Here is a 144,179-nt window from a genome sequence, read left to right on the forward strand (position 1 = left end):
GAGAATTGACTCTAATTTAAAAGAAATCAAACCATTCTCCAATTGATAAATGATCAAAGCATGTGAACAGACAATTTTCAGACGAAGAAATTGAAACTATTTGTAGTCATATGAAAAGATGTTCCAAATCACTATTGATAAGAGAAATGCAAATGAAGACAACTTTGAGATACCACTATACACCTCTCAGATTAGATAAGATGACAGGAAAAGATAATGATGAATATTGGAGATGTGGGAAAACCAGGACACTGATACATTGTTGGTGGAATTGTGAATGCATCCAACCATTCTGGAGAGCAATTTGGAACTATGCTCAAAAAGTTATCAAACTGTGCATACCCTTGATACAGCAGTATTACTACTGGGCTTATATCCCCAAGAGATCTTAAAGAAGGGAAAGGGGCTCATATGTGCAAAAATGCTTGTGGTAGTCCTTTTTTGTATTGGCTAGAAAATGGAAATTGAATGGATGGCTATCAATTGGAGTATAGCTGAATAAGTTTTGGTATATGAATGTTATGGAATATTATTGTTCTGTAAGAAATGACAAGCAGAATGATTTCAGAGAAGCCTGGAGAGACTTACATGAACTGATGCTGAGTGAAATGAGCAGAACCAGGAGATCATTATACACTTCAACAACAATACTATATGATGAGCGATTCTGATGGACGTGGCCCTCTTCAACACTGAGATGAACCAAATCACTTCCAATTGTTCAATAATTAAGAGAACCAGATACACCTAGCAAAATAACTATGGGAAATGAGTGTGAATCACAACATAGCATTTCTACTCCTGTTTTTATCCACTTGCATTTTTGTTTTCCTTCTCACGCTATTTTTACCTTATTTCTAAGTCCATTTTTTTCTTGTGCAGCAAAATAACTATGGATATGTATACGTATATTGTGTTTAACATATACTTTAACATATTTAACATGTATTGGTTTACCTGCCATCTAGGGGGAAGAGTGGGGGGAAGGAGGGGAAAAGTTGGAACAGAAGGTTTTGCAAGGGCCAATGCTAAAAAAATTACCCATGAATATATCTTGTAAATAAAAAGCTATAATAAAAAATAATGAATTATTGTAGTTTTATTACACATATTGTCTGGAAGTAGACTGGTTAAACAATTATCATCATCATCATTGTCCTTTAGTGAGTTTTTTTATACTTTTTTCCAAGTCTTTCTTTAGATATTAGATGATTTTTATTGTAATATAGAATTTAATGATCTATTTTATGTTGCATTATCATAAAATCCTGAGTTTTTTATCCTGAGTGATAGTTATCACTATCAGTATTTATTTTTCCTCTATCAGAACCAAATGTAGAGTGCCTTTCAAATCTGGATGGACTATAGTTGAGATGCTAAATAATAGCTTCATTTGCCTTCCTTAGAAAAGTTTAAGGGAGAGTTTAAATTTATCATCTGTAAAATGAGGCAAGCACTAATAATCTCCCAGAGCTGTTGTGAGAATTGATGATGAAAAATCACTACAAAATATGTTATTAGGGATGAAGGAATTGAAGCCATGAAAAGGATGAGCTTGATTCAGGAGACCAAGGACGGAGATTGGGGATAGCACCTGATCCTCACAGGAAAACCCTCTACAAGTAGAGAATTAAATATATCCTAGAAAGGAATAAGTTTCTTCTGTGCCTTCAGAAGTTTTTTATTTAACCTTGGAGGGTTACAGCATTAGGATGAGGCCAAACAAGAGTAAAGGAAGCAGTCATATACAGAAAAGTTAAAAAAACAAAAAAAAAAAACTCTTAGAGGCCAGGAAGTAATAATTTGGTAATCATGGAACTCACACTGCAGATGGTTATTAAAAGTTGAGACAGCCCACATACCCACAGAACCACAGCCCTACATAATATATTTAGGATCGTGGAAAGCCAATGGGAGAGAAAGAAATTACATTGATTTAGCAGATGTGTACTTGGGTCTGAAAATACCCAAAAGAAAACGAGACTTATTTAATCTAAATTAAGAACTATCAACAGAGGGATGAAATGCATTTTAGAAGTGATCTGGCTCAACTAATTAAAATTGATTAGATTGCAATTAATGCAGCAGTAATAGGAGGGGCAGGAAGATATCGAGGGCATTCTGCTCATAAATTCCATCAACCTTTTAGGATATTAGCCAGCCAGAGGTTGAAGTCTTGTACTTATAGAGAGGTTACTGAAGAGACAATCAAATAACCCTTTTATATGAGAGATTGGCTATAGAACAGGAATCAAATGAGTCTAACATGTCATTTTCTCATAAGCATGAATTGATGAGACATGTTCAGGTCAAAAGAAATGTGTGTCACTGTACAGCTGTGGCAGAAAACTGACATTTCTTAAGCTTTGCTTCAAGATTTAAAGTGACATACTTTTATTTTCCACAGAGACAGCTGCTTACAATTCCCAGATGAAAACTGGCCCCACCTGGCAAGTCTTAAATGAGGATGCAAATAGATAATAGCCACAGACTACCAAGTACCAATGGCTAACCTGTAATCAAATTACTAGAGAACTAAACTTCATTTATATTGCCAATGACACGTTAACTCTGCTTTTTTTAAAACCATGCCTATGATTTGATTTTCTATTAATTGTGTCATTTTCAGTGTGTCACAACATTGATTATCATTCAGTGTCTCTATCCATTAAAGAGTCACAAGATATGAAAATATCTTGTGTAATATATATATATATATATATATATATATATATAATCCCACAAATCTGGACAATGGCAGGGAAAAATCAATTCAACAAACACTTAAGAACCTGTTAGGTATTAAGTCACAATATTAGCCTCTTGGGATATAGAGTCACAAAACAAGAGTCCTAAAACCTCAAAGTATCTGAGAAACTGTTGTGGGCCAGAATTCTGAATTTGAAATAAGGATTCTTACAAGGTGCTAAGTCAGTGGAATTGACAGAGACAATGGTTGTTTAGCATGGTGCTTAACAGTTCTCTAGTTCGGTACAGGTACTTAGTGCTTAATATAGTTCCACAAGATTCACATCTGTGATAAGACAGTATATAAGCTCATATAAACTCAGCCAGAATCAGAATTAGGGAAGACAAAGAAGTGGTGGCAGGTTCTCCTCCTTTGCATCTTCACTGAAACCAAAATCTGGAAGGCCTCCAGAAAACTAGCCGAGCCCCAAGTGAAGAAGAAGACTTTGAAGGAGACAATAAAGGATTTGGACTTTAACCCCCCGCTACTCCTGTAGTGATTACTGGACTAAAACAAAGACTGCTCCCAAAGAACCCAAGAAAACCTCAACAGAAAACATTACATTTTAGAGAGAATATTACAAGAAACAACTGTAAACAGACTGACCTTATGTATGGTTCTGACCAACTATTCTCTGTCATAACTATTCAAGTCACTGCCAGCAACCACTGCTCCCAAATTCTTCAGGAATAGATAGGAGTATAAAAACTCTACCAAATACTGTTGAAAGAGAAGCTCCTTTGGGAAATGACTTGTTGTCATACATGGTAAGAGGTTGGGAGGCACTGGGTGAGAGAGAATATGCCTAAAGATTTAAAAAGTCAACTCATATAATATTCAGCAGCCACACAGTAAGAGAATGGAAGGTCTTAAGGGAAAGATGGTTTGCCACAAAAAGTATATGGAAGTAACACCTTGTATATTCCATTTTGTTTAAAGATCAACTTAAATGCCATTTTCAATATGAGATCTTTTCCTATCCTCACAGTTTCTATTACCTCCTGTCTACTAATTACTAGATATTCATTTTCCACATAAATTTACTTATACTTTTGAATATACTTACATATGTACAAAGATAGGGATTGTTTCATTTTTTCTGTTTATATCACCAGCACTTAACACAAGACCCAGAACATAGTAGACACTTAATAAACATTCATGGATTGAATAATTGAACTTCTGTCTCAGCATTACTGAATCTAAGGTCCCAATATGAATCATTTAGCAGCAAATGCTCTCCAAACATATGATTGCAGTAAGTAGCCACATCAAAGAGAGAGAGAGAGAGAGAGAGAGAGAGAGAGAGAGAGAGAGAGAGAGAGAGAGAGAGAGAGAGAGAGAGAGAGAGAGAGAGAGAGAGAAGGAGGGCAGGGAAAATGAAATTAGAACAACTGATAAAGATGAAGAGTGTTAAGGCATCAAAAAGGAGTTATATTAGTGTTTAATTCAATGACTTCCTAGTCACTCATATCAAGAAAGACTAAGACTTTTCGTTTCTGAGGGGAGTGGGTTAGGAGGTGGGGCCAAAGATCAGAGCACAATAGATCTGCTAATTTTGTTAAGTTCTGATGAGTAAGAATCTGCCCCTTCTTCACTAGACATAAGAAGTGAGCTAGAGTTGAATATTTTGGAGCAAGGTCTTAGTTGCTGTGCAATGTTCTCCCCTCAACCCCCACCACCTCAAGATAGAAATAGATCAAATGAAGATACTTTCCCTGTGGGTGAGATTCACATCACTGACTATTATACTTAGACGGAAAGTGTGCTCATAAGACATTACTAAAAGTCAAGTCATCTGCCATTGTCATAAATGCAAATGCTAAACTCGATGAACATTGCTTTATATTGCCAATTGACAGATTTGGCCACCCTATGTGGTCTGTTCAGCAGGGGAAAGCTGTGAGGCATGCACTGTTGGGTGGCTCAATGGGTTGTCAGAAAATTCTTGTCTATTTGAAAAAGTCCCCCAGAGTTGCCTGATTTCAAACATCTGTATCCTGAGTCATTGTGTGACTGGTGTGAACAACTTTCTGTTTACAAAAATATTACAAAACACTTAAAATAAAAATGTATCTCTTGCCACCCGCAAAATAATTTTCATAGCAACAGCTTTTCCATATTTTTTTTGAAAGTTACTTGTTTCAAAGACTCACTGAATATTAGATTAGCAAAGGACTTAGAGCTTACCTTACCCACCCACCATTTCTTCATTACCTCCATTCAGGGAATTATTCTATGCCATTTCTAAAAGTCATCCACCCAGACTTTGCTTTCCCTGATGAGAGGATCTTACTTCATTGGAAAGTACATACATACAATTTTGACACAGCTCTAATTATTATGAAATTGTTCTCTTACACTGAAATATGTCTCTTTTTAACTTTCACGCAAAGATCCTAGTTCTGCCTTTGGAAACAAAAAACATGTCTAATTTCTCTGTCACAAGATGATTCTTCCAATGTTTGAATGCCATTTATATGCCTATGTCCGATTCTTTTTTCCCCCCAAGGACAAATATTCTGTGCCTTCGCAAGGAATGACTTTCAGACTTCTCATTTTAACTCATTTTCCTCTGAACACTCCAAATTTTTAAAGGTGACTTAGTCTGTTCTTCCCCAGAGAACAAACTAAATAGATTGAAGTTTCAAAACATTTGAAGTAGGAAAATTCTATCTTGCTCTCAGGTAAGGCTGACCAACAATAAAAATTATCCCAAAAAACAAAGTGGACTGCTCCCAAAGATAGCAGGTTTCTCTTTCAAATGGAAGCTTGAATAGTCTCTTGTGGGGTGTGTTGTGGTGATCATTAGTATTTATTAAGAGCCTATTATATGCCAGGAACTCATTTGCAAATATCTGATCTTCATTAACCCCTACAATGTATTATTATTGTAATAATAATATAAATGCTATTATTGTCTCCATTTTACAGATGAGAAGGCTGAGGCCAAGAAAAATTTAAATAATACCTAAAATTACGTGATCAGTATGTGTCTGAAGTCAGAATTGACTCGGGTCTTTCTAACGCTAGGCCCACTGTGTCTCTAACTAGTTAGGCCTATACTGGATGGTCACTGAGATCCCTTTCAAATCTAAAATTTTGTGAATCTATGATTTCATGCATGTTTACAATGTGAAGGGGGCTGTAATTTTCTAGATATTAAGTTCTTGTATATCATATAACCCTATTGCAATACAGATATCATATGTGTGTATATACATACACACATACATATATACATATTCCTAAGTCTGTAATAAAACCAAGCCATAGTAATAAAATGTAATTTGTCCCCCCCCCAAAAAAAATATAATTGCAAGCATAGATGATTAATTGCAATTTTGAAATATTTAGTTATGTTTTCATCATCTTAAGTCTAATATGGCATTATATTTCCTGTGCTGTTTTTAGAACTATTCTCAATACACATAACATGGGTGAGAATATATTCAGTTATCGAAGCCCACTAAAGGGAATATAGAGGAGGGTAAAGAAAAAAATCAATTTAAATCAACTTATTTCTGATCCAGGAATGAAGATTAGCAGTTTATGACCCCACCTGATTCTTACCATCAAGTCATTGGCAGGTTTGCTGATTCCTTTGTAAAATAATGTTAATAGCTGACTTTCTGAGAATAAACTGATAGTCATATTAACTGTTAAGTGTTCAAAGACGTCATAGTAACAATTGGTGGCACATGAAGAGCTAATGATTAAATAACATAATGTGGACAGTAAATTACAAAATCAATACAATAATATCAAATAAAAAGTGTTGTTAAGTAGAGAAATTAATGTTCTAAACTAATTGGCACATAAAAGCCACTTGATCCTATTGCTTGTAGAGAAAGCAATCTACATCTTTTAGAGCTATCAGAATTTTCTCCTCTAGAATGTTTTATTTCCTTTAAGATTTTTTAAAGTGTGTGTTAAAGAGCTATACATTGATTCACTGAATGTGTGTGTATTCTTGGAACAGAGAAAAGGGGAAAAATTACCTAGAAAAACACTACAGAAAGAAAAAAAAATAAGTATTTTCCATTGACTAGAAATAATAAAATAAATGTTTTTCTATTGCTAGATAAATTAAATAATAATGTTAAATTTGAAAAAAATGGAATCATCATTGCAAAATATTATAAAAATGTAATCTATCATTTGCTCCCTCCATTCGTTAAATATTATTAAATACTATTTAATCATTTATAATTAGAAATCAGTTGATTATTAAAGTCAGAGACCTTTTTTTTTCTGCTCTGAATTCAACTTTTCACATATGTGTGCACAGGATTATATAGACCCTAACTCAGAAGCTCCTACCCCCACCCCCTTCTGATCTTCACTCCCATTGGCTAGGGACACCAGTCTCATACTCTATACATGGAAATCTACCCAGAGACTAAAAATCTACTCGAAGACTAAGAACAAGGAAGCTAATTATGCTAGATAATGACACACTATTTATTGAATTAGTATTTTAATGCTAATGTGGTGAAAAGAAAAGGGGTAAGGGAAATATATGTTTGCCCAAGATAAGCTAACACAACTTGTTATTGCAAAGCTTCCAATTATAACTAGGACGTGGATTGGGCTCACATCCTTATAAGAGATCTTCACTCAGTTTATCCCACTCATTTATAATGGTTTAGAGAAGAGGATTTTAGGGTATTCAAGTTTTCTTAGAGGGATGCAACTTATAGAATATGGTTACATCTATGGGGAAGTCAACTTCATTTAAATTTGTTACTAATGGAGGAATAACATGTATTTATATAGTGTATCCTGTGGTATAGTTTCCTTTTGAAAATTTTGTATGAAAAGATATGTGAAGGAAGGATTTTGTAATTATCTCTGTTATTCTGATTGAATTCCCCCTTTCTCAAAATTGCTCTTGGGTTGTAATGTATCTCTTACTAAAAAAGATAATACCCAACTAGCTATTTACAGACTCTTCAGGCAAGATATAAGAACACGTCCCAAGAATGAGGGTTCTGTTCTTTGTATTCACTTTATATACTTCTCTTAAGTTTGTTTTAGCAATTCACCTTCAAATGACTGGCACTAGACAGCTGTAGTGATGTGGGTCAACCCAATGGATCTTCAATCAGCTTAAATGACTCCAAATGGGACCCTGGGGTTACATGATCCACTTTAACACCCATTCTCAGCAGGAAGTATTTACAGAATATGAGATCATTACCTTATACCTTAAAGGATTTTGGCTCCCATTTGTTTGGGAAACAACTGGAATCAGTTGGTAAAAGAACCACAAATTACCCAGTGTCTGAGTGAATTCCCTGTAAGAAGTCTATCAATCCTATGAAGGGGAGAGGTTACATATGCTATTCCCCTGTAGCAATGGTATTTGGAACTCAGGATGGGGATATCAGATTAAGTTTTGGCTTAATATTACTGAAAAAGGATACCCCATAAATAATTCAGTTTGATGCTTATCAAATTATAGAATGTAGAGGTTTGACAAGCCATAGGTATACAGTTACAATAAGTATTTGTGTCCTGATAAAGAAAGGATTTTATGGAACTGCTTGTTTAATTTGGAATAATGTTTGATTTGTTTTAAGGGACATTTAGATAGATCTCTTAGTAAGATTTGGAATCAAGTCAAGGACTTAAGGCAAATGATAGACACTAATGCCTGGGTATAATTGATAAAGTATTCTATAAGTGGCTGAGCAAAAGATAATGTCAAAAATATATGCCTATCAGACACACCCAATAAAATATATAGATGATTTGAGTAGTCTTTCTCTTATACTTCTCTTTCTTTTCCCTCCTTTATCTTTCTTTTTTCTATTTTTTATTTTTTTCATTCCTTTATCCCTATTATTCTTTCTACTTTTTCTCATTAGATCATGAGTTACTTGGGGCAACTAAACAGTACAGTGCATAGAATACCAACCCTGAAGTCAGAAGGACCTTAGTTCAAGTGTGGACTCAGACATAACAATTCTTAACTGTGTGCTATGGGCAAGTCACTTAACTCCAACTGCTTCAACACACACACAAACACAAACAAACACACACACACACATACACAAACACAAGATTATGAGTTTCTTGAGGGCAAGGAATTTTTTTTTTGCCTTTTTACATATTTCCAGGGTTTAGCACAATTCCTGACACATAGTAATCACTTCATAAATTTTTATTGACTTTTTGATCTCTCTAATTCAGCACAAAATTTTATTACAATTTAGTTAACACTCCAGATGTCACCCTAGAGACAACTTTAAACAGCCTCATATAATGGAAAGAAAATAAAATTTGAAATCAGGTAAATCTAAATTCAAATCTAACCTCAGCCACATAATAGCTATGGAGAGCCAGGCCAATCTGAGCCTCAGTTACTCCATTTTTAAAAAGGGGGATGATATGCCTCATAGAGTTTTTGTGAAAATCAAAGGATATGACATTACAAAACCTCAAAAATATTTAAATGTGAATTATTATCAAAGATGGCCTGCAACAATGAAATCATTTAAACCAGATTTATTCTATGATGCTTTGATTACTAAAGAGAAAGCATTAATAGCATTAGCCAGGACCACTATTCATAGTTTTTTTTTCCCCCAGGAGTCATAGTATCCCAAGATTTATGGCTGTAAGGAAACTTAGACATCATTTATTCCAATCCTGACTAATTTGTATCTAAGAAAATATGAAAAACCTAATGAGGAGACTCGTGTGCAGTAACAGAGTTCTTTAGTGGCAAATCTGGATTAAGAGCCTAAATCTACTGCTTCTAAACCCTATGTCATTTTCATTATACTTTGGATAGAAAATATCCTGCCAAAAAGAGAGTAATTTACTGGTCTTCTAACAGAGAAAGAGAATTTCTATTAGAAAAAGATACAGTTGTAGCATATTTTAGATTAGGACTAGCTAACTGGATCCAAAGGATATAATATGAATTGCTTTAAAAAATATTTAACTTTAAATAAATGTGTAATTTGATTTTATTATGGAGTTAGCTTCTCATATCTCCCTGGATGAGAAAAATTATAAAGGATCAGTTTGTTTATGCATTAGAAAGTTATTTACTATATTTTCTGACAAACATAACCAGATTGGATTAAAATTCATAATTCTCTCAACAGACTGTGAAAGTCTCTATGTGAAATCAGCAAAAAGCAGTTATTACAACACCCAACAGAATCTTTGTGTTCAATCATTTAATCATTCAACCACTTTGACTATCCATACCAAATCCATCAAAAATGATAAAATCCCAAACTGTGGTTACAAAGTTACAAGCTGTGTGTGTGAGTGTTTAATCAGGTAGTAATTTTCCTGAGAAATTCTATTAGCCAACACTAGGACAAGCACTTATGTCACTGACCTTATTTTTAAAGGAAGTCTTCTCATGATGCTCTAATAGATGTTTAGGGATGACAATAATAATGATAAAATGTGATCATTTTCCTTTAACATTTATATCTACATCATCATGAAACAATGGAAAAACAGCAACAACAACAACAACAACAATAAACAAATGTAGAACAGACTGTTTATTTCATATAATTGTAGTGAGTAACAATCAGATAATATATCTAAAGCAGTTTGTAAATGTTAGAGCTTTGTTTAAATGTCAACACTCAAAGTATGAAGTTATTAAGGGTTGTAATCTAGTGCAGTATTGATGATGATATAAATGAATAAATGAATGAATATAATGAAAAAAAAGATAAATGAAAGGTCACAATGATATAGCACTTTCAGTTTTACAGACCATTTTGGTTATTACAACTCTAGAAGTTAGTATAATTATTATTTTTCCCATTTATCAAATGAGAAAACTGAGGCTCGAATAAGTTTTAGTACATGTCTAATGTTCTAAAACTCATAGGTATCAGAGCTAAATTTCAAACTTATGTTCATTGAAACCTAGTCGCATCTTATCACTTTTCTGTATCCAGTGTGGTCCACCTTATACTGGTGAATGGTTTTTCCATACCATGTTACTGAGGACAAAGACCCATGCTTAAATTTTAACCCTACCACTTACCATTCTACTATTATAGTTTCATTTATTTGGTTGTTAGAAGGTTTTTTTCCCATCTTACTTGGGTCATATTTCAAAATCTGAACTCTTTCAGGAAAGATGGTCAAATTTTAATGAATTATGACATTTGTTATATAGAAAAAAGAGAGAAAAACTAAAGGCAAAAATCAAATGTTCTTATAATGAAGAGTATACACTGCTGCCTGTGAGAAGGCTACTCTAATAAAACAAGCGTTTTAAACTCACTTTGATTTCCTTACCTAGATTACAATTGCTTTGAGGGCAAAGACTGTCTTATTCATCTGTGGACATGGCCCAATATCTTTCATTTTGTTTGTTATATAATAGGTCCTCAAAAATGTTTTTGATAAACTAGTAAACAAACTCTCCTTCAGGAACCAATTTCAAAAATGTTTCTAATTTGTTTAAATAAATTTTAGTTGGTATGAGGAAAGCATCTGTAAATTCTATACTCTGGTTGATCTATCTTTCAATGACAGGTCATTTATTACATTGTTTTTCATTTATTATAATTGTTTCTCAGGATTTGCAAAGCATTATACAACCTTCCCAAATCTTGTGAAGTAGTTACTGTTGTTATTCTTTTTACAGATGAGGAAACTAAGACTGATAGAGATTAAAAGTAATGCCCAGAGCCACACAGCTAAAAAATGTGAATTTTTAATTTGAATTTGAATACATTGGAACTCAAGTATTCAAGATTACAAGTCTTACCTGTTATGAGCCAGAACTTGAAACAAGGTGTTGACTTGTGTGCTTGGGTTTGCACCTTTGAGAGTTAACACATTAGTTCACATACATTAGTTCACAAGTTTGGGAGATTCACAAGAATGAGATTCACACCTCCCATAATCCCACTCTTGGAAGAGGAGTCAAGCTTTGAGTTTACACCTCCAAAAGAGCATAAAAAGGAGCTGAGTTAGTGGAGTCAGTCAGTTCTCAAGATTGCCAGGAGTCGGAGTTGAGCCAGAGGCAGAAGCTGGCAGAGGCAGAAGATTAGCAACAAGAGCTTTCGGAACCAAAGAAAGATAACTGGGCTATTTTGGAAAACATAATAAAAGATTTGAACTTTTATCAGCTGGCTGTATTTGAGGTGATTATTACTCTGAACTGAAACTAAGACTGCCTCCAGAAACCTCCCCCAAGAAACCTGCTCCCAAAGAGAATGATCATATCATAGAAAAAGAAGAGAACACCACACTTACCCACCCTATATTCCAATTTCATCCCATCCCTATATTCCATTAGCCATTATTGATCTATCTAAAATTCATATTCATGTTATATTCAAGAGAAAGTAAAAAGACAGTACCTTATAATGATTTTTCCCCTTTTGAGATGTGTTTAAAATGAAATATTAACTATTTTACCTGATCATGTCTTTAAAAATATTTAATTTTTACAAATTACAAATCTTTAACCTAATCTGAGTTGTCCTGAAAATAACAAGTAGATATTTTTAGGGACTGACCAGGTAAACTTAGTAAATAGATGCTTTGAGTCTTTAAATACAGTGCTATGGAATTTGATTCCAACTTAACGGACATCCAAGTGAAAACTGCACATTCAGTGATGAAGGATTTCCTGGAGTGTTGAGGAAAATAAAAGTACTGGAAGGAATAATTGCTTCACTGTAAGAAACTTATATAACTATGGTTGGGCTTGAAATCAATTGGTTTTGTGATATTGTCAACATGCAATAAAGAAAGGAGGAAATCTTGTGGTCACACAACAGACCAGTTCAATGCCTAGACAGCTATTTGTGTTAGAAATTTCATTATTACTAATAATTTCTTGATTCTGTAAATTGTCAAAATGTTGACTCAGCCAACATAAGAAGAGACAATATTAGCAAAAACTTATTTGAATAAAAGTTTTTATACTGAGCCGTCAGATAAAAGCTGAATAAATAATTGATTTGGGGGGGGGGAGGGGAAGGGATATAATAGACCAGGTGTAGAAGAGAAATTTACTATGTGGTCTTTCAACTCCCTTTGGAATAGAGAAGTTCTATGTGAAATCAAAGAATCATATATCTGTGGAACTTTAGAACTCATCTAGTATAATTCTCTCATTTCATGGATGAGAAAACTGAGGCCCACTGAGACTAGAGACAGATGTCATAAATAAACATCCAATGTCCTCTCCATTGTTCTAGCTGATAGCTACTATCTTTGTATCCTGCTGCCTGGCCCTTATAGCAAATTAGATCCCCTTATCTCTCTTCCTCAAATCCTGCACATTAACATGTATAATAGTACTTCTTCAAACATGCCAATTTCAGAGTTCTCAACTGATTCATTTCACATGACCTATTCTTACACCAAATTTCAGCTATACAAAGATAACATTATCCTTCCTCTTATCATCATCTACAAATGTGCTACTTCCATAATCGTAATCATTATATTTAAAGTATCATGTAATCACAATCATTGTCATTCTACCCCTCATTCTGCCTTATAACCCCAAACTCTCTTCATGGTTTTGCTGAGAATTTCAATCTCTTGTCCCATTAGTATTTCCCCATACCAACTGTACTTTCCTCCATTCTTAACTTTGTCCTCTCCACATACTAGTTCAATGCAATACTGTCTTATTTAATTCAATATCTTTCCCCCCTATCTTATTGCTAACATTGTCTTGCCAAATCTCACCTTTCCATCACTGCTGCTAATTTCATTATTTACTACCTACTACTTTCATTTCTACATACTTGTTGCGGAAAAGAAGTTAGAGAAAATCATGAAATAATGCTAAATTCAACCACTACAGATTTATGTTATAGAATCTCAACTGGGCCCTTACAATAGGCAATCATTGTACACCTCCCTAATAATCTCACTTTCCCACTCACCACAGAAGCCTGTGAACAAAATTTACTGTTGAACAAAATCTTTTCAGCTGAGAACTTTGTGAGATACATTTGTTTATATATTTTATTATATTTATATATTAAATATATTTAAATATTTAATTTTAAATGGTTTTACATGTAAAACAGTTTTAACATTACTTTTTAAACTCTTTTTGAGGCTTTTTATAGTTATTTTATTGCTTTCTTCATTTTATCCTTTTTTTTAACTTTTAACTTTATATTCTTATGATGAAAAATACTAATTTCAAAGACAGATTGTTGAACTCTGAGAGTAGTGAGGTATGTTTTAATATATTTTTATTTAGTTCACTAAATAGATCCCAAGTGCATTTAAAAAAGTAAATATTCTTTTAAAATTATGTTCAAAATTTTCTGCCTTCTACACTTTCCTGATATCTTGAAAAGGCAAACAATATATTAATTATACATGTTGTGTGAAACATTTTCATAGTAGTCATGTTGCAAAAGACAACACACACACACACATACACACACACACACACACACACACACACACACCAAGAAAAATAAAGTTTAAAAAATTTGATGAGCTAAAGACCTGTTTTGAACTCGGGTCCTTACTCAATAACAGCTTCTGATCTCTTGCAGCCTCTAGTGATACTGTTCCTGAGAGCCAATGCTCCCTAATGAACCAAAATGCTCCTTTCTGTTCTTGAAATGTGCTCCAAAAGTGAGTTTAGGCAATGGATTTGCCAAAGAGTTCCTTATTCTACACCCAGGCTTTACACCAGGGTTGTTTGTAATCTCTTTCTGAACAATTGCTTGATACTCTTACTATCTCTGGCTTGAGAGCTCCTAAAGTTGCTGTTGCTGTTGCCATCATCACTTGCCACATGGTATTGTTTCCATGTGGAATCCATGCCATGTTTGTCACAGATCTGCCTTTCCAAACTCCTTAGCTCTCTTGGGCTTGAAGAATATCTCATCCCGACATTTTGTTGGTTTTGCTACACCAGAATTCAATTTGAGGTGTTATTTTAAAATTGTATGGAAGTAAGTGTTGAGAGAGTTTGTAGTTCATCTTCTACTCCAGGGCTTCTTAAACTTTTTCCAGTCATGACTCCTTTTCATCCCAGAAATTTTTATATGATCCCAAGTGTATGCAGATCTACATATATGTGTGCATATACAAACACACAATAGGTATACAAATTGAACATTTACTGATAATAAATCAGGATTTCATAATGCCCATATTCAGTTATATGAACTCATAAAGGGGTGTTACCCACAGTTTAAATAACTTTGCTCTACTCAACCATCTTGATTCTGTCCTTGGATCTCCTGAAATAAACTTTTTTTTCATTTCTTTTCCTTGCTTTTTTGTTTTTTTCTCAAATTAGAAATATGTCTTGCATGATTTCATATATATAATTCATACATACTATGTGCCTTTGTAATAGATCAGTGAGGAGTGGGAAGGAAGTAAAAAATGTGGAACACTTTTTTTTTAAAAGTTGGCATTAATGGGTCAAAGGATACAGAGTTTTATAGTCTTTTGGGCATAGTTACAGATTGCTCTCCAGAATGGTTGGATCATTTCACAATTCCATCAATAATACATTAGTGTCTCAATTTTCCAACATCCTCTCCAATATTTAACATTATCTTTTCCTGTCATCTTAGCCAACCTAAGTGGTATGAGGTGGTATAATTTTACACAGTTCTTTCTATATTTTAGAAATGAGACTTTTATCAGAATTACTATCTGTAAATATTTTTCTCAGCTTTGTACTTCCCTTTTAATCTTATTTCTGTTGATTTTTTTTCAAAACCTTTTTAACTTAATGTAAATAAAGTTGTCCATTTTGCGTTTCACAATTTTCTCTTGTTCTTTGATCATAAATTCCTCCCTTCTCCAAAGGCCTGATAGGTAAATTATTCTTGTTCTAATTTGTTCTTGTTCTAATTGTCTTTATGCCCAAATCACGAATTCATTTTGACCTTATTTAGCATATTTAGTATACTTTAGTATGTGAGATGTCAAATATCTGACATATTATTTTCCAGTTATCCCAGCAATTTTTTTCTTTTTTTTTCTTTTTTTTCTTTTTATTTAATAGCCTTTTATTTACAGGTTATATGCATGGGTAACTTTACAGCATTAACAATTGCCAAACCTCTTGTTCCAATTTTTCACCTCTTACCCCCCCACCCCCTCCCCCAGATGGCAGGATGACCACTAGATGTTAAATATATTAAAATATAAATTAGATACACAATAAGTATACATGACCAAACCGTTATTTTTCTGTAAAAAAAGAATCAGACTCTGAAATATTGTACAATTAGCTTGTGAAGGAAATCAAAAATGCAGGTGGGCATAAATATAGGGATTGGGAATTCAATGTAATTGTTTTTAGTCATCACCCAGAGTTCTTTCTCTGGGCATAGCTGGTTCAGTTTATTACTGCTCCATTGGAAATGATTTAGTTGATCTCGTTGCTGAGGATGGCCAGGTCCATCAGAACTGGTCATCATATAGTATTGTTGTTGAAGTATATAATGATCTCCTGGTCCTGCTCATTTCACTCAGCATCAGTTCGTGTAAGTCTCTCCAGGCCTTTCTGAAATCATCCTGTTGGTCATTTCTTACAGAACAATAATATTCCATAATATTCATATGCCACAATTTATTCAGCCATTCTCCAACTGATGGGAATCCATTCACTTTCCAGTTTCTAGCCACTACAAAAAGGGCTGCCACAAACATTCGTGCACATACAGGTCCCTTTCCCTTCTTTATAATCTCTTTGTATCCCAGCAATTTTTATCAAATAGTGAGTTTTTATTACAAAAGATGGAGTTTGGGGAACTTATCAAATACTAGATTGCTATGGGTCTTGATTATTGTGCTATATATATCTAATCTATTCCAATGACCAACCATTCTATTTATTAAACAGTACCAAATGATTATGATTACTGTGGCTTTATAATATAGTTTTAGGTTTGGTATTGCTATTTGTTGTATTTTTTTTTTCATTAACTCCCTTGATATTCTTGATTGAACTTTTGTGCTTCCAGATGAATTTTGTTATCATTTTTCTAGTTCTATAAAATAATGTTTTGGCAGTTTGATTCATATGACACTGAACAAGTAGATCAATTTAGGAAGAATTATCATTTTTATTATATTAGTTTGGCCTAGTCATGAAAATTAATATTTTACCAATTGTTTAGATCTGATTTTAGTTGTGTGAGAAGTATTTTGAAATTGTGTGCATATAATTCTTGATTTTATCTTGGCAGATAGATCCCCAAGTATTTTATTTTGTCGACAGAAATTCTAAAGGAATTTATCTCTTGCTACTAGGCTTTGTTAGTAATATATAGAAATTCTGATGATTTATTTGGGCTTATTTTATATCCTGCAACTTTGTTAAAGTTGTGATTTGTTTCCAATACGTTTTTGGATGATTTTCTAGGATTCTCTAAGTATATTATCATAACACCTACAAAGAATGATAGTTATATTTCTGCGTTGCCCATTTTAATTTATTTTTCTTTCCTTATTACTAAAGCTAACATTTCTAGTACAATGCTGAATAATAGTAGTGATCCTGGGCATGCTTATTTTACACCTGATCATATTGGGAATGCATACAGTCTCTCTCCTTTACATATAATGCTTGTATAGGTTTAGATAGATGCTGTTTATTATTTTAAGGAATGTTCTCTTTATCCCTATTGTCTCTAATGTTTTTAATAGGAATGGGTGTGGTATTTTGTCATAAGCCTTTTCTGCATCTATTGAGATTATCACATGATTTCTGTTGGTTTGGTATTGATATGGTATTGATATCAGTAATTCATATTGATGGCAACAGTTTTCCTAATATTTAACCAACCTTGCATTACTGGTATAAAACCCACTTGGTCATAGTGTATCATCCTGCTGATAAGCTGCTATAATCTTTTTGTTAATATTTTATTTTAAATGTTTGCATCAATATTCATTAGGGATATGTCTGTAATTTTCTTTCTCTATTTTAGTTCTTCTTGGTTTAGGTATTAATGCCATATTTGTGTCATAAAAGAAATTTGGCAATACTCCTTTACCTATTTTTCCAAATAGGTTACATATTATTGGAATTAGTTATTCTTTAAATGTTTGGTAAAATTCACTTATGAATCCATCTGCTCTGGAGCTTTTTTTCTTAGGGAGTTCATTAATGAATTGTTCAATTTCATTTTCTAAAATAGGACTACTTAAGTATTTTATTTCCTCTTCTGTTAACCTGGGCAATTTTATATATATTCCATTTTGGTTAGATTGTCAGACTTGCTGCTATAAAGTTGGACAAAATATCTCCTAATTATTGCTTTAATTTCTTTTTTCATTGGTGGTGTGTTCGCCCCTTTTATTTTTGGTACTGGTGATTTTTTTTCTTTCTTTGTTCTAATTATATTAACCAAAGGTTTATCAATTTTCTTAGTTTTTTTTCATAAAACCAACTCTATTTTTGTTTATTAGTTTAATAGCTTTCTTAGTCTCTATTTTATTTATTTATCCTTTGAGTTTCAAAATTTCTAATTTGGTATTTAAGGGGGGAAGGTCTAATTTGTTCTTTTCATAGCTTTTTTAGTTGTATGCCCAATTCATCGATCTCATCTTTCTCTATTTTTATTTATGTAGGTATTTAAAGATTTAAAATTTCCCCCAAGAACTGCTTTGGCTGCATCCCATAGGTTATATCATTATATTTTCTTATGATTGTCATTTTTTTTGATAAAATTATGGATTGTTTCTGTGATTTGATGTTTTAGCAACTCATTCTGTAGAATTAGATTATTTAATTTCCCATTGGTTTTTAATCTCTTTCCCTGCCCCTTTATTGAATAGAATTTTATTGCACTATAGTCTGTAAAAGAAGCATTACTATTTCTAACTTTCTATATTTGATTGGGAAGTTTTTGCCCTAACACATAGTCAATTTTTGTGTAGGTGCCATGTACTGCTGAGAAAAAGGTTTATTCCCTTCTGTTCCTGTTCTATTTTCTTTATCTTATTAATCTCCTTAGTTTCTTTGTTGTTTATTTTGTGGTTAGATTTACCTGATTCTGAGAGGTGAAGGTTGATGTCTCCCACTAAATTAGTTTGGCTATTTCTTTCTGTTACTGGTTTAAACTCTTCTCTAAGAATTTGTCTGCTCTACCACTTGGTGAATACACATTTAGTATTTTTACTACTTCATTATTTATGGTATTGTTTATCAAGATGTACTTTCCATCCTTATCTCTTTTAATAAGATCTGGTTTTACTTTTGCTTTATCTGAGATGAGGACCGTTATCTTTGCTTTTCCTTTTACTTCAGCTGAAGCATAATAACTTCTGTTCCAGCCTTTTACCATTATTCTGTGTCTTGTCTCTCTGTGTCAGATGTGTTTCTTGTAAACAAAATATTAAAGGATTCTGCTTTTTTAATCCACTTTGTGATTACCTTCCATTTTATGGTAAAGTTCATCTCATTTACATTAACAATTATGATTATCAGCTTTGTATTTCCTTTCACTCTATTTTCTCCCCTGTATATAATTTTGTTCTACCTTTCCACCCTGTCCTTTGTTGTGAGCTTTTTTACTCCCTCCTCCCACTATTTGATCTCCTATCACTTCTTCCCCCTTCTCTTACTACTGATTTTTTTTATCCATCACACCTACTGTTTTATCTCCTCTCACTCCACCTCCTTTTTCTTAATAGTGTTTTTCATCCACCCCCATCAACTACCTTATCTACTATCAAACCTTTGCCACTTCTGTTACCTTTTCCCCTAGTGTTTTTGCTCTCCCTTCCATCCTGTCCCTCCCTTTTCTTTACCTCTTTCTCCTCCTACTTCTTTATAGTATTAGATAAATTTCTACACCCAACTGAATGATTAAGTTATTCCCTCTTAAAGCCAAAACTGATTATATATATAATTCTTATGGTTATCTTTAGTCCAGTGTTTATAGATGAAATTTTCTGTTTAGTTCTTTTTTTTTTTTTTTTTCAATAGAAACCTTCATTTTCTTAGTCACTGTTTGGAATATAGGTCAATTATTGTTTTGTTTTGTTTTTTCTGAAATTTCTCTTAAATGTCCTCTGATGTCTATTATGAATAAAATTAATGTAAGATTACTTTATTAATTTGTGGTGACTAAAACAGAGTGTTAGATGATATGGAAAAGAGAAAAACAAATTAGTCTCATGCTTCAACTTGTTTACAATCTACTGCAGAAGATTTAAGTTGATATGATGTATACTTATATATAGCATGAATACTAAATAATTTTGACATGAGACTATTAACTAGTTGGATAAAGAAAAGAGTGAGTTACAAGAAGCATATAAGAGGTGTGTTTATGTTTCTGATAAAAATATATTTGAAAATGAAATCATTGTAGAACTTTAACTCTTTTTGCCAATGCCAATTGACTTTATAATTAGTTAATTCCAACTGAATGTATCTATTGAATATCTGATTCCTATGACTTATTATGCTAAATGCTAAGAAAGATATTTAAAAATCATCAAAATTTTTATTTCCCTAATCAGAAGCTTACAACCCAATCATGAAGACATGTATTTAGACATGGAAAGATAAAGTTATGTATTAATAATAAAAGATTACAAAGGAAAGCACATTCCTTCAACGAGTAGAGATCAAAATCCATTCATATGAATACATATAAATATAAATATACATACACATACACACACATTTGTATCCAATGCAATGAAATGTAGACTTTCTTTTGAATCTTTTAATATTTCCTTTATTCTAGGGTAGCACTTGTGTTGAACATGTGCTATTATTGCTCACTTTCACTATATGATTATTCCAGTTACTTATGCAATGACATTATCACCAACATTTTAATGGCACAGTTCTATAATTTCACTGACAAAAGGTACTCCTATGTGAATAAAATCATCTAAAAATGCAGATCATTATCTTCTCTAGTAATTATAATCTTAAACAGTTGCCCAAAAACACTGAGTCAGTGAATTGCCTGGGATTACAGAGGTAGCATGTTTTAAAGAGGATGTGAAGTGCATCTTCCCTGATTAGTGAGTCAACTATGTATCTATCCAAAAACATCACCTTTCATATTCACATTGTCTCATAATACATTTATTGCAATTTTCCCATGAAATAATGGCAATAAGTTTATTGATATTTTATGCAGTTTCCCCCATGAAATAACAGTAACAAGTTTATTGATAACAATTGTTCAATTGTATCATGGGTCACTTGCAACTGAAATTTTTCTTTTCCTTTAAAATTATAACTATTTGAAATGTTTCAACTTGTCAATTTTTACTCTTCAAATTATCCTGATTATAATTATCTGTATATATTCTAGATCAACTAGTTTAATATAATCTAGGTGAAATAGATCTTTTTTCCTCCTGTTTTTCTATGAAAAGTCATAGAGGGACTAAACTCTGGAGAAGTATATTTGAAACAAGAATATTTACAACAAGGTGTTAACTCAATGGAATTGATGACATTCTTTAGTATACATATACTTAGTACTTAGCATGATGAGGTAATGTTCTCTATTTCACACATATTCAATATGCTGTAATGATGTAATTGTAATAGGGTATTTAAGGGCTGAGAGAACTGGGGACAAGTCAACCGGAGTGAACTGAATGTGAAGGAGTCAGACTGTGGAGAAGATACTGGGTTCAAAAGAGTGTGAGAGTGAGTGTGCTCTAGCTTGATCTAAGACTCAAGACTCAAGAATAAAGACTTTAGACTCTATTTCTGACTATCTTTATGGTGACTATCCTGCTAAGATCAAGGCCCATCTGGAGGACCTCCAGAAAGCTAGCCCAGACATTACAAAAAGTGACTATAATTTCAGACTCAAAGATGACTTAATATTTGTTGTATTATAAAATAATAAATATGTAATATTTTATCTTTCAAAACAGTAATCATCCAAACAATTTGAGAAGATTTTAATAAATGCAAGTGTTAATTAATAGAAAAAAACTAGTAATGTTTGATAAAATCAAAAGATCCCAGCTTTTGAAGAATAAATAATGGGAAAACTGGAAAAGTCTAGAATAAAGTAGGTGTATAACATATCACATAATTTACCAAAATGAGATCCAAATAAGTACATGAAATAAACACAGATAATGACATGATAAACAAAAATAAAGCACCAAAGGAAAAATTAGCTTGTAGGTCTATGGAGAGGGGAAGACTTCATCAGCAAACAAGAGATAGAGGTAAAATGGACAATTCTGGTTACAAGCTCTTGCACAAATAATACCAATGTATCTAAAAGTATATAATTAATAGTTAACCAAAACTCCTTCTTGTAGCAAATTTCTCTAAGTTTTGATTTTAAAATGTTAGGAAGCAGATTTTTGTGATAAAAGCTATTTCTCAATGAAAAAGAATGGTCAAAAGGTATTAAAAAGTAGTTTTTAGAAGAATAAAGCCCAACTATCAGTAGTCACATGAAAAATTCTCTAAAACACTTATAATAAGAAAAATGCAAATTCTACCTCATAATGATCAATTTAACAGAGCTGACAAAAATGGAAAATAACAAGTATTACAGTATCTATGGTAAACCAAGTATGTTAATGTATCACTGGTAGAGCTGTGTACTAGCCTAACCTTAGTGAAAAGTATATTAGAAATATATCCCAAAAAGTAAAAATCACACTTTTTATCTTATCAAAAACATTACTAGATTTATACTCCAAGAAGAAAGAAGATAAAGAACCATTTGTATTTATTTGCTTATTTCTAGCAATTCTTTGTGTGATTGCAAAAGAAACAGCAAACTAAAGAGATTCCCATCAATTAGGAAATGGCTGAACATTGTAGGACAATATTAATGAGATGGAATACTATTGTGGTATAAAATTTTCAAAGAAGATTTTTACAAAAAGACCTGGGAAATCTTCATTTAATTGATGCAGAGTTATGTGTGCCTAATGATTGCAATAATGAAATTATTATTGAAACTATGCAACTTTGAAAAATTTCAGTATTCTTATCAATGCAATTTCAATATTTTTATCAAAGCAATGCCATTTCTCAGGGATTTATGATGAAATATGCTATTGACCTCATGATAGAGAAGAGATGTTCTCAGGTGAATTTTCAAGAATTTTTTTGGATATGACCAACAAAAAAAAAAGGATTTTGCTTGACTATGCACTATGCTTGGCTATGACATTTTTTTTCCCTTTTTCAATAGTGTAGATTGGTGAAAAGATGGACTACATTAATAGAAAAAAATATTAAAAAGAAAACAACCCCCTAAAAGAAACTATGAATATAAATAATTCAGAAAATGAGAAAACCTACAAAATGATATGCAAGAAGTTACAAAATCATTTAAAAATGTTCACAACTATAATCATGAAATATAAAGGGGAAAAATCTTGAACAGAATATAATAATTACCAAACTTGGCTACAAATATGAGATGTGAAAATATAGCATCATATGGGGCAGAGCCAAGATGGTGGAGAAGACACACACTTCATTCTGAGCTCCCCCACTACCCTCAAACTATTTATGAAATTCAGCCTCTGAATTAGTACTAGACTGACAGAACCCACAAATATTGGGAGTACAACACATAACCAAAAAAAGATAATCTTGAAGATAGCCAGAAAAGAAGAAAGCCAGATATTTTGGTCATGTGTGGGCACAAAAACAGGCTGGGCCTGGCGCAAGCATAGGCTGGCAGATCATGGAGAACAGCTCATACTGAGCAGATCTGGGGTGGGGTGTGGTCTCCAGGGGTGGAAAATCAGCAGGGAGGGCTCTACCACAGTGTGGACTACTCTGCCCTGGCAGCAAGTCAGTAGATCAGCAGAGAAGATCACAGAGGGTAGAATGTATCATAAGTGCCAGAGTCTCATGGGACCTGGCCACAACACCAGGACTTACCAAGATCCCAGTGCAGTCTCTCAGCATTCCATTGCCCCAAAAGCAGACCACAGCTTTTTGTTGTTGTTGTTGTTGTTGTTGTTGTTGTTTTTGTTAAAATGGATAAAAAGACAAAACAGGCTCTAACTATAGATACCTTCTATAGTGAAAGAGAGCACATTTCAAACCCTGAGGAGACAAAAACAGATTGTCTCTAAATGAAACCCCAAAGAAATACATGATTTAGTCTCCAACACACAAGGCTCTCATAGAAGAAATTAAAAGAGATCTTAAAAGAGAGCTAGGAAAAAAATAGGGGAAAAAAGGAAAACTGCAAGAGAGTCTGGATAAAGCAAAAAAAAAAAAAAAAAACTTATTAAAAGATAAAATGGAAAAAGAAAACAACTACCTGAAAAAGAGAATATGTGAATTGGAAAGAGTAAACAACTCCAAGGAAAACTGAATTTGTGAATTATAAAAAGAAAATAATTCCTTAAAAAAATTTGTGAAATAAAAAAAAAAATCCCATGGTACAAAACAGCTCATTTAAAATCTCAGTTGGACAAATACAAAAAGAAATTTTGTAAAAAGTAAATGAAGAAAATAGTTCATTAAAAATCAGAACTGAACAAATAAAAATGAGTGACTCAAGGAGACATCAAGAATCATTCAAGCAGAACCAAAAATAAAAAAAGAAAGAAAGAAAAAATAAGTCAAATATCTACTTGGGAAAACAATGGACCTGGAAAATAAATCTAGGAGTGAGAATCTAAGGATTATTGGACTGCCTGAAAATCCTAATGAAAAAAAGAGCCTAGACACTATTTTTCAAGCAATTATCAAAGAGAACTGACTAGAAGTCATAGAATCAGAAAGTAAAATAGCCATTTAAAGAATTCATCAATCACCTACTGAAAGAGACCCCAAAATTAAAACTTCAAGGAATATTGTGGCTTAATTCAAGTGGAGGTAAAAAGAGGGAAACTACATCTCATGAAGAGGCAAAGAAAGCCAATTATACCTGAGGGAAAGAAGGGAGGGAGATGAACATTGTGTGACCCTTACTTTCATCAGATTTGGCTCAAGAGAAAATATTAGACATATTTGGTTTACAGAGAAATTTCTTCCACCTCATTGAAAAGTGGGAGGAGAAAAGCAAAAAGGGAATGGGGTAGGCTAAATAGAAGGGAACACAGACATAGTAGGGGAAAGGTTTAAGAAAAGGGGGAGGGACTCTAAGAAGGAGGGAGGGATTATAAAAAGGGAGGGCAGTGTGAGGCAAATAGTGCTGATAAATTTAATACTAGGAAGTGGAGTAAGGGGGAAAGGAAAGAGAAAAGCATAATCTGGAGATAATAAAATGGAAGAAAATACAGAATTCAGAGTTTTAACAATAACTGTGAGTGGGGTGAACTCACCCATAAAGTGGAGGCAGATAGCAGACTGTATTAAAAGCCAGAATCCTCCAATAGGCTGTTTACAGGAAACACACTTGAAGCAGGGTAATACACATAGATTAAAAGTAAAAGGCTGGAGCAGAATCTACTATGCTTCAGATAAAGTCAAAAAAGCAGGGGTAGTCATCCTGATCTCAGATCAAGCAAAAGCAAAAATTGATCTAATTCAAAGAGATAAGGAAGGAAATTACATCTTGCTAAAGGGCAGCACACACACACACACAAAAAAAAGGTAGTATAGATAATGGAGCAATATCAGTACTAAACATATATGCACCAAATTATATAGCATCTAAATTCCTAAAGGAGAAGTTGAAAGCTGCAAGAAGAAACAGAAGAAATAAGATACAAAACTATAACAGTGGGAACTCTCAACCTTGCACTCTCAGAACTAGATAAATCAAAAACACAAAATGAATAAAAAAAAAAAGGAGTTAAAGAGATAAATAGAACACTAGAAAATTAGATATGGTAGTTCTTTGGAAAAAAGTGAATAGAGACAGAAGGGACTACACTTTCTTACCAAGAATTCATGGAACCTGTACAAAAAATGACCATATATTAGGACATAAAGACCTCAAATTCAAGTGCAGAAAGGCAGAAATAATAAATGGATTCTTTTCAGATCATAATGCAATAAAAACTACATTCAATAAAAAGCCTGAGGAAAACAGACCAAAAAGTGATTGGAAACTAAATAATCTCATCCTAAAGAATTAATCACTGAAAACAGCAAATCATAGCACAATTAATAATTTCACCAAAACCATTTGGAATTGGCTAAGAAATAGATTAGTTGATCAGTGGAATAAGGTAGATTCAAAAGACAAAATAGACAATAACTATAGCAATCTAGTGTTTGACAAACCTGAAGATCCCAACTTTTGGGATAAGAATTCATTATTTGATAAAAACTGCTGGAAAAACTGGAAATTAGTATGGCAGAAATCAGGCATGGACCCACAATTAACACTGTACACCAAGATAAGATCAAAATGGGTCCATGATTTAGGCATAAAGAACGAGATTATAAATAAATTAGAGGAATATAGGATAGTTTACCTTTCAGACTTGTGGAGGAGGAAGGAATTTGTGATCAAAGATGAACTAGAGATCATTATTGATCACAAAATAGAAAATTTTGATTATATCAAATTAAAAAGCCTTTGTACAAACAAAATTAATGCAAACAAGATTAGACGGAAAGTAATAAACTCGAAAAACATTTTCACAGTTAAAGGTTCTGATAAAGACCTCATTTCCAAAACATATAGAGAACTGATTCTAATTTATGAGAAATCAAGTCATTCTCCAATTGATAAATGGTCAAAAGATATGAACAGACAATTTTCAGATGTTGAAATTGAAACTATTTCCACTCATGTGAAAGAATGTTCCAAATCACTATTGTTCAGAGAAATGCAAATTAAGACAACTCTGAGATACCACTACACACCTGTCAGATTGGCTAAGATGTCAGGAAAAAAATAATGATGAATATTGGAGGGGATGCAGGAAACTGCAACACTGATGCATTGTTGGTGGAGTTGTGAACAAATCCAACCATTCTGGAGAGCAATCTGGAATTATGCCCCAAAAGTTATCAAACGGTGCATACCCTTTGATCTAGCAGTACTACTACTAGGCTTATATCCCAAAGATATACTAAAGAAGGGAAAGGGTCCTGTATATGCCAAAATATTTGTGGCAGCCCTGTTTGTAGTGGCTAGAAACTGGAAAATGAATGGATGCCCATCAATTGGAGAATGGTTGGGTAAATTGTGGTATATGAACGTTAAGGTATATTATTGTTCTGTAAGAAATGACCAGCAGGATAAATACAGAGAAGCTTGGAGAGACATACATGAACTGATGCTAAGTGCAATAAGCAGAACCAGGAGATTATTATATACTTCAACAACAATACTGTATGAGGATATATTCTGACGGAAGTGAATTTCCTCAACAAAGAGAAGATCTAACTCAGTTTCAATTGATCAATGATGGACAGAAGCAGCTATACCCAAAGAAAGAACACTGGGAAATGAATGTAAACTGTTTGCATTTTTGATTTTCTTCCTGGGTTATTTTTACCTTCTGAATCCAACTCTTCCTATACAACAAGAGAGCTGTTTGGTTCTGCACACATATATTGTATCTAGGATATACTGTGGCCTATTTAACATGTATAGGACTGTTTGCCATCTGGGGGAGGGGGTCGAGGGAGGGAGAGGAAAAGCCAGAACAGAAGTGAGTGCAAGGGATAATGTTGTAAAAAATTACCAGGCATATGTTCTATCAATAAAAAGTTATAATTATGTATATATATATATATATATATATATGAAATAATTAACAACTTTAGTAAAGTTGCAGGATATAAAATAAATCCACAAAAATCATCAGCATTCTTATAAATCCCTAACAAAATCCAATAGCAAGAGACACAAAGAAAATTCCATTTGAAATAACTGTTGATAATATAACATATTTGGGAATCTATCTGCCAAGGGAAAGTCAGGAACTATATGAACAAAATTACAAAACACTTTCCACGCAAATAAAGTCAGATCTAAACAATTGAAAAAATATTAAGTGCTCTTGGATAGGTCGTGTGAATATAATAAAGATGACTATACTATCTAAACTAATCTATTTATTTAGTGCTATACCAATCAGACTCCCAAGAAACTATTTTAATTTCCTAGAAAAAATAACAACAAAATTCGGAAGAACCAAAGGTCAAGAATTTCAAGGGAATTAATGAAAAAAAAATCAAATGAAGGTAGCCTAGTTTTATCAGATCTAAAACTATATTGTAAAATAGTGGTTACCAAAACCATATGGTATAGGGTAAGACTAGTCGATCAGTTGAATAGGTTAGGTTCATAGAACAAAATAGTCAATAACTACGACAATCTAGTGTTTGACAAACCTAAAGACCCCATCTTTTATGATAAGAATTCACTATTTGACAAAAACTGCTGGGAAAATTGGAAATTAGTATAGTAGAAACTAGGCATTGACCCACACTTAATACCATACACCAACATAAGGTCAAAATGGGTTCATGATCTAAACATAAAGAATAAGATTATAAATAAAATAGAAGAACATAGGATAGTTTACCTCTCAGACCTGTGGAGGAGAAAAGAATTTGTGGCCAAAGAAGAACTACAGATCATTATTGATGACAAAACAGAAAATTTGGATTATAACAGGTTAAAAAGTTTTTGTACAAACAAAACTAATGCAGACAAGATTAAAAGGGAAGCAATAAACTGGGAAAACATTTTTACAGTCAAAGGTTCTGACAAAGGTCTCATTTCCAAAGTATATAGAGAATTGACTCTAATTTATAAGAAATCAAGCTATTATTGTTGGTGGAGTTGTGAATGAATCCAACCATTCTGGAGAGTAGTTTGGAACTATGCTCAAAAAGTTATCAAACTATGCATACCCTTTGATCCAGCAGTGTTATTACTGGGCTCATATCCCAAAGAGATTATGAAGAAGGGAAAGGGACCTGTATGTACACGAATGTTTGTTTGTGGCAGCCCTTTTTGTAGTGGCTAGAAACTGGAAACTGAATGGATGCCCATCAGTTGGAGAATGGCTGAATAAATTGTGGTATATGAATATTATGGAATATTATTGTTCTGTAAGAAATGACCAACAGGATGATTTCAGAAAGGCCTGGAGAGACTTACACGAACTGATGCTGAGTGAAATGAGCAGGACCAGGAGATCATTATATACTTCAACAACAATACTATATGATGACCAGTTCTGATGGACCTGGCCATCCTCAGCAACGAGATCAACCAAATCATTTTCAATGGAGCAGTAATGAACTGAACCAGCTATGCCCAGAGAAAGACCTCTGGGTGATGACTAAAAACCATTACATTGAATTCCCAATCCCTATATTTATGCCCACCTGCATTTTTCATTTCCTTCACAAGCTAATTGTACAATATTTCAGAGTCTGGTTCTTTTTGTACAGCAAAATAACGGTTTGGTCATGTATACTTATTGTGTATCTAATTTATATTTTAATATATTTAACATCTACTGGTCATCCTGCCATCTGGGGGAGGGGGCGGGGGGGTAAGAGGTGAAAAATTGGAACAAGAGGTTTGGCAATTGTTAATGCTGTAAAGTTACCCATACATATAACCTGTAAATAAAAGGCTATTAAATTTAAAAAAAAAGAAAAGAAATCAAGCTATTCTTCAATTGATAAATGGGCAAGGATATGAACAGACAATATTCAGATGAAGAAATTGAAACTATTTCTAGTCATATGAAAAGATGCTCCAAATCAATATTGATTAGAGAAATGCAAATTAAAACAATTCTGAAATACCACTACACATCTCTCATATTTTCTATGACAGGAAAAGCTAGTGATGAATGTTGAAGGAGATGTGGGGAAACTGGGACACTGATACATTGTTGGTGGATTTGTGAAGAGATCCAATCATTCTGGAGAGCAATTTGGAACTATGCTCAAAAAGTTATCAAACTATGCATCCCTTTGATCCAGCAGTGTTACTACTGGGCTTATATCACAAAGAGATCTTAAAGAAGCAAAAGGGAGCTATATGTGCAAAAATGTTTGTGGCAGCTCTTTTTGTATTGGCTAGAAACTGGAAATTGAATGGATGTCCATCAATTGGAGAATAGCTGAATAAATTATGAATTTGAATGTTATGGAATATTAATTATATTGTTCTATAAGAAATGACCTGCAGGATGATGTCAGAGAGGCTTGAGGACACTTGCATGAACTGATGATGAGTGAAAAGAGCAGAACCAGGAGATTATACACTTCAACAACAATAAAAGATGATGATGAATTCTGACGGACCTGGTTTTCTTCAACAATGAGATGATCCAAATCAGTTCCAGTTGTTCAGCAATGAAGAGAACCAGCTACACCCAGTGAAAGAACTATGGGAAATGAGTGTGAACCACAACATAGCATTTCCAATCCTTCAGTTATTGTCTGCTTGCATGTTTGTTTTCCTTCTCAGGTTATTTTTATCTGATTTCTAAGTCTGATTTTTCTTGTGCAGCAAAATAACTGTATGGATATGTATATATACATTGTGTTTAACATATACTTTAACATATTTAACATGAATTGGACTACCTGTCATCTAGGGGATGGGGTGGGAGGAAGGAGTGGATAAGTTGGAACAGAAGGTTTTACAAGGGTCAAAAAAAGCTATAATGAAAAAACAAAAACAAAAACAAAAAACATGGCATCATCTTTTTCTTGATTGAATAAGGAACTACCAATATAAAATATAATATATTCCATTAGTATTAACCAATAGGGTAGTTAATTTTGCTATAATTTTCCTTATTTTTAAATATTTTTAGAAATTATGGCTCAAGGAACAGCTAGATGGCATAGAGGTAGCTAAATGGCATATTGGATAGAGCACCTGCCCTGAAGTCAGGAAGATCTGAGTTCAAATCTGGCCTCAGACAAGTACTTCTTAGCTGTGTGCACTTAACCTCAATTGCCTCAGGAAAAAGAAAGAAAGAAATTATGTCTCAATAGTTAGAAAAGATAAAAGGTATTTAAAAGTGAATTATTGTATTGTATTGCTATTGAGCATCAAAAATTGTCTATATATTTCACAATCCATTTAGATTCTTAAAATTATATGCAGTTTTGTACATTATATAAATCCATTCTTTTATTCATTCATTTTACTGAATGCACACATATATGTATATTTTCTTATATTAAGGTGTATTATACATTTAGGTATATTATGTTTTATATGTATACATATGTACATACATGTGTATAGGTAGGTATATGTATGATAATGTGCGTATATGCATGTGTACACACAAGTGTCTGTGTATATGTGTTTGGAGAGAGTCACAGAAATAGACAAAGAAAAAAAAATACTATTTGAGGCCCTGTCTTTTGGAAGATGTACAAAAGATTGTATGATGTAATCCCTGCTCTATAAAAACATAAAATCTTATTGTAAATTTACAAATGTAGATATTTTACCCCATTATTAAGTGACATAGTTACAACTCCTACTCTTCATATTGATCACTATCAGCTTCTTTTTTTCTCTCATCTTTTTGCTCCTTTTATCATTTTGCACTTTCAGTCCTATAGTGCTCATGAGGATTAGATTGTGAATGTGCATAATCATGCAGTGTTTTTGTTTGATTTTGTTTGTGTTTTTTGGAAAATAATAAGATGAGTTTGCCATCTCAATCCATTCCCATTCCTCAGCAATCATTAGATTATGAAAAATTAGAAGAACATAGGATAGTTTACCTCTCAGACCTTTACTCCCTGGAAGTTGGCTCAGTTAGGGGGCTCTCCCAAACTAAGCAGACTTCAAGGAAATTAGAATATGTTGAAAATTAATAGGTAGTCTGAAGTGAATGGCATTTTGCACTCACTACCAACACAGCTGGAGGTACTGTCTACTCCTTCATGTATTTAACAGGAAACATTTTTCATTCTTGATGGCAATAACAGGCTGAATCCATGACTAATGATGGCTTCATCTACATTCTTTGCTTTGTGCATAGATACTAATGGCATTTCATGTACTCAGGCAAGAAAAGACATGAAAGATGTCCTTTCTATTGATCTGACCTCCAACACTGCTAAGACTGGGAAAACAATAGCTCAATAAAACATTGTTACAAGCAGAATTAAAAAAAAAAACTTTTTAATAAAAGATGTTTTAAATACTTTTAGATGAGTAGCAAAGGGAAAGTGGTAAAGCCATGGAAAGAAAAGCATGTGAGAAAGATACTACTTTCAATTTGAAAAGCAAGAAATGAAGACTTTTCTTTTAAGTCATCAACCTATGGAGTAGCATAACCAAGGCATCAGTTTTATTTATCATTTTGACCCATAATAAATATCAAAGAATTGAAAGAGCTCCTCAAATTGCCTCTTCATTATCGTTATTGAACAGTAAGAATAAAATGATCTGAGTGAAGTGAAAAATAGGATGTCACTAATACAGAGTATTTGTATTTACATATCTATTTAAGAAGCATATGAATAAGAGGCCATATGATTCAACAGAGTTGACACTAGAATCAGGAAAACATGTACAAGAACACCTCTGATACTATGGTACTGTGGATATGTCACAACTTTTTGAGACTATAAATTTTAGAGTGATAGATTAAAAGTAATTGGAAAATATTTAAGAAAATAAATGAAAATACAATAAAGTAAAGATGATATTGGTATGTGGTTTTTGTAAAGTCAATATGGTTCTACAGAGATCCTTACCTCTAATTTACTATTTCCATTTCTATTCAGGTTGAACACAATTGTCCTACACCAAAGAAATCTCAAATTTGGACATCAGTCTTTATCCTTAAAACAAAGCATTTGTATTGTTTATGAATTGTGGAACACTGAAATCACCTGCCCACAAAAAAATTATAACTGTATTTAATTAAGAAGGCGACAGAGAGATGTACATGGGTATGAGTAAGCTGTAATACATAAGGAACTATGTATAGGAGAATTAGAATTTATTGTTTTGTTAATTGTCTAGACAAGAAATTGATGGGAAAATATTAATGATGTAGATTAAACATAAGGAGAGCAAGTTGTTAAATATTTACCATTATACCCTTGATAAAAACTCAAGTAAAAATAAGTGATCAAATAAAGTATGATTTTAAAAGATGCAGGCTTGACATAAGGCAATGATTAGGAATAACCACCAATCCAAGGCTCATTTGTTTTTGAAGGCAAAAGAAAGTAAAGCAAACCCCACTTATTATTTTTGGTAAACTCCCTGAGTTTAGTTTAAGGGAAAATAAAAGTAAGGCACACAAAACAGGCAGTCAGCCACAAAAAGTTAAGAACTTTATGGGAATTTGAGGAAATGTAAGCATCAGTGAGATCACAGATCTAAACATCAATGAGATTGCAGATTGATTTGAGGATCTCATTATGAAGGGAAAAAAAAAACTAGTAAAATAGCATATCACATGTGTAAAGGCTTATAAGCAACAGCAATAAACATATTTTCTGAATCAAAACTTTAGTTCTGAAAACAAATATTTTCTTCTGGCTTATTTTTCCCCTTTCTCCCTGAAAAACCTCTAAAAGCAGTTTTTTTTTTCAAATGCAAATGCCCAGATGATTAAAGACAAACTGTTTTCTTTTCTTGTTTTCATTTTCATTTTCTAGGTCTTCCTATATTTGTGCTCTATTCCTGTCCTCTCATCAATATAGAGATTTCTGTCAATTATGTAAACTGCACCCATCTCTGGCTATTGATCCTGTGTGACCTTTAACTATGTTGATCCATGAATTCACCCTAATGGATATCCTTTGCTGTTGGGAACCCTCCCTTCATTTCTAGACATCTCAAGAATACCACAGGAGAATGCAGACATGCTCTTTATAGCTTGTCATGTCACAAACTCACTATTTTTCAATCATGCACTTCTTTGATGTCAATCTTCAACCCATTTTTCTTTTATAGTTTCTTATCATGGTACATTCTTCAGACACTGTGATATTATATTATCTGAAAATGTACAACATCAAAGGAAGAATATTGATGATAAAATTCTGGAGTTTTGTTGCAAGATGAAGCACAGAAACATTAACAGAACTTTCCAGTTTCCTACAAAAAAAGCCATCTGCTCTCCTTTTTAAGTTTAATTCTAGTTTTTATTTATGGTCTATTGACTCTTTCAGTAGAAGTTATATAGGAAGGTTACACTGGTTGCCTGGCCCCAGAGAGTCAACCTGATTTGTCCTTTATGATTTCTCTTCTGATTGGTTAAAGAATCACTCTGATAAGTGAATAATGTCTTGGGCTATTTATCCAGAAAAAGAAACAAAAAGCTATCTTGATGCATCTTCTAGTTCTCTAGTTTTTAAAGATCTTCTAGCTAAATTAAGATGTAACAATTTTTTTTATTCTATTTTAGGAGGGACACTAGGTTAAAAGAGTAAGTACATGCTTGATCAGCTTGATAAGTGGTGATAGCAAAGCATTTTCATTTCATCTTCACAACTACTGAACAATAAGAGCAATTGCCATCCCTATTTTATAAATGAAAGAATGGAGTCTGGAAAAACTTAAGTGAATTACCCAGGCTCATATAACTGGGTAATAGGAGTAAAATTTGAAATTATTTCTTACTGAATACTGGCCCAGTATTCTTTGAGATATTGGGGAAGGAAGGAAGGAATGAAGGAAGGAAGGAAGGGGCAGAGCCAAGATGGCTGAGAGCAGACATGACTTTCTATGACCTCCTCTGACCTTTTCTCAACCCAACAGCATATTAAGCCTCTAAAATGGTTTTGGAGTCATAGAATCCACAAATATTTGGAGTACAACACATTTCCAGAAGAAGTTACCTTGGAAGAACTTCAGAACAGATCTGTTTCAAATGGGCAGAGGGACAGTCTACTGAGGCCAGACCATAGCCCAGGGAGCCCAGGGAGCACAGGGCAAGGAGCTGGGTTAGGGACTCATAAACTTGCAACGTCCATGCACCTGGGAATCTTCTGTGAGCCTCTTAGGTTACTCTGTCCTGGTTGCAAGTGGGTGTTCTAGCAAATTTGTTACAAAAGGCAAATTATGAACCACTGAGCCCCAGAAGAACATGGGACTTCACCACAATTGAAGAACTCTCACTATAGACAGCTTTTATTGAGAGAGAGAGGAACAGACCTCAAATCCTGAGCTTCCTAAAGGAAAATCAACTCCAGATGAAGCCCCAAAGGTAGATAAGAGCTGATCCCCATTTCACAGGGCTTTCTTGGAAGATTTCATAAATGATTTTTAAAAAGAGAAGAAAAATGGGGAAAGAAATGAGATCTTTGAGATCTTTGAGATCATTTGAGAAATGAGAAGGGAAGGGAAAAGCATATAACTCCATGCAAAATAGATTTGATGAAATGGGAAAAGCATATAACTCCTTACAAAATAGATATGAAAAAGATACTAATTTGTTGAAAAAAAAATTTGTAAAATGGGAAAAAAGCAATCAACAAAACAATTCAATTAGCCAAATACAAAAGGAGCTAAAAAGTTAATTGAAGAAAATAATACACTAAAAATTAGAATTGAACAAATAGAAATGAATGCTTCAATCAGACTTTAAGAATTAGTCAAACAAAACCAAAAAAAAAAAAAGAAGAAGAAGAAAATATGTAATATCTCCTAGGAAAAACAACTGACCTGGAAAATAGATCTAGGAGAGACAATCTAAGGATGACTGAACTTCTTGAAAGCCATGATGAAATAAAGAACCTAGAACTGCCCTGATGTCTTAGAATAAGAAAGTAAAATAGCCTTTGAAAGAATTCACTGATCACCTTCTGAAAGAGACCACCCAAAATTAAAATTCCAAAGAATATGCTGGCTAAATTTCAGAACATTCACATCAAGGAAAAGATGTTACAAGCAGCCAGAAAGAAACAATTTAAATACTCAGGAGCCACAGTCAGGATTATCCAGTATCAAGCAACTTCTACCTTAAAAGATTGAAGGGCCTGGAATCTGATATTCCAAAAGGCAAAGGAATTTGGATTACAGCCTGTAATGACCGTGGTAGCACCCAAGACACCCCAGAATCAGCCAGAGTCAGGATAAGCAAAAGTCCTCAGTCTTTATTCTTGGTCTTTAGACATAGGATTGAACAGAATGGAAGCAGTATCTCCATGACTGCCTTCTCTTTTGTCTAACACCAAAGAGTGACTCTGGCTAGTCTTACTCTACCTCCTAGTGCCTCGTACAATCCTCTGTATACACCAATCATTGAGCCAGCACAGGATAGTGGGAAAGACCATTTTTCAAGCATATGCCCATAGAGTATTGTCCAATCGGTAGTTAGCCTCAAGTACTCGGCAGTCCTAACCTCAGTGCATTGACTTAATCATTTCAGCCCTCTACAACAGCCAAGAATAAGTTATCCAGCTAAAGTGAGTCTTATTTCAGAGAAGAAGATGGACATTAATGATACAGGTGAATTTTATCCATTTCTGTTAAAAAGAGCAGAACTGAACAAAAAAAAAAAAAAAAAAAAAAAAACTAGATCTCCAAACACAGAACTCAAGAGAAGCATAAAATGGTAAAAAGGAAGGAAGGAAGGAAGGAAGGAAGGAAGGAAGGAAGGAAGGAAGGAAGGAAGGAAGGAAGGAAGAAAGGAAGGAAGGAAGGAAGGAAAGGAAAGGAAAGAGGGAGGGAAGAAGGAAATGAGGGAGGGAGGGAGAGAGGGAGAGAGAAAAGAGGGAAGGAGGAAGAAAGAAAGGAAGGAAGAAAAGAAGGAAGAAAGGGAAGGAAGGAAGGAACCAATGACTTCAAATAATAAGTTCTTGATTTGTATGTTAATTTGAGCACATGGAATTTCTTCCCTTTCCCCATTAGACTCCTATAAATTTGCCCAGCCCTCTCCAAAAATTACTGAATACTTTGGCAAAGAGTGTGACCATAGTTTATGTGTGAATTATACTATATTTATTGCTATTAAATTTGCCATTGTCTTTGAGTGACTGGTTTGTATAAGTAGAAATGCTATCACTGGTGGCTCAAAACTAATATGGTGAGTACAAGGGGTACATTACCCCATGACATAGTACCCCACACATTCCAAGAGAATTAGGATGCAACCAAATCATAGTGGTCATTCAATGAGAATCTAGACTTGCCACAGTGAGAGCAAACTGGAGGGAGAAAGTCAGTTCAGACAGGGACTAGGTTACTGTCCATACAGTCATGTGACAAATGATTTCAATAAAAGAGACCACTCCAGAAACCCAGAGGTACACCTATACATAAGTACATAGATGTTATATATTATACATATATACATATTTATATAATTATTACATATAGTATTCCATTTTGACTTTTTTAACATCACTCCATATCTTTCCAGATTTCTTGATATTCCTTTATTCTGTATTTTAATAATACTATAGCCAATAGGAAGTAACTATTTATTAAGGGACTACTATGTGTCAGGCACTGAGCTGAGCACTAGGGATACATATACAATATAAAAGACTACTTATGCCCTCAAGAAGTATACATTCTTTTAAAAAATGTTTTATTTTTCTCCAAATAGTTGTAAAAACAAATTATAACATTAAAAAAAACATTTTGAGTACCAAATTCTATCCTTTCTTCATACCTGAGAGAGTAAACCATCTAATATAGATTATATATGCATATATTAGTTAATTTGTGGCAGAGAATTTGAAAGAGACAGACAAATATAGGCACAGATAGAGAGACAAACAGAGAGAAACTGACATAAAGAGAGAAAGAGAAAGAGAAAGAAAATATATCATATTCTTTTAACCAATAGTTTGATTATTATGACCCTAACCCCAGTGTTCTAGGATCCTCATAATGAGATTATTGATTCCAATGATACATTTTATATTCTTGTCATATACAGCCAAATTATACTTCAAAAATATTCTAAAAAGCTATAATTCTACTAGTCAGATCCATGCATAACATTCCTCCCAAATTTTTGTCACTTTTATTTATACTTACCAATTTGGTATATACGAGCTAATACTTAATTTATATTTCTCTATTTAGTGATAGTGAACATTTTTCAAAGTGATAGTTTAATATCACCTGTTTACCTTCTTTCCTCATTTATTCAAAGGAAACTGAGTGTGAAATAGTAATATTAACATCAGTTTCTTATAAACTTTATATGTTTAGCTATTAATTTGTAATGTTTATTACAAATAATTCTCTCATCTTTTTCATTTATGTTCATTATATAGCTTTATAATTTGCAAACTCTTTTGAATATAGTTGTCTCAATCTATCTTGTCCCAAAAAGTTTTGCCTAGTTAATAGAATGCCTGCTTTCCACATTTGACATTGATATAATATTCCCTTTGCTTTTAACTAGTTCTCTTAGGGTATATTTTCTTAGATTTCAATCTATGATCCTACTTACAGATGCTATGATATAATAAGCAGTTAAATGACCTGACTTCAAATCCTGCATTACTCACTAGCTGTGTGATCCTGACCAAGTCATTTAAATGTTCTGTTTCAGTTCCTTATCCATAAAATGCAAATAATAATAATTTCTACCTCCAAGTAGTTGTGAGACTAAAAGTAACAATACAAAATACTTTGCAAGCATTAAAGTGATATGTAATTGCTAACTATTATGAAATATTGTGATGTGTTTATTATAAAATACTAAATTTATAATATGGCATAGTGAATAAAATCTTGGTCTTGGCATCACAAAACAGTTCAGTTCTTGAATCTAATATATAATATCTGTATGGTCACAGACAAATATTTAATCTCTAATTTAAGCCTCAGGTATCTTCATCTATATAAAAATACTAAAATTTGTTATTGCTGTTTAGCCATTCAGCAGCATCTGACGCCTCAGGATTGATGAATCATAACAATCATGGAGTTTTCTTAACAAATATGTCAGATTTGTTTTCCATTCCCTTGTCTAGGGGATGAAGGCAGATAAATGTTAAGTCCCTTGTCCAGGGTAGCCAACTTAGTAAATGTCTGAGGCCATATTTCATTTAAGGTCTTTCTGACTCCAAATCCAGAGCTCTATAAATTGAGTTGCATAGTTGCCTCCAATACTTAAAACAGCATCGGATAGAAGCTTAAAATTGTTGTGCTGATCACAGATCTAGAGCTGATTGGGACCATAGATGTAATACTTTTCACTTTCTAAATGAGGAAATGGAGGTTTAAAAAAAGATTAAGTAATTGTCCAAGGTACTAAAATGGCATTTGATGCATAAATAGCTATTTGCATCAAGGTCCTCTAACCCTAAAGCCAGCATTCTCTTCTACTGTCATGTGCTATCATGTTAACATATTCCTTCAATTTCTATATACTTTATAAATATTGTCATGTTATTTCAAATAACGAGACATTATAAATTTAGAATAGTGTTTCAGTGAAGGAAATAATGAGTTGGTAGACTTAGAAAAAGTTATGGAAAGACTTGGTCTTATAAAAGATGATGATATCCACATATATGAAATATGTGTGTGGATATAATTATATTTAATTATGTGTATTATATATACACATATATGGGTGTATCCATGTTTAATTTTTAATTAAAGCTTTTTTGTTTTTCAAAACATATGCATCATTAACTCAAAATTTTGTGTTCCAATTTTCCCCCCTTCCTTCACCTCCCTGGATGGCAAGTAGTCCAATATATGTTAAACATGGTAAAAATATATGTTAAATCCAATATATGCATACATATTTATACAATTATCTTGCACAAAAAAATCAAATCAAAACAGAAAAAATGAAGAAGAAAATAAAATGTAAGCAAACAAAAACAAAAAAAGTGAAAATGCTATGTTGTGAACCACATTCAGTTCCCATAGTCCTCTCTCTGAGTGTAGAGGCTATCTTCATTACTGAACAATTGGAACTGGTCTGAATCAATTCATTACTGAAGAGAGCCAAGTCCATCAGAATCGATCATCATATAATCTTGTTGTTACCATTTATAAATGATCTCTTGATTCTGCTCATTTTACTCAGCATCAATTCATGTAAGACTCCCCAAGCCTCTCTGAAATCTCCCTGCTGGTCATTTAGAACAATAATATTAAAAAAAATTTATATACCACAATTTATTCAGTTATCCTCCAATTAATGGACATACATTCAATTTCCAGGTTCTAGCCACTACAAAAAGGGCTGTCACAAACATTTTTGCACATGTGGATCTCTTTCCCTCCTTTAAGATCTTTTTCAGATATAAGTTCAGTAGAAACACTGCTTATCCATTTTTACAGTTAGTCTTCTTGAGATGGAGAAGAAAGGGGAAAAAGAACAAAGTAAAAAGTTCATAGCAGAGAACAACAACAACAACAAAAACAATACTATAAGGCAGCAAAAATGGACAGCTCTGAACACAATGTATAGTATTTATTATATATAGCTTCTTAATATATAAAGTTATTATAATATATTTTGAATCTTCTTTTGTGTTCTGCTGAGCACGACTTTTTTCATTATTTTTTTCTTTCCCAATTTCATATTCAAGTCTTAAATTAACTAATTAAACTGTATTCTATAATCACCAGTAGTATATAAATGCTTGTTAAGCAAGGATCTAAATTGAATGTTATCCTATTAATAAATAACAAAATTATCCAATGATGTTTAATAAGTAACCAGTAATTTCACTAAATGTTATTGTTCACATATTTATCAAACACTAATTTTTTTTTACATTTATGATTCTATTCCCAGAATGATGAATAGAAGAGAAACTATTCATCATCTTTATTTTATTTTTTTTTTATTACTACCAGGAGGCTTGATTAAAGTTTATCCCAATTCTGCTTTAATCAAAAAAAAAAAAACTCTATTTCATATAGAAATTGGATTTCCATGTATTTCAGATTAATAATTCCTCAATTGATTAATTCACCTCTAAAAGAAGTGAAAATTGAGACCTCCAAACATATATATACATGCAATAAAACAGTCAACATTCAAACAGGTCATTTGTGAACAAATCTGGGACTATTTCCATAATATTATATTTTTCTACCAAATAATATCAACTGAATTTCTTTCATCCATCCCAAAGATTCCATTTTTTTAAACTTATCCTTTAAATTTGTAAGGCCTCAAATCACAGATACCATTTTTTCCCCCTCAAAAATATAGAAATACAAATCAAGTAAGTTTTTTTAACCAGAAATTTCTAAAGTGACTAGAAAAAGTAAGTGATAGGAAGAGATGAAGATCATAACAGGTGTAATAATTCTTCTCTAAAGTGTAATATTCTCTGGAAGCAGGTTTCTTGGGGGGCTTCTGGGAGCAGCCTTTCTTTCAGCTCAGTAATCACTCCAAATGCAGTCAGGAGTTAAAGTCCAAATCCTTTGTCTCCTTCAAAGTCTTATCTCCTTCACTTGGGGCTCCACTAGTTTTTCTGGAGGCCTATCTCTCTCCTTGGTTCTGAAAGGCCTACCTTCTCTGGCTTCTGAATCTCCTGGACTCCAAAGGTTTCTGCTTTAGTCTCCAGCCACAACAAAGGTAGAAGATGGAATGAATCTGTCTCAGCCTCAGAGAGCTTCTAGCGTGCTTGTCCTTTTCTAACCCTGAGAGCTCCTCCTTATATGTTCCACACTGAGTATACACCAATCATTATATCACTAGGAGACCATTATTTGTTGTAGGATTAAATCAATGCTAAACTAGATTTAACCATCATTTCCTCAATTCCACTTACTTAGCACCTTGTAAGAATGCTAACAACAGGTAAGAAGGGAAATAAATTGGTGTCTTAATTCTCTTTCTGAAGAAATACTTATAAACCAAAGTAAAACAGAACAAAGGTTTCCCATAAGAGAATGCTTGACAACAATGAAAACTCAGATCAAGAAGCCTTTCTAAATTGTTGGGCAACTCCTAATGCCTGTTAGTCCCAAAAGAAAGAAACAATGAAAACAAAAACATATACCAAATGTGGTAGACCCATTAATCAGCTTATTTAGGACATTTTTATCTAATATAATTGAAAGACTCAATTTCTAGAGTGTCATTTGAGTCTAGGCATATGTGAAAAGAGCTTGTTAAAGGTATGATTTTTCTTAGTAAACTGGGATATTGAAAAAGAGAGGATTCTCCTGTTTAGTGAAATGGAAAAAATTGTCTTAAAAGCAAAGACCATACATAGTCTCTGTTTTTGTGTAATGAAGATTTTTGCAAGGTCCACATAATTCAATGAACAGGACTATAGAACCATACATACCTTTTGACCCAGCAATATGACTTCTGAGTCTCTTTCCCAAAGAGAAAAAGAAAAGGAATAGAAACTATTTGTGCAAAAATATTTACAGCAGTTCTTTTGGGGTAGCAAAAATTGGAAATTGGAGAGGTGCCCATAAACTGAGGAATGGCTGAAAAATTATTTTATATAATTGTGATGGAGTACCACTATGATACAGAAAATGATGAACGAGATGGTTTCAGAAAAACCTGAGACTTAGATGAATAGATCCAAGGTGAAATGAACAAGGTGAATCAGAACAATATTGTACACAGTACAGCAAAAGTATAGTGATTATCAGCTTTGAAACACTTAGCTACTCAAATCATTACAATGATAAAAGATAATTTCAAAGGACTTATGATCAAAAATGTTATCCACCTCCAGAATGAGAGCTGATGACATCTTAATGCAGTTTGAAGCATATTTTTTTTAAATTTTCTTGCTTTTCTTTTCACAAGATGACTAATGAGGAAATTTTTTGTGTGATTTCACATGTATAATTGATATGATTTTACTTGACTCCTTGATGAGTACAAGAGGGGTGGGAAGGAGAGGAAGAATTCAGAACTCATTTTAATGAACATTTAAAATGAATAATAAATGTGTTTTTCTTAAAGAAACAGTTCCAACTATTATTCTATCCAATTATATATTAAAGGAACTTTTATCACCAGTACCACTACCAGCATCATCATCATCAACATCAACATCATAACCATTCTTCCTCCACTGCAATGTTTTTATAAAGTCTTAGACTTACTATTCATTTTACTATTTCATTGGTAAAGTCAGATTGGAGAACTGAAACAAAAATTAACACACTTTTTATATGTGGCTAATAAGGAGACTAAAATGTTTTGCATAAAAAGCTAGCCCAATAATTTTAATAACATTGAGAACATATTTTAAATTAGCTAAACAACCTTCTCATTTCACTTACCTGTTCTGCTTTTGAAATGACTCAAGTGGGGAACAGTCAAAGGGCACTCAAGCCCTGTGATATCTAGAGGTGAAAGTTCTGCAACAATTACAAATGAAAGAATACCCTTTCTAATCTCTTAGTCTTCACATTTTCTCCAGTTCTGATTCATAGCATGCACATGGGGGTGTTGTCAAATGGCCTGATTCTCAAATTGCTCTCATTAATTTTCTATTTCTCACTAGCAAAAAACTTGCTTAACTTTGAAAGTTGTGTATCCATAATTTCTTTTATTTCTAAAGTACCTACATACTTTATTAGTTCACAAACCATAATTAGGATTTCAGGAAGAAGAGTTTGCTTCCAATATCTGTTACATTGATGTCTTTTTTCAGGCAAGTTAGTCTACTTATCATCAGACAAATTCATTGACACAGAACATCCTCCACACCTTAACTTACTTTCTACTGGGGTTACAATCCAGTATCAGATGCAGCTTACTATGAGAGTTAGAAAAGAAAGAAAGCTTTATCTTATCCTCTCAATATCTTATCATTTGAGAGGAGGAAAGCCCCTCAGCAATAGCTTAGTCCATTTATACATAAAAGAATACTGCTGTAACATAACTGACAAGTAGATTGGTTAGCCTTTGTTTGAACATCTCAAGGAAAAGGAACCCACCACCTCTTGAGGCCACATTTGAACAACTCTAATTGTTAAGATTATCTCGATATCAAGCCTAAATTGACTATTTGGCAAAATCTACCCATTTCTACTGGTTCTTTTCTTTGCTACTAAGTGAAACTGGTCTAATTCTTTCTCCCTATGATAAATCTTGAAATATTTGAACATGGCTTTTGTGTCTCCCATCTTCTTTTCTTCATAATTAAGATCCCCAGTTCCATCAAACAATCCCCTCAAGCCCCTTTACTTTTAGACATTTTTCAAGTTATCAATGTTCTTCCTGAGTTTACTAAATAGAGCCCAAAACTTAATGCAATACTCCAGATGAGATCTGCCAAATATCACAAAAAAGTGGTATTTTGATCTTTTTGTTCTTGGAAATTATTCTCCTCATAATTCAGCCTATTAGCTTTTTGCCTGCCACATCAGTCCACTAAAGCCTCCAAATCATTTTCAGAACAAATTCTCTCCATCCAAACCATCTTATTTTTTGTGGATCATTTTTTTTTTTCTGTTGCCAAGTGCAAGACTTTATGACTATTGAATATCATCTTATTAGATATAGCCACGTCATCTAACCTGTCAAGATTTTTATGGATACTGACTGATATTCATTATATTTTGACATCTCAATATTTTTTTCATCAGTAAATTTGGTGAGCATAACACCTATACCTATATCCAATCATTGAATATCACAGGATTATTCACAGATAATTAAGGCTCTCCACCTCCTGCCAGGTTAACACTGAACAATAAACAGTTATGCTTCAAATCTGATCATCCAGTGTTATGAATCTGATTTTTTTCTACTTTCTCACAAAATGGATTTGTTCTTTTCAAGAACATATGTATTTCATGGTGTTTCTATCAAAATACCCTTTCATCCCATCAGAAAATTGTTTTTTCCCTCAATCGCAAGTTTCAGGAAACTTACTTTTAAACCATTTCCTAGATACTCTGCTACATTCAGGTCAAGTTTTCATATCACTCCTATAGTAATAGGAGATAAACTATTCACCAAGGATGACAGATTTATGTCTGGAAAGGACAATACTCTTTTTACATAGATATGGAAACTGAGGTACATAGTGTTTGAGTGACTTGCATGAGTTGAACAGGAAGGGAAAATCTGTGGCAGGATTATGAAAATCTGTTCAGGCTTTCAAGATTCCAAATCCAAGGTTGTATTTACCACCCCATTTCAATATCTATTAATACTTCTATCCCCATATTTGTGGGTGTTCTCTCTGTCGTTCAGATACAAAGCATACAAATTTCAATTGTATTCTTTTAAAAAAAATAAAATTAGAATTAGAATTGTGTCCATCACTGAGGTCCTCAGTATCCCTTAAATAGAACATTTAATCAACATAAGAAAACATACTAATTCCTCAAAGTAGGGCAAAGTTTTAGCCAGACCAGCAGAAAAAGTTTGTGTTGCAAAACCAAGGGTGAGGATGTTTTCCTGTTAACCAGATTGACACAGATTTTCTTTTTGTTTACCATTGACCAGAATGAAAGGAGTAATTTGTTTCTCATATTAATCTCTGAGTAAGCTTTAATCATCACTGATATCTTTGTTTTGACATTTTGAAAATTCTAAATAAAACATTTTTGTTAGTCCTTATTTTTATCATAATTATGGAACCTCATTTTTTTTCAAATTATTATAAAATGTGAATCCAGCTGCTTGAGTAAAATGGATCTTTTTTAGACTTAGAAGAAATATACATATCAAAACAACTTGGCTAAAAGGTAAGAATAGATTGCCTTTTCTTATATGAATGCAATTCTTTTTGACGTCTTCACATGGACATTTTAAAAAAAGAATCTACCCAACATTCTGGAGTTCATCTATTTCAATCTTGGTCTTGTTGGTTATGGAGCCACAGACGTCATGGACCCCTTCTTTGCTTCCAAAACTTCTTCCTCTGGGCTACAAATTTAAATTCATTGAGTTGTGGATGTCCCTCCATCTCAGGGAGATCTTAGTGGATCCATATCTTAGAAAATTCACCTAAGACAAATTATCTAGGTGATTTTTACAATTGTTTCTCTGTTTTATAGTAATGGCTATAGTATCTAAGTCTAAAGTATGGCTATGACTTGTGCTGCTTCCTTCTTCAATAAACTCCAGTGGCTCTTTATTACCTCCATGACTAAATATAAAATCATCTGCTTGGCTTTTAATTCCTTTCAAATCCTTCCTATCTTTTCAGTCTTCTTATACCTTGTTCCTTCCCTGCCCCCATGTATTCTGAAATCCAAGCACTCTGGCCTCATATTGCTCTTCCTTCATTTTACCTGTTGCCTGAGCATTTTACTGGCTATACCTCATTTAGAAAATTCCTTCTTCACTCCTGGCTCCCACCTTCCCTCCCTTCCTTCAAGTCTTAGCTAAAGTTTCACTTTTATAGGAAGTCATTCCTAGTTCTCCTTAATCTTATTATATTCCATTTGGAAAAATCTCCAGTCTATTCTGTATGTATTTTGTTCATACAGTTTTTTAAAAATTAATCTCTCCCAGTAATCCACATGGTTTTTGAGAGCAGAGATTATTGTTTTTATTGTTGTTGTTGGGTTGTTTTTTTTCTTTGTAATTCCAGAATTTAGTAAAGTGCCTGACATAAAGTAGAAGCTTAGAAAATGCTTTCAGACAACTACAAGACAAAAACTTTCATGATCCTTTTCCCATTCAGGACAGGGAACAACACATATTTCTCTCAACAAAGATATTATTAGATTAATTTCTTTTTCAATGCAAAGCCCTCACTTCACCATCTATGTGGACCTCCTGAAGAGCTCCTCCTTCTGGAAGTCCTGGGGCTTTCACATCTGTGTTAGAATTCAGATGACTGGCAGGTGCTCCATCTTGGCTCACTTCTCTGCCTATCATCAAGGACCATTATACTGAGACCTCCTTGAGAATGTATTTTTCTTTATATCTTCACTGCTTAGCATGGTATCTGGCACATAATATATGCTTAAAAATGTTTGCTGATGTGACTTCTCCTTTGTGAACATAGTATATAATGGTTCACATTTCTGATGCATTTTAAGATTTATATAGCATTTCCCCACAAAAAATACATATCCAAAATTCTGTATGATACATTGTACAATTCTTACTTTCATTATTTCATGGATAAGAAAATTAAGGTTTGGAGTGAGTGATTAGCTGACTTGTCCAAGGTATATAGATAGAAATTAGGAATGCATTCATTGAAACCTAGATCTTGTGACTCCAGTTCTTCCCTTATTTCATTATGTCACTCTAAACCCCCAATGAATCTCCATTTCTGAAAACTACAACCTTACACAGTACAGTAATTCTGGCAGTCTGCTGTACTTTGTGCTCTATCTTTTTCAAAGGAGTAATTGAGTTCTCATTTGGGGGGAAAATATTCAAAATACCTTTAATCTCCAATTCCAACTATTGTGATCCACAGGGCTCCCAGCTACTCTTGTGGAAATATGCCCCCTACTGGGGAGATAACTAATATGAGAAAATCAGTACCTTATTTTGCCGCTCTGGCTCCATTTTTGAACTTCTGCAACCTACCCCCTGTTAATTAATTTGTTATGAAGGTATATTTATCAAAGTCATCTTTTTTCCTTTTACCCTCCTACCATCTGTTTTCCTTCTCTGTTTTTTCCCTCCTGCTGCCTCTTTCCTTTATACCCCTCCTGGCAGAGATAAGCAGATGTGAAAACATCCACAATCTATTTTTCATCTTTGTAGTTGTCCCATCCCTGCAGGCATGAGGGGAGTTGACTTGCTGCTACTGATACTGCTGCCCTGCAATAATTCCAACCTGCCATCCACTTCACCTCCAGCAAGGAAGGGCCTCCTGTCAGGTCAAGAGTAGAAGGAGATCAGCTCTCAAAGAAGTCCATAAGGATCAATTAGGCTGGGGAGATCAGTGTCAATAGCTTAAATGAACAGAATCACCATCCTCCGGGCTAGTTTTAACTCCACTTCTCCAATGTGCTGATACAACCTAAACTGTAACAGTATCAAATTGGTCTACTGGATATAAACTTCTTCTTTTTTTTTTTTAATTCCCTATTCTTTTCCTTTCCTAAAAAGACTGTGTCTGTCTCTCTCACTCTCATTCATTCTCTCTTTCTCACTGTTTCTTTCACATTTTCTTTTTCTTTCTTTCACCCAGACACAATGCATGTATTCACATGTGCATATGCACACACATATACAATATAATGCGTGATTCACAAAACATATACATGCACACATGCACAAACATTTATGCGTACGTGCACACAAACACAATGCACACACAGATAAAACTCTGGCATTAGATTTAAGAAGCCATGAGTTCAAGTTCTGCCCAATAGCCATTAGTTGTGTATACATGGTCTAGGCCCTTAACCTCTTAATTCTTTAGATAATTCTAAAAAGTCTGTAAATTACTACAATTCATTGATACATCAGCACCAGTGGATGGGATTGTTAGTTAAAAGACAATAATTTATTATGTGCTTATTATGTACTACACCCTAAATTTACTATATGATCATAACAATTTTATAAACATTATATATGAAGAATAGACAAGAGGGAGAAAGGAAGAAAAAGAGGAAAAAAAAGACAAAACAAGATTATTTTAAGGCTTACAAAATGCATTCCCCCCCAACCACTATAATCAATAATCTCCAAGGGTTATCATATCACTACATTGTTCCACATTGAAACGGATAAGCACGCTTGCTCTAAACTTGCCTGTCTATTCTAACTACACATGGAACCAAAATGGAATAAGATTGCTTATTAATGTAATCCAGTAATTTAGGTTAAAGAAAAAGAAGTGTATGATAATTTTTACTATCTCTTATTCCCAATAGAGGGGCTGCTGTGTGCGGGCACCTGGGTTGTATTTCTTTTAAAGCTAAACAATGACCCCATCTCAGAACCTATCATTCCATCTTTGGGATTAAAGCATCAAATTCCACAAGCAATCCTGTCTTTCAACTGACACTTGAATTCTGCTCAATAAATCCCCATCTCAGATTCTGTCCACATTTTTTAGAAGGCAGATGATTACTATCCTCTGTTATTATATGTCTCCATCTTCTGCCAAGTCAAATGAATGAGAAATTCCAATTCTTTTCTATTCTATTGTTTCAGTTGGTCTAAGTACACATTAAAAAAAAGACAGAAGAACATCAATTTCTGCATTGTCAAATGATATCTTCCCACTTGGGATATAATAAGGTCTTTTCCTCTTTTTAACAAAATCCTGCATGCAAACTAATACTGAAAAAAACATTTCTGTACTGTCCCAAATTTCAGGTGCATTTTCATGAGCATCAAGGCTCCCTGCTTCTTAATATTTGACTTTTCTCTCTTTCTCTTCATTTCCAAGTCAGTAATTTTGCTTTTTCCCACTTACTCACTTCAATCACATTAATCTTCTAAGGAAATCATTTTTAAAAATACATAATCATGTCCAATTTAACTTGAACTTTCAATATAACTAACTGTACCTATGAAATATGTACCATATAGAGATTTGGGTTTTTTTAAATGATAACTTATAGCAGACTAAATGTTGAACAGTATCTACTAGTATCCCCTTCAACATCAACTTGGCTAGATTCTCCCTTCATAAAGGAAACTTTCCTGGTCCAAAATGCTCAAGCTGTTGATGTAGCTTTCCATTGACCTAAAAGTCAACTCATGGGTCAATCGCCCTTAAACCTGATGAACTTTTACTACATCATAGTTCAATGACCAGATATTTTTGCATGTCAACAAGGAGTACTGCTTGTACTAGAAGCAGTGCTATCTCTGTTATTCATTTCTTACATTCCATAGCAATCAAACTTCCTTTTGTTTAATCTTAGATGGTCTATAGGTATTTCATTTTCTTGCTATCTTTTACCTACTTACCTGACTCTCTGTCTCTGTCTCTGTCTCTGTCTCTCTGTCTCTCTGTCTCTCTCTCTCTCTCTCTCTCTCTCAATAGATAGTAAAATAGAAGACAATGTAGAGATCTCCTTTATACTTTATCTTCCAATTTAGTCATTGGAAAACACACAAATTCAATCTAGTATATCTTTCAATGGTCTACACCAAATGTTACCTCCTCTATGAAGCTTTTCCTGGTCCTTCCATCAGGTATTTATGTCTGAATCCTTAAGCACTTAGAGGATGCTATGTGCTGCTGTGGCACACAAAACTGATAATGATTATTAAGAATTTTTAAAATACAAAAGTATTACATGCAAATTAATTAGCTATCATGTTCTATTTTATATGATGTGTGTCCCTGTATTTTCCTTGCCATATCATATGAGCCTTTTCTACTATCTTCCCTAGAAATATTTAAAGTTCTAATTCTGATACTTTTAAGAGAAATTATTTGGAATATCACTTAACTCTGAACCCTATGAAAATTAGTTTCCTCATTCTAAAATGCTTGAGTTACATACATTTAAATCAAGATTTCTTAACCTGAGGTCCACAGAAACACATAAGGTCTATGGATAGAGATCATGGGTTCTGTGAATTTGGATTGTCCTCCCTCAATATTCTCTCTGACATTATCTCCTTTTTATCTTGTGGAGAACTTGAATGTATGCAATTATTTTCACATTATTTTCCTGATTAGAGTGTGAGCTCTTTGAAGGCAAGGACAGTTTTTTTTTTCTTTATTATACTTATTATGAGCTAATATCATTAGCTTTTAATTGAAATTTAACATTTTCCTCTATTATTTAAAATTATTATTCTCAGAAGGAATCCAAAGGTTTCAATCAGTAGTCAAATGGATCCATGATACACACCCACACAAAAGGTCAAGAATTGTGTTTCTAGAAAGAGACGTGATGAAATCTTTCCCCAACATTAATATATATATATGAGTCATCATCATTATCATCACCATATGAGGTGAGTGCTAAGTAACTATTAGTTGTGTAGCTGACTAGCTTAATAAGTAAAATTTTATTCAGTCAAACTCATTGAGAATATAAAGGTCCTTATTGAATAATGAATTACTAAAATTTCTGAACTACAATTTTTATTAAGGAAATATTTTTTTCTCATTTCAAGGGTGAGAATAATTCAAATCAACAGTGCTTCTCAATATAAAGAACAATTCATTCTATCAAACAGGTTTTTACCCCTTGTCATTTAAGCATTATTTTTATTTGATACATCACCAATTTTTCATAATAGTATAAAGGCAAATTCCAATTTATTTTTTTCAAATAAGTTCAAATTTCAGATTAGTAGAGTCATTAGATTTGTGTACATCAAAGAGTTTATATGATTTATTTCCTGTTCATTTTCTTAGCATATTTCTACAGTGCTATTGACTAAATTCTAAAGGTATGCTAAGATTTCAGCAACTGGCATATGTCTCTAAAAGGGTAAACAATAAATTGCTTAAGTCAGTCAGAACAGAGAAAATAAATGAGATCTGTCTTCACTTATTTTTGATCAATGTAACAATTCCTACAGCAAATGAGGCAAAATCTTCAATGAAGATGGCCTATCCAAATCTCTTCAACCAAAAGAAAAAGAAGGTCCTGTTTAATAGTGTAGAATAAAAGTACAAGTGAGAAGGCAAAAGATAATTGCCTTAACTCTTTACTTTAATTTAATTATGGTTATTTGGGGAAATCTGACATCTACAGAGATTGTTGTGTCCTGATTCCTATCATCACTTTTCTTTTTCTCCTATCATCATTTTTACAGCCATATTTTTATGATGACAATTAAAAAGACAACTGAGAGCAAACAGAAGTGGAGTTTAATTGCTCTATATTGCTAACCCTCTAGCTTAATTTGAGATGTGCAAAAGAAAAAGTGGAATAAAAATACAGGCTAGCTTTTAGTATGTTCAAGGGCATCTTTGTTTCCCAGACTCTTTCTCAAGGAAGACTAGAGAAAACATATAGATTCTAATGTCTATTCTATAATAAATTTGTTAAGTATAATAAATATATTAGTGAAGTCAGTTCCCATTTTTTTTCTCTGTCATTAGAGGAGCAGTTGAAGGAATTATGGATGGTTAGTCTAGAGAAGAGGAGATTGAGACAAGCATGCTATCGATCTTCAAGTATTTGAAAGGAGAACTCAAAATTATTTTATTTACCCCCACAGTTAAGAAAATAACAGTGGGCAGAAGGTACATAATGGCAAATTTCAGTGAGTTATTTGGACACTGAAGGTCTGACAAAAGAGGGTTGCCTGCTCAGCATACCCAGAGTGTATTTGCATTCCAAGGAGAATTTAAAGTACTGAGGGGGTTCTTTGAGTTTGAAATGAAGTATGTAGGACCTAGTAAGGGAGCTAGGGACTAACTAGAAAGTCAAAATATTGTCCTAAGAGCAAACCAAAATTTAGTACCTTCCTAAAGTAATAAGTATTAGTGTTTTAGCTTTTTTAGGTATTGCTACTGTATTTTTGTGAGTGCTTTATAACTCCTATATTTTCTGTGGGGTACAATAAAAGCCATCTACCCAAGATGAATTTATTACTTTGAGTACTTATATAGAAGTGAGAGACCTTGTCACCATATTTGTGCATAGACAAAACTTTATTTGAACATTTCCCGAGAGTAAATTCCAAGAAGAAATGTGTGAATGAAAAGGGGGAAAAAAAATCACCTTCAGTTAGTTTGAAAATTGGACTTGTCAAAGTAAAGCGAGAATCTTCTGAAGAATGGCAGGGGAAGAGGTTAGAAAAACAGGGCCAATAGTTGCAGTGTCTACTAAATTTTGTATTTTATGTTGCATTACCTTAAAGTGAATGTACATATGTCAAAGCAATTATGACATAAACACTGATTAATTATCAGATTGTTTGACAATAAACCATCTAACACATAGTTTATAAAGGTAGAGAAATGAGAGTATTTTTATAATGAAAATACATAGCAGATTCTCTGTGTGTATATTTGCCAGTGATATTTAATTAGAACAGTTCATGTCAGTATTTTAAAAGTTATAGAAAAATCTTTTGAGAAAATAAAATTCTCATTCTTGTTAAAATTGTAGAAAAGAAGAATAAATTGAGCTTTCTTAAAATAAATAATATCTTTTGAAAATCATCAGTGAGCACTATCTGTAATGGGGATAATAAGATCTCTTCCCAATAAGATCTCTTCATTTTGAAATTTTTCTGGCAAAGATATTACCTCCTCCAACTCATTTTACAAATGAGGAAACTGAGTTTAAGTGACTTGATCAGAGTCATACAGATAGTGTCTGGGATCAGATTTGATTTCTGCCTGATTCCAAATCCAGCACTTTCCACTGAAACACTTGTTGCTGTCCAAAATTATCTAAGGTCAAAAGAAGAAAAAGAGGTAAATAGAAGGTGCTAAAATGTATACTGGAATCAGGAAGTCATATTTATAAAATTAGCTAGAGAACAAAATAGCAAACTACTGAAAAAAAGATTGAACAATAATAACAAAGTAAGTATTGGTCTTTTTTCTTCTTGTCACTTTCCCCCTAAGGCATCTTTACATAATTGCTAAATGAATATTCCTAAAACAGAGCTCTCATTATACCACTTCCTTATTTAGGAATCTTTAGGGAGAGGGACAACTAGGGGCACAAGGTATAGCTCAAATGAAAGCTCAGGAAATTATATGCTGTGTTAACCTGAGTAAGTAACTTAACCTCATGCATTAATCCACTAGGGAACGAAATGGCAAACCACCCCAATAACTTTTCCAAGAAAACCCTATGGATACTGTAATACAGTATGAGCCTGGAGTCAAAAAGACCTGAAATTTACATAAATTGATGCAGATTGAAGTGAATCAGGAAAACATTTTACTCAGTAACAGTAATACTTAGGATGACCAATTGTGAAACAATTTTCAAAAGCCAATGATCCAAGACAATTCCAAAGGACTTATGATGAAAAAGGCTGTTCACTTCCAGAGAAATTACTAATGGAGTCTGAATGCAGTTGAAGCGTATTATTATTTTTTTTTTTACTTTATTTTCTTTTGCAACAGATCTAACATGGGAATATATTTTACATGATTTCACATGTACAATCTTATCAAGTTTCTTGTTTCTCAAAGAGGGAATGGAGAAGAAGGAAAAGCATTTGGAACTCAAAATTGAAATTAAAATTAAAAAATGTTCAACTAAAATTTTATCTAATGGTAATATAGAAAATGTGTTTGAAAAAAATAAATAGAAAAAAAACAGAAAAATCTACTTTCTGTGAAATAGAAACATACTAGTCTAATATTTTTAAAAGAGCAATGGTTTTACAACCAAAATAAACCTTACTTTATAAAGCTCTTATAGAATTTAAAAGTCTTTCTTGACAATGAACCAGTCAAGTAAGTCCTCAGTTTCTTAATATGTAAAATTCATATGAACAATAACTTTTGTAACTTTCTCACAAGCGTACTGTGAAGATCAGCTAAAAAAGTATGTGCCCTCTATTATCATCACCTACTTACTATAATCACTGATGAGCTAACATTCCTGTTTTCTAAAATTAAGGCCAAGTTTTTATGGGATTAGTGTAAGTATGTCATCACACTTAAGATTAGAAGAAAACTCTCTTTTTCTAGTACCCTTCTTAGGATAGAAGTAGTTGGCATTTATTTTTGTAAAGGTAGTAATGCTATATCACTGAGCAAACAGAGAAACTGGAGCATGGAGTAATTATGGATTTGTGACATAGTGATGTCCTCCATAACTTTCATTGGCCAGGAGATCTTTGGTTTAGAACTACTTCTGTTATCACAGTTGAATGGAAAATGAAATTCCTTATGGACTGAAGTAGTATTCTAAGGATCATATATTTTTGACAAAATATTGCTACAGGGGATAAAAGGCTATGGGAAATATAAGAAAGCTTGGGGGATTTCTGATGCCAACAAGAGAAAATGGCCTTTGCATATACCCAAGAGATTATGTCGTTTATATAAGGTAATAAGAAGTTTGATATGAAGATTTTTTTTTGGAAAATCTCTGTGACAGCAAAAAAAATCATTACCATAACTATCATTTTTAGCATGGAAACAGATTGCCCCAAATACAATGAATAGAATAATTTTTTCCCCCTCTAGTATTCTCCTACTTCACAATCATATGTTACTTGCTCAAAAGGAATTCTGCTTTGATTTTTTTGTTGTTGTTGTTAAAAGGAAACACTAAAAAAAAAAAAAAAAAAGGAAAATATGAGATTTACTAAGGGAAACATAGAAAGCAGACATATTGGTGGGGAAGAACAAGAAAGAGGGATGTCAAAGGTAAATCCTACTGATATGACACAGCAGTTTTCTCAGATACTGGAAGAACTATTCATCATTTCCAATATTATGACAGCTAGATAGCATAGTGGGTAGAATGCTAAAACTGAAGTCAGCAAGACTTTAGTTCAAATTCAGCTCAAATACTTATTAAGCTATGCAAGTAATTTAACCACTAACTGATTCTGTTTCTTTATTTATAAAATGAGGAAAATATAATCATGTACCACACAGGATTGCTGTAAGCATAAAATCAGATAACATTTGTAAATTAAAACTTGTCATTGTAAAAAACTAGATATTATTTTTGTTATTAATTAACACATTTTATTGAGTTTATTGTGTACAGAATACTGTTCTAAATTCAAGAAAGACTAAATAAAAATATTCAATTTTATTACCAGCTATTTTTATATTTACATTTTATTCCAGATGGTCTAATATTCAATTGCACAAAATTTACTTATATTTATTGCCACAATGGTTAAGTGGCAATGTCTCTTTCCAAAGTATGATATGTTAATTTGTATAGAATTTGCAGCCAAAACCAGCTTGACAGCATTAACTAATTGCAGTTCAAAATATAAAAATGGATTTTATATAGTGTTGCCTATATTAAACATTTTAAATTGTTACCAACTAATAAATTATCAGTTGAATATCATAAGATCTTACTGAAAACACTTTTTATAGGGAAACAGTACAAGGAGAAAGAGTTAAGAAAGAAACAGAGCTTCTTCAAAATTACTTAGCCTACAGCAACTTGGGTAAGATTTCCTAAGGCTTCCTTGCCAGGATTTTCTTTATTATCAAATTGGAAAATTCTTGGTAGGTTCTATAGACATGGGTCCTGAAAGGTAAGATGTGTTAAAGCCTGGGGTAAAAGGCAAATAAAGGAAAGGGAAAGAAATATAACCTCAAGACATATTCAAAACATGTTTTGCCAGACTTGGTTTCATAGACAACTTCTAGCCTTATGGAAATATTTGGCTGCTATACAATGTCTGTCCTTCTAGATGGTACTCCTAACCACATGCTCAATACAGTCATAGGGTACTGAAGAACAAGAAAAGTATTATTTTTATTCATTGCTTTCCACCTAAAATACAAACTATGAAACTTTAGGAATTTAAGTATCAAAATCGATATTTTGATAATGATATATATATTTTAATATATGATAACAATTAAATTATATGTATTTCATTTTCATAGAAGCTAGAATGTGCAAAATAGATTTTGATTTGGGGAAAGATTGTTTTTCCAGGTCTTAATTATTCAAGACAAAATAACTTTGAATCAAATAATAGAGTTACTTTGGAAGCACATACTAAGAGAGACACACAATATGTACATACATATATTACAAATAGATTATAATATACATATAAAATATATATTGTATCGTCATCATATTTTATATATTGTATTATTTTTAATCAAGCATTAACTTGATCATCAAGTTAGACTTAGCCATTCTCAACTTAACCCCTGCATCTGATATGCTGGCAGGGATGAGAGTCATAGAGGGAAAATTTGAAAACACATTAAAAAAAAAATCAAAACAGTAGAATAGAAAGTATAACATTTGACATAAAGCCAATTGGGGCAGGATGCTGTCCAATGAACTAATGTTTAAAGAACTTTGGAAACCAAAAAATAATAAGAATAATAATAAAAATATGTGAATATTAAGGAGAGATTATACGAAGGTGAATTTTCAGTAGAGACAACAAGAACAGAACATTCAAGCACTAGCTAAGAAGCATAGAAAGCTGAAGAATATGAGCAGCATAACAAAAGGGAAAGACCATTGACACCAAGTCAAAATACTTTCTTTTAAATCTGCATCTAAGGTTTACTACCTGCATGACATTGAATATGTGATTTAACCTTTCTTCTGTTTCCTCATCTCTTACACAAGGAAGACTGAACTAAATCCTCCAAGATACTTTCCATTTCTTAATCTGTGAAGAAGAGTAAAAGCTGATAAAAGTTAAGCTTAGCTTCATCATAAAGAAAAACTTCCAAAACATGGGCTCAATGTCTGATTTTTATTGTCAGAACTGTCTCATAAGAGAAAACCCAATCTCTCCCACTTTTGGATAAGCTGATCATAACATTATATTACAAAGATCACTATTATGAAAAGGTTGGATTTAAATAATGGACTGTTTTGATTCTAGGTAAATTACCAACAAAAAAATTACTCTATCAAAAGCAAAAACAAAAATAACTATATATACAACATCCATTCCAATTAAAACATCCATTCCAATAAAATTAAAAAGCATACAAATAAGTGTTTTCTTAAAATGAGAAATGATATCTACATAAAAGCAAGGATAGAAATTAATTCCTATAGAATAAATTAGAATATTATCCAATAATATCAGTGATAAAGCAAGGATGACCATTATCAACATTATTATGCAATATTATACTGGAACTGCTATCTATAGTAATAAGATAAGAAAAAGAAAATGAAGGAATAAACAATGGAAATTTAAAAAAAAAAGAAAACTATCACTTTTTTGCAGATTATGTGATAACATATTTAAAGAACCCTAAAGAGCCAACTAAAAATAGTTGAAATAATTAACAATTTTAACAAATTTTAAGATTATAAAACAAGCCCACCTAAATCATCAACATTTCTATTTATTAACCACAAAACCAAGCAAGAAGATATAGGAAATCTGCACTTGAAATAGTTTCAGTTAGCATTAAAAAATACTTGGGAGACTACTTGTCAAAACATGCATGAATTATGTGAACATAATGACAAAACAGTATTCACACAAATAATGACAGATATAAATAATTAGGGAAATTTAACTGTTCATAGTTAGTTGGGCCAACATAATAAAAATTATAATACAACCTAAATAAATTCACCAATCCAGGACCATATCAATTAAAACTACTAAATGATTACTTTATAGAGCTAGAAAAATAAAAACAAAATTCCTCTACAGGAACAAAATCCAAGAATATTAAAAGAATGAATAAAAAACTAATTTAAGGAAAGGGGACCTAGAAGTGTCAGATCTCAAATTATATAATAAGGTTATAATTATTGAAACAATTTAATAATGTATAATAAATAGAATGCTTGATTAGTAGAATATATTGTTTACATTGTATATTGAAGTAAATAACCATAATGCACTAGTATTTGAAAATGTCCAACATCCCAATTATTAGGTCAAGAACTCACCATTTGACAAAAACTTCTGGGACAACTAGAAAGTACCCTGAAAGAAACTAGGCATAGACCAACATCTCACACCATATACAAGACAAATTCAAAATAAGTATAGAATTTGTATATAATTTGTACATAAATATTTGTATATAAATGTTGACATAAGAAAATTAGAGGAGTAGGATTAAATTACCTATTATGTTGATGGATAGGGAATGACAAAGAAAAAGAGAGATTCATAAGAGGTAAAATAGATAATTCTGTTTTACATAAAAGTCAATTAATTTTTCACATACAAAACCAATGTACCAAAATAAGGAAACTAGGCTAGCAAGGAAAGGGAAGAGAGGAGGAGAGATAGCAGGAAATTCTTTGATTAAACAAGAGAGAGCTAAAACCAATTTTTAACATAGGAGTCATACCCCAAGTGATAAATAACCAGAGGATATAAACAAGCAGTTTTCAGAGGAAGAAATCAAAGCTATCAATTATCATGTTTTTAAAATGTTACAAATCATTATAAACTAGAGAAATAAAAATTAAAAGAACTCCAAAGTATCACGTCATACCCACAGCATTGGTTGAAATGAAAGAAAAGAAAATTACAAATGCTAAATAGGATGTAGGAAAATGTTAAGGATGATGCCTAAGTGAAGGGACAGGTCAATCTCCAAGAGCCTTCACAGCTATGAATCATAACACTTGAAGGAGTTGCAAAGCAGCCTTTGCAGATATTCCTTGTGGGTTGGGAATGAAATAAATTGGAGACAAAAGGAAAGAGGAAGGAGGTCAAAGAACAGCAGTTACCTTTCAGTTTCTTCTCACATGAAGAGATCCATTATACAGGTCTGAGTTAGGCCTCCCATAGCCACTGGCAGATGGCTCCCATATTACAATATATGGTGCCCAGTTCTGGGACATAAGAATCACAAGAAACAAAGAAGCAGTAGTGCCTGAGAGCCGTTTGTGAATAAGAACCTCCCAGAATTCCTTTGGTAACCTGTGTGGAAGGAAGAGGATAAGAGACCCAGTAAGACTTTTTTAGTCAGGATAAATTGGCCAACCCAAAGGGCCGAGCCAGGATACTGATGAAAGACTTATGAAAAATGCTTATTCTTTTGTGACCAAAGATGAATTAGAGACCATTATTGATCACAAAATAGGAAATTTTGATTACATCAAATTAAAAAACCTTTGTACAAACAAAACTAATGCAAACAAGATTAGAAGGGAAGCAACAAACTGGGAAAACATCTTCACAGTTAAAGGTTCTGATAAAGGCCTCATTTCCAAAATATATAGAGAATTGACTCTAATTTATAAGAAATCAAGCCATTCTCCAATTGATAAATGGTCAAAGGATATGAACAGATAATTTTCAGATGATGAAATTGAAACTGTTTCCACTCATATGAAAGTGTTCCAAATCACTATTGATCAGAGAAATGAAAATTAAGACAACTCTGAGATACCACTACACACCTGTCAGATTGGCTAAGATGACAGGAAAAAATAATGATGAATGTTGAAGGGAATGTGGGAAAATTGGGACACTGATGCATTGTTGGTGGAGTTGTGAACAAATCCACCCATTCTGGAGAGCAATCTGGAATTATGCCCCAAAAGTTATCAAACTGTGCATACCCTTTGATCCAGCAGTGCTACTACTGGGCTTATACCCCAAAGAAATACTAAAGAAGGCAAAGGGATCTGTATGTGCCAAAATGTTTGTGGCAGCCCTATTTGTAGTGGCTAGAAACTAGAAAATGAATGGATGCCCATCAATTGACGAATGGCTGGGTAAATTGTGGTATATGAATGTTATGGGATATTATTGTTCCGTAAGAAATTACCAGCAGGATGAATACAGAGAGGCTTGGAAAGGCTTACATGAACTGATGTTGAGTGAAATGAGCAGAACCAGGAGATCATTATACACTTCAACAACAATACTATATGAGGATGAATTCTGATGGAAGTGGATATCTTCGACAAAGAGAAGATCTAATTCAGTTCCAATTGATCAATGATGGACAGACGCAGCTACACCCAGAAAAGGAACACTGGGAAATGAATATGGACTATTTGCAGTTTTGTTTTTCTTCCCAAGTTATTTTTACCTTCTAAATCCAATTCTTGTGCAACAAGAGAACTGTTAGATTCTGCACACATATATTGTATTTAGGATATACTATAACATAATTAACATGCATAAGACTGCCTGCCATCTAGGGGAGGAGGTGGAGGGAGGGAAGGGAAAAATTGGAACAGAAGGGAAAATTACAAGGGATTATATTATAAAAAATTACCCATGCATATGTTCTGTTAATAAAAAGTTATAATTAAAAAAAAATAAATGTTGGAGCTGTGCTGTGTGGTAAGATAGTTCCATCTCCCTTGACATTAAAGGTATCAATAAATTGTGTAATATAAGGAATTAGAAACTATCCTATCTTCTTTTTCCTCCTTCAAAACATGACACAATCTATACTGTGAAAACTCCAATTAACTTTGGAGATCCTTAACCTTCATGATTAATTTCCAGAGCTAAAGTATAATTACTTTGATGCTACACAGCTATAGAGAATTTGAAAACAAAACTCTTTTAGAAAAAATTAACTTATATAATGAGTTATATGATAAATCATATTAGGTTAATTAAAGTATATTAACATTTTTGTTACATATGAATAAAAAATCAGACACAATGAAAGTAGGTTTCTCATGAAGAGACAATTTATGGAGATTTATGAAGATTTTAGAAACTTGCAAAATTTCATTACTTACCATCTCTATTAAGATCTTTACAAGCATACATAATGAAAGACCTAATAAAAGATTTAATAAATGGACTTCTGCTTGAAGTCATACTGATTCAGTGCAAGCAAAGGTTTTAAAATACCATAACAGAGATGAAAAGGATAATTGCCGGTTAAAAATACATGTGTTACATCTAAGCAGTGAAAGATATTTGGGGAGCAAAAAAAAAAAAAAAGTTCAATCAACCTAGAAAATTAAGTATCTCATTTAGGACCATTACTTTTTGCCTCTTAGTGTTCCAATCCTTGATTTTACTTTACCTTCACACACCTAGTAGCATATTTATACTATGAAGTCAGTCAGAAGGATCCAAACAAATATTTTTACATAATAATGCTAAAACACCTCCTGGCTTTCAAGTGATGATTTCTAAAAGCTTCTTACTCTATCCCTAAATTTCTGTTGTCTTGATTTACTACTAGTTTTATTTTATTCAAGTCAGTAAGAATTGAAATGTCTACTTTGTGCGACACACTGTGCCTGGCAATAGGAATTCAAAGATGAAAATAAAACAGTTCCAACCACTGATGTGTTGGCACATGTTTAAAAATAATCTCTCTGGAAGAAAAATATAAATATGACAAACTTTTAATTTCAATCTGCATTGTTAACATGTTTTACCACTGTCATAAGTCTAAACAACTGCAAAACAATAAATTGATCTCTGATTTGTAGTGTTTCCCAAATCCCCAGGTGTAGAGTATTCACACTAGTTAGGAAATTACTCTAACAGGCTCTCAACTCTCAAGGACCTTAAATGCTATTGGGAATTCACCACATGCACAAAGATAAAGGAATATTCAAATAAACACATAAACATTTCAAGGGATTAGGGCTTTATAACTAGGGAGATCAGGAACAGTCTTATGGAAGATGCATAAATGAATTTTGTTTTGAAGGAAGCTAGAGAATCTATGAGGCAGAGGACAGGATGTCTTACATTCCAAATGTAGGGGTCCACCTCTGTCAATATCACCAATATTATTATGAGCTGAGCAATATACATTTGTTACATTTGACCTGTGATTGAAAGTAATTGTGCTAATCATCTTATCCAGAGGAGTGCATCTGATGCCAGAACTACTACTCTACAAGCTTAAAACTACTCATCTGTATGGGGTTATTCTCAAAATAGTACCTGTGTGATTTCATAAATAAGATGCTCTCACAGTAAGTCAAAAAGAATATAATTCCTAAAAGTTGCACATTGAGAGCAAACTTGGTGTGTCAAATTTGGAGATGAGATTTGCAGCCAGCATTTGACATGGTATTCTCTATTTTCCAAGAGAGCATAAGTACCATTTGATATGGCAGAGCCTAGAGCACTGTATTGTCAGTCTATCTTCTGCTTTCATCCTTAACCATTTAAGTCCCCATCATCCACTAATGTTTCAAAATAAGTCTTGCTGTGTTCTGTCATGAAGACAGTTAGCTCTGTGACTAGGCTGAAAGGCTATAGGAAAAAACTGTGCAGCACCTCTCTTAACTTCTCCATTAGAACAAAGTGAACCTATAATGGTTGTGGTGAAGGGGATTTAAGGAATAATGAAATGTGTTAGGGCTTTTTTGTTTTGTTTTGTTTTGTTTAAATAAAAGACCAAAAGCAAATCAAATTAAATTTAAAAATTGCTTCATTTTCTATCTAAACATATAATAATATAAAAATAATTTTCCAATATCATGTGTATATTACCCAATATCATGTATGTGTGTATACATACACATACTACATATACATGAAGCAATATATAAAATAACACATTAGGTAGAAGGAACTCTAGAGAACAGATAAGGAAATGAAGATCTATAAAGTTTAAAATAATAACCTACATTACATAGCATGATAATAGCAGAATAGAAGCTCATGATATGTAAATAAAGGTTAATACTTTTCTCACTACAGTACAATAAATACCACTAGTACTGTACTTAGATTAATTTCATTGTGTTTTGAACTGATGGCCCATAATGCAAAATTTTCATTTTCTATGCATATGTATGTGTATTTCCATTTTCTTTCTCTCCCACTTTTCCCCCACTGAAAAAATGGGGAAAATAGAACTTTGGGATCCTTTAATGTAGAAGCTGCTTAAGCTTATATTATCCTGACATATCATTTCACACTATTTTAATTGCTTCTTTTTGTCTGCTGGCTAGATTTTCTCCTTCACTTGACAATTTTGGCTACATTATTCCTAGAAGTTATCATTTTGGGATTACTTTCAGATAGTAATCAGTAGATTCTTTCAATTTCTATTTTACCTTCTGGTTCTATAATATCAAGGCATTTTTTTTTTAATTTCTTGAAATCTGATGTTAAGGTTTTTGTTTTTGTTTTTTATTGTGGTTTTCACTTTCTTTTTTACACTTTCTTTCTTTGGATCTATTTTTCCAGAATAGTTGTTGTTCCCAACGAGATGCGTTATATTTTCTACTATTTTTTTCTCATTCTTTGATTTTGTTTTATTGGTTTTTGATGTCTCATAGAATCATCAACTTTATCTTGCAAAATTCTAATTTTTAAGATATAATTTGATCAAGTACTTCCTTTTCCATTTGGTTAATTCTATTTTTAATGAGCTTTCTTCAATAAATGTTTTACTTTTTTTTCCATTTGGCCAATTCTGCTTCTTAAGAAGCTCTTCTCTTTAGTATATTTTATGTTCATCCTTATGAAGAGTCTTTTTTTCATAATATTCTTGCATCATTTTCATTTCTATCCCCAATTTTTCCTCTACCTTATTTGATTTTTACAATTCTTTTTGAGCTCTTCCAGGATTGGTTTTTTTTTTTTTTTTTTTTTTTGCCTGAGACCAATTCATATTTTTCTTTGAGGCTTTATGTCTTTGTTTGACATTGTTATATTCTTCTAAGTTTATATTTTAATCTTTTCTGTCACTATATTAACTTGCTATGATCAGCTTCTCTTTCTCACTTATTGCTTACTTTACAACTTATTTCTTGACTTTTAATTTTGCGTTAAGATTGAGCTCTTCTTCTGAGGTAGTGGAGTCACTGTCACAAGGTTTTTCATGTGCTATTTTCAGAGCTAGTTCTGACAGTCTGTAAGTATTCAGTTCTTTCAAAATGGTGTGATTATGGAGAAATGTGGTTAATATTCCCCTAACCTAGGCTCTGGTCTGTGAGTGACCAGAGGTTTCTTTTCTGCCCTAGAAAAGTGAACAGGGTCCCTGCTCTTGCTAGAGCTCCACGTCCTTCTGGAACTGACCCAAAAACATAAACAATGCAAAGAATTATGCTTGCAGTGTCAACAAAGAGTCCTCTGTCATCTCCTTCTGATTCTTGTCTGACCCACTTACTTTCTTTGTTCTGAGAGTCCTTCTGAGAAATTGCTTCTGCCAATTCAGTTGCCCAAATGGTTTGCTGCTGCTTTGCAGAAATGTAGCTTATATTCCACTCTTATACCAGTGAAACATATTTTCTCCTGACCTTCTAAGTTGTCTTGGGTTGAAAAATTGTTTTATCCTATCATTTTGGTTGTTTTGCCACTCCAGAATTTATTTGGAACTATTATTTTAATTTTGTTTTTAGAAGAATTTGGGATACTTCAGGGGATCACTTCCACCAAGTTGACTCTGACCCTCCAGCATATTCCAGACTTAAACTTACTCTTAATTATGGGCCTATTTGTTGTGCCCTAGTTTGTTTGTTTGCTTATTTCTTTTTCTTTTTCTTTTTTCTTTTTATTTATTTTTATTATAGCTTCTTATTTACAAAACATGGGTATGTTTTGTAAATATGCATGGGTAATATTTCAACATTGACCCTTGCAAAAGCTTCTGTTCCAAATTTTCCCCTTCTTTCCCCCAGCCCTCCCTTAAATGGCAAGTAGTCCAAAAAAATGTTAAATATGTTAAAATATATGTTAAATCCAATATATATATACACATATTAATACAGTTATCTTGCTGTGCAAGAAAAATCGAATCTAGAAATAAAAAAAAAAAGAACCTGAGAAGGAAAAAAAATGCAAGCAAACAATAACAGAAAATGCTATGTTGTGGTCCACACTCAGTTCCCATAATCCTCTCTCTGAGTGTAGATGGATCTCTTCATTACTGAACAATTGGAACTGGTTTGAATCATCTCATTGTTAAAGAGAGTCACATCCATCAGAATTGATCATCTTATAATCTTGTTGTTGCCGTGTGCAATGATCTCCTGGTTCTGCTCATTTTATTTAGCATCAGTTCATACATAAGTCTCTCCAGGCCTCTCTGAAATCAAGCTGTTGGTCATTCCTTACAGAACAATAATATTCCATAGCGTTCATATACCATGATTTATTCAGCCATTCTCCAAATGATGGGCATCCATTCAATTTCCAGTTTCTAGCCACAACAAAAAGGACTGCCATAAACATTTTTGCACATACATGTTCCTTTCCCTCCTTTAAGATCTCTTTAAGAACTGGACAAGACTGAAACAACAGCAACAAAATAAAAGGAAATATTTAACGAAAAGGGAATCATTCTTAAATAATACAACTGAAATTTTAAAATCTTACATCAGCATTTAAGTTCTGGAGATTCAACTTTTTTTTTTATTTTTAAATTAGATGTTTTTAGATAGCTTTTTTTTTTAACATACCAAAGATAACAGCATTAAGTGTTCCAGAGTTGTTTGAGTATCAGAGAGATCCAGTAGTTAACTTTTGATCCTATAGAAAACTGTCCATATCTTCTAGACTTCACATCTAGTATTATTGTCTATTTTGTCAAATTGCCTCTCTGAGTTAGTTATCATTATTAAGGATTTACAATGAGATAAATCAAAAGATATGATATTCAAGAGAAATAAATCATCAAATTCTTTAGAGTTCAGGTCCTAAACCAAACCAGAGAAAACTTCATTTATGCTTTCCCCAAGGAAAATTTTAATCAAAGTTCTTATATGACATATATAGCATAGTTTTATTCTGAAATTAATAATTTTTTCTCTTGGTGCTTCATGTAGGTGTAATATCAATGTTGATTGCAACTGTACTTTAAATAAATAATTTCCAAAAGAAAAAAGATCTCTTTGAGATATAAGCCCAGTAGTAACACTGCTGAGTCAAAGGGTATTATTGTGCCAGAGTTTTTAGGAGAAATGTTTTTAGTATTAATATCTGAGTAAATGGCTGTTCAAGAATTAATTCAGTTTATTGCTGATTGTTAATAGAGAAAAATGAATACAAGCTACAGGAGTAGAATTCACAGCCCTACACAGTTGTCCCTTGAACTGTATAAGAAAATAGCAGTCACCTCTTTGGGGACTCAATTTATTAATTGAGCACAGATTGGGAATGATCCTGGAGCAAAGTCTTCCTTTATTCCTATTTCTATATCTACCTATTTACTTATCTATGTCTATGTCCACATTTATATTTATAACTCATATTTATATTTAACAACATTACTATCTAGGATACCCATACTGACAAATCAAATTAAATATTGAAATGATAGTACATACACATAAAAATTTAAAATTAAAATGTGCTTTCCTCACAAGAATTATGTGAGTTACATAGTGGAAGCAGAGGAAGATCCAAAACAAGAGAATCAAGCTTTGAATTCTGATTCATTATCTATTTGTCCTAGAGGTTTTAATTTATTTTCTCTGAAGCCCTAGTTTTCTTATCTGTAAAATATTGGGTTTGGATTAGATGGCCTTATGGTGATTTCTTTTTTTTTTTTTTTTTTTTAATGAAATATCCACAGTGTTAAAATTTACCTTTTCAAAGAAATGACCCCCAAATAAGGTCAAGGTTAAAAATATTCATAGTGTGTCTGTTATCTGTCTAGAAAGTAGCAATCAAATTGACTGATACTACTCTTATAGTCAATTGGTTCATCTTAGAATTATAATTAAAACGGTTCTGATCCAGATATGCTCCTGAGTAAACAGAAAAAATCTTGATCCCATTCTTTACCCTGCCACCAAGTGGCAAGGTGAGATATAGAGGAAATAACTCTGGCATACTCTTAAGAATATTGAACAAGGATTATATAAAATGAGGGAGAAAAATAAACGACCATGGAATCAGGCAATCACTTCACTAAGAAAGCACTGAAAGGGATCAAAATGAATTTTGCAGTCTGATTTTCAAGTTATTAGCTTGAAAGAAAAGACTGTCAGCCTTGCTGGTGAGTGGGAAAAGGGTAAGGATCTGGCCATTTGAGTGATTTCTCCAAGCTTTTTTTCCACAATGATGGTGTCAGATATAGTCAGATTTATTAACATCTATATCTTGTGATGGATAATTATGTATGAACTGGAGGTAAATTGAGTATCAGATTGTCAGAAATCTTAAGTTGAGTTATTATCAGCATGATTGATAGAAATATATAGTTTTATTGGATCATCATCTGTTTAATGCTTGAATTTCTTTATATATTTAGCATTCTACAATGTCTCTGATTTTCTCAAATTTCCATATTTCTTCTGCCTTTTACCCTCTCTTACATACACATGTGCTTATACACACATGTGTTTGTGCACCCACAAAGGGTCAACAATTCTATTGCAGCTTCCTTAAAACAAAAAATTCATAGACCTAAATGATATGTAGACTTTAAATTTAGTTGAGATTTAGAGCTTTAAAATCATCTAGTTTAATTCCTCCATTTAATAAATGATAAGACAGGAGCTCAGAGAGGTAAAAATGATTTACTTCAGGATGCACAGAGAGTAGTAGCAAAGCTAGAATGTTAGATCATATTACATTTAAGCATCAAATTATACAGTGCAATTTTAAAAAATCACCAGAATTCGTTTTTGTTAAGCTTCTAAGTAATAATTATTAGTTTGATACCCTATTATCATCTTTAAGCATTCCCAAGGACAGTCTAAAAGTTATCCTCAATTACACCTGCATCTCGTTATTTTAGGAAGATATTCTATCTTTTTACTGTTGGGGAAAATAATCTATTGGAATTTTATTTCAAAGCTATACATAAGTATAAGATAGATTAAATTCATATCTTCCCCAACTGTTTCTGGGGTCAATTGCCTAACATATTCATCAGAAATTTTCATATAAGCTGTTTTGATATTTTTAAAAAATAGAATACTTTGTTAAAAGTGTGATTTCTATAAAGTTCTAGTCCTTTATCAGTTATAATAATGATATATTTCATGATTTCTTTCTATATTTGTTAATATAAAAAAAGTTGTAAAGAGCAAAGGTGGCAGGGTGCTGAGAGAGGAAAAACTCAAAAATTCTAAGAATTCTTGTTTCAATGTCTATTGTACCTCAAAATTTGTTGGAGTAAGTGCTCTTGGAATATTTGAAGCTTTGGGCATATTAAGCTTATGTAGCTAAATCTCACAAAACAGTATCATTGTTTTCTTCTAGAATAGCTATTCTTAATCTTTGTTTGTATCATGGTCCTCTTTGACAGTGTGGTGAAATCCAATGATCCATTCGAGAGATTTTTTAAATGAATGAAATAAAATTATAGGATTACAAAGAAAACTAATTATATTGAAATCAAAGTTGTAACTTTTCTTGTTCAAGTTCATTAAAACTCTGAAATCTCTCCATGTACCTTTGCAAGGTGTGTGTGGGGCGGGGGGGTGAGAGGGGCTCTGTTAAGAACCTTCATTTTAGAGAGGCAGATCCGTGGCTATATGAATTAAATCCTCAATTTCCCTGCCAATTCTTTCTTTACTATATTTCTTGTACCATATTTGATCTATTGTTTTACCTACAAAGCCCTCCATTAAATATTAAATAATTTTCACTTTTTTAGACCCCCTGCTCCTCACTTATGCAAGTCCCTTTCTTTTTAATCTTCCAAATCCATTTGTTTATAGTTTAGAAAGAGAGATATGGAAAGGGTCAGTTGGAAAAATGTTGAGCTGACAGACCTTGGAAGTAGTTTAGGATAATTTAGCTGAATTTTTCCCTACTGCCTAAAAACATGCTCAGGTTTCCCTTATTCTTCAAAAATATGCATTTGACCTTGTCATGCTGGCAAGCTATTATTCTATGTAAATTTTCACATTTATAGATAAAATGAATTCATAGAATTTCTTTCTCTCTCATCAAGTCTAAATGAATTTTACTGTACCCCATTTTCCTAAGCCCAAACAGAAGCTGTTACCCCAGTTTCTTCAGTGTTCCCACACACAGAATATTCTTTAAATTCACTCATCTTTCCTCTCTTATTCTTCTGGTTACATTTCCGTTTATCTATGTCCTTCCTAAAACTTATTTCTTAAAACTGAATTCCATATTCTGGATGTGGTCTGATCAGAAAATAATGACCAAACTCTCACGTGCCCTCTGCTAAAGTCAGTTAAAAAAAAAAAAAAAAAAAAAAAAAAAAAAAAAAAAAGCTCTAGCCACAGCATTACATTCTTTTTTTTTTTCTTTTAGAAAATATTTTAATAATAGCTTTTTATTTTCAAAATATGTGTAAAGATATTTTTCAACATACATCATTGCAAAACCCAACATTCCAATTTTTTTCTCCTTTCCTTCTCCCCACCCCTTCCCCTAGACAAGCAAATTATCCGATATATGTTAAGCATGTGCAATTCTTCAATACATATTTCCACAATTATCACAGCATCACATTCTTGAATCAGGTTTAGCTTTACTATACTAAAATCCCAAGGCTTATGGTCTAAGCATACCTTTCCCATAATATATTTGTGAAACTATGTTTTTAATCCTAAGGAAAAGTCTTTATAATAATTTCTATTCCTTTTCTTATTTCATTGAACCCATTGTTCTCACCTGTTCAGATTTTTGTTTTCTGTTTCTTTTTTTCATCTAGATACTTTTTCAGTGTATTTGTATCTTGCTCCTACTTCCAGTTTTATGCATTCTTCAAATGTAATGTAATAAGAATGCCAACTATGTCTTTATTTAAAAGACTTACAAAAGTCAAGACACAGAATAAGCAGTGAATGTTCACCTCTAGGCAACCAAGTAACACCCCAAGATAGGACCTAGAATACCAGAACTAGCTAAAGGACAGGATGAAACAATCTTTTAGACCAGGAAACATGGAAGATCAGCAAAAGAGGTCCATCTTACTTGGGCAAAGAGTGGGTGGAAGAGGGAGGTACAAGCACAGAAAGTTTCCCAGGGAGCTGGCAGTAAATCCCACCTCAACAAATCAGCAGGAGATCTTGAGTCCTAATGTGGAGGAGTAGGTGAATGTCAATGCCCACCTATCATGTACCTTAGCAAAGCCAGGAGAATAGACTTCAGCTCCAGTAAATAACAGATGCTTTGATGTATCCCTGGGGCAAACAGCAAACTCCAGAGGCCAGACCTCTATATGATTCATTGATGCTTAAGCAAACAAGCAGTTGCCAGAATAACTCTACTAAACTTTAGCAAAGCTCCAGGCAAACAGGTAGCCTCCAGAGGCCAGACCTCAACATGCTTCAGTATAGTCCTTAGGAAATTCAGAAACACTTCATCAGACACCACAAATAGGACAACAGGCCATACCAGTTAAGCTTCTAAACTCCTACAGCCTCCAGCAGCAACAAGCAACACTACACCTAATCCTTTTAGAGCAACACCAAGGGAGCAACAATACAGAACCAGATGAGCAGCTTGGGCTTGTAGTCACTGGCTCAAGAAGCTTGAGAGAATACTCCTTCTATACTGGAATTAGAGATCAAATTCAAAAGAAAGAGGGAAAAAAGCAAAAAAAAAATGTATAAGCATAAAAAACAATAACAACAAAAAAGAATCTGACCATAAAAAGTTATGGTGGTGATAGAGAAGACCAAGACACATATTCTGAAGAAGACAATAATGTCAAAGCACCTATGTGCAAAATCTCAAAGAAAAAGAGGAAGTGGTCTCAAGGCCATAAAGAACTCATCAAAGATCACAAAAAGGAGTTTAAAAATCATAAGAGGGAGGTTGAAGAAAAATTGGGAAAAGAAACAAGAGTGATACAAGAGAATTGTAAAAAATAAAAAAACAAGTATTAAAAAAAAATGGAGGGGAAAGGATCCACAGGTATAAAAAAGGTTTATAGCAGCTTTTTTTGTGGTGGCAAAGAATTGGAAAATGAATAGATGTCCATTAGTTGGGAAATAACTTAATAAGTTATGGTATATGAAAGTATTGAAATATTATTGTTCTTTAAAAAATGATGAACAAGCTGATTTTAAAAAGGCCTAAAAAAATTTATGTGAACTGATACTGCACAAAACATGGAGAACCAGGAATACATTGTATACAGTAACAGCAAGATTGTGCAATGATCAACTGTGAAAGATTTGGTTCTTCTCAGTGGTTCAGTAATCCGAGGCAATCCCCATAAACTTTGGAGAGAAAACAATACCTGCATCCAAAAAGAGAACTATGGATATTGAATGTAAATCAACTCATGACATGTTCACTTTATTCCCTGTTTTATTTTCTTCTGAAGTGTTTTTTTCCCTTTTCTTTTGATCATTCTCTCCCAACAATATATATAAAGAAATCTATACTTAAAAAGTCAGTACACATGTAAAAAAATAAAATCCATATAGGGGAAAAACACAAAATAGAAACAATACAAAAAAAAAAAAGAAAAAGAAAAAGGAACAGAACAATGAATTGGGGAGACAACTAAAAAATGCTTGAGAAAGATCAAATTTAAAATTCCCACTTAAGCACCACAGTGAAAATCATAAAAATTAATGGTGAGATTAAAAATATTGAAAGTAACCAAAAAACTTTTGAGCTAATGAATGTATTTATGAGCTGATTTTATGAAAAAATAAGATGGATGTCATTCAATTTCATTTAAAAAGGAAAGAATAAAACCAACCCAGTATCAAAAATTAAAGGGTGAAATCAGTATATAGAAGTAATTAAAGGAATCATTGGAGAATATTTTTGTCCAATTTAATGCTCATAAATCTGTCATTCTAAGTAAAAATTATGAATACTTATGAAAATATAAATTATCTATGCTAACATCAGGAAATAGAAAATCTTAAATAACTCCAATTTAGAAAATGAAATTGAACAAACTATTAATTATCTCCCTAGAAAAAAAATCCCAGAGCCACATGGGTTTCTCAATGAATTGTATCAAACATTTTAAGAACAATTAATTCTAGTATTATATAAGCTATTTGGAAAAACAGGCAAGTGTCTTATGACACAAATATTGTACTGTTAGCTGAACCAGGAAGTACTAAAACAGAAAGAAAATTATATGCCAATTTCCATAGTGAATGTCCTCACAAAAATTTTGAACAAAGTACTAACAAGGCAATAGCAACAATATATTACAAAGGGTGTATATTATTACCAGGTGAGAATTATACCAGGAATGCAGATTTGGTTAGCTATTAGAAAAACTACCAACATAATTGACTGTATCAATAAGAAAACCAACAGAAAAATATAACCATCTCAATTGATGCTGAAAAAGCTTTTGATAAAACACAGTACCTATTTCTATTAAAAATAGTAAAGAGCACAGGAATAAAAGGAACATGCCTTAAAATGATAAGTAGTAACTTTCTAAAACTATGATCAAGCATTACATATAATAGTGATGTGAGAAGCCCTCCCAAGAAGATCAGGGATGAAGCAAGCATGTACATTATTACCAGTATCATTCAATATAGTACTAGAAATGTTGGTGGTTAGCAGTAAAAGAAAGAGAAATTGATGGAATTAATAAAGACAAAGAGGAAACTAAACTATCACTCTTTGCTGATGATATGATGATATACTTTATATAACCTTAGAGCACCAAATAAACTTATTTGAAATAATTAGCAACTTTAGCAAACTTGCAAGATATAAGATAAACCCACATAAATCATAAATATTTCTTTACATTCCTGACAAAATCCAATAAGATATAGAGAAATTCGATTTAAAATAATTGTAAACAATATAAAATACCCAGGAGTCTGCCTGCCAAGAAAACAACTCAAGAACAAAGAACTCAAAGCCAAATATGAAATAAAGTATTATAAAATTCAAAATATATTACTTTGATTATATTTAATTAAAAGACATTTGTACAAACAATATTGATGTTAGAAGGAAAGTAGAAAGCTGAGGGGAAAATCTTTATAATAAGTGACTTTAATAAAAGCCCCATTTCTCAAATATATAGAGAACTGTGCCAAATTTATAAGAATTACAAGTCATTTCCCAAATGATAAATGGTCAAAGGATATGACTAGATAGTTTTCAGATGAAAAAATCAAGTTCTACAGAAATGCAAATTAAAACAAATCTAGATACCACATCACACTCATCAGACAAATAAAGGAAAGTGATAAATGTTGTAGAGAATATAGGGAAATCACATTACTAAAGTACTCTTGGTAGAGTTGTGAACTAATCCAACCAACCTGGAGAGCAATTTAGAACTATGTCCAAAGGACTACAAAATTGTGCATACCTTTGGATCTAATAATAGCACCACTAATTCTATATCCCAGAAAGATCATTGAAAGAGAAAAGAAATTTCATGTGCAAAAATATTTATAGCAGCCCTTTTTGTGGTGACAAAATATTAAAAACTAAGGGAATTCCCATTAATTGAGGGAAGGCAAAATTGTAACATATGAATGTAAAGGAATGCTATTGTACAGTAAGAAATGATGGGAAGCCAGATTTAAAAAAACAAACAAACAAAACAACAACCCTGGAAAGACTTGTATAAATTGATGCAAAGTGAAATGATTAGAACCAGGAAAACATTGTACATGATATCAGCAAATGCCTGATGATGAACTCAGCTCTTCTCAGCAACACAATGATCCAAGACAAGTACAAAGGACTCAAGAAGAAAAATGCTATTCATATCCACACAAAGAATCCATGAACTCTGAATGCAGATCAAAGCATATTTTTTCATTTATTTTAATCTTTTTCCTGTTTTTTTCCCCTTGATCTATTTCTTCTTTCACAATTGTGATTAATATGGAAATTCATTTTTACATAATAATACATGTATTAACTATATCAACCTGCCTACCATCTTCTAAAGAGGGGGAGGGAGAGAGAGAAGAGGTATTTGAAAACTCAAAATCTTTTAAAAAATGAATGGTAAAAATTTTCTTGTCATTTAACTGGGGAAATAGTTTTTAAAAATCTTAATAGCAAAGTATTAATTCATATAGATGAATACAATTAATTCTTATAGAAGTAGATAATGTATGCAATGTATTGTTCAACCTATAAAAATACTTTATGCAAGATATTATTAATTTACATACTTGTACATCAAATCTTTTGGTTTTTTCTCATTTAGCATACTACATTACTATCTATCTTTACTAATTCAAATTCTCTGAATTTTCATTACTGACACCCCTTTTATTACCCTTTCCCTATTCTGTGTCAATATATGTATATTTACATGTACACATATATGGGTGTTTGTATGCATACAAGCATATACACAAAGTTTTACTATGTGTTTATATTCTAATTAGCTTAGATAAACTTAACAATGCACTAAGACTGGGGAGAGCATGTCTGCTTATATATATATATATATATATATATATATATATATATATATATATATATGTAACTGATATAGATATGCATGTGTATTTACATGAAGAGAGCCAGATATTTACACATGTATAGCCTTCAGATTATACTGGCAAATGTGCTATCCTAGATATCAAAAGACCTTGGCATTTGTCTTCAATACATTCTTAATAATATATTGAATCTCACCTTCTGGGTCACCTGGATTATTGCAATAGCCTTTCAAGAAAATGTTCAACTTTTCATTCCCTTCTATCTCAAAAGCATCCTCTATATGAGTGTCCAAATCAACTTCCTAAGGCATTTTTAGTTTTTTTCCCCTAACTTTCTTTCCTTCTCTCAAATCAGCAAGAACTATCTATTGACTAGAAGATGAAAATATTCCTTCTTTGATCTGGCATTTAAGGATATCCATGATCTGTCTACAATCTTTGTTTCCAGCTTCATTTAATGCAATGGCTCTTAATATCCTGTATTTCCAGGCAAATTTGGCTATCTACTGTTTCTTACCATCTTATTATTTTGACTTTACAAATACCATCATAGCCAATATTATTATTTTGAGGGATTCTGAAGAAGTGACCTCAGAAAAATCTAAGCACAACAATCCTCTAACCCTGGTTTTATTTAGGGTTTTTCATCATGAGATTTCTAAGTTCTCTCCTGGTTCTTCTGCAGGCTATCAGATTATTTGTTTTTCTCAACCTTTTTTGTTGTACCTTCAGTCAAATCATGACCTCTAATTGTAGGTATCCTTAGATTTCTGCCCTTAGTTCTAAAATCTTCCTCTGTACTACTTTAATTGATGATCTCGTCAGGTTCTATGAATTGAATGACATCTCTGTATTCTCTGTGATTATGATTTTTAAACCTAAACTATCCTGCTCCAGCCTCGCTGATCTCCAATCTCACAGCTCCAATTGCCTTTCACACATCTTGAATTAGTCTGGTAGATATTTAAAAAAAAAATATGTATGAAACCAAACCCATTATCTTTGTCCCTAAATGCTCCCCACGCCTTCCCTATTACTGTAGAAGCAGCAGCATCCTCCCAATACTTCAGGTTCTTAATCTGGGCATTACCTGAGAGTTTTTATTATCTCTCACCCACATATCCAATCTGTTGCCAAGGCCCACCAAATTCACCTATGCAATATCTCTTGAATACTATGCTTTTTTTCTCCTCTGACACTGCTACAACAGTAGGGCCAGCCCTCATCACTTCATCCTTGAACTAAGACAACAGCCTGCTAGTAGGTCTCTTTGCCTCAAGTATCTATTTCGTCCAATATAGTCTCCATATAATCACCAAGTGATTTTTCTAAAGTACAAGTGTGACACTGTCACTCTTACTCAGTAAACTCCAGTGGGTTTCTATAATCTCCAGGATCAAATATAAAATGCTCTCAAACCCCTCCATAACCTAGGCCCCTCCTGCCTTCCCGGTATTCTGATTCCTTAACTCTTTACACATTTTCTTTGATCCAGTAATACTGCCCTCCTGACTATTTCACAAATAAAATACTCTATCTCTGAATTCTAAACATTTTCCCTGACTGACTGTTCCTTATGACTAGAATACTTTTTCTCCTCAACTCAGTCTAATTTCAATTCCCCTAGCTTCCCTTAACTCTCTCTAAATTCTCAATTTTTAGAGGTCTCTCAATTACTCTTAATTCTAGTGCTTTCCACCTGTTAATTATTTCCTTTTTGTCCTAAATATAAATTTCCTGTCCATGTATTTCTTTGATTATTGTCTCTCCCATTAGATCATTCATGGGAGCAAAAGCATTGTCTTTTATCTCCAGCACTTAGCACAGTGCTTGGCATTTAGAAGACTCTTAATAAATGTTAATTTAATGACTGAATATATGCCTCACTTCCTCACTCCTAAAGTGATACATATATTGAGAATGTACAAAAGTATATACCTCATTCTGCATCTTCAGTCCCTCATGCCTCTGTCAAATAGATAGCATCAGAGTTCTTAAATCTTTTTAATTTCTTTTTGTTCCAAAATGTTGTTATTGTAATATTTACTTTTTGTTTTGTCTACTACACTCTATATCAGTTTATATCAATCTTCCCTGATTTTCCTGAAACTAACCAGCATTTCTACCACAGGTTGTTTTTCAGTTATTCCAAGATTTGGAAGCCAGGGAAACAGAACTATCTTCACTAAAAGGCTTTAAGCCCATAAATTCATTCATCCACAAGACCATTGTTCTTGGCCATGTCAAATAAAACCAAAGAAATTGTCTGGTAGGTCTATGTGACTTCATTTATCCTTTTCTTTCTGAGAGGTATAGTCTTGCCTCCTTAACCAGAGGAATTCAAGAAATAAGAAAAAATTTTAACATGAAAGCCAACATCAAATCTTATTTCAACTAAATTGGTTTTCCCCTCTCAACCTCCATTCTCCCTTGAATAGAAGCAAAAGGCTCTTTCTCCTTTTTTCAGCCATCACTCACCATTTCACAATTAGCTTTTTAGTAAACTGCAAAAGTTTGTTTCTATGAATACTCAAAGTATACAGTTGCAGACAACAACAAATTAACCTTGTTTTTTATCTGAAAATCATCTCTGATTTGGAAATGATGAGCAAGTTCTTTCACTTTTGCTTATCATGGCAGACTTCTCTGAATTACTCTAAATTCACCAGCATTTTTAAAAGCAAGACACATTGATTTCCTCATTATTCTGGGAAATGGCAAGTTAAGCAAATTTCTAAGCCCTTTGAAATTCCAGAGACTGTTCACAAGTGATAAGACAAAGTATTATGTGCAATGTGGGGAGCTTTTGTGTTCTGATAGCAATCAAATAAAAGTATTTTTGACTTGGAAATCCTAACCAGATCTACTTCCCCAATTCTAGAAAAAGGGAATTTGGATGAAGGGGAAGACTGAAAGTAAGATTTAAATTCACTTATAGGATTCAATCAAATAGAGAGAGAGGGAATTCTGTTGTAAAAAAGGATTTTTATGCAAGTCATATGAAATTCTCTCAGACTCTATGGAACATAAGAAAGAATTTGAATCTTTTAAATATAAAGTATCAGAAGTAAAAATGCTTATACAGGCAGTACAAAAGGTTGACATACTCAAATCTTTAGGGACTCAAATCACTGAAGAAGGATAGTTCAATAGGATCATTGTACTTCTAACAACTATAATGAGACTAAATCTTAGCTTCTTAGACTGTGGTTGTGATACCCATATGGTAATAATAATAGAATGTGGGGTCATGAAATCATGATTTATTATCAGTAAATATTTGATTTGCATTCTACTTTATATACCTTTGTACCTAGGATCACATAAAATTTCTTGGGCAAAAATGAGTTATTAGTGGAAAATGTTTAAGAAACACTGGACTAAATTATGTACATGTACTCTTTGAGCAGTGAGGTATCAAATGGCTAGTTAAAAAAAAAATAACTGTGACTCAGAGAAGTATAAATTAAGAGACAGCTGTGAGTGATCTGAAAGGTCAAAGGAATAAAAAGCAAGGTCTTCAAAGAGCAATTCATTTAAAATTGTAAGGGAAATTTTTTTGTATGTCAAAGGAAATAGGAGAAATTAATTCTTAGTTTTTTTCCAATCTCAATTTATCACTGCTAATCTTATTCTTCAAAAGAAAAATTAATCTGCTACTATCTTCATATTGAATACACCTATCATAGAAAATCAATGAATTTATTTTATATTCCAAGTAATTCTTGGTTTTACATACAACACAAACTAATAGATTATTTTCTTGCATTCAAATATCCTCTTTGCCCTTTTGAAAGTATATTATTGGCCAAGAGCTAGTGAAATTCTCAGAAAAATCATCTTCTCTAATTCAAGAAAGATTGAAATGTGGTGAGTAAGCCATTATGTGTTTTCCATGAATCAACAAAAATGGACTTATTCTAATAAGAGAGACTTTAATTATGACTTAAAATGAATTTCAAGATTATAAAAATTATGACTCAAGAAAATGTAAAAATGAATAATAAACTTCATAGACTCTTTGAGAAATTTTAATTTAATTAAATTTAATTTATACTAATAGGGTAATGATTACAGAAACCATACTGGATATTACAAAGTAGATTTCAGTTAGGTTCAAGGATATTCTTTGTTGAACCATCCAAAAGTGGATTTATTTCAAGAGATCAAAACAGTAGTTGGTTTCCATTTGTGGATGTTATTGAAAGATTCATGTTTAGGTTTGGGCTAACCCTCTCACTACCAATCATCATTGATACTTTCATTAGGCTTAAGATTTTCATATTTTATTTTATGAATCTAGGGAAAATCCAATGAAGACTTCATCCACCAAAACATCAACCTTTCTCTCTGTAACTTCAAACCTCAGAGAGTTGCTGGGGGTTATGACAATTTAATGAATTCTCATAAGTCACAGGTAGAATTTGTAGCCAGGTTTTTCTGACTCAAAGTCAGAGGAGCCAATAACTTGCTTCAAAACATACCCCAGTGCCTTTAAAACCAAATTAAAATATAATTAGGAAATACTTAATGAAATACATAAGAAAACAGATATGAAAAAAAAAAACTAGGTTAATATACCACCTTATGATTTGTTATTTGACTCACTCCTTCATATATATTCTAGGATGCTGAGGAAGTTTTCCTTGATAATTGCTTGAAATATGTGTCTAATGTATTGGTCAACCTGCCATCTTGGGGGGTGAGGAGGAGGGGAAAAATTAAAACAAAAGTTTTGGTAATTGTCAATGCTATAAAATTACCCATGCATATAACTTGTAAATAAAAATCTATAATAAATATTTTTAAAAAATGAAATCTGTGTCTAAACTCTTATTGTGATTTTCAGGCAATCTAATAATTCTTAAAATAATTTTTCCTCAATTTATTTTCCAGATCAGGTCTTCTTGTTTTGCTTTGTTTCATTGTTTGTCTAACGTATTAATATTTTATTTCCCAATTACATGTAGAGATAGTTTTCAACATTTATTTTTGTAAGATTTTGAGTTCCATTTTTTGTTCCCTCCCCCCTTGTCCCCTGCTCCCCAATGCAGTAAAGCAATCTAATACAGGTAAGGCATGTACAATACTTTTAAACATATTTCCATATCAGTCATGTTGTGCAAGAAAAATCAGAACGATGGGGGAAAACCACAAAAAAGAATAAAATAAACAAAAAAATGTGAAAATGTGTGCTTTGATCCATATTCAGTCTCATAGTTCTGTTTGTGGATGTAGATGGCTTTTTCCATCCCAAGATTTTTAAAACTGTCTCAGATTATTGTATTTCAGCTCTTCTTGTGATGAGATATTTCACATTTTCTTTTTTTTTTTTTTTCCTTTCTCTTGAGTTTGTTCTTTTTTATTCTCCTTCATGTCCTTTGGACTCATTTGCTTTTACTTCCCCAATTCTTATTTTAAAATAATTATTTTAGCTAGTTTTTGTATTTCTTTTTTTTATTTTGCAAATTATGCTTTTTTTAGGAGTTATGTTCATCAATGATATTTTGTATTTCTTTTACTATTTGGCCAATTCTGTTGTTAAGGTCATATTTACTTCAGTAGTTTTGCACCTTTTTACCAAACTATTGTAGTTGGTTTGTTTGTTTTTTAAATAATTCTCTTGGCTTACTCTCATTTCTTTCCCCATTTTTTCTTCTACCAGTCCTGTTTGATTTTTAAAACACTTTTAGCTATTCTTAGAATTCTTGCTGGGCTTATATCCAGTTTACTATTGTTGTTTTTTTTTTTTCCTTTGAAGCTTTACTTATACCTATTTTGACTTAATTTTCTTCTGATTTTGTGTCTTGTTCTTCATTATCACCATAGTAGCTTCTTATGGTCAGCTTTTTATTGGTGGTATTTGCTCATTTCTCCATGCTATTTTTTATAAAGTTGGGGTCTGTTCTCTGAATAGGAGTGGAAGTTCTCTTCCAAAATTTAGGCTTCTACCACTCTTATTTGCCTTTTTTTGGAACTATGTTTGAGGTATTGGAAGCTTTTGGTACTTCTGAGGTAGTTTGAACTATGGAGAAGTGTGGTCATTGCTCTTTTAGGATGTTCTTGAATTCTTACTTAGAAAGGGCTCCTGATGCATTGCTAGCCAAAGAGCTACTTCTTTTTGGGCTATTGTTCCCTTGAGACTGAAAGTGATGCTGCTACTAATGGTTCCTGATCCCTTGCAAGTATTCCATGTGCCCTAGAACAGTGACATACAAGTCAATTTTGGCCAATAAGTTCGTGATCCTGTGTAATATTCTAGCACGAGTCTCCTGATAAACACTTTCTAAAAGAGGATGTTAAGGAAAACTGCCCCAATATTCTCAAAACAGAGGGGGAAATACTCTTTGAAAGAATCCCTGGATCACCTCTGGCAAGCTGCCAGACCAAAACAATTCAAATATCAAGGAGCAACAGTCAGGATTACCCAGGATTTGGTAGCTTCTACAATAAAGGATCAGAGGGCTTGGAATACTATATTCCAGAAGGCAAAGGATTTGGGGTTACAACCAAGAATTAGATACCCAGAAAGATTCAGTAATATCTTTTAGGGGAGGAGATGGAGCTTCAATGAAGTAAGAGACTTTTAATCTTTTCTATTGAAAAAAAAAAACAGAACTAAACAGAAAATTTAATCTATAAACACAGGACTCAAGAGAACCATAGAAAGGAAAACAGGGGAAATATACACATATATATGTATGTATGTGTATGTGCTTACACATACATACATATATATGTGTATAGAGAGACAGACAGACAGACAGAGAGAAAGACAGAGAGAGGAGTGTGTGTGTGTGTGTGTGTGTGTGTGTGTGTGTGTGTTAACTTGTTTACATTCCTAGATGGGAAAACAATTTCTGTAATTCTTGAGAACTCTGACATTGGAATAGATACAGAACTGCATCACATGGCCTGAGGGTATGGCTATGAATGGTCCTTGATGTGATGACATCAAAGAATAAAAATATTATGTGGTGAACAAAAGGGCTGTCCTGGAAAAAAGTGGAAATGGGAGGTATACTGGGACATTTAGTTCACATGAAGAAGCTCCAAAGACCTATAACAATAGAAAAAAGGGGAGAGCATGAGCATTGTCTAAAGTGGGATCTGATCAGTTTTGTCTCTAAGAGGGAATAACTCAATCATTTAATTGGGTATAGAAATTTATAATGTCTGGGCTAACTCTCTGGAGGGTCTCAGGATCAGTCAGAGTTAGAATCAATCAAAGTCCTTGATCTTTAGGGGGAGAATTGAAGGGCAGGCAAGCTGCCCCATGGCTTCCCAAAAATAAATCCTGGATTCTGGAGTTCAGAGCCTGAAGTCTCTCTCTTCTTCATGCTGTGGTAGAGCGACTCTGAACTTTCTCCTTCAGCCCTCCAATCCATGCCTACAATTGCCTCACCACCACATATTCAGCAAGCACCAATGGTGAGGAGAGCCATCACATCACCATTTCATCTACATATATGTATATAGAACCATTATCTCACATCAAATAGGTAATTAGTCTTAAGTGCTCTGCTGTTTCAGATTCAAGTACACCTTTTCAGAGTTTCAGCCCTCTACAGAAATTTATTTAATCCTATAAATAAATAAGAGGTTAAAGAGGAAAAGGAAGGGATAGGATAAAAGGAAGGGCAAAAACAATAGGAAAAAAAGGTAAGAGAAGGGGGAAAGGGTTGATGGAAGATAAGGTAATTGATGGAGTGGGTTAATCAAAGCACAAAGACAAGGGGAGAGGAGTAATAAGAAATAAGTTGGGGGTGGTGTGGGTAAAAAGGACAAGAAAGAAATAGAGAACAAAAATATATACAAGGAGAAAACAGGATGAAGGGAAATAAAAAGCTGGTAATCATAACTGTTAATATGAATGGGATGAACTCTCCCATGAAACAGAAGCAAATGGCAGAGTGGATTTAAAAAAAAAAAATCCTAAAAAAAATTTCCAGGAAAAAGCATCTCAAATCTGTAAGCAAAGTATCCCCTTATTAATATGTCTCATGATAGAGAAAAAAATAAAAAACCTTTCAAAATACATATTCTACTTATAAGCAAAATAAATTTCTTTTAAAATGAGTTATGTGCAGCAAATAGTCATAGAGAAAATATATTAACAAGTATAAGTGAAAGTATATCTTAGATATGTATTTTATTAGTACAACAGTTATTTGCAATGTCTGAAGCACATAGAGTAAAAACTACTAGAGGCTTGAAGGGGAGAAAAAAAGCTACACATAAGTTTAAACCTATGTCATTCATACTAGACATCTTGCACTTGGCAAAGTGCCTGGCACACAATAAAGGCATAAGTGACTGCATTCTCTTCTGTATGAACTTTGGCCATTATATCATAGGCTACTTACATGTTAAATTATGAGAGAGACAGTTTACAGTATTTGTGTTGCAATTCAGGAAAGCTTTTTGAACTGCCATAGAACCTTTGATCAAAGGTCTTTGGATTTCCCCCCCAATGTTCAAGTTACTTTACTTTATCCCTGCCATAAAGTAAATATTTTCATTGACAGAGTTTTCAGATTTCTTTCATACTTTATAAATAGAATGGAATGAACACATAATTGAAGGTCTTTTTTTTTCTAGATCATAAAATGCATTTCCCTTCTTCTCCCTCTCCACATAAGATCTAAAAATAACTGAAAAGCTGAATAGCTGAAATTTATATAATGCTTATAGTCTACAGAGTACCTTAGCTATAACATCTTTATCTTTTGTGCTGTGAATTAGATATTATTAATTTAAAGAAATTAGAAAAAGAGCATCATAGCTCTAAAGCTAGTTATCATCTAATTTAACCCTTTCACAATATAGATAAGGAAATTGAGGCAATTTCATGGTTTAAATACTTCAACCAAATCTTCCTGCCCCACCCTGTCCCTGTGGTGCCCAATCCCTGGAACCAGCTTTTACTATCCAGGGATCACATAGGGAAGGGCCTGTCCCATAGAACATGAATTATTCTCTTCTATCTCATCTTCCATTTTTATCCTGTGTTAAAAAGCATCACAATAAGGACTGGAACACTCATTAGACAGTTAGGAATACCAATGAAAATCATGGCCTTATACATATGAGACTATCTGAGACAGCCAAAGACATGGACAAATCTATTCTCTAATTATTTAAGTAGCTCTATTACTCTTTATCTCTAACTAACGAAGTAGCCATGCACAGAGTAAATGCAAGGTAATCTTAGGGAGACACACTGTCAAAGGATTCCTGCAGAAGGTAGGATTTGAACTGAATCTTGGAGGAGTTAGTGAAGCAAAAGTGTGCGTATGAGGAAGGAAGAAATAATCTTTAAAACATGTGGGAGAGAGGCAGCACAAAAACATAGACAAGAAAGATGGTATATCCCATGTGAACCAGTAAGTATTACAGTTTAGGTGGACTGTACTATACATGGAAGGGAGGAATTAATAACAGTCTGAGAAGAATTAAAAAAAAAAAAAAAAAGTTGTAAAGGGTTTAAATTCCAATGTACTTCATATTTGATTCCAGTGATAATAGGAAAATGTTCGATCGTGAGTAGTGGAATGATGTGTCACCCATATACTTTAGGAAAATCACTTTGGTTTCTGAATGGAAGAGGAATTGTAGTGGGTAAAGATATAAGGAGGGGAGATCAATCACAACAGCATTGCAAAAGTGAGAAGAGAGCTGAAAAGGGTCTTTGGTAGGGTGAGGATTGTGTGAGTGGAAAGGAGACAGCTAACAGTTATAAGGCAGAAATGACAAGATTAGCAATTTTCTTATTCATAATATGTAGTTAGAAATAAATTAAACTACTGCATGATAAAGAGGCTTATCTTTAAAACCTGTCAGAGATCTATGAACAGAAAACAAGAAAACCATTTCCAGTAGTCCTGGCTTAGGTCAACATGATGAAGAATAAGCAATGTGACAAGAATAATAAAGACAGGTAAATGAGAGCTATTCTCTCTTACAGTGATGTAAGTAAAAGAATAAAAATGCAACATAGTTCAAAAAAGTGAAAAAAAATACCTTTCAATTTCCCAATAGGAAAATTTTTAAAAATTAAAATTTACAATCATATTTTTTTTATTTTGTTTTTTCCATTTCTCACAAGGCTGCACTCCTGACTTCTCCATCATGTTGCAGAAAACTTTTCCCACTGTTCTTGAAGTCCCTTCTTTTGATCACATCTTTTTCAGAATCTCCATTTAAGGAAGTCATCTAGGCCAGATACCTCTTCATTTCAGACTTCACTCCAGACTTCTCCATTATGCACTTATACTTGGTACCTTATTCCCTAGACTTCCCCCAATCCCTTTCAGTTTCACAGTTTCTTTTCTTTTTTTTTTCTTTCCTCATTAGAATGTATGCGTATTAAGGGCCAGGACTCTCTTTTTGCTTGGATTTATATACCCTGCACTGAACACAGTGCAAAGCACAAAATAACTGTGCTATTTAGAAATTCTAGCCACTTGTGGAAAGGTACCAAAACAAGAATCAGGTCTCTTGATGGAAAAACACTAAGGTGTCATCTAGGTTGATAAGCTGATACCACAGTTTTCACAGCATAAAGAGAGCTGAACAAAGACTTTACATATCTGTAAGTTGTTTAGAAGGTAAAGACAAAGTCATCTTTGGAAATGATTTATTTGCATGTCCCATCCATTATATGTGGCCTTGGATACATCCACAAAAATAAATCTTATCAGTTTAAAAACCACTGTATGCTTGAAAATGCCCACATCCTGGGTGTTATTTAAATCAGAAGGTAATTAAACTAGCAATCATGATATGTCAGCCTTCATTATTATGCTCTATGCCTCTAAGATGTCTGCTTATCAGTTTCCTATTGATCTTAACAGAGACTGAGTTAAGAAAAGAATTATCTTCACCCCTGAAATAGGACAAAGCTGACAAGAAATAGAAATATGAGTGTATTCAAAAATGTGGCAAATCTTGGTTCTCTCATTTTCCTTCCAACTACTTTTAGGACATTTACATTCTAAAAATGGCAATAAAAAAAGATGTTGTTCCAGGTGAAATATTTGCTCATTTTAGCAAAAGACAGGCAAAAAATCACTAGAGATTGAAAAAAAATTGATTTAAAGTATACTAATTTATTATTAGTGCTTAATTATTAATTATTATTATTATAGTTCTGCCTTAGCTAGTGATAATTTCCCCTGAATGGTTGCATTGAAAAATTTTGCAATAAAATTCAGATTAGTTATATAATTACTGTTAATTGTGTTAAAGGGGTAAGAGGGTCTTCAATTCACAGCTTTTAATTCAATAGTTCTCCAAATAGCAATTGACAATGAATACAAATAATTCTAATCACAGGAATCAGAATAAGTACACTCACCTGTCCCTGACACAAGTACTTTCCATGAGATATTGGCAATAGCAATATGGAAGAAATGCAAAAAAAAACAATAACAACAAATTTAAAACCTGGTTTTAAATTCCAGCAGTCTATTCAAATTCATTTGAAAGTTTATCCCATTCTATGTCCATACCACTAGTGATTTACACTGATCATATGTAAATTAATTATATGCTATCTTATTATTTTTTTTATTCTTTTCTTATATCATTGTAGCCTTCTTACCAAAACCATTCATCTCTTTATTGACCTTCCTCGTGCAGTTTTTGATTCTCCCAATATATTGGCTTGTAGTTCTATAATATCACAAAGAAATAGTATTATTAAAATGAAATAAAATATATTTTATTGTTATTTTGTTCTTAGGCTCAGAGTGCAGCTTGTCAGGAAGGAAAGATATGACTGGGAAAGATATGAATGAAAAAGAAGGTGAGAAAATGTCCCTGTTCTCAAGAAGCTCACATGCAATAACTACATATAAATAATCTATGTATAGGATAAATTAAAAAAAAAATCAACAGAGGGAAGGCACTAAAATTGAGGGTTATTAGAACAGGCTTCCTACAAAAAGTAGAATTTTAGCTAGGACTTGAAGGAAGTTACAGTGGTTTGAAGGCAAAGATGAGGAGACAAACTATTCCAGGAATGAAAGACCACTAATGAAACTGTCTTAATTAAGAGGTACAGTGTTTTGTTTGGGGGACAGCAAGGTCAACACCACTGGAAGACTAGAAAAGTATTTCACATGGGGGAAAGGTACAAACTATGAAAAAAAATTGAGCATCAAGTAAAAGATGTTATGTTTGATCTTAGAGATGAAAGGGAACCACTGAAGTTTATTGAGAAAGGATGTAGCATAATCAAACCTATACTTTAAGAAGGTCACTATGACTGAACGGATGAGAGTGAAGAAAGACTTGTGGCAGGTAGGCCAACTTAGAATTTATTTTAATAGTACAAGCATGAAATGCATGAGAATGAAGATAGTTGTTGTTAGCAATAAAGGTAGTAGTTGTAATGATAATCATCTTGGATTGTTATGGGTTGTTATTAATGTGAAGACACTAAGGGATTAATTTACAAGATTTCCAAAAGAAATTAAAGAAAAAAAAAAAAAACAGGAAAAACAGGGACATGAAATTGAGAGAATATCAACAACTATTGAACAATATGTTTAGTTTTTCATGCATATAAAACTTTATAATCATGAGTTGCTGTTTACTAAATTCAGAGTTGAAGATTAAAATTAATTGCAGCTTCCCAGACAGAACATATCTCCTAAAATTAACACTGTGAGTTCTTTATATGCTATCGAAGACCACTGGCAGACCAATTTACCAAATGCCAATCCAATAATTATATTTCTGGAAGGTAGCAAGTTTAAAAGACTCAAGAATCAAACTTACTTTGAGAAGGATCAATGATAACTGTCATAGGAATGTCCTAAAGTCATCATAGATATCATTATTATCATTTTAAGAGATGAAAAAAATTAACAATGTAAATAAGCCTCTAGAAAGGTTAAAAAATGATAGGAAGCTGGATATAATGCATTGTATGATAGAGTTCACTGAAAAGCTATGGATAATGTATGAGGCATTAAGCACCATGGAGAGAAAATGAATGATAAAATCAGGAAAACATCATACAATGAAAATGAATGAGTTGAGCACAAGAACTTTGATTGGGAGATACAATTGATTATTCAATACAAGGAAGGATTCATCAATAGAGAAGATAGCAGAATTAGAGTAGCAGAGTTTAAAAAAAAAGTAAATGTGAAAGAAATCTCTGACATTGTCAGGAAGTGTACTTAATCACTCACTCTTCATTGCCATGCCATCAAGGCAGCAGATGGCAAAAAGCTAATGAAGCCAGAAAACATCAATATCTGCTTGAAGAATTCTTACAGAATTTCAGAAAGCTGCAAGGAAAATCTAGACTTTCCCAAGATTGAAACAACCATCCTTCTATAAAGAGGGCTATAATTCATTTAAATCAGAATTCCAAAGGGAAAATGCCTCAACAGAGTATGATAATACTAAAAACAAAGAACAAAGGGCATTATTTTCGAAAACCATTATTATGTTTAAAAGAGCTTAGAGTAGAGGGAAATATTTTGAATTGGTAAAGGAGACTTAGTTTCTCATCCCAGGCTCTCATCAATTAGTCAGTTATATTCCCTTAAAGTCACATAACTTTTCTAGGCCTGAATTTCTTCATCAATGGAATGAGAGGACTGAATTAGATAATTTCTAAGGTTGCCTCTATCTTTATAATCCTTTATGTCCAATAAGGACATTATAGTTACAACTTTATAGTTATTATTTATTTATAATTTCTAGTCATTATTTTGTATCCTGAGAGGAGACCAGACTTGCCTGTGAGCACATAGACTCAGGACTTGAACCCAGATGGTATGGACTTCCAAACTTCTTAATCTACTATTGTACTACTTCTTGACTTGCTCATCTTTATCAGTTTATCCCCATAAAGGAAATAAAAAATCAATTAAATCAGAGGTAGAAGTCAAATAACAAGTTAATGTCAGAATCATGCACTTTGTCTTAGTTTTTTTGCACAGAGGAAAAAGAAAAGCAACTATCCTTGATTCTAATTATTGCTCAAACAAATACATGCTTTTTGCCTCAAGCATGAATAGGCAAGAATACAGATGGCTCAATCCAATCTGATCTATTTCACTAATGATTTAATAGCTATGTGTTATGAATCATTTCCATGTGTGAGGGACAGTATTAGTTAATATTGACTCTACTCGATTCCTTTATATATAATCCTAAGACTGCTTATTTTGTACAATGGCTCATAGGCATTGTAGATGGAGGGTACCACAGGAGTCCCTTTTACAGATAAGGAAATAGAGACATAGAAAATTTATGCCTCATAAATTCTGGTGACTCATTCAAGGTCACATGGGAAATAACTGACAGATTTATGATTATCTGAATTTTTATTTATACCTTATCTGAATAAGGTCCTCAAATTATTAAAAAAAAAAAAAAAAAAAAAAAAAAAAAAAGATGTGGCCCTTCTACTTAATCATGGTGCCCCTTGATTTCTCCTAGCATTTCTCTTTGCCTCCCTTTCTCATTTTGGGCAGTCTTTTCTGTTACTATTCTTTCCTCTCCATTTCAGATATTTAGGGTTTCAAGATCTTTTCCAAATACATAGGCCTTATGTTTTGACATTTGAATAGACCTTGATTTCAAAAAGATAATCTTATATTCACTGAGTATTCCTGATGTTCTCTTTTTTTCTCTGTTTGCAAAATTTGCAAAACTTAGCTTCTATTTCTTCAAGAAATCTTTTAGACGGCTATAGGAAAATGAACTACAAATTTTATTTAAACCTAAGCACTAACTTGATTAATGATAACACTATCTTATTCCTATCAATTTGATCTGAAGTATAGTAGTAACTTTTAGGGCCCAAATTTATACAAAAAAGGAAGTAATCTAAAAATTGCTGAAACAATACCCAAGAGGAGAAGATAGTTAACACTACCAGATGCTACAGAAAGATTAAAAAATATAAGGAATGAAAGAAGGCCTACTATTGACTATTAGTTAAATAATACATTCCTGATGACTTTAAATTCAGATGAATTCACATAAAATCAACAGCTAAACCAGAGAGAATTTAGAAGTGAATCAGAGAAAAGAAAATAAAAGCCATAAGCAGAGACAACTTTCTCTGGACTTTAATCAAATAAGGGGGACAACCATGGTAGGAGCAAGAACAAGAAAGGATATTATATCTGAAGAGCAATTTGGAAATATGCCCAAAGGGCTATAAAACTATTCATACCCTTTGACCCAACAATGCTGTTACTAGATCTGCATCCCAAGGAAATCATAAAGGAGGGAAAAGGATCCACATGTGCAAAAATGTTAATGGCAGATCTTTTTGTGGTTTGTAAATTGAAAAATGAGTAAATGCCCATCAATTGGGGAATGGCAGAATAAGCTGAATAAGAAATGTATATTTTTAAAAGTTAATATATATGAATAACCAGAAAAATAAAACAAATTAAAAAAGAAAGGACCTTATAAAGATTCATTATCCTCTTTCTTGCTACTCCCCACTAGGAGCTATCTATTGAACTCTCTTTTATGTAACCCCTCTCTTGTTATAATATCAATTACTCCTACTATAGTAGGATCTATCTTCCTTTTATTTTGAATCTTTCAGAGCCAGCTACTCTGCATTACACAAAGTGAACTCTCAATCATTTTTCATTCATTTATTCATGTATGCATATATTTTTTTTTCTTTTTGGCAAGCTCTGCTGTAAAGGGTCACAGTGAGTTTGGGTAAGTTACAAGACCCTTCAGCTTAGAGGGAACCTGTTAACAATGTCTGGTTTGGCTCCCCATCTCCTCTAAGGGCTCTCTGCCTTCCTGAGAAGTCAAGGGGAGGTGACAACCTATGTTGAGTTTGAGGCAGAGTGATACTAGGTAGAAGACTGATACCACATGGCACTACTTACTACATCCACTATGGATACTACATACAATAGCAAGTTGTTTATGTGATCCCACATGCTCAATGTTGTTTTTGGTACGTTATAAAAAAGGGAAAGCCCTTGAAATAAATGGACTCTATTTTTCCACTATCCTCGGGAGTTCCACCTCATTACTTCTCTACTAGAAATCAGGATATTTTAATCATCCAAATGTGAGGGCGCTAGAAAGCAACAGTATGTTTTGTTACTCCAACTTGGAGGCTTTAGAAAGCAGGACGCAACACTCTGAGAAGATGATGGGAATATAAAGAACAAAAAGTAAACAGCTCCTGTCCTGGTGGAACTCATAATTTTTCTAGGTTATTGTGGTAGATACTGGGATAAATTTGATCCAGAGAAGGAGAACTCCTTCTAAATGTTCACTTGCTTGTTGCACCCTTATATAAATCCTTATCATATCCATAGGTTTATGTGAAAGCAAATAGGGAAAAAATTATTTATTTTCAAGTTTGAATCCCAAATACAATACAACAAAAGCCATTGAGTTTTATGGGAAAAGAATACTTATTTTTAATTTCTTTGAATGTTGATTCAGCAATGAGATTCCCCCCGCCCCCTTACTCAAATGCAATGCAGAGTTTCAGTTCAAGTATGTGAACCTTTTGAAAACCCAGAGTGATCTAAGAATTCCACAGTTTCTGGAAAGATTAGATTGTTCTGAAATCTGAGTTTTATGATACATTTTTTCCACAGCTTTGATTCCTACCTCCAGTGTTTGACAGTTCCATTTCTACAACTCGTTGCATATTCAATGGCTCATAATAACAATTTTCCATGTAATTTTACTGGGTGCTTTTCTGGCTCTAGTTTCTTATGCCAAATAACAAAAGTATAAATACTCATTTGAAATAAGGATATTTCCATTTCTATTTTCATTGCATTAATATCATCAGAGGCCACTTTTTTGCAAAAGGCTCCTAACTATTATGCAGCCTATTTCACTATAGTAACCCTGCGGGCAAATGGGAATTATGAGAAAAGCTCTGAAGGTGAGGAAAACTCAACCAATATCACACTCACTGAAAAGGAAGCTAAGAGAGTGTGAAATCACAGAATAATCAATCTCCCAAAGGAATAAGGTGCTGCTACATGTCATTATATATTACTGCAAGGGCAGGATGGAAACAAAGAAGATGGAAAAAGTCTGAAGCAAGACTATGGAATTGCAGACTTGGATTTTCCATCAGAAAAAGTATTTCCCAGTTGGTTTCCCATATTCCTCATGCATTTTAGGCTTCTAATGGTAAAAAAGATTCAGTCCTTCTAGCTGAAGGAATCTGAATCCCTTGGGTCCTCTAGGGCTATTTTGGGATAAGGACAAAACATTAAAATAGGGCCACATCATGATAAAGCTATAATACAGAGGAAAGAGTTCCCTATTTACATCAATGTAAATGTGGACAGAGAAACAGACCCCAAATTAACCACTAATATTCATCTGATATTTCCCTTTTCTATAATCATTAACAGGATTGGTAGTTAGTTCCTTAAATAGAAGAAAAATAAAGAGAAAAAGAGGAAAGATGATTGACTCCTGTGCTGGTAATTCCTATCCCAAATTCAAAGTGATTTATTCTAACTCAAATATAGTACTTGTTATATAGTAAGTGCTTGATTTAAAAAATAAATACTGAATGCTATAAATTGAGTACTAAACCTGAGAGGCCTTAAAATATGACAGATCAAGAGGCTATGTGAAACATAATCCCTGGTGCTGTCCCAGATTTTCCAGAGAAAAAGTATAGATCATTAGCCAAAAGACTTAAAGCTATCCACCTCCTGGGAAGCAAAGCAAAAGAAATTAGGAAAACTTTAGAAAAACAATAATTAGGGTTAGAGAAGAAGAACTGACCATATGTCAATGGTTACTTCCTTTTCAATCCATCAAATGAATCCATGTCTTTTGCTATTTAACCAATTCAACATTTATGGCATGGCAGGCCAGACACCATGCTAGGAGATAGGAGCTGAAAGGCTCTGTGTCTGCTCAGCTGGTATGTTTGGACCTCTCCTTGCAAGAACCAACCAAATGCTTCTTGCTTGTATCTGAAAATGACTCTGAGTAGCTAATTTGAATAAGAATGTCTAGCATCCATTCTGTACCTGAAGAATATCAAGTACCCTTGAGAGGTTGATTTTTGTGTGAAATGAATCAAATTCCATAGAAACTCTAGTTCAAAAGAGGACTTATAATGAAGAAATCTTTGTATCTCTTTTAGGAAGTGTGAGAAATAAATAGACATTTTGATTTCTACATTTATGAAAATAAAAATGGAGAAATGAAATAAATTTTAAAAACTGAAAATACACAAGGACATGAAAGAATAATCAAGATTGGAGGTTATCTTCCTCCAAGAGAATGAAACCTCCTTGGGGGACAAGGACTAACTTTTGTAATCAAGAGTGGTAGCCTGAGATCTGAAGAGAATCTTGTTTTTTAGCCCTTCTCTGTTACCTTACTCCTTCTAGAAGGTAAGCTGCTTGGGGGCAAGGAATGGCTATGTAATGAGGGGTGGAGATTCATGTCCTAACTTCTATAACATATGATTTTTTAAGAAATAGAAACAGAGTATGACTAATCATTTGATTGACACATAGCAATAATAACAGTTTTAAAATGAGAAATGATAGAACAAAATCTATCTTTAAGTATTTTGACCTTCTAGAATCAGAATTTAAATTCTCTCCCTACTACTAATGCACTAATTTTTAGCTGACACTTCCTTTTCCTCCCTATTTCCTTTTTCACCACAATTACTCTCATTCTACTTGTATATACTCATCTTCTCTTCAACCTTTATGATGTGGCTTATGTAGACACTAAATGTTGTTATTTAGTTATCCGATGATGTGATTTAGGAAAAGCACCAAAAATTGAGGTCTGGCCATGTGAAGAATTCACAATGATAATTCCTTTTGGCAAAAGGCAGATGATATAGACAAAATGATTAAAAACAGTAGACACAAAGAAGGATAAATATGAAGTAGAGTAAGAGAGCATATGAAAAAGAGGTTCCTCAGTGGAACTCACAAATACCCAGTAAAAAGGGTTGGGCATTGGGGCATGCCCTTAGCTAGCTGGGGCTAGCTAATCCTGAAAAGGATTTAGCACCTTAAAAGAATTAGTTAGCTGTAAGGAGGAAAAGTAGAGTTCTGATAAAGGCCTCATTTCTAAAATGTATAGAAAATTGACTCCAATTTATAAGAATACAAGCCATTCTTCAATTGATAAATGGCCAAAGGATATGAACAGACAATTTTCAGACAAAGAAATTAAAACCATTTCTAGGCATATAAAAAATGCTGTAAGTCACTATTGGTCAGAGAAATGCAAATTAAGACAACTCTGAGGTACCACTACACACCTTTCAGGTTGACTAAGATGGCAGGAAAAGATAATGATGAATGTTGAAAGGGAGGTGGAAAAACTGGGACTCTAATACATTGTTAATGCAGTTGTGAACTGATCCAGTCATTCTGGAGAGCAATTTGGAGCTATATCCAAAGGAGTATTAAACTGTGTGTACCCTTTGATTCACCCATGTCTTTATTGGATCTGTATCCTAAAAAGATCACAAAAATAGGGAAAAGAAGCTCTAGATGCAAAAATGTTTGTAGCAGACCTTTCTGTAATGTCAAGGAACTAGAAACTGAGTGGATGCCCATCAATTGGGGGATAACTGAATAAGTTATGATATAAGAATGTTGTGGAATATTATTGTTCTATAAGAAGTGATCAACAGGATGGTTTCAGAAAAACCTTGAGAGACATGCATAAGCTGATGCTAAGTGATGTGAATAATATCCAGAGAATATTATACACGGAAATAACAAGTTGATTAACTCGGATGGACATGGCTCTTTTATACAATGAAATGATTCAGGTCAATTCCAATAGACATATGATGGAGAGAGCCATTTGCATCCAGAAAGAGGACTGTGGGAAATGAATATGGATCACAGCATAGCATTTTCACTTTTTTTTATTATTGTTTACTTGTTTTTTCTCATTTTTTCTCTGATTTTTCTTGTGAAACATTATAATTGTGGAAATATGTATGAAGAATTGCACATGTTTGACATATATTGAATTACTTGCTGTTTAGGGGAGAGGGGTAGGGGAAGGAAAAGGGAAATATTTGGAACACATGGTTTTGCAGGGGTGAATGTTCAAAACTATCTTTGCATATATTTTGAAAATAAAAAACTATTATTTAAAAATAAAACAACTCATTAGATAAGAACTCTCCTTAAAAGGCTCAATGGATTTTTCAATGCCATATTTTGTTAGTGAAGCTCTTTTTAAATGTTTCTGCCTTGCTTCTCCCCTTTAGTTATTTTTGATAGATACTTCAGCTATGTCATTATGAAGTTTTCACAAAAGATAAAATACTTCTATTCATTCCTATCACCAGCAGTAATTTAGTTGCTTTAAGATTTATACCACTAGATAGGACTTGTGTCCTTCTCTTTCTTCTTTAGTATATATGCAAATTAAAAGAAACTTGCTCAGATTTTTTTTTTCATTTTCTTTCTCTTTTGGACTTTATTTTCAGTAATGTGCATTAACTAGATACTCCTATTTTTTTTCTTTAATTTACCAAATATTTTAAATACCATCTTATCATCAATAAAGAATTAAAAGATTACAGGTCTAATTCTATGTCAAATTTAATTCCTATTCTTCCATTACAATAATAAATAGCTAATAAAAAGCTAGAGTTTATGGAACAATTTAAATTTTGCAAAGTGCTTTGCAAATTTTTCTCATTTTATATTCACAAAAACAAAAAGAGATGCAATAAAATAACAAGAACACTGAGATAGAGGTTAAGTGACTTCACAAGGTAACAAAACTAGTAAATTTCAATGGCAACATTCAAACCCAACTCTTCCTAATTTTAGCCCTCTGGCCACCATGCCTCCTAGCTGTCATCTTCAAACAGCAAATTAACTTGAAATGAGAATCATCTTGAAATATTACCTACGGAAATTTAAAAGTGCTTTTCATATTAATTTATTTTTAAAAGAAAGTCACTACTACTAATCAAAATTACAGATACTTTCAATAGAAAAAAATCTAGAGACTGAAAATTTTGGTGATATTGTGTCTATAATTGTATCTATATGAAAACCATATGTGTATGAATTTATATATGTGCATGTCTATTGTGTGTATACATATATATTAAATATTTCATCTTAACTGATTATATAATATTGAATATGTCCATGGCTTTCACCATGACCACCAAAAATAGTTGTTTCAATGAATTAGAATTATTTATGTAGTGAAATGTAAGATCTTTGATGGCAGGGACAATTCAGTTCTTTTCCTCATAACTCTAGTATTTAGCGTAATACCTGACTTGTGGTAAGCACTTAATAGACACTTACTAATTCAATGCAACTGAATATATATACAATATAGCTTATATAGATAAAACAAAAGAAACAATGTATTGAATACAAGTAAACTAGTTTAGAAACTAAATGTCTTAACACGTCAAATAATGAATTTGGAAGATTATAAAGTTGAAGTCTATAAAATGTCTCTTATTTAGATAACATATTTCTACCCACAATAAAATTCACAATCATTGCTTATTCTATAAAGACCTGATTTTTTGTCAATATTTTGCTCATGCTCCTTTAGCACTTTTGTGAAGCACCTGACCAACTTTAATTTTTTAATTAAAAAAATTAAAAAGTCATCAAATATTTTTGTCTGTCCTTCATATTTGGATAAAAACATCTCCTGTTATGCATGTTGTTACTAATTGAGGTTTCTGGGTAGCAAGCTGGTAGGGAGAAGATAATGGGTCCTTAGCTCAACTGTATTTAATACTATCTTACCTGAGGAGGTATGTATTGTATTTCTAATTAATGTGCATTCTTGCTATATTATCAATTCCCCTGCATGAAACTTCATGCTTCTATTCTCTCTTCTGGTTTATGCATCTACTTTCTTTTCACAAAAATCCAAGGATTCTTTACCCAGCATGTTTACTTAATGGAATATGGATACAAACGAGGTGATAATCCTTAATATGAAAAAAGAAAATAGAGGCAGTTGTTATGAAGTGAAGGAAAAATGAGTCAAAGAATAATTTACATCTTATGGCTGGGAAATGATCGTTCCTGTATCCAATGAAATTTCTGCTGATAGTGATTTCTCTAGACATTGAAAGGAATGCTTGACAAAGATATATGATCAAGAACCTGACTAATTATAAAGCATGTTGATTTGAATTCAGAAATGTTCAGAAATTTAAGGATGTAAAAGCTCCTAGGGGTTACTTCTAAGATAGCTCCTAGGGGTTTCTTACGGTAATAAAATGTACTCAAGATACAGACTGAGAGGATCTAGGTTTGAATCCCAACTTTCTTTCTACCCATGTGATCTTAGAAAAGTCATTTCAACTCAACAAGCCTATGCTTCCTCATATTGAAATGAAGAATTTAAACTAGCAGATGTCTAAAATTCCTTCTAGCTTTAAATCTCTATCCCCAGTATCCCTCACAGATTAGTGATTTCCTCTGTCTGGGTAACTTCTGGTATGTAACTGCTTCCACTGTTACCAGTTAGCAACTCATTTGCAATTTGTAGAGAAATTCCAGGAGCACTGAGAGGGTAAGTAGTCACTCCACTAGTATATGTCAAAATGAGTTCTTGAGGATTCCCATTCTTTCTTAAGTCCAAGGATGACTCTTTTATCACATTGCAGTAACTCAGTGAATCCTTATATGTCAATCTCCATGTCACAAAACTATGATCAAACATTTAGAAAAAAAAAAAAAATAGGCCCCCAACAAGTCTCATTCAATATAAGTAATTCCCATTTCATTATCTTTCCTATAAATGTACGTACAAGTTAAATAAATAAATGTAAAATATAAGAGATTAAACTTTATTTCCCAAATGGCCACTGTAGGATAAAATAGAAATATAGCAGGACCTCATTTCATTTTAGGGAATTGATGATTCACTGCCACCCATTTGCTGTAATCTTTTTAGGGTTACCTGTTACCCAATTATAAGGGTATAAGATCCCACTCCTGGAGCAAACTGAATGTCATTCCAAGATCCCAGAATTTTCTGTCATTCAGTGAGAGAGAAAGTGAGAGTACCTACCTGTTGGTGCCTGGCCAGCTACCTTTAAATGATAAGCAAAAACCTATTTCATTTTAGCTGGAACTTAGCACTGTGGTCCAGCTGTTAACTCAGCAAGAGGAGCTGTCCGCCTCTCCATGTAACAGATACTCATTTAGTTTAGGAAGCCTGCCAAACAATAATAGTAATTGTAATAGTAATAGCAGTGATAATTATGGGTAATGTTATGCAAATTGCTGTAAAACTAGTGCTATAAAAAGGCTAACCTCATAATACTGCAAATAGATTTAAGCAAAGAGCTTCTTCAACATTTTCGAACCATTTTAATATCTCTTGCATCCACCTTTCTATTCAATTTTCATTGCCACAATGGTAGTTGCAAAGTCTAGACTATTGCTATATGCTTCTCTATGAACCCCTAAATCCAGAGTCCCTCCCGACCTGTTTGATACATGGGTGATATCATTAAAATGCAACTTTGATTTAGTCAGCTTCCTATTCCCACATCAATAATAAATATCCATTCTCTATAGCAGGGCTTAATTTTTTTTTTCTTCACCATCCTTTTTGCCAAGAAATTTTATGCGACCCTGGGAAATGTATATGTATAAAAAATAGATAAACAAACCAAATACTGATAATAAATCATAATTTCATGACCAACACATTCAATCAAGACTTCATATAGGGTTTTGACCCACACTTTAAGAAGTTGGATCTTATAAGATAAAATCCAAATTCTTTCACCTGCTTTTCAAGTTCCTTTATAATCTGTCCTTAATTTGATTTTTCAGTTATATGTCCTGCTACTATCCATACAACAAATGAGTAACAACAAAAAAGATCAAATAATCTACAAGTACCTACTATAACCAGCCCTACTTCTCCTGCCTGATTAAGTTATAATTAATAGCTCATAAAGCTACAGAATTTTCAATGGTATATAAATACTATATTAATGGGGACCCCTAACTATCATTCTGGTATAACAACAACAAAAGAATACAGTGTTTAAAGGGACAAATTCTCTTGGTGACTGAAGATATCCAAAATTTCTGCCTCTAATTCCATAATACCTTTCTGATTAATGATTGTATTGTCAAAACATGGACATTTTAAGTTAATATCCCATTAACCTCAGATAAATGTAAAGGGAATTTGAAGGTAGGGATCAGTCTCCTACAACAGATCCATGGAATTGCTTCCCACTAGATTCCTCAAAGATAATGAGTATGGCTTCTTGGAACATCTATTATCTTTTAGGAACCAAAATAGTTCCCCTCCCACTTAACTGCTCTAGAGATTTTATCATTGAGTTCTAAATAGTGCTTGAATAGTCATAGAGAATAGTCTCTCCTAACTCTAACCCTAATTTAAAGGGCTTTTTCATCTGCTCAACAATAGCCTTCTTGCTCTGGAAATGCTTTTTCATCTCTACTTGACAAGCTTCTGCTCAGCACCACTATTTCATGAAGGTCCCATGCCATTATGTCATCCATGTTCACTTCTCTCCCAGATCTTCTCTCCTCTTCCCCTTCCCAGCTCCATTTAATGTGCTGTCTTTTCTTGGGGTAAGGAGTTTTGATTTTTTTGCATGTATCATTCCTAGAGTTTAGTACAGTATTTGGAAGAGAGCCAATGCTTGATGTGTTCCTTCAATCTTTTTCACTACCTATCAGTCACTGCAAAAATAGGCCAATATAGAAGGAGACAGATACCTACCCCCTGCAATATTCTCCCTCTTTTACAAACATTAAGAAGGCACTTAAATTTATTGTATTCTGAATTCTTTAGAATAAATCAAAAGAGAAATCTTACCAATATCACTTTAACTATTGGCTCCAAAACAATGCCCTACTCTCCTCTGCTGAACAACTCAGGAAGGAATCCTCCTTTGAAGAAATTAGCCTGGTGAACAGATTTTTTTTTTTTGGGGGGGGGTGGTTGTTTTATTATTATTATTATTATTATTATTATAACTTTTTATTGACAGAACCCATGCCATGGTAATTTTTTTTACAACATTATCCCTTGCACTCACTTCTGTTCCGATTTTTCCCTCCCACCTTCCACCCCCTCCCCTAGATGGCAAGCAGTCCTATATATGTTGAATATGTCATAGTATATCCTAGATAGAATGTATGTGTGCAGAACCAAACAGTTTTCTTGTTGCACAGGGAGAATTGGATTCAGAAGGTAAAAATAACCCAGAAGAAAAACAACAGTGCAAACAGTTTACATTCATTTCGCCTGGTGAACAGATTAAGGATGGGGGCCTGAACCAAATAACAGTAATATCTTCTTTCTCCATTTCCTGAAAAGCTTAGATTCATAATACCTCTAAAATAAGGGGGGAAGTCCTTTTGATTGCTTCAGTTAATGGAAGTTAAAGTGAATCCTTAAACCCTAAAGATAGTCCTTGAGGGAGTGGTCAGAGGAGTATAGCCTGGAATTAAGAATGGTATTAAGCTTCAACTAAAGGAGTATGTTAATGTGGAGATGGCCACAACTTTCTTTTTTGTCCCACTTCATCAGCAATTTAATATAATCTCTTGATCTAGTGCTTATCAAAGGTTTCACCAGAACCTTCTGTCAGACATCTTGACTAGATGATAAATCACTACTCTGCCTAGTGGACTTCAAAGTATCTCACTTCTTAACTTGAGTCAAAGTAGTATAGAGACTTGTTTCTCTGATAGAGAGGACTTCAAAACTGTATTAATGCTATGAACAAACTAGAAATCACAAGTAGAGTCATATGTAGGGAGGAATGATTAGTATTTTACCCTTGGGCACTAAAATTCAGTGCCCAAATACATTTTACATTTACTGTTTTGTTTTGCTTTCTTTTCTTTTGTTTAGTAGAAGCCATTATAGTAAATAATAAAGAAATTTAGAGTTGTGGATAGAATGCTAAATTTGAAGTAAGGAAGATCTGTGTTCAGATTGTGCCCCAGATACTTAACAACCATGTAACAGTTTCCCTATGTGTAAAAGTGAATGGATTAGATCTGATGACTTCTAAAGTATGATCCAGGTCTAAATTGATGATCCTATAAATAATTCCTTATAAATGTACAGCTAAAAACCCCTTCCACTCAATGAAATTTGTGTTAATTCTTACATTATTTTCATATTATGAATTACAAAAGTGATTTGAGAATTGTTTCATCCTATTTATCTTGAACACTGTCCTCAAAATTCCCCAAAGAACAGTTGTGACTCATTTTTAGGAAACTTGACCTATTGAGCTGCTGATCATTACGAGAAGAAAATCTGTCAAATTCAAGGACATTATCTTCAATTTATTTTGTGTATAAATAATTGTTATAGAGTTGTATGTTGTATCCCCCACCATGAACTCTTTAGAACAGGGATTTGGGTTTTGTTTTGTTTTTTCGTGTGTTTGTGTTTGCCTTTACTTGTATCCTTAGTACTTAACATGTGTTTATTAATAAATGCTTATTAATTGAATGAAAGGAATCCCTAAAAGAGCAGACATCTTAGCAAGAGTTCTAAGCATCCTACTGTTTTCATTTGTACCTGCCAATTTGCTCTATTGTCAGGCCAAGTTGCTACTGTTAATCTTACAACAGTAGAAGAGATTTACATAAAAATGTTATCCACTGAGAGTAATGGGCTGAGGTTTGAGTTGATGCACTGAGGTCCCAAGTACATGAGGCTAAATAGTAATTGGACTATACTCTATTAATATACATGATTGGATAAAGAATGGTCCCTGCCCACTCTCTGTGCAAGTCCTGATGTGTTGTATAGGAAATGACGATTTTGGTGGGTGGAGACAGAGAGACAGGAAGGGAAGCTGGGAGAGATTAACCTTGGTTCCATACTTCCAGCTGCTGGTTGTGTGGCTGCTGATCTAGCTAGCTTCTTGACTCAGCTGCACACGTTGCTATCACCGATTATCTTCCACCGCTGAACCTTCTTCACTGAGAATAAAGACGGACGATTTTCCCCTAACCTGAATTCCTGACTCCTGCTGATTTTAAAAATACACGGTCTTCACAACTGAGTCCAAATTCCAGTGGCCTGAAGATCACTGATAAACACCATCAACTTCATGACCTCATCATAGCAATAGTCTCAGGAGATATTTTTAAAGAAACAACAGTTTTTAACCTCAGGACACAAACTTTTCACATCATGATTACCAGTCTTTTATTATATTCTGCAGGCACATAGCTTGGCAACAACTGCAGAAATAAACATACTACCCAGGTGAGACATGACAAAAGTAGTTATATAAGGAAAGCTACACTAGAAAACTCAGGGCTCCATTTGTCTACTAAGATAAGGTTCTCCCTAGTCCTGTCACCTGACCTTAATATATTTTCAAACTCAACATATGGACATAAACTTTAGCATTTCATTTCAGTGGTGGTTCTTTGGAAAATCTTCAGTCTTTTTAGTCCTATTCATCCTGTCCTATTAATGTAACTGAATGTTTATATATAAGTATTCTAGACTAGCAGTGGCCCCCTTATTTAAATATAAATGAACTTTCAGCCTGAAAAGATGCTACCTGAGTAATAGCCAAGGATAAGACCTTTACAAGAGATAAAAGAGGGAGCTAGAAGATAATAATTAAGAATTCAATCACTTCCTAGGCTTCAATCAAATGAAGCAGTATCCTCCAAACATAGAGTTGGGTCAAGTATTTCTTAATAGTGTCCTTTTAAGCCACATGTTATTCACTGCGGAAAATGAATTCTATCCCCCCCCCCCAATAATATTATTACTTAACTAATAAGATGCAAGTTTGAAGTTTGCAAGAAACAAATTTTATATAAGGATAAATGAGTAATTTTAGGTATAAAATGACTTTGTCATCATTGAATGAAGATCAAAGGAATTTTGATTATCCTAATTAGTGGTGTCATATTGTGAAGGTATTGCCCTATCAGCATGGTAAGCAGAAGATATTAATAAAGAAACTCTACTGGAAGGTTTTCAATAATTACTGAATAAATATGGTTGCTTCGTAATAGCTATGGTGGCATTCTATTTTTACATTAATTTGCAATTTTCCATTTTAGAGGTGGTGAATTATGTCATAATGTAAAGAAAATTACAGAGAAAGCAAGATTATATATATAAAATCCCTCCCAAATGCTTGAGTGGGAAATACATACTAAGGCCATGACAAATGATGTTGGGGCTGATTTGTGGAAAGGTAGCATAGTGCTAATCAATGTGCTATCTTGGGTACTAAAATGTCCTTTCAGATCAGCTGCATCTAAGTGATCCGAAAACAATTTGTTTAATCACCTATTTAAATAAAACAACTGAATTAGGCTAATGGAAGCTGTCTCTATTTTCAAAATAGTCACCTTAGGATTGAGTTGAAGTGATTCATCATAAAATAATCATACCTATAAAAAGAAAAATGTAAAGGATATGAAAAAGAAAAAAAAAAGGTCTCTGGATGGGCACTATGAGATTATTGTTTAGTATCCTTTATATTTTTCCAGAAAAATAAACATGGAGCGCACTAACCTTTTTTGAGAAATCTCATAATCAATGGAGGAAAATCTGATAAAACTTGGGGAAGAAATATAAATATCTAGAGATATAATATGGACAAACATTACCTAATGCAATTTAAGGGGAAAATTTAAGTTGTACTTCTCAAATGACATATTAACAAATCTAGGAAAAGGGCCTAAGAGTGATTGTTTCTCACAGACAATGATGGTCATGTCAACCAGCATAAGACCAAACTGTGATAGATCCCACCTTAAGAGGAGATAAATACTAAATGGAAAGAGAGTAGGCATATATAAAATGTTGATTCAGGTCAGTTAGGCAAGTATTTACAGGGAATAGAAAACCTAAACCTTAACCAAGTACACAATTGGTGGTGACCAGTGAATTCAGATTTAAAAGAATATTTTAAAATTAGAAACTTAAAATGAAGTTGTGTTAGGAAATCTTGTCTGATTAAGTTTTACTGCTCAGACTTGAGGTATCTTCTCAATACCACCTCAGAGGCTTGAATGCTACATCCTAGTGCTCAGTAGAGCTGATGTTACTATATAGACAAAGAGTGTATCACATCTCCTTTTGATTGATTGATTCAATATGAACTATCCATCCATACTATATATATACATATATACACACATACATATGGCTATAATATTCTGTGCTAGTCAAAATAGCCAATTGATCTGTAATCAACAAAAACTGGACATACATCCATTTGATAAGTATGTGAAAAGCATTCTAAATACAATCTTAATATATACTATTTCATATTACAAATATGTATGTAAATTAGTAATGTGAGCTATTACGTATAATCCTGATATATAATAGTATACATTATATGATTATATACAGGTCAATTATTTATTTCTGTAGAATATAACCTTGATATTACATGCTTTTTAATTGTATAACACTTATATGTTTGATGCATAAATATATCAATCTATAGTGCTGAATATGATTTGCACAAGACTTCTATGAGTGTGTTATAGTCATAATAGTTACAGTTCTAATATGGCTATCTAATATGGATATCTTCTATTACTAATGTAACTGACAACTACAATTCTAAAATGGATATCTTATTGTTTACCTTTAATCTGTATATTACATCAGGGAGAATTTCTAAGTTCTATGAAATTGTTACTTGGGAGAAAATGTAAGAGGTATATCTACATAAAACAAAACTTGGATGGCTGGAATCAAACATAATTCCTTATTGAAAATGATCTTAGAATTTCATTTCCCATGAATCATGTATACCAATGCAATAGCCAGGGGTTGGAAAAAAGAGATTTCAGGGAAGAATATGGTATTTTAAAGGAATTTATTTCTGGATAGAGGTGGTAAAAAGAAACATTCTCTCTAATGTCTTGATAATAGTTCCTACATACCTCTGAGGCCCTATAAAGAGAAATGACTTTTGAGTTTCAGCACAGTCACAGAAACTGGCTAAGGACCCCTTCAAAGATGCAGGTGCTGAAGGAACAAAATGCTTCAGTGTTTTCAACAGCAAAAGGGAAATAATAGTAATACCTATCACCTAGGATAGTAGTGAGTGAGAATCACACAAAATAGTAAGTATAAAGTTCTATGCAAATGCTAGTTATTATTATTTCCCATTTCTTCATTCGGTTGGCAGAAAGCCTTTAGACCAATACTACTGAATTGTACATTTGAAGGGAATCAATTCCTTGAATTTTCAGGGGGAAAAAAAAGTTCATACTCATTAAGATTATATGTGATAATTTCTCTTTTATACTACTATTTTTTCCCCCAGCTCTGTTTGCATATTTTGTCATGTTAGTGCTGTTCTTTCTGGCTAGTATGGTGAATAATGGAAAAAAAGTCAATTGAATAAAATGAACCAGAGTTTCCTTTTTTGTGGCAGCTTATTTTGTAATGGCAAGAAACTGGAAGTTGAGTGGATGTCCATAATTGGAAGTTACAGTATATGAATATTATAGAATATTATTATTCTATAAGAAACAATCAGCAGGATGATTTTAGAGAGGTCTGAAGAGACTTACATAAACTGATGCTAAATGAAATGAGCAGAACCAGGAGATCACTTGATTATGTAATGCCGGAGAAACTGAGCAAGATAGAGATTAGAGAATATTTAGTAATTAATTAAATGGAGAGATATGCTGGGACCAAATGGATCCATGGTTTGGTCCCAGGACTGAATGAGACTATCATCTCCAAGAATCCAGCCCACAATCAGAATTCTCAATGACCTATATACATGTGGCTCAGACACAGAGAGTAGGCTGAGGCTGGGGTGGAGTCAGGTACTGAGAGCATGAACTGGATTCTGACAAGGTAGTGTGAGCCTCCAGAGAGGGAAGGGCATAATCAGGGAGAGGCACCCCAGACATTCTGATATTCTAAAACATAAGAGCTTTTATCCTTATCAAGTATTCTGATAAAGAGGGAGAGGAGATTTTGTAGAACTCAGAAGCAGGGAAACCAAGACAGGACTGAGTCAGGATAATTAGGGAAACTGAGTCAGGACAATAAAAGAAAACTGTGGCATAACCGTTATATAATTATACAATAAGATTATATAGATCACAACATAGCATTTTCACTTCTTTTGTTGTTTTCTTTAATTTTATTTTTTCTCATTTTTTTTCCATTTTTGATCTGATTTTTCTTGTGTAGCAAGATAATTATAAAAGTATGTATGCTTATATTGGATTTATATATATTTTTACCATGTTTAGCACATATTGGATTACTTGCCATCTAGGGAGGAGGATGAGAGAAGGGGGAGAAATTGGAACACAAGGTTTTGCAAGGGTCAATGGTGAAAAATTATCCTTGCATATGTTTTGAAAATAATAAGCTTCAATTAAAAAAAAAAGCTTCCATTTTTGAACTAGGTGGATGAAGAATAAGATCAATAATGTAAATTTCTAATCTAAATGTCTTGATTTAGACTAGAATCTGAACAGCTCAAAATCCTTATGTGATCTGCATGGGATTTTATCATGAAACCAGAGAAATTTTAAAACAGCACACCAAAAATGATCCAAAAAGACAAATTCCAAAAATTAAGAATCCAATATGGGAAAAGAATGATTTTTAAAAGTTAGAATTTAAATGTAAAATAAAAAAATTACAGAGAAAATAGGATACATTGTTTTCTGAATCCAAGAATACTTAAAGTAAAGAGTACACCTTTAAGTTTGAAAGGAAAAAGTTTAAGCCAAATAAAAAAGTTAAAAAGTTTTATACCATATCCAGAACTTGGAGAACTTGCTGATAGAAACAATGGTAAAAATTATAAAAGGTAAATTTACAACTGGGTCATGATTTCTTGTTGTTCACCTTATTCAAATTTGTGCTGCAGGTTTCCATTGACCTAGAACCAATAACCTTATTTGGCACAATTATAACTTCCTATAATACTGATGCAGATATGGTCTCTTTAAGATTCCTTTCTTTGTGATTCCCAACTCCTCCTAGTTAATGTAATTACCTTTTGATTCACAAATCCTGGACCCTTTGAATTCCAATAGAAAATTCTGACCTGTCCAAGCCCCCATCCAGATCTGAGCCAACTTGGGGCTACACCCAAAAACCCCTCTAGTTAAATCTCCCATTATAAAAGGATCATACTGGGACCCCCTCTTTGCAGAGGTCCCAAACGTGGCAGCCTTATGCCTAGCATGTCAGGACTTTCTGTCCACTGGACCCTCTCTCCAGTACCCTTCTTATCTCTACGTTCACCTATTTTCTTTACTATACTTTCCAAGCCCCATAATAAACCTCTTATATCAATCTAGCTTTTCAGGCCAATAAATGCTTTTACTGCAGACTCGCACCACCACTAGACTTCATTAGCACCGTATCTTTGCACCAAAGGGGGAGCTATATTTGACTCCCTGTACCCCGAACCTGCCACTAGACCTCAATTACCCTAATTTCATTTAGGTACCCCATATCTATCCCTCATCAATACAATCTGAAAATATGTAATCCACTTCAAGGGACTCCTCAATTGCACTAATCAAAACCTAGCTTCATTTGAAGAATTAGAATTAGACTAATGATTTCATCAGCATAAGAAAATCTGTTAGGAAACTCCTTTTATGAATGCAAACTGTCCCCCACTCTGCAATTCATAATTTTAGAGTCTTCCCTGGGGCCACTGAGAGTTTTAGTCAGTTTTGTGGAGGATTTGTAGTCATTATATGTCAAAAGTCAGATTTAAATCAAGGCCTTCCAGACTTAGAAGACTGCTGTCTATCTACTATGCTAGTAATTTACAAGTGTGATAGCCCTGTGGGCAACTGAGACTGTTTCTAGTGAAAACTGTTTTCCTAATAGTAATAACTTGATTTTCTAATGCAGTAAACATTGATTCACTCACACACATACACTAGTGCTGTCCTCAATATTTTTTAAGAGTGCAAAGGAGCCCCAAAATTAAAATTTTGATAACAGCCATGCTAGGCCATGTCATAGATTTCTGGATCATTAAAGGAAATTGGAATCTTTTGAGGTTATCAGGAAGGTTTAAAGAAAAAAATTTCTCACAAAAAAAGTCTTCTAAGTAAAACAAATTATGAAGCAGATGAAGAATTCAAAGAAAAGTTAGGCAATAGGAGAATTAGAAGGAAGAAATGCATGCAGTGCTGTGGCCAAACATGAATTTGCCTCACAGGATCCTTAATGCTAAAATGATTCTGAAACACTGACCTGATGCATCAAGCTACAATTTAAAATAATCCCCAGTGTATGCTTTCCCTCATCATCAGTGCTCTCGGGGTTGTAGTAATCCCCCATTGTAAACTTCACCTGCTTTCATATCCACAGAGTCATACAGGTCAGAATTCTTCAAACAGCTTCTATTAGACAGAAAGAAAGAAATACAACAGAATTCTATTTCAAAGGAAAAAAACCACCAAATTGTAGTAATTTTCCTAGCATCAAATGCTAATAGTGATTTCTAGGCTTTTCTTGGGCAGAGTATAAGATACTTGAGTCTAAAAATTAATCCAGGAGTCATTTTGTAGAAAAGATTACTTTCTGGGGAGTGGGGGAAAGGCATTACACTGACAATTTTAAGTTCCCAAGTTCTATCCCAAATGAATATTTATGTAAGTATTTACTTGTTAAGTATCTACTAATCAAGTACCTATTTTTTAACTTTTATTAAGTATCTACTATATGGTAGACACTGGGACAGGCAGTAGAGAAAAAATAAAAAATGAAATTATCTTTGCCTCTAAGGAGTTTCCATGGTAGAGGTTGGGAACATGTCATGTGTAGATAAACCAATATAAAATATATGCTCATGAATGCAAAATAATGAGAAAGAGATATTAACAATGGAAATGAGTGGCCTTAACAATGGAAAGAGTCAAGAAGGAAGTATGAAATCATAAATTAGGGCTAGAAGAATTAAAAACTATCTAAGAGGTCATCAGGCCTATTCTCTCCACCATTTTACAGATAAGATAAGAAAATAAAGGCTCTTGGAAATCAGGTGACTTGTCAAAGACATTCTTGCAACAGGGAACCTTTGTATTGCTGATTAACTCTGGGGTTAGTAGGGACAGACTTGTCCTTGCCATAAGTCCTTGCATTTTTTTAGTTTTATTTTGGTTTATTTGCTTCACATAGGGTTGGTCAAAATTATGGTACTAGCCCTGCCAGGTATTTATTTATTTATTTATTTATTTTTTAAATAACTTTTTATTGACAGAACCTATGCCAGGGTAGTTTTTTTACAACATCCCTTGCACTCACTTCTGTTCCAATTTTTCCCCTCCCTCCCTCCGCCCTCTCCCCAAAGATGGCAAGCAGTCCTATACATGCTAAATAGATTGCAGTGGATCTTGGATATAATATATGTGTGCAGAACCGAACAGTTTTCTTGTTGCTCAAGGAGAATTGGATTTAGAAGGTATAAATAACCTGGGAAGAAGAACAAAAATGCAAGCAGTTTACATTCATTTCCTAGTGTTCTTTCTTTGGGGATGCTGCTTCTGTCCATCCTTGATCAATTGAAACTCAGTTAGATCTTGTCTTTGTTGAAGAAATCCACTTCCATCAGAATACATCCTCATACAGTATCGTTGTTGAGGTATATAATGATTTCCTGGTTCTGCTCATTTCACTCAGCATCAGTTCATGTAAGTCTCACCAATCCTCTCTGTATTCGTCCTGTTGGTCATTTCTTACAGAACAATAATATTCCATAACATTCATATACCACAATTTACTCAACCATTCTCCAATTGATGGGCATCCATTCATTTTCCACCTTCTGGCCACTACAAACAGGGCTGCCACAAACATTTTGGCACATACAGGTCCCTTTCCCTTTTTTAGTATCTCTTTGGGGTATAAGCCCAGTAAAGACACTGCTGGATCAAAGGGTATGCACAGTTTGATAACTTTTTGGGCATAGTTCCAAATTGCTCTCCAGAATGGCTGGATGTATTCACAATTCCACCAACAATGTATCAGTGTCCCTGTTTTCCCACATCCCCTCCAACATTCTGCATTATCTTTCCCTGTCATTCTGGCCAATCTAACAGGTGTATAGTGGTATCTCAGAGTTCCTGCCAGGTATTTAGAAGAAAGTAATTCAATGACTTGAATATTCAGAAGAGAGAGAGAGAGAGAGAACGAGAGAGAGAGAGAGAGAGAGAATATGGAATTTTGTGCCACAGTTCTCTTTTCTTGTCCTGACTCAGTTTCCCTGAATTGTTCTGGCTCAGTTTCTAATCATTCTGCTCAATCCTGCAAAACCACCCCTCCCTTCCTAATCATGATGATCCAGATAAGGAGAAAAACCTTCTATCTTAGGCATCATCAGAATGGTGGGTACCTCTCCCCATTATGTCATCCCAATTTATCAAAATGACCTGTGCCCCCCCACCTTGTCAGAACCAAATTGATAGTCCATTCCCACTCTCAGCACTCTGATTCCGCCCCTGCTTCAGTCTACCCTTTTATCTGAGCCATATATATATATATATATATATATGTCATTGAGAACTCACATTGCTGGATTCTTGGAGATGATAGTTTCATTCAGCCCTGGGACCAAACCATGGATCCATTTGGTCCCAGTAAATCTCTCCCTTTCAAATAAAATATTAAAAACTCTCTAATCTTTATCTTGTCTCAGTTTCTCTGGCATTACACTGAAACTTCCTGAGCTGTTAGTGGATTATCACCAAGATCTGTACCATCCTCTTGAGATGTTTAATGTTTAAAGGAATAGATGGTATATTCATCAAATTTAGAGATGATACAAAGTCACAAGGAACAGTTAACATCATATGTGACAGAATCAGAGTTCAAAAGGACCTAGTTAAACTAGAGAACTGGACTGAATCTACTGAGATGAAACTCAATAGACAGAAATATAAAGACATATTTTAGTATAAACAATCAACTTCATAAATATAACATTGAACAGGCACAATTAGAGAGCAGTCGTTATAGGAAAAAAATCTGGGGAATTTAGGGAGAAGTCCAGTATGAGGCAACAGTATGATGTAGTTACCACAAACAAAACAAACACCGTTTTAGTCTTTGGGTACATTAAGGGAGGCACGTTTTCTAGTAATGAGATGAATATTCTTATTATACTTTATTCAATCAGACCTCATGTATAGTTCACTTCTTGTGAACACATTTTAAGTAGAATACTTCTAAGATAGAGCATATTCAGAAGAGGACAATCAACAATGTCAAGGATCTTGAATCCATATCATGTGAGTGCTGTTTGAACAAAGTGGGAATGCATAGCCTAAGGAAAGTAAGACTTAAGTGGGACTTGATAACTGTATTGAAGTACTTAAAAAGCTATCCTGTGAAGAGCTTAGATTTATTCTTTGTGGCTCCAAATGGCAGAACCAGGAATAATGGATAAAATTTGCAAATAGGTGATTTATTCTTGATGTCAAAGAAGAAAATAATTTCACAATAATTAATGCTGTTTAAAAATAGAACTGTCTGCCTCAAAAGACATGTTATTTCTCCTTGGAAATCTAACAGAGGCCAAATGACTGCTTTTCAAGTATGTTATAGTAAACATTGTTGGTAGATGGATTTGTTTGAGTAGTTTCAGAAATCTTTTCTGAATTAAATTTGGACAATGGAAAATTTAAACAATGGTTAATCAATGTTTGAGGGGAGGGGAATCGTATTTCACTGATGAGAGGTAATATGGGAGAATAGTGAATTTCTGAATTAGAATTTAAACTTTAGTAAATTCGTAAATAAAAAAAAAAAGAGAAAAAAAATAAACTTTAGTAAATTCATAGAGGGAAATCTTTACATTTACCCACAAGCTGGGGAAGCTAGACCATGTTTTTACATTTTTCATGGAAAATCACTGAAATAGCCATTGCAAGCCTGAACTTTGGGATATATTTATTATCATGGCCTTACAACTACTTATAGTAATTAATATCAAACCCTATTTCTTCCCCTCCACCCCCTCCCAAGGGAATTGGGATTAAGTGATTTGCCCAGGGTCTCACGGGAAGTGTTCAGTGTCTAAGATCACATTTGAACTCAGGTCCTCCTGAATTCAGGACTGGTACTCTATTCATTGTGCCACCTAGATGCCGCCAAACCCTATTTCTTCAAATAAAATATCTACTGCAGGGAGCAATGATCACAGGATCATACATACATTAATAGAAATAAAAAGGACCCAAGAAGTCTTCAATTGCCATCTCAGTTGTAATTGGCTAGCAGAGATAAGGCCTTGTTTCTTAGTTTAAGACAGGGAGAGGGAGAAAATTATTGGGTGTTTTTTAGATCATTCTTTTGAGTCCTTTCTTTTAAAAATGCTTTTAAAAGAGTTTTTATTGAGGTTTTATTTTTTAATCTCACCATTTATACTCTTTCATTATACCCTCTCCATTTCTACTGTCACTCTAGCTTTGTTGCATCTCTTTAATTAACATATTTTTTTAAATAGGAAAAAAAAGCTATCAAAACAATAATTGAGCTTGACTATATTTAACATTCCTCTCCCTTAGTCTACCACCTTTATCCTGAAAAGAGGGAGATATGTTTCATCATTTGTTTATCAAGAGCAAGATTGGTCATCACAATTATTCAGAGTATAATCAGCATTTAGTGTTTACTTTTGCTTTTTTGTAGTCATTGGTCCTGTGTATCCAATTTATTCATTCTCTAATTTACCTTTTATACAGCAATGAAATTGATATTCCTAATGTGGAAGTTCTATCATATAAATTCTTTGGCCAAGAACTTCCCATGGTTTCCCATTGCCTTTAGGTTAAAATACTATACAAATGCTTTTGTTTGGCATGAAGAGCCTTTAATAATTTGATTCCCACCTGCTTTCTAGGCTAATTACATATAACTCCTCCTCAGACATTCTATATTCTAATTAAACTACCTAAAGAACTGACCTTGGTACTAGTAGAACCTGAATTAAAATCGCATCTCTGACAAAAACTGATTATATGACCCTGGACAAGTCATTTAATTTCTGTCATTTATTTTCTTTGCAAAGTAGCATGGGAGAGATTATTGCTCTGAATTTGTAATCAGAGAGATATGTTAAAATACTGGCTCAGACATACCATCTGTACCTGATGACTTTTTAGTTAAGAAAAATATAATTTTATCCCTTGTCCCAAAAAGGGACTATGCTGATCTGTACTCAAAGTTTTGGTAAGGAGACAGCTAGTTGGTGTCAAAAATAGAGTGCTGGATGCAGCAACAGAAAGACCTGAATTCAGTCCTGACTTCAAACACTAGATGTGTGATCATGAATAACTAAACTTCTGTCTGTCTTGCTTTCCTCAACAATGAAATGGCTATAATAATAATAGTACCTACTTCCCAATGTGGTTATTGTTGTGCCACAGTTCCCTTTTGATGTCCTGACCTAATTTCTCCATTGTCCTATTTAGTTACTCTGCCTCAGGTTATAACCTTTCCCTCTTACTGTTTGATGAGATAAAGGTCTACCTCAGTTACTCTGCCCCAAAACCCCAGGCTATAATCATTCTCTTTTAAATGGTTGATGAGATAAAGGTTTTATATCTTTAGGTTATAGTCATTTCTTCTTAATGCTTGACAGGATAAAGGTTTATCCATTTTAGATGTCACTAGAATATTAGTAACCTATCTGGTACCTCCCACCATTGTGTCATCCTAGGTTCTTCCCCCCATTAGGTTATCCCTATCCAGGTACCTCCCCCATTATGTCAATGTTCTTGTTATCCTATAAAAAAAAGCTTGCTCTCTGATGCTTAGGGCTGGATTCTTTGAAATGATAGTCTTGTCCAGCTCTGGGACCAAGATCCATTTGTGTCTCTGTCCCAGTGTGTCACTCTATTTAATAAACTATTAAATTGGTCTTTAACTTCTGTCTTGCTCAGTTTCTCTGGCATTACAGTTATGGGTATCAAATGAGATAGTATTTGTAATACACTTAGTGCAATGCCTACCACAGACTACATGCTTAAGAAATACTTTTTTTACTTCCTTTACTCTTTAAGATTTTTATTTATTTATTTGTTTAACTATTTATTTAGCTTTTTAGCTTTCAACAGTTACTTTTGTGTAATATTTTGAGTTCCAAATTGTTCTTTCCCTGTCTTACTTAGCTCTCCCCTCCCCAAAACAGGAAGCAATTCAATGTATAACTTCCTTTCCTTAAATAGTTGTGTCCAAGGAAGGGCATTTGTTAAAGAAAAAATATGTATTGTTAGATTCATAATATAAAAGAATAAAGTGAAACTCATAGTGGCTAGAGCCACAGAAAGACATATGTCAGCAAATGGATATAATGGTTGTATTTCCAAAGCTGAGGAAATCGGCTCACAATCTTTCAAGGCAAAAATACTATATGGGGGGAAAAGGGTCACTATTTTCCTTATATAACCAAGCTAACATTCTTTCAAGGTACTAGTGCATTAACTACTTACTGTTTTTACACACTTCCACCCTCTACCCTCTTTGGAACTGAATAGCTGTGAAACAATGTAAATAAAAACAGGAAGATTTTTTTTTTTTTTTTTTTTTTTACAAAATTAGGTAAATGGCTACTGTAATTGTGCATAGACATATCTTGGATCAATTTTAGATTTCTCTAAGCTTTTATCTTTTAAATCTTCAATAAAGAACTGAGTATTTAAAGTCTTAAATGGATCCCAAGTAACAAAAATGCATATTTTGATGTGATGGTAAATTTTTAAAAATGCTTTAAGTATAGGGAATTAAGGCTTTAAAAAGCCTCAAACAGTTTCTGGACTCTGTGAAAATTCAAGCATTCCCATACATTTATTTGTTTCCACCTAAAAATGTAAAATTTAATTTGAAAAATTACATAAGTTTTTCTAATTAGGAAAATTTAATGTACATATGATAGAAAATTAAACTATATAATCCATAATGAGTCAGAATAAAAATGAGAATTATGGTTAAGTAGAACAGAATTGTCATATATCTATTCTATCACTATCCCTTAATAAATGTAGTAATAAATGTTCATTGATAAAAAGAAATTGAATCTATTGCTTATCATGGTATTTCATTGATTGAAAAACATTACCTGTAATGGTTTCCTTCAATGTAACATCTGTTTTGTATTAACCTTTCAGCCTTCAAAAGCTTGTGATATGAATTCCTTGTTCAAATTCCTGATCAAATGATTCATCCACGACATTTAATAAATTGCACCCACTGAACATAGATTTAAAATTTTGTAAAAACACATCATGAAAACTCATCATTTTTCTTGCTATATGTTTCATATTCATATTCAACTGAATATGGCTCCAAAATCAAGGAATTTGGGGATATAATAACTATTTCTTTAGAGTATAAGAGAGTTTGAATTGTACTATAGGATATACATTACGGAATACAGATCCAGAGATCTCCTGGACACATCTAGGAACCTCTGAGAAAGGGTAACTCAATATTTTGGTGTTGATGTTGCTGAACAACTTGACCACTTCTGGCCACATGGTGATTTCTGAAAGATCTTAACATTCTGGCATAAAATGGCAAACCTTGCATGGTTGCTTGGTTTTCTCCAGCCCAAGACAATACCAAGGGCAGCAGAATATTGTGTCTTCCAGATGGCTTCATGAATCTCTGAAATTTCTAATGAGAAGTGAGAAAGGGTTGACTCCTGTACCCCAACATCCTGGTGAACATGACAAATTAAAAGATGAGCATTATTGGTTGATTTTTCATCTGAAACCCAACTACTTTTGTTTGTTCTCCCCTAATCTTAGCTTATTATTATAAATTTTTAAAAAATTTTCGTAATTGGCATGTCTAGGCTTAAAAACCAACTTCTTAGATTAAGAGATCTGGAGATAATGGGTCCAATGAATGAAGCTGATGTTGTTATGCAAGGGATGTTGCTATGTTGTTGTTGTTTTTTTAATCAGAAAAGATAACCACTGATCAGAAAAGGAGTGACCTCATGGATCATTTTATTAGTCGACTTCTAAACAAGAGATGTGGTTTAAAATGCTTGATAAGTAGTCCTAGGAGCTCCATTATATTCTGATGAGTTTTAAGAATCAGCCTTTCAGAGGTTATAACAGTAGCTATAAGCAGTTACTAAATCCAATTTTATAGACTTGTTATTGTTTTTGTCTAAAGAGTGCTGTGAGAAGTCTATTATTATTAATTTCATATGTCAGAAATAAATAGCTAACTCATATCAGAAATAAATCAGAAATGGGTTAGGTATTTATTTGAGTTTCATTAATGTCCTCCTTCTGGGGAAACCATCAAACTTGCTCTTAAACCTATGCTTTAAATAATTTGTTCTGGGCTTCTAGGATAGGAAGTTTAATATGCTGAAGAGATTGAGAAAAAGGAGCTGACCTTCTCTCTCTATAAGGCTCTACTCCATCTGAACCTTATCTAAACCCAATAGATGAGTCCCTTAGTGGAAAAGTAATGAGTATAATACCGCAGCCTCTGGGAACTCAGTAATGGTTCCTTACTGTGTGAATAACAAGCAGGAAAAGCATCATTTGACTAATTTTACAATGATTGAAATATATCCTAGAATTATAGGAATTCTATGATGAATCTATGGGGGTGGGGGGAGTAGTAAATTCATAAACTAATGTATCACTTTACAATTGGTATAAAAAGTATGTAGTCTTTTCCATAGTAAATGTGGTTTCCATTTAAATTTTCATTCATAACTTAATATCTATTAAGGTGGATTTTTGAACGTTGATCATAGAATTAATACATTGCTACATAGCATATATGCCGAGTCTACCATAGGGAATACATTTGTACATTATAACAGAATATCCTGCTTAGATTTGCAATTACCCTAACTACAGGGGGAAAAGTCTGAGGGACTTTCTATGTGAAATGTTAATGTGTTTTCTTATCTAATGAGTCATGGTTCAGAGGGATGAATGGCCTTTTCTATTGAAGGTCGGTATTATTCACATTATTAATTGAACCCTTCTAAAAGTAGGTATGAGTGACTATGCCTGGTGTTTCAGCTCAAGTTAAAGAATTTGAAATGGAAGAAAAGTGAAAATCAGTGATAATTCTCCAAAGGAATTTGGGAGCAGAGTTAATTATTCTATTATTTTATATTTGTTTTGTGCATTTGACTGACCCACTTTCTTATAAAATATATTTTAAGGAGTCCCTATAAATAGTTGCTCATCTTGATGGAAAAATCATCAAAATGAAAATCTTCAGCTATCAGAAATGATTCATTTACCTGAAAGAAAAATATATTAGATAAGGTCTTCAGAAATTTTTGATCATAAAATTTATATTGAGACTTATAAGAATAAGTTCATCAATGTTGAATATAACTTACTGTTTGCCTTTTTGCAAGGGTAGTATGGATAATGAATTAGATACTGTCTGAAATAGTCTATAACCTGCTTTGTACATTGGGGAGGATAAATAAATGACTTCATTTAGTATGTTATGTGTGTATGTAGTGTATATTATTCATATAATATGAACATACACACATATACATATATGTATGTATATATAGGGGGAATTATTGCTAAACATTATCATAGGCTATTAGAGGGAAATAATATTAGAGGCAAATGTTCACATAAGAAGTAAAGAAAAAATCAGGTTTATAAAAAGTTTGATGTTGAGCATTTTTACAGATATGCAAACAGGTTCAAGAAAAGAGGGTAAAGACAATACATTCTCCATACAAGATTGTACCAATACTATCCAGGTAAAATGTCTCAGAAGTACAAGACAATTTGTATTAGATTAAAAGATGTATAAGAAGTGTGATAGAGAGCATACGTCCTAGAGCTTTTCAAAGTGAGAATGGTAGAAGTAGAGACATGTTAGTCACAAGGAAGCTATCTCTTCACTTAGCCATCCCAGGAAGGAAAGCTTGCAGATTGGCAAGCAGTAAACCCAGACAGAATAAGCAAGAATCAATCCCTGCTCTCCAGCAGTTTATATTCTATTTGAGAAAGGAACAAGGAAACCATAACAATGAGCTAGGTTTGACAACTTGCTTAAAACTAACCAATTCATTCAAATTCAAATTTCATTTAGTAGCTATGTATGTTTTCCAACTGTGACAAATTTAATTCAAAGGCCTGAGATCAAAAAAAAAAAAAAAAAAAACAAACAATAACCTTTTTTTCTCTTATTTGGAAATTCAATAACAGGTACCAATCCCTTCCTTATTTTTCCTCTAATAGCCTTTATCTTCTAAATTTCTGTTATGTATATGTATCCTTTGACTTTTAAGCCTTTGCTTGTATTTAGAACTGATGTATTCATTATTTAACCATACCTGTGGTTTAAAAAAAGAAAAAGAAAAATTGAAGACTAATGTTCTCCCTGTCCATATTAAAGTAAGCCCAACTGGATTCTTTGTCTCTGTAATACAACCATGGCCTGCCTTTTGCTAATGAAAAATGTAAAAGGAGAATAATTTTCTCCAGGTCTATAACATGACTCCCTTTTAAAAGAAGTAAGAAAGAATGAAATACCAAGCAAGGCAAGGGAGCCACTGTGACATTCACATATGAGCTCAAAGCATGTACGATGTTTATATTGCCTGAGAATTATGCCTAGTGATATGGAAACTATTTTCTACAGTTTTTTTTTTTGTTTTTTTTTTGTTTTTTTTTTTTGGAAAGGGACAGCCATCATGATGCCATAATTGTTTCCAGAAGTTCATTATTTGAATAATGGAAACACATGGCAGTAGTGGTTCCAGACTGTAGATTGGAAGGGATTAAATAGAGAAAGGATAAGGAAAAGTTAGAAGACAATGTATTGTTGAGTCAATTAAGGCAGAAATTGTTAAGAAAAGAAACTACAATGGAAAGTGATAAACTAGGGGAAATAAAATTTAAAAGACAGGATTTAATGGAAAAACTAGAGTTTATAATGAGGATTTAAAATGGATTTAGGGGAAACACAATAGAAGCAGAGTCAGGAGAGTACAATCAGAGAAGAAAATTTCAAAGAATAAAATCATTGTCACAAATACTATAGATAATATAGATAACACTATAGATACCTGCTGAGATGGAGCTGTACTTAACATGATTAACAAATTAAGTATTTCTACTAGATTTAAGAGTCATCTTCTTCCTCATCTGTAGATTAGTAGGCTGCCTCCTACATTTCTACCAATTTACTGGGCCTGTTTGATTCATATTCCTAAAGACTATTGATGCTGTTCTAGTGGCAGTGCAGAGAGTTGTAGGAATCCCCTTCTGGTCAGTGCAGATTCAATGTGAAAGAATTCAAGAACCTGAAATATTAGTGGAAAAAAAGGAAGTTTATTGGCACTGAGACGAAGGTCTCTTCATAGTGGACAGGAGTCCTGGCAGGCAGCTATGTCAAGGAGAAAAGCATATTACTTAGGACTGCTGCAAAAATGTGGAATTTAGAATTGTTCTTTATAAGAGTCTGAGGCTAAAGCTCCCAGTTGAAAAGAAAGTCAATGCCCTCAGGCCTAGATACTTGGAGTTTTAAGCCACTCAGTGTTATTCCCAGATCTCCCTATTAAATGAAAATCACTTTAAAGGCTTTCTGAATGAGGATCTAGCTACCAATAGTGGGGAGGGAAGAGGAGGGCGTGATTTGCCTTAGAAAAGCCCAGTTGAATGACACTTAACTTGTTTGGGGACATATGATTCCCAGCAGTGCCTGAGACTCCCAATCTCCCTTTTTTACAGCTCAAAGGGGACACAACTTTACAGATTAAAGGGGATACCGTTTTACCCCTCTCCCCCTCATCACTATGTTTCCCAGTAATGAACTAGTAATTGACCCTACAATACCCTTTTTTTTCTCCCCAGAAAGGGCTTTCATGATCAGGAAGGCTCCTTGAAACTTAAACCAGACTGATAAATACCACTGAGCACTATACCAACTATTTTATTGATCAAGGAGAAATGGAGAATATCAATATGTATCTATTCCAATGTACCACATTTACATTATCAACTTTTTCAAACTATAAATTATATTTCTTCTCTCTCTTCCTTTCTAAATACCTATTACTAGGGAAATTGAATATATTGTAGCAAGAAAAGGAAAAAGATGTTTTTGGGGGTCTTCAGATTTAGGCTGAGCTTTTCCACATGTTGATCCATTCAACTAAAGGGAGAATTTGTTAAGAGAAGAAAGTAAAGTTCAATGTAGATTAAGGGAGGGGGAAGAGGAAGAGAGAATTAAAAACAGGATTTAATGGAATATCTGAAAGTTAAGAGGGTTTAGAATAGACTTTTAAAGAATAGACAGAGGAAAAGAACAAAGGAAAAATTCCAAACTATGCTAATATGCATTTCATACAATTTTTTTGATATTTATATCCCCTCTGTGCTTTGAACAGTTGGAACATTATTTTTTCATTCATTCCTCTTTTTTTTTTTTCTCTTCTTTTCTTCTGTCAAGCTAGCTCTCTCCTTGCCCTTGTCATTTAGGCAATCCATTGCTTGAATTCTTTGGGGAGTATAATATTCCAAGCATGTTTCACAACAACATAATATTACCAGAAGAATATGAATATGAAAGGATGTGCCAGTATTGAAGGAGGAAGTTTGTAGTCATTAAAAGGAAATGTGATTTGGGGGTGTCCCTAAATCTATATCCTAAAATCCTACTACCATATCATCTTCAAGGAATATTCATTTGAATGCAAAGAAAAGTATCTGAATTTTAAAAGCTGCTTACTTGAATTTCTCTCTGAAACGTGTTCTTGCTTTGTAATATGACAGTTAAATAAAGTCAGGTGGAGAGTGTCTGAGATCTCCTATGGCAGCTGTGGACTGTGTTTTAAGCAGGGAACCAAAGCTTCAACCTTGTGTGCCTCTGTCAGTAACAGTGGTTTTTAAAGTGTGCCTGACTGATAACCTTGATGTGCCAAGTTACATCCAGCAGGGAAGTGGAGCAGGGAAATCATTTACTGATCAAGCATTCCATGGAGGGCGAAGGCAGACACAGGAACAATGGTTAGGAGTGGGGGAGGAGAAGAGGACAAATGGAAAAATTCTCTTTGCATACTTCCATGGCAAGTATAGATGAGTTACATACACATACGGATTTTCCTAAGGGAAAACTTTATTGCTTTTAAAAACTTACAGACACTTTCATCTTGTCCTTGCTCAGGAATAAATTCCTTCAATTCTCCTGTGAATTTGGGATGCTTAATTGTATGCATCTATGGGGGAGTCACTATGACATCCACATATGAGCTCAGATGTACCATGTTTATACTGCCTGAGAATTAGGCCTAGTGATTCTACACTTTTTTAAAAACACTTTTAGTTTTAAAATATGCCTCCCCTCTTTGGAAAGCTTTATTGAAATAGAGGATGGAACTTAGGGAAATTCTATTTGCCCAGGCCCAACAGCTCAACAGTCTGTGACTTTTCCCTCTTCCTCATTTGCCCCATTCAATTATTTTCCAAATATTGCTGATTCACCCTTAGTGATATATCTTGGATACTTCCCTTCCTGTTCATGTTCAGTACAGCTATCCTAATTCAGGCTCTCACAAGCTTTTTCCAAGTTGTTTTAATTATCTCCAACTTGGTATTTTTCCATGGTCTTCTATCTTTCCTCACTATTCTACCATTTCCACCACTACCTATAGAAAATTTCTGAAATGTGGACCTAATCATGTGACATCCACTTTTTCAAAACCATCAGTTGCTCCCAGGTGTTTAATGAGTACAAATTCCTATCCTGATACATAAGACCCAAAACACTCTGTCTCTAACCTATTTTTCTAATCTAATATAGCTATTCTTTCTAGGGCATTCATGTTGTATAAAAGGCCCAGGTTCACTTTGCTTTCTTCATGTTTTGTGATATGTTACCCCATGCAGACAATCTGGGAACATGTCTAACAGGCATTATCCAGTTTATTGTCAATAATTCTCTTCCAAGCAAATGCTTCACAAGGCTCAAAGATTGAAGAGGTTTATTAATAAGTCAAAGAGAACAGTCCTAAAGCTTCACAAGATATTCTAGAGCTCTCCTGTTGGCCAAAGACATTAATTTCCTTATTTCTAGGCTTAATTTAAAGATAAACAAATATTTTATCTGGGATTACTCTCCTCCCCACCCCCACCCCCCACACACACTTTTTTAAAAAAACAATTTTGCCAACTTTGGGCTTTTTTGTGAATAGTGATCAGAAACATATCTGCCCTCACATGTTCTAAATAGGACTTCATTCTTTTACACCAATTGAATAAAGGTAATTTCACAGTCCTATGTCTTCTCACCCCAAGCACTCAAGTGGGATGAATCCTAACTGCAACAGCATCTCCCATAAATTTTGGAGTTCAATGGAGACCATTTTTCCCTTACTACTAACATAACTAATTACTCCCAGTAATAACTGGGAAGAGTTTTTGAAAAACTATTGGAGCTATTGATCTTGATTTCTAGGGTAGGGGGGTTAAGTAGGGTTGAAGCAAATTTGCCAATATGCAATCAATATATTTTTCTAATCCCACAATGAGGCTCAATAAAAGAAAAAATATTGTTAGTTTTCATTACGCTTATTTTTTATATTTATTGTTAAGTACTTTATGTTCCAAATAAATTGAACCACTCTGTATTCTCATGTTATTTTCTGCTTTTTCTGGCATGGTGCTCTCATTGCTTGCCAAACCTACAATGAACTCTTCCTTCTCCCAATCATATGTCCATCTGTTAAAGTCTTTCTCTTCATTCCACGTCTATCTCTTGTATTCCTACTCCCCAAACCAGAGACATTGCTCCCTTCTTAAATTTCTCATGGTATTTTGATAGTATTTCTTCTATGGAATTGTTGTTCTATCTCATTGTTACATTGTATTATGTTATGATATGATATGATATGATATTTTATTGTGTTGTATTTCTATTATAGTGATTTATGTCTCATCTCCCCTGAAAAGTTATCTTGAGCCAATAAATACTGTGTCAATGTACCATGATAACTCTAAATTCAACTTTCCCAGTTTTAAACTAGGCAATTTTCTATTTGTGGGATTAAAAAAAACATAATTTCATATTTTATACATAGTCTAAGATGTCCACAATTTATCAAAATTACCTAGGCCTAAAACAGAGATTTAGAATTAAGCAATTCAGAAAGGAAAACATTGCTTCAAATAAAGAAATACATTGCCTTAGAGGAATTTAAAAATTAAGACAAACTTTCCTGATTATTTTAACCAAAATCCTACTTAAGATCATGGATTACTTTTTGATATAAAATAATTTCAATCGTGGGGGCAAAGATAAAACAACCAGGCTCGGCATAATGAATTTCCTTCAAATGTATGAAAGTCTTCTTTTAATAATGTGATAAATATTTTGCTTGGAACAGAAACTCCACCTTATGGTATCTGGCTTATTTATCAACCAACCAGGTAGCCATATGATACACAGGAGAACAAACTTATACTAGCAAATGCATTCCAAATGTGTTTTTGTAAATCTCTTCCCAAAATGCTTGTCCAATGACTTTACTGTTAAGCTCTATAATTCTGTGGCTGTGTTATACTGCTTTTCTGCTTTCCTAAAGGATATGAGAACATTTTAATTAGACTAAGCCAAAAGGAATCAGAATGAACAGGAGTGGTATCTGAAATGTGCCTGGTTCTTCAATAGAAAAGATGGACCCCTTCCTTTTCCCTCTTAAGGAAAACATATTATTACTTGGCCTTGAAGTATTATGACCATAAACTGATAAAATAATCCAGAAAGGCCACACAGACATAAGAATATTCCCAGTTTAAATAGCAATATGTTGAGGAATAAATTTCCATTTTTAGTAGCTTAGTTCCACTTTCAATAACCCCTAAAGGGCAATGCTGCTCAATATATCTTTGTGGGGACCAATTCATGACTCTTTAGTATGTTTCTTTAAACAGCTAATGTTCATTTGCTTATCTGCCTTTTGAAAACACTAAAGCTGTGTGGAATCAAATGTCTTTAGTTGATTAGTACCTACAGGGAAAGGGATGGGAGGCAGAGAGAGGCTGGGGGAGAGGGGTCTGCGATTTGTTAGAAGCCCTTAACCAGCACATTTACACGATAAATGACTTCATGAACAAACAGTTAAGCTGCATTCTTACTCATTTAAAACTGGGAGTATTTTGAAGTTTATTGAATTTTGAGAAGTCTCATACTTCCAATAAAATTGGTATCATTAACAGGTTGCAGTGTTTCTCTTCCCAAGAAATAAGTAACAGCAAGTTGTTTAGGAACACAAGATCAGACTCAGACTTAAAAACATTCACAAGGATCATGTAGTCCAGTTTATTTTTTTCATTTTACAGGAAAAGAAACTGATACCAAGATATTTGAAATAACAGGAATGGAGACTATAAGATTCAGATTCATGATATTTAGTCATAATTTAGTAAGCTATAAATTAGAGATCTTTATATCTAATGCTATTTAAAGACATGAATACCACAGCCTTATCCATAGCCAATTATCAGTCAAACATTGTTCTCCATAGTTCAAATAATAATAATTAATTATTCAGGTTATCCCAAGTATAATTAACTTCAACTACTAAGACTGGGAAAACCTAAAACATGGAGATCACGTGACTTGCCCTAAATCAAGGCTGAATATAAGACAAATTCTTACTTCTAGACTCAATGGAGCAACCAACAAAAGGGGTGGGGAAGGGATTCTTAAAATTCTTGTGTGCCATGAACCTTTTGGTGGATTCTGTGTATCACTTCTCAAAATAATGTTTTGAAAGCATAAAATAAAATCATAAGAAAACAGAGAAAACCAAATATACTGAAATGCAGTTATCAAAACATTATAAATTCATATACCATGTTAGTTTTGCTCCAAAGCAAAGACACAGAAAGACTTCCTGTTATTAATTATTAAATATACTAGAACTTCCCCTATAATATGCTCTTAATGAAAGAACTTAGTATTGCTCCAGTGCATAATAGACTCTCAATTTAGTAAACAGCCAAACAAACAAACAAACTTTATAATGTGATTTTTTGGGAAAAAACTAATTAAAAAGGGAAAAACATAGCTAAAAAGCTTATACCATCATATTCATTTCTCTCCACTTACAACATATCTACATTAATTCATACCCTCAGTGCCTTGTAGAATACTGATTTCTGTTTAGTCTTTTTAATCCCCAGATCTCCTTCCCAAAGTACTAATCCAGGTGTGGGTGTTGTGTGTGTGTGTGTGTGTGTGTGTGTGTGTGTGTGTATTTTTGTTATTAGAAATAAGGCTAGTTTATCTGGATTATAGCATATAGAATAAGGAGTGATATCAAATAAAACTGAGTTTATATTGGGGCAAGGTGGTAAAGGGCTTTAATAGAGAGGAGTTTTGCTGTTATTGTTGTTATTGTTCTGGGTTTTGTTTTGTTTTTTTCCTCCTTGAGAAAATAGGGAATCAAAGGAATTTATTATGTATGTAATTGGTATTACTAGTTATATACCTGTGGAAAATCAGTAGAAAGAGTTGATATGCATCTGTTCTTCATAGCTGCCTCTGATGAGCAAGTCATGCCTTAGATCTCACTCCTAAAGAGCTGAGTTTTCCATGCATACATAGCTGACTCTTTTCTTGAAAATTGCTCTTGTTTATTTTTTTAAATAAGTTTTTATGTCTATTGTTTTCTGTACTATCATAGTTTTCCCAGTACCCCTCTTTCCTCCTTCTTGGAAAGACAAATTTTATAAAAGATAGCATTTTAAACAAAAAAAGAAAAGAAAAGAAAAAGGAAATGAAGAAAACATCAGCAATACATTGAAATACATACAATAAATTGGAAAAGTCCAGAAATAGGTACAATATGAAAATATTTAGATTTTAGATACCTGTGAAGGGATAGTTTTGGAGTTTAGGTAGCCAAGAAAACTGAAGCAACTCAATTTTATGTGTAATTTTTCTATCTTGTTTATGACCCCATTTATATTACAGCCCATTGTTTTTCTTGTGATCTTCCTAATTGATGAAATAGCGAGTATCTGGGACAGTCCTATTTATGAGCACATGGTTATGAGAAATAGCTAACTCAAACAATTATCTCTCCTGTTATATGTTCCCAGTTTTATCTTTAAATCTCCAGTAACAAGTTATGTGTAATCAAAGGTACAAATTACAAATTTATCTGCTGCCTAATTAAAAACTACATAAAATTCTCTTGTTCTTTTAGGGAGTTTCTGACCCCACAAGTGAATCTGCCTTGCTGTTGAATTTAAAAAACCCTTGGTGATTCCTAAACTTTTTTGGTTCAGGTTTTGGTTTGTTCCAGCAACAAGAATTTTATCTAAAGAAATGTTCTCTCAAATGAAGCTTTTTTATGATTTTACAAAATTCACTTTTGATTTTTTTTTTTTTTTTTTTTTTTTGGTATGTGGTTGTTGCCCTCACCGTGCAAATAGTTTTCTTGGCTCTATTTCATTCTGCATCAGTTCATATAGCTCATTCAACCTTTTTCATTCATCACATTCATAATTTTCTTATAGTACAATGATTATATTCATGTATCACAATTTGTTTAGCCATCCTTCAATTAATGGACAATTTTTGGCTATCACAAAAACTATTGTTACAATATGACAGATAATGGTTTAAATATCACAGATTTCCTTGGGATATAGCAGTAATGGAATCTCTGAGTCAGAGAATAAACATTTTAGTTAATTGTATTTGCATAATTCTGAGTTGCTTTCCAAAATGGTTGCAACAATTCATAATTTCACAAATGAGGTATCAATGTTCCTATCTTTTAACAACCATTTCAACATTGACTATTGCTATTTTTTGGTCATCTTTGTCAATTTTCAGGGTGTGAGATGAAACCAAAGGACTTTTAAAATCTGCATTTTTCTTATTTTAGTGATTTGGTTATTCTTTCTTTTGAAAGGCCACCAAGCACATGGATAATATTTCATTGAGCCAATAACCAGTCTGCATTACATTGAGGAGATTGAAGAATTTCCATACACTAATGGAGTAAAAAACTATAAATATTTCTTTATACTTCTTCACAACCACATTCTAAGTGTGAAGCAGATACACTATTTGCAATGTGCAAATGAACCACTTCAGAGTCTCAAAAGAAAGTACTATAATGACTTATTTGTGTTTATCAGCCTGTTGCACTCAGAAATCTTATTAATCAATAAACATTTACTGTGCCTACACTGTGTAGGCATTGTTTTAATTATTAAGAATATAAAGAAAGGCAAATGACAGTCTCTGAATTTGAAGAACTCAAGATCTAAGGAGAGATAAAAAGCAAATAATTATTCTTTTTCTGATCAGAAAAGGCATCTTGTAGGAGCAGTACTTGGAAGGTTCTTTAAAGGAAATTAGAGACTATATGAGTCAGAAATGAGAAAGAAGAGTGTTTTAGAAAGGAAAGACTACATCTGAGTAGACATAGTGGTGGGGAATTGAATACTATATTTAGGAAAGAGCTTTCATGTAAATTGAATGGAATGTACAGAAATTAGTAAAATGGAAGAATATTGGGAAGGTAGGAAGGAACCAAAAATCTGAAGGCTTTGAACCAAAATGAGTTTGTATTTTATTTCAAGGGTTATTGGGAGACATTAGAAATTTTTTAGTAAGGTGGTGACACAGTCACACTGGTGTTGTAAACTATCAAATTGACAGCTGAGTGGAGGATGAATTGGAAAGGAAGAAACTCCAAACTAGGGTATGAATTACAATACTATTTTAGTAGTACTTTGAAGATTTTAAAGACAAGGTTAAAAAAAAAGTACAAAAAAGTAAGAAGGATCAATGCCACAGAAGTGAAAGTAGATAGGGAAATGTTAACAGAAAAGACTATCCATGAGGAGATAAAGAATGTAAAATTCTGAGAAGCAAAAATTTACCTAGGTTCACAAAGAATTCAGTACCTGACTGTAAGTATCTAATTCCTTATGCTTTTTCTCCAAAAGCCATCAGATCTCTAAGTCATAAATGGGCACATCAATATATTAGTGGTACCAAGAAATTTAATCAAGCTCCAGGCAAAAGTAACAAATCAAATACCTGATTCCTTATACAATTTACTAGAGTTCAAAGAATCTTAGCCCATTCTCCAAGGTAGCTAATGGCTTTCTAATGCTAGTTTGAATCATGTTTGAGTTTTTTTTCAGTCACAGTATTTTTATTTCCAAAAAGAAAAGATTCACTTTTTCCCCAATAGTTTTCTAAATGTCTGTAATGGGTTGATTATGAAAAAATTCTTATGGTAAATTTCCCATAAGTCAACCTGAAAATAGAGATTTAGCTCTAATGACAGTCTAAATCATTCATTTGTAATGTAAAATGTAAAGAATACATGTTAAGTACTGATGACATTTTCTCTAATTAATCATTGTTACCAAATTCATCACCTCTCTTCAAAATCATTTTGAATTTTATCACTATTCAAATGCAGATTTATGACTTTTCTCTAATTATTATGTGCAGTTCTCTTTCACTGAATAATGCATTTACTTCTATAGAATATTAAAATTTAAGCTGTTAGCATTTTTGTTAATATTTTTAAATATTTCAAAACTAGGAAGTAGTGATTGTAGCAGTCCTACCAATGGACAGAAAAGCCATTGCTAATTTTTAAAAATAAAAGTAAAAACTGAGAGTGCTTAGCATTAATTCCTGGGACTAAGTGTGGGATCCTATTTTATTCTACAGCTGACTAGAGTAGAACAGAAATAACCACAATTGATTTACAAAAGTTCAAGGGAGCACAGAAATGCTCTGCATCAGAAGGGAGCACAATTTTCTTTCACCTCTTTTGCTTTCTGTGTTGTCTCTCCTCCAACTAATCTGCACCACATGACGACCATCTGGGAAATTTTGAGTCTATCAAGACTGTCAGTCAAATGCCAGGTATGGATTGAGCATACACAGGGTCCTAAGCATTTGGATTAGGGGAAATGAACATCTCCCAGTCCACAAGAGGAAGGGAAAGATACTCTTTCAAAATGATATACAACTTATTTTACCAAGGTAAAGGAATCCTAGTATGATCAGTGAGCATGGCAAGTATATAATTCCAGGAAGCTTTGTATTTAGAAGATCTAGAGGTAGCTTTGCTACTTGCTACCTGTATGACCTTGAGTAAATTATGTTAAATCTCTAGGTCTCTACTTCCTCATCTGCAGAATTAGGAAATTGGATTACATGACCTTCTAAATCTATAATTTTAGTTTTCTTTGAAGGGAATGGTGGGCAATTAACTAGAAAGGAAGTGTATGGTAATAGTAAAACTGGCTATCTTTGGAATTAGAATGAAGAAAGAATTTTGTTTGATTTCTACTTTGCAACAATGATATGCTTGTGATATTAGGCATGTTACTATATCAAAACCAACATGTATCTATGAAGAGTGTAATGAGGCTTCATTTAGATAATAGATACAAAAATGCTTTGCAGTGTACAAAATACTATATACATATAGGATCAGCCTAGTAAATAAAGAAAGCTTATTGTTAAGGTGGAGCCAAGATAATAGAGAAAAGCCAGGAAGCTTTCTGAGCTTTCCCCAGATTCCCTCATAAACAATGTTAAATCAAGCTTCTAAACAGACTCTGGAGCCAAAGAACCTAAAAGAAGATAGACTGAAAAAGAGCTTAAGATAGCTTAAAAGACTTTCAGGAGTCTTGGGGAGTGCAGCTCAGTGTAATGGTGAGCCACTGGGAGGCTCTTAATCACAAAACAGATTAACAACCAGGCTCTTTAGTTCCTGCTTAGCAGGCTAGTAGCAGAGAAGGTGAGCTGTGAGGTTCCTAGTTCAAAAATAGAAGGCAAAATGCTTACCTCAGTACCCAGGCAACAGCATGGACAATAAGGCTGGACCACCCTAGCACAGTGAGCAAACTGGCAGTACTGGAGTCCCCAGTAAAATAAATCAATGACAGCTCCTGGTTCCCAGCACAAGAAGCTTGGGACAGTTGGCCCTGTACCCCAAGAGTAGCACAGAATGTTAAAAACCATGAAATAGGCTAAAAATGAGTAAGAAACAAACAAACAAAAAAGAGTCCTGACCATAAAAAACTACATTGGCAACAAGAAAGATCAAAACACAAACTCAGAGGAGGACAGCAATGTGAGAATGCTTGAATGTAAAACTTCAGAGGATAATCTGAATAGATTTATAGGTCTCAAACTCAAAAAGACTGCTTGGAAGGCCTCAAAAAGGATTTTTTAAAGTCAAATAAGAAAGATAAAAGAATGGGAAAAGAAATGATAGGAATATAAGGGAAAGTCAGCTTAGAAAAGGAAAAGCTAAAATTAAGGAAAACAAATCCTTAAAAAAATACAATCGGACAAATTGAGAAAAAAAAAAAAAATTCCACTGAAGAAAACTCTTCAAAAAGCAGAATAGGCCAAGACAGGTCAAATAGAAAATGAGATATAAAACCTAACCAAAGTAAATAATTTCTTAAAATTAGAATTGAGGAAGTGGAAGCTAATGACTGTATGAGACATAAAAAATCAGCCAAAACAATTTTTAAAAATTCAAAAAATAGAAAAAATGTATCTCATTGGAAAAACAGCTGACCTAGTAATGAACTGAACCAGCTACACCCAGCGAAAGAACTCTGGGAGATGACTAAAAACCATTATATTGAATTCCCAATCCCTTTATTTTTGACCACCTGCATTTTTGATTTCCTTCAAAGGCTAATTTACAATATTTCAGAGTCCGATTCTTTTTGTACAGCAAAATAATGGTTTGGTCATGTATACTTATTGTGTATCTAATTTATATTTTAATATATTTAACATCTACTGGTCATGCTGTCATCTGGGGGAGGGAATGGGGGGAAGGAGGGGAAAAATTGGAACAAGAGGTTTGGCAATTGTCAATACTGTAAAGTTACCCATACATATAACCTGTAAATAAAAGGCTATTAAAATCAAAATTAAAAAAAAAAAAAAAAAACAGCTCACCTGGAAAACAGATTCAGAGAAATAATTTAAGAATCACTGGACTGCTTTTAAAAAGAGCCTGGACAGCATCTTACAAGATATTATCAGGAAAATTGCCCTAATATCCTAAAACCAAAAGGTAAAATAATCATTGAAAGAATTCTCTATTCACCCCCTGAAAGAGATCCCAACAGGAAAACTCTAAGAAAGATTGTAGACCAATTCCATAACTATTTGGTTAAGGAGAAAATGCCACAAGTAACCAGAAAGAAGCAATTCCAAAGCAAAGAGCCATAGTCAATATTTCACAGAACATAGTATCTTTAACATTAAAGGACTGGAAGACCTGAAATATGATATTCCAAAAGGAAAGGGAGGTGGATTGTAAATAAGAATCAATTACCTAGCAAAACAGAGCACAATATTTTAGAAGAAAAGATAAACATTCAATGAAAAAGAGGACTTTCAAACTTTCCTGATGAAACCAGAGTTGAACAAAAAATTAATCTTTAAATAATTCTAGTGAAGCATAAAAAGATAAACAGGAAAGGGCGGGAGGGAATGTTATTCAGCAAGGTTAAATTGTTTATCTCCCTATAGAGGAAGATAATCCTTGTAACTCTTGAGAACAGTACCTTTATTAAGACCATTAGAAGGGGTATGATTAGACATAGTTCATTTTTTTTTCAATTCTTTGTCAATAAATCTGATAAACTAGTGAAATGGTTGAATATTTTTGCAAAAAGATAAATTGTCCAGGTTAAGAGAAGAGGAAACAAAATAGGGAATTAATAGTTATGCATTGTATGAAGGTGTGCATAAGACCATTATAGTAGAGGGAAAAAAGGTCATATAAATGATTCTATTCTTCCTCTACTTTCCTCTCCTAGTACAATCCTTTTTTCACACTTTATTTTTTTTAATAAAAGAAAATCAAATTACAAGTATCAAAAAATGAAATGGTTGAATTCACCAACAAGAAATTAAAGCAATAATGAGGAGCTATTTTGCTCAATTTGCCAATAAATCTGATAATCTAAGTCAAATTGATGAATATTTATGAAAAAGATAAATTGTTCAGATTAACAGAAGAGGGAATAAAGTACCTAAATAATCCTATTTTAGAAAAAAATAAGCAAGCCATCAATGAATTCCCTAAGGAGTTAAAAAAAAAAAAAACACTTAAGGGCTAGATGGATCCACCTTAATTAATTTGCTTATTCACTGACATGTCAATCAAAATACTAAAATATCATTTAATAGTCCTAGAAAAAATAATAGCAAAATCCATCTGGAAGACAAAAAGTCAAAACTGTCCAAAGAATTATTGGGAAAAACAATGATGGCAGACTTGCTGTACCAGATCTAAAACTATATTATAAAGTGACTATCATCAAAACTATTTGGTACTGGCTAAAGTAGGTCAATGGGGTAGGGTTAGCAGCATATGTTATAGTAACCTAATGTTAATTCCAAAGACTCCATCTTCTGGAATAAAAACCCACTGTTCGACCAAAAAAAAAAAAAACACTGAAAAAACTGGAAAATAACAAGGTAGAAACTAAGCATAACCAACATCTTGCTTAGTATGTCAAGATGATGTTGGAATCTTTACAAATTGTTAAGCCATTAGAGTTGATAAAGACAATAATTATCTAATTTATCATGGTTCAATATGATTGATTTGATCTTAGAAGGAGATATTTTGGGCCAGAACTTGAAACAAGGTACTAAGTATAACTGATAGAAATGATGCTTGTGTTCACATCTTTAGAGAGCTCATAAGTATCTAAGAACTCAATGGAGTTCACACGTTTGGGAAATTTCAGGGATTAGTATGAGTTATCTGAATTCACACCTCCCTTGAAGTTCTTAGGGCCAGAGAGCATACTGGGAGATATCCCACAATCCCATTCTTGGAGAAGTAGCATAAATACAGCTCCAGTAAGCCACTCGGGAGAGTTACTTGGTAGTGTTCCCAGGAGTCGGAGAGGAGCACTCTGTGAGGAAGCCCACACACCCTATCATCAAGGCAAGAGAGATTCATTGTATCTTCTATCTTGGTGCTGGCTGGAGTCAGAAGGACAAACCTTTGGATTTGGAGACATTCAGGCGGAGCTCTTGGAACCAAGCAGAGAGATAGGCCTGAGCTAACCGGGCTATATTGAAGGACACAATAAAAGATCTGAACTTTTATCAGCTGGTTGATTTGGAAAAAGAACACCACATTTTGGCACCCGAACAGGGACTGACAGGCCCCTCAGTGGATTTCAATGGAAAAGCCTGTGATCCTGATCCAGTGGAAGTCTTCTTGACCCAAAAATTAGGGGGAGTACATCAAAGACATTTTGTTAAAAGAGTTAAAGTAGGATTTTAGCTAAGATGGGACAGATGTTTAGAAAACAGCCTTCTGTTTCTGTTCAAGGAAAATGTTTAGAGAGCATTGTTAAAGTTATGGAAAGTCAAGGTTTGATTATAATTTTGGAGCAGATTACTGAACTTTTAGAAACTCTTATGAACATATAAGAACATATAAAAGATGTATGAGTAGAAAAGGAGATAGATCTGGACAACCTATGGGCAACCCATATTCTATAAAGGTACTCACATAATGCCAATAAAGCTAGAGGAAGGCCCTACATCATGTTGAGTGGACATTATGGATCCCCTGTGGAAGATTTATGCAAAAAAAATTGTATAATATGATATATATGTGTGTGTGTGTGTGTGTGTGTATATCACATACATATATGAATTGTATGTGTGTATGTGTGTATTCTACCCAGCAGTATTAAAGAGATGGCCTTTATATCAATGAGATCACAAATTCATTGAATAACTTAATGCCAGGCTTTTGTGATTATCTACTCAATTGTAATAGTGCTATGTTTAATACAAAGATTACCAAGTTCTTCCAAGATGCACAATGCTTTCTACTGGGATGTGTATGGGCCCAATTAAAAATATCATTCCACCATGGAATCGTGAATTATTTTTTTGTGGGATCCCATTGCATGGTTGGGAAAAAACAAACAAACAAAAAGCAAACAAACACCAACAAAAAAATCCACTAGCTGTGGATTAAGAAGATTTGGGATTAAATCTTGTCTCTGTTGATTACTACTCATTTGATTGATGGTAAACCACAAAATTTTGCTGAGTCTTAGTTTCCTCAATTAGGAAATGAAGAGGTTAAACTAGACATTCCTTGAAGTTCCTCCTGACCTTAGATTTATAATTCTATGAAAGGAAATATCAAAAGAACCTGGAGCAGAGATAAGCATAATCTGACTTTAAAAAGCAAAACTCTCTAGTAAAAAATAAAAATAGTAATTATTCTGTAAGAATGAGGTGCAGAAAGATGTTAGAGGGAGCAGTGTTGTGCCACAGTTCTCTTTTAATGTCCTGACCCAGTTTCCCTAATTGTCCTATTTAGTTACTCTGCCTCAGATTATAACCATTCCCTCTTAATTTTTGTTAGGATAAAGGTCTTATATCTTGGACCTTGAGATATACTTATTCCCTCTTAATGTTTAATGGGATAAAGGCCTTATCCATTTTAGACATCATTAGAATATTAGAAGCCTCTCCAGTACATCCCATTATGTCATCCTAGGTGCCTTCCCCCATTAGGTCATCCCCATTCAGGTACCTCCCCCATTACATCATTGTTCTTGTTACCCTATAAAAGAATCTTGTATCCCACATTCGTGCTGGATTCTTTGAGATGATGGTCTCATCCAGCCCTGGGACCAAACCATGGATCTCTTTGGTCCCAGTAAATCTCTCCTTTTAAATAAATTATTAAATTGTTCTCTAATCTCTATCTTGTTCAGTTTCTCCTGCATTATAGCAGAAGGGCTGGTAGCTCTGAAATAATGCATTTGGAATAGGATTACCATATGTATTACCACATTACATTATATACATTGTGAACATTACATATGTACATACCACAAAGGGTATAGCACCCTCTAAAACCTATAAAGAAATAAGGGAGAAGGGAATAGGATAAGGTGGGATTTATGGCAGTGAAATAATATCATAAATTAATGGAAAAGAAATGGAAAGTAGTAGGGAAAAGGTGGGTGGAAGAGATAAGGGAGGGATCCATGGGTGGAGCTAGTTTAATTAATAGCAAGTCAAGTTAAGGACTCTAAAGTAGAAGAATTAGCAGGGATTGAAAATAAGAGATAAATATAAACACAGTAACAAAGATCAGGAGTTGAATTCATTAGAAAAAAAGTGCTAGCCATATCAATATTGTTTTAGATGCATGTCTACATATGTTTAAATGCATATGTATGTGTTTATGTATGCACGTTAGGTGTATGTATGTGTATATAGAGATGTTTGTATATATATAGTTGTGGAGATGGATGTGTTGTTTTTTGTAATTTTCCTTTTTTGTTTTGTTTTTCTATTTTTAATTGTGTATTTAGTTTTAAATAAATAAATAAATGACTGAAAAGAATGACTACAAGGAAAGAAAGAAGAAAAAATCAACAAGGACAACAAGAATAGCTAGAAAAGATAGAAAAAAATTAAACGAGGCATTACAAAATGAAATAAAATCATTTAAGGAAAGAATTGGAAGAAGGAATAGATTAGAAAAGAATGGTGAATATTAGATTGCTGGAGGTGACTGAATATCATAATCAAACTATTTTTTTCAGCAAGAGGAGATGAACTTTTTATGCCTACCTCTTTATTAATTGTTTACTAATTAGGGCTGATTTTTCTCCTCTCATAGTACCCCTTCTCTCCCAAAGGTATTGGATAATCAAGGGATCTCCATGATTTTGTCTTCAGTTACCAAGAGAGAACAATGACCATAATTTATTATCAGCTACCTTAATTAACAAATTAATTATTAATTACCCAGAAACTGTCATCTCTAGTCATTCTCTAGTCATCTCTTTATCCTAACCAGCCTGGGGAATTATCTTGGACATGGAGTTAGAGAGCAGTTTCTTTTGGAACATTAGAATCACAATAAGAAAAACAGGAATAATGTTATGGAGAGATGAATCTGGAGAGATGGAAGTACTGCTGAAATCTGAAGTGTCTTCATAGTGAAAAGTCTTACTAATATATGTCAGTTGTGTGATTTGAACTCAGGACTTTTTGAAACCAAAACCATTACTGTAGCCATTATTTCATACTAATTCTAAACTAATTGAATGTAGTACATGTATTAGTCCAATGTTCAAATTTAAAAATTCTTTTTTCTCTCCCACAAATACAGAAATTGTAGTTTCTGTTAAGGATAAAATACTAACTTAAAAACACTATTTTCAGTGCTCTCATTTACATGATATTCATTCTACATTCCTCATAATACCTCTAGTAATGGGACAAATGCTTTAATTTGTAGCCCATACACATGTTGCAGAATTTAAAATTAAACTTATATTTTATTATTATCAAGAGAAAAAATTCAAGCTTTGATATATTTCTAAGATTAATAAGTTATTTCAGTGTTAATAATAAGGTAAAGTAAAATATTTAGTATTTTAAGTATTTACTTCAAAGAATGTTTATTTGCGAAATCAGAAAAGATAAATACATCAATTCTTATATATTTTTATTTAAACCTATACTTAGTATATTATTAAGGGATAGCAAGACCAAATTTACAATTCATTATTACTATAAGCTTAATCATCTATTGCAAGTAATCACCAATATCATCACTTTTTTTTTAGCCAGCTAAATTAATCCAAGTTAATCTCATTAAGTCTAAAGGACTCTTTATTGCTCTGAGGAATTTCCCTTTATTTTCATTAGGTTCCACTTCAACACCACATATGATGCAAGTTACATAATAATTTTATTAAAAATATGATTTGCTAATGAAATGTTTGAACATTCCCTTTAGGGAAGATTTTATTACATCTTTTTGGGATAAAGAAACAACAGCAACAAATAATAAAAGTAAATCTTTTTGTTTGAGGAACACCCCTTAATTTAATCTCCTTGGTCAATTGCTATAATATATAACATTTTAAAGATATATTCATATATTCCACCACATGGCACAACTAGGTGACACAGTGGGAAGTGTACCAACTCTGGAGTCAGAAAGACCATGGTTCAAATATAGTCTTAGACACTTATTAGCTATATGAACCTGGACACGTCATTCTATCCTGATTTCCTCAGTACGTTTTCTTTAAAATAATCTAATATAACAAAATAACAATGTATCTTTACCAAGAAAGCCCCAAAATAGGGTCACAAAGGATCATACAACTGAAATGATTCAACAAAAAACATTTCCCTCCATAAAAACCTATTCTTGTTTTTCAAGATATGTCAAAATGAGGGCCACTTGGCCTAGTGGCTAACGCATTAGACTTGCAGTGAGCAATTTGGACTTAATTTCTATCTTAGTCATTAGACTATGGGTAAGCTATTTTACCTCTCTGAACCTAGTTGCCTCATAAGAAAAATAGGAATAATATCTCTATACTTTATTTCACAGGTGTGTTGTAAAGCCCTAAAATACAGATATCTATCTATCTATATTTCAAATTTGAATATTAGGCATAGATGTACACACACACACACACACACACACACACATATATATATATACACATTTGTACACATATACCTCTGTCTATATAAATGCAAAAATATATGTGTACATTGTGTGTATGGATGTATTTCTGTATATGTGTGTGTATTAGCTAAAAGATAAAATGTCATAATCTACAGTGTTGAGTATAGGGTCACTTATGTTCTAAGCTCACCTCTGAAATTTACTATCTGTGTAACTTTGGACAAATCATTTAAAATTTATAATACTTCAAGTACTTCCCAGTTTTTATCTACTTAGTCACAGATAATTAAGTTATGAATGACAAAAGACGTTCCCACACTGATTTTCTCCATGCTTAATGAAATCGTAGATGCTTTGTACTATATATATATATATATATATATATATATACATAGCAATAAATCTTAATTAATTTAACAATCAAAGATTTCCTAATATTGTCTTTGTTCAATTAAACTTTTATAAATGTATTAGTGATTTTGTAGCTTATGTCAAGAATGGAGAACACCCTTCCCCAAAACACTTCTCTCTACTAGTTGTAGAAATAATTTTAACTGTTCTAATTCAGATATGCAAGGATAGTTGTCATCCCACTTGTCATATTCTCCATGTTGTATATGAATACTAGAGCTATTAAGCTGCAAGTAGAGTGAATATGAAATCCCCATGAAGACCCAAATTGAAGAAAAGATCTTCTCCATCAATCTCTCCTGCACATTCTCTACAAGGACTCTCTATAACCCAGTAGTGTCAGATTTCTTTATCTACTAAATTACCAGTATTATATCCTCTTAGCTATCCTTACAAGAATGCTGATACAATCACCTACTCCCTTTTCAAACATTTTCTTAGCTCTGACATCTGAATAGAGAACTATACCTCCAAACTAACCAAGAATAAATATTTGTGAAATGTATATCTCTCACATCCTGACTCTAAGGGTCATTAAATCCTGGCTTATTGTAGACAGTTTTGACTGAACCATCATGGCATGGTATTTTAGCTGCCAGTTTCTAACTACAATTCCATTTGAGAGTCATAGCAACAGAAAATGAAATTATATGGTGCATTTTTTGGAGTAAAAAAAGAACTAGGTCCAAATCTTATTTTTTGAAAATATTAATATAAATTAATTAAATAATTAACAACTTTAATAAAATTGCAGGATATAAAATAAACTCAAATAAATCCTACACATTTTTATATCTTACCAATAAAATCTAGGAGCAAGAGAGAGAAATTCTATACAAAATAACTGTAGACAATATAAATTACTTGGGAATTTACCTGCCAAGACTTAGCCAGGAATTGTTTGAACATAATTACAATACATTTTTCAAATACAGTTATATCTAAATAATTAGAAAAAAATCAATTACTTAAGGGTAGACTAAGCCAATATAATAGTGACAATTCTGTCTCAATTTATTTATTCATTTCCATATCAATCAAATTCTCCATGCTGTATATATGGCTACTGGAGCCATTAAGCTGTGAATAGAGTGAATATGAAACTTCTATGAAGACCCAAATAGAAGAACAGACCTATATGTTTTATATAGATAGAAAAATAATAACAAAATGCAAATGTGTAGGAAGGTCGCCTACCAATACCAGATGTCAAATTTTATATAAAGCTGTTAATAATCAAAGCAATATGATACTGCCTAAGATAATTAAACTAGATTAGGTACACAAGATAGTGATAAATGATCATAGTGATCTAGTGTTTGATGCCCCAAAGATTGAAGCTTTTGAGGCAAGCAATTGCTATTTGACAAAAAAACTATTTGGAAAACTCTGAAAAAAACATGATAGAAACTAGTATATACCAACTTCTTATGTTGTATACCATAATAAGCTAAAAATAAACACATGATTTAGATATAAAGGCAATGCAATAAAAATTAGATAAGCATTCAATAGTTTTATTTCATATCTATGGATAAGGGAAAAAAATATAACCAAATAAAAGACAGAGCATTATAGGACAAAAAATGGATAATTTTTATATCAAATTAAAAAGTGGCAGTATAAACAAAACAAATGAAACCAAAATTAGAAGGAAAGTGGAAAGTAGGGTACATCTACAGCAAGTATACCTTATAAAGACTTCATTTCTAAAATATATAGAGAACTATTAAAATTTATAAGGATACAAGTCATTTCCTAACTGATAAATGCTCAACAGATATGGAGAATAAGCAGATTTCAGATGAGAAAACCAAAATTGTTTAAAATCATAAATGTTTCAAATCATTAATTACAGAGCTACCACAGCTATTAAATTGTCTGATGTGACAAAAAAAGAAAAATCATAAATCAAAGACAGTAAGGGAAAATTGGGGCACTAATGATTACACTCTTTTATATATATATATATATATTATATATATATATATATATATATATATATCAGAGAGAGAGAGAGAGAGAGAGTCAGAGAGTCACTATTGACTATATCTAAAGTGATCTAACTAACTATTCTGGAAAGCAATTTGGAATCATGCCCCAAAGACTTAAAATTGTGCATACCCTTTGCTGCAGCAATACTACTACTATATCTGTATCCCAAAGAGATCAAAACAAGAGAAAAGTATGTATTTCTACAAAATTTATAATAGCTCTTTTTGTAATGTCAAAGATTGAAGGGATGTCCATCAACTGGGGAATAGCTAGTGGTATAAGATTGTGTTAAAAGAAATGATAAGCTGCATGATTTTAAGGATTTACACCAACTGATTAAAAAGTACGGGATGCAGAACCAAGAGAAGATTGTGCACATTAAAAGCAATTTTGTATGATGATCAGTTGTGAATGATTTAGTTATTCTTAGCAATACAATAATCCAAAACCATTCCAAAGGGTTGATTTTGAAAAATGCTACTCGCCTCCAGAGAAAAAAAATAATGGAGTCTGAATGCAGCTCAAAGGATCTTATTTTTTACTATTTTTTTCATAATTTTTTTCATTCCATTTTTGGGGGTTCATTCACAACATTAGCAATATATAAATATTGTAAATATTCAGTGGAATATGTTAGGTTCACAGAACAAAATAGCCAATGATTATAACGATCTAGTATTTGACAAACCCAAAGACCCTACCCTTTAGGATAAGAATTCCCTATTTGACAAAAACTGCTAGGAAATTTGGAAACTAGTATGGCAGAAACTAGGCATTGACCCATACTTAACACTATGTACTGTATATGGAATGATACTATAAACAAATTGGATGAACATAGGATAGATTACCTCTGGGATTTGTGGAGAAGGACGGACTTTGTGACCAAAGAAGAACTAAAGATATTATTGATCATAAAATAGATATTTTTTTATTATATTAAGTTAAAAAGTTTTTGTACAAACCAAACTAATGCAGACAAGCTTAGAAGGGAAGCAATAAACTGGGAAAACATTTTTACATCCAAAGGATCTCATAAAGGCCTCATTTCTAAAATATATAGAGAACTGATTCAAATTTATAATAGTTCAAGCCATTCTCTAATTGATAAATGATCAAAGGATATGTATAAGGGTCCTTTTATCAATCAAGCCCAGAGCAAACAGGAGGTCTGAGCAGTTCGGAAGTAATTTCCGTGGCTAAGGATTGCCCCATGGGCAGGATCTCAGCTATATCAAGATAGCTTTGTAACAGGAGATGGCTCCCTCTCTTATTGGCTGTGTGTGTGTGTGTGACCTCATGGACTCTTTTTAAGACCACTGCAGCAGGAAGTCACTTTCTTTATCCTGGGGTAGCTGAGCCAAATGGATGGATAGCCAAGAGAGGTAAGGAACTTGATAGTGAACACATGGGTCTCTCCCAGACCAGGTGTTCATCTGGGAGTTAACAAGTCAGGGCATTATGTGAGCAAGTATAATAAAGACTTTAAGTTTGCACATGGCTGTTCTTGAGCACACTATTGGTTATTAAACTGTGATTCAAGAAATCGTAGCCAGAGAACTCTGGAGGCCTCGGAGGAGGCAAGTCGGTAAAGTTAGTTAAAACTGCAAAGGTTAGTGGCCAAAGGATTCTCTGATGCCCTGGGAATTAGGAGAGACTGGCAGTGTAAAATACCGAGTGATGCTAGGGCATTCACAAATGAAGTGACTGTTCAGGGTTAAGTAATAAACAGTATTTTACAGAAATAAACAGACAATTTTCAGATGAAGAAATTGAAACTATTTGTAGCCACATGAAAAAGTGCTCCAAATCACTATTGATCAGAGGAATGCAAATTAAGACAACTCTGAGATACCACTGCATACCTGTCAGATTGGCTAAGATGGCAGGAAAAGATAATGATGACTGTTGGAGGGGATGTGGGAAAACTGGGACACTGATACATTGTTGGTGGAACTGTGAAGGGATCCAACCATTCTGGAGAGCAGTTTGGAACTATACTCAAAAAGTTGTCAAACTTTGCATATTCTTTGATCCAGCAATGTTTCTACTGAGATGATATCCAAAAGAGAACTTAAAGAAGGGAAATGGACCCACATGTGCAAGAATGTTTGTGTCAGCCCTTTTTATAGTGGCAAGAAACTGAAAACTGAGTTTATGCCCCTCAATTGGTGAATGGCTAAATAAATTATGGTATATGAGTGTTATGGGATATTATTATTCTGTAAGAAATCAGGAGGTTGATTTTAGAGAGGCCTGGAGAGACCTACATGAACTGATGCTAAGTGAAATGAGCAGAACCAGGGGATCATTATTCATAGCAACCAAAAGAATATATGATGATCAATTCTGATGGACATTGCTCTCTTCAATATTGAGATGATTCAAACCAGTTCTACTTATCCAGTGATGAAGAGAGCCATCTGTACCCAGAGAGAGAACCATGGAATAGAGTGTGGAACACAATATAGCATTCTCACTCTTTCTGTTGTTATTTGCTGGCATTTTATTTTCTTTCTCAGTTTTTCTTTTTCTTCCTTCTTGATCTGATTTTTCTTGTGCAACAAGATAACTGTATAAATATGTATACATATATTAGATCTAACATGAATTTCAACATAAACATGTTTTGAACTACCTACCAGCTAGGGGAGGATGTGCGCTGAAGAAGGGGAAAATTTGCAACAAAAGTTTATGCAAGGGTCAATGTTGGAAAAATTACCTATGCATATGCTTTGTAAATAAAAAACTTTAATAAAAAATTTTAAAAGAATATTAAAAATTGTTTTTATATGGATTTGGGGAAAACTGAAGTGATATATGTGTAGAGGGCTGAAACTCTGAAAAGATATGTTTGAGTCAGACTCCCAAGCACTTAAGGCTAATTGCCTATTCAATGTGAGACAATGACTCTTTTAGCGCATATTTGGATAAATGGCTCTTCTCACCACTGGTGCTTGCTGAATGTTTGGTGTTAAGATAATCATAGGCAAGGATTAGAGGGCAGAGGCAATTGGCTGCAGGATGGGAAGAAGAGAGGCTTGTGACTCCATACTCCAGAACCCAGAATTTTGCTTGTCTGCTATTTTTACTTCTCCCCTTAAAGACCAAGGACTTTAAATTATCCTGACTCTCTCTGACCCAGAGGCCCTCCAGGGAGTGAGCCCGTATTCCACATTTGGCACCCAATGTATAGACCAAGGACCCTAATTTCACTGAAGAAGTCCCTGTGACCAGGAAATAGGGTGAGTATTTTAATAGAAAAACAGGGAACTTACTTTGTTAAGAACTTAACTAGTAACTCTCATTTTCTAGCTGAAATGGGGCAGATATTAGAAAAAGATTTTCCCACCTCCATCCCCAGCCCCACCCAGAGGGAGATCTAGAGGAATCATACTCCGACTAATAAAGGGGCAAGGTTTGCTTATAACTTGGGAGAAGATTGATGGACTTTTGGATACATTAGAATCCACGTCCCCTTGGTTCTTCAAGGAAGAAGAAATAGAGGCAGATAATTGGAAACTAGTAGGAGATTAACTATGTGAATATTACAATGATAAAGGTTCTGATTCAATTTCTAAGGAAACATTCTATATGTACAACATAATACAATTGGCCTTAAAGAATCCTACAAGTTCTAGAAAAAAGAAAAGTTTTAAAAACAGCCAGATGAGGAAGTGTGAAGAGAAAGAGGAAGAGAAAGCAGAGATTAATAGAAATCTCTCCAGAAGGCAGGAGGAGTACTGATTCTCACTCTCACAGTACAGCTTCAACTCTGCCTACATCCAAGCAGGTTCTTGACCCTCCACCATCAACTTCACCTTCCTGGATGGTGGGAGGAGGAGGAGTGGGAGAAGCAGTGATATCACCAGCACTTCCCCCCCAGCAATCACCACCCCCTATGACTCAATTGCAAAAGATACTACTTAAAGCCAAAGACAAAGGGCAGAATACAGCTGATTTGAGAATAGAAATGTATCCTGTGATTGAACAGCTTGATTCTTCAGGTCAAGAAAGGAGAAGATACATTCCTTTTAAATCTAGAAATTATTGAAGATCTGAAAAAGGCTTGTACTCTTTATGGGGCTACATCATTTTATATTAAGATGTTATTACAGAATTTAGCTTATGAAATTTTAACTCCTAGTGACTGGAAATCGATAGCAAGAACATGCTTAGAACCTGGACAAAACTTGTTGTGGTTCTCTGAATATAGTGAACTCTGTAGGAAACAAGTACAACAGAATAGACAAAGTAGGGTTAATACACAAGTCACCTGTGACCAACTAACAAGTGTAGGTTCTTAGGCAGACACTTCAGCACAGAATAATTACCCCATAGCAGCATAGAGCAAATTGCTTCTGCCTCTATCAAAGCATAGGGATTTATCTCAGGTAAACAGGACAGAGGAGAAGCTTTCACTAAAATAGCACAAGGTCCAAATGAACCCTTTGCTTATTTTGTGAGACATCTACAGACAGCTCTCATATGAACTATTGCTGAAAATGCAGCAACAGAAATGATAAGGCACCTTGCTAAGGGAAATGCTAATGAGGTATGTAGAAGAATTATACTAGGATTACAGAAGGATGATCCTTTAGAGGAGATCACAAGACGCTGTGCCACAGTGGGCACAAGTACCTTTTATCCTCAAGCTATGATGCAGACTTCCCAGGATCCAAACATAGGAAGACAGGGTCCCTTTTGGCAAGGAACTTCCAGAGAGACTCATCAATGCTTTCAATGTGGTAATGCAGGGCATCTGAAAGCTCAATATTGGCATTAAGACAGAGTAAGAAAACAAGGTGGGAGAACAAGACCCAAAACTCCATGTCCAAAATGCAACAGAGACTTCCATTGGGCATCAGAATGTAGATTGATTCAGGAAAATGGGATATGAGCCCCAGCTCCAGGAGCCAAAGCAAAAAATACCTGGAGCATGATGTCTGCTGCTATTACACCC

The sequence above is a fragment of the Sarcophilus harrisii genome, chromosome 5 (assembly GCF_902635505.1).
Source record: "Sarcophilus harrisii chromosome 5, mSarHar1.11, whole genome shotgun sequence".
Lineage (NCBI taxonomy): Eukaryota > Metazoa > Chordata > Mammalia > Dasyuromorphia > Dasyuridae > Sarcophilus > Sarcophilus harrisii.